Genomic DNA, 144,179 nt, shown 5'->3' on the forward strand with positions numbered 1-144,179 from the left:
CACAATGCTTCTCATTTGAATTTCCCCATATATTGCTGATCACCATTCTCAATGGTGCCCCTGATGAAGTGTTGTTTTTGTGGTTCCTTGCATGAATTCCAAAGACCCCGGGGATACATTTTCCTCTTTTTGTCTTTGACTTCAAAGTTATCTGGAACGGGACGTGTCGGAATGACGAGGGGTCACCAGGTCCAACGCTGTATGTTGTTTACCAACCTCCTCAAAGGGCATTAAAACCATGGAGTCACTATGGGGCAGAACAAAACATTTTTCAAGCACTGATGGGTTTTTAGGGCTGAATCCATGTAATGGGCAAAACATTCTTCCTACTTTTAGTTAAAAGAAGGCTGCTTTGTTCTCCTAATTCATGGGTTACACCCCACAGTGTATCGACCCGTAAAGGATCATCCAGCCTACATCCTTGTTTTTGTTTTTGATGTCTGAGGTCATGCTATGGGGTTGAGGAGGCATAAAGCTTTCTGCATAAACATGTGTTGAAAAGCATTCAGATCTGCCCTGTGTATACCGTGTCTGCTGTGCTCCAATCACATACAGTCATGGAAAAAAATATAAGACCATCCTTTTCTTCAATTTCTTGTTCATTTTAATGCCTGGTACAACTAAAGGTACATTAGTTTGGACAATTATAATGATAACCTTCTTGATAATCTTGATAATAATTTAAATCATTATCAAGAAAACCATGGAAAATGGCAAGATATCAAAATGAACAATAAAGTGAAGAAAACAAGGGTGGTCTAATATTTTTTTCATGACTGTATACCACTAAATAAACCAATCCTGTAATAACAGAATGCAATATGATGAGCATTATTGTGAGAATGTGTTTATGCTGTCTCTGATCATTTAATTTTTTTCCTTTATTTTCTGTGATAGTGTTCACTGTGGTTGAGAAGAAACTTCATGAATGAGACTACAACAGGTATTTTACACTATATTTTTAACACATGAAACATGTGGAGTAAGAACATCCTCACAGTCAGTACCAGTAGGTTCTAAAAAAAATGGAGCTTCAGTTGATCCTCCAGCTATGAAGAGTGTCAGTCTGCTGCCCTCTGCTGCCAGAATTTATTAATTCAACTGAAGCACAATTTTACTCCATGTGCATGTAAATGGCCAAACTCCAAAATTCAGTCCTAGTTTTCAGTTAACATTTTGTAACTTATTTAATATGTTTTCATACAAATATCTGATTTTACTTCACCCTAACCTTAAACTGTTTATCTGACTTCAATACCAATCATTTTTATTTCTTGAAGTTAATATATTTTCGTGTGATTTTTTTTTGTAATACATGAATATATATTTGACCTCAAGATGTATAGCCTAATAGATATAACAATAACTACTATAAAAACTATAAAACTATTTAAAAAAAATATATAAAAAAGTTGCTACTGATCACACAATGAACAATTTGTTTCATAATTAATTTGTCTGCAGTTTTTTCTGCATTAATAAATTAATTATTTAGTCTGTTCAGTTGAATATGACATAAAACAGAGAAAAGCAGGGACCTTTTATATTTATGAGGCTGAAAACAGCATTTTCTGCTATTTTTGCATAAAAAACAATTAACTGGTTATCAAAATAGGTTGTTTTTTTTGTTGATTGACTGTAGATGTTGCTACACTATTTAGAGTGCTCTTGTGTGGTTCTTATTAGTGCTCGGGGCAATCGCACCGAGCACTGGTCCCATACAGCAATAGCTGCAGGGACCAGTGCTCGGGGCGAAGCCAAATTCCACTCTACAGAAATAATTTATACATAGAAACGTAGGAAAATTTGTCTTCTCCCTCACAATCCTCTGGTAAAGCTGTCAGAGGTATAGTTTGGGCGTACGACGCACAGATGATCCACCAACACCACCAACAGCCTCATTGGCTCCCATATTAAAAACGCACAAAGATTTCTAAAAAAAGGAAGATGGAACAGTTTTTTTAATTCGCTTTAACAAAGCTATTTTTTCATTTTTCTTAAAAAAAACATATGTAGACGTTCAGGAAGAACTCAGGACGCTCAAAGTGAAGTCGGATCAATGATAGGTATTATGGTTTTGCCAAAAATGCTTTCTGTTCGAGGCCAGAAATTCCAGTCCGTCAGTCTCTGCTGTCACTATGCCAGAACAGGTGCCAGTTAATTCTGTTGATTGCTTTGATCTGATTGCCTTTGACCTTTGATGTGATTACAGTTACAGATACACACACACACATGCACGTAAGTGCGCACACTCCTCACACATGCAAACACATGCTTTAAACACACACGCGCACACACACACACACACACACACACACAGGTAACTTTATGTGATTTTAATTACACACACACACACACACACACACACACACACACACACATACACACACATACATTTTGAGATTAAAGGGCATAGTTTGAAATCTCTGAAGAATCTCATCATAGTGTACACACACCAGCAGTAGCCCCCGTGGCCCTTTCAGAATTTCCCCAGAGGAAATTTTCTAGTTGTTATTATTATGGTGTCTCATTTATTAATGTATCTATTTATCTGTTCTTTTCTACCTTTGTGCTGCTACAACACCCCAAACCCCCTTCTGTGAATCAACAAAGGCTTATTGACCAGATCTTATTGGTAAAGTTGAAATGTCATTTTTTTTATGATGCACATCTCTTGCACATCTCTGATCTTTGTTGCATGTTTCACTCATCACATGTAGTAGTAACTGTGTGATTGGGGTTGAGGGGTGTGGAGAGTGTGGCCTTTACCTCCACTGAATGATGATTGTGTTTTCCATTCACCTCCACAAGGTGGAACCAGAAAATAACAAGTGTTCAGGTACAGGCTTTCTGCACAGGAGGTGAAAACTGTGTACATCACCACCTATTATATACCGTCTATAATTACCACTCAGCTGGGTACAGAAAGTACTAAAGACATTTTGTCTTTTTTTTAAAAAATTGTTTGATTATGGGTGTTATCTTGTGTCATTTGATCTTTATATTGTAGGGAAGGGGCGCCAGCTGGGTGTCAAAGAGTACAGTTGCTAGATGCAAAGGTCTATGGTGCTGGGGTGATGATCGCCCATTGGAAAATTTGGTCCCCCTTTCCATGATCCATAAAAGCAGGCCTGATTGTAGGTGAAACTTTTTTTGATTGTCTATGTACTGCTTTTGATTCAGTTGATATTTGCCAGAAAAGGTTGGAAGAAATTTGGAAACTTAAAAATTTCTGTGCTTGAACAACCTCAGCCTTTCCTTTGAATACTCAAACTGCAACTGGGGAATTAAACAAGTAGGAGAAACTACAGTCATGGAAAAAGTGATTAGGCCACCCTTGTTTTCTCCTTGCTTTTTGATAATGATTTTGGTTATTATCAAGAAAACCATGAAAAAGATATCAGCTCGTAAATTGAACTTTAATCAGCTATTTTTGTTGTTATCATTATATTTTTCCAAACAAATGTACCTTTAGTTGTACCAGGCATTAAAATGAACAAGAAATTGAAGAAAACAATGGTCTGATATTTTTTTCCACAACTGAATATTCTAAATCCTAAACAACAGGAGTTTATTTTGATTACTATAGAAACAGTAACAAGAGGGAGCTATACAGAAAAAAATCCTTGTAGAAAATCAAGAAATATTTTCATGCAGGGACTTGTATAGTGTTTATTCAGGCAAGGCTGGTATTTGGCAGTGTCTTTATCAGATAAATGTGACCTGAACTGGCTCACATAACTCATGTTAACTGGGAGAGGCTGCGAGTTGTGAGCTCGATAGAAATCATTCGTCAGTGAGATGTCGCAAACCTCACTGCTGTCAGACATCAGGGCTCCCAGCAGTTATGTGGAAAGAGGTAAGAGCATAGCAACTGTAACAAAACTTGCATAAAAGCTTCAAATCAACACACACATGGCGACAGGTTGTTCTGGAGTGAGGGAAGGAGACAAAGAGGAACAGTTTGAATCTGTCCAGTGATAATTTGATAGGATTAATCAGCCAAGTATTTAAAATGTACAATCATATTGTGAGGCTATTAAAAGACACACAGCAGCTGTGGATTTTATCATTCCAGTGACAGAGACGCTGTCAGCCTTGAATCTATCACTGAGGAATCTTTGTTGACTTTATCTTGGCTGAGATCATATTTTTGGTAATTGTCAGCAGAGTGCAACATTGTTATTTTTACCTTTAACCTGAGACTGAGACGTTTGTCTCCAACACACACACACACACACACACACACACACACACACACACACACACACACACACACACACACTTACAGTAATCAAAAAAAGGGTTAGACCACCATTTCATTTTTAATACCTAGTACAACTAAAGGTACATTTGTTTGGACAAATATAATAATAACAACAAAAACAGCTCATAAGGGTTTAATTTAAGAGCTGATATCTAGCCATTTTTCATGTTTTTTTATATAATAACCAAAATCATTATCAAGAAAACCATGGAAAATGGCTAGATAACCTCAGTTAATGCATCTAATAAAGAACTGAAGGTTGCAGTTGGGAGTGTTTACCAGAGGTGCTTGCTGCAGGACCAGATTGGCACGGCGTTGGCTGACAGGTCGTCACGTATAACTCCTACAAAGGGATGCATTGTGGGAGGAGGCATGGGTCAATGGCATCATGAACTGAACAGGGAAGTAGAGCATCTCATCACCTCAGAGAAAGAGCCGCACCTAGCATGGGAATCCAGCCAACAAGCCCAGTCAGAAGACAGAAATAATCACATTCATCACCTGTGAAATGTCCATACATGCAACTATTTTTTTAAATTTCGGATCATATTCAGGATGCTGGGGGGGGCATACGAAATGTGGCAAACATTTATGCTGAAAAACATTTTACTCAGCCATTCTACTCTGATGTTGACTTTTGGTCCATGTGAGGGCCCATCACGTCAGATCAAGCGTGTTGTTTGTTCTGTCACTAACAGAGGGAAGTCAGGTTTCTTGTAATCTGTGGATCAGGGCGGTCTGGGAGTGGTGCCTTAAATGACTACTGTAAGTCGAGGAGTCGGCTGTGATCTGCCACATGCACTTGTGTTTAGACAGAAGCCGCAACACATACTGTCATTTCCTTTTATCACTGATCGCAGCTTTACAGGTGCCCTGTGAGTCAGATTACATACTTGCTCACCACACGGCAGCCAAACTACACATGTTTATATTCTGTTCATAGATGTTGTGCAGTAATCAGTTGCTGATTACATACAGTCATGGAAAAATTATTACCATTATTAAACCATTTCCATGGTTTTCTTGATAATATTTTTGGTTATTATCAAGAAAACCATTGAAAATGGCTAGATATCAGCTCTTAAATTCTCTTATTAGCTATTTTTGTTGTTATCATTAAATTGGTCCAAACAAGTGTACCTTTAGTTGTACCAGGCATTAAAATGAACAAGAATAATAATACTTTTTTCCACAACTGTATTTTGAAAGCTACTGAAGGAATCTTATGATAAATGTGTAAAGTTCTCAGGTTGTATAATGTGTTATTTCTACATGTTGATGGCATTGCTGTTGTTGTTTTGACACAAAATTGACTTGTAAAATTGTGTCATTGGTAATTAACAGGACCAAAGCGGTAATCCATGCAATGAGATCTTTAAGCGGCCTGAGGAGTGAACATTTTAAAGCCTGCAGCTGGACATCACTCATCATGCTACCTTGTCGCTTCAACCTCAACAACAGCACACACACCCTTCAACCTTTCTAACCATGTCAGCATGCAGGAAGACGAGAAGCAAAGGTGTTGAGCCACCTGATCTGTTACACTCTCTGTTCTGGACCAGTGCAGCTGTGAAGACACCATCTGTGCATAAAAGGTATTTGTGGTATGACTGCAGGGAATTTCCTGATCGTTGCAAGTCAAAAGTCAGTTTGTGTTTTTTCTTTCTTTTAAGTGCTCATCCTAACTGCCGGTAAGTCAAGCTATACTTGAATGTGAGAATACTCCATTACATGTTAAAGCACACATTATATACTTACTTTATTAACATATAAGCAACAAATGTAGCTCTAGAATACAGATTTAGTATGTACAAAGAAGAATATCCCCTCTAAATAAAATGTTGGTTCAGGTGATTCTGTTAGCTACTTTTTAAACTCATCATACTGTATGTTCTGTCAGACAAATGTACACAGTCGCCCATAAAGTTGGAATAAAAAATATTCCATGATTGATTGTGACAATGTGTATATCTTCTCATCAATCTCTTCCAAAAATATCACAATGAAAATGAAACCACAATTAACAGAGGAGTGTGTCTGAAAACATTATTCCAACTTTATGGGCGACCCTGTAATAGAAAAAGGAGTAGGATAGTAGTAAAAGTATCAATCAATCAATCAATCAATCAATCAAACTTTATTTCTTATAGCACTTTTCATACAAAATAAATGCAACACAAAGTGAGCCATCTCAACGTTGAGCAGTGAGGAAACACTGGAGGCAGGTTAGAAATTAATTAGATGAAATGAATGATTAAAAAGTAAAGCATGATAATATATATATATATATATATATATATATATATATATATATATATATATATACACATATATATATATATATATATATATATATATATACACTAATAAATAATAGCAAATAAATGAATAAAAGAGAATGTGTTGTAACACTGAGATGCATGAGATAAGATAAGTCTTAAGTTTGCTCTTAAAGTAAGAGCACAAAGAGTCACAAGATGAAATCATTCCATTAAAAAGAACTGTACTGAAGTAAATGTACTTAGTTACTTAATCAGCCAAGAAAGGCTGAGGAATGGAGAAGGTGTTGTTTATTTTCAAACACCAACAAAGAAAGAAAATTATCTCACATACATATTATATCACAACATTTTTTCACATTAAATAGAAGCGGCTTAGTACCTTTATAAATGTATTCCTGTTCACATGATGAGTCAATGTTACTGGGTTTCAGGACATTAAAGACAATTTCATGAAATCTTAAACAAGACCTTCAAACATATTCAGTTAATTCTCCTTCAACACAAAAGTTGTAATTCTTGTAGTCACAGTTTCGTTATGTATCAGTCTGTACATACCTGTCAACATTCCTGTCAGTGTAATAATATAAGCATAATCATTATGAGATTAACAGGAAATTTGTTTGATGTTATATTAATGCCATGTAACTTTTATTAATTGTTCATTTTATTGTCCTGGTGAGTTAATTGTAAGTTTGCAGTCATGGTCTTGTTGAGCAGACTTACAGTATGGCATTTTTTACAGCCTACAATGGCATTGTGATATGATCATGTCATATCTTAGTCTGATATTTTTATTTATGTTATATTTGTGCTATTTTTGATACTACCCCTGTTTATATGGATCCTTCTTTCTGCTATCCACTTGCTGCTGCAATGGTACAATTTCCACATTGTGGGACTAATAAAGGTTTATCTTATCTTATCTTATCTTATAAATGCACAACATCACCACATAGAGATATTTTTACAATAATAATAACACAGCATTAAAAAAGGCTGATTAGCTTTGTCAAGTTCTTATCAGTCTGAGTAGTTATATTCACATATTTCAAATTATTTGTTTGCTTGTTTGTTTGTTTGTTTGTTTGTTTGTTGAAACTGGTGCACATAATCAAGTTATGTTTTATTGATATTTTGGTCTTCCATCCTCCCAGGCAACAGCAACAGCATGGCTTGTTTCTCAATTGGAAAGAAATAACCAGAGAACATGCAGTAAAGGACAGACTTGTCCTTGGATTTTTTTTTCAGAGTGTCAATATAGACAAAAGGCGGGTTTATGATTCATAAAACTATTGCACTGTATTGAAAACAAAAAGAAAAACCTTTAAATATGTGACCCTTATTCCATCTTCAATCACTTTTAATGTGAATGCCGCATATCATTTGAACACATAACTAGTTTTTGGCCTTTGAACCATTTTCTTCTGTTCTGGGTCACACTTTAGAGCTGTTTGAGGGTTATTGAGAACTGTAACTCTTCGTTTTCTTCTGTTGTCTAAACCAAGCATTCATGAGCTTTGTTTTTGGCAGTTTTGCTGCATTCTTCTTTGGTCTCAAATAGCTTAAACTACACAGATTGTGTTTAGCCTGGCGCCTCGCTTCGCTCATATGACATCAGGAGGTAAATCTAGCTTTCTCTGTGAGAAATAGGACAGAGGGCTGTCCGGTTTCATTTTGTCATTTTCATTAGTTATTAACAAAAACAACAGAAATCAGAGAGGAGAACAGGAGAGACATATGAGTCTATCATGATTCATTCCTGATGCATATGTGAGCATAATCTGATTCTGCTACAGAGTCAGGAAAAGTGACTCCTTGACTCTCTCTGGCCATAAAGCCTGAAAAACATCCTGTGATTGACTCATTTAGTCTAAAGTACAGGGGGCTGAACATTTCTTTGTCTAGAGTACTTGTATTGACCTTTATAGTGATTCTTTAATAAACATTTATATAATTGTATTATTATTTAACGTGCACCAAGCAAACAAATATCTCCAGATGTCTTGCATTGTATGCATTTATTTATAAAGTCATGCTATAGTTCATGGTATTGTAAAACATGGAGTCATAAAATAAATGCCTTTCATAGGGTCTAAATCGGCAAACATCAACTGGCGGACCGCGGGCCCCATACGGCCCGCAGAATATTATTCATTGAGTTCAGAAAATGTGAGGAGGATAAAAATGTGTTCTGGTATTCAGCATATTTACAATGACTTTTCTGCAAACACAGTTTTTAACCATCACTCCTCAGTGAGCTGCCTTCTTGTAATAACAATCTAACAGCATTTTCTAGTTAAGTGTCTAGTTTAATTATGGATTTCCCATGTTTTTTAGGAGTCTGTGGACACCGATGTAGACAAATAAAAATAGCATAAATTTAGTAAGAAAGTGAAAATATCAAACAATTATAGGCAATATATAGATATGCAATATATGTACATTACATTTTCTTTATCTGAAAGTCCGGCACCCACTGTGTGTGCTTTATAAAAAATCTGGCCCTTGGACGACAGTAGTTGATGACCCTTGGTCTAAATAATGATACTCCATAAACTAATGTGATATAATGATGGACAGCTTGTAGGCAGGGCTGAATAGAGTCAAAGTCTCCTTAATATCGTATAGTACTGAACTTTTTAAAAGGAATGATAGTCAAGACATTATCTTTCATTCTGAATAACTGCCAATGTACTATTTACAACAGGTATTCAGTGTATCTCCAATTAATACCCTTACAGTGATAACAATGGCCAACCCCAAAATGTCCTCCAATCCTTGCCAAAGACGTAGTTGCCTTTTCACTTGTCGCTCACTTTTTGCGTTGTGTTTCCCTATCAGTTCAGGGGAGACAGACTGTCTGCTGAGAGCAGGTGATCATTATCTGCCATCCTCAGCGGACAGACAGGCCTGCTGTTCATGCCTCACTGTATGTGGGTGGTATGCTGGGCTCTGATACCTGCAGGGCTCAATACACCTCTGTAACATACTGAGTGATGGAGATACCCGACTATCATGTGCCTCTGAGTTGATACAATGTTTTAAAGCCGTTTTTTTTTTTTTAAATAGCACCTGTGTGCAATGGTTGAAAGTATTAAGTACATAATCATTTTAGTTATTGTCAAATATATATAATATATATAATATATATATATATATAATATAATATAAATACAAATACATGTAATATGTTGGATTGGTTAAGATAAGACTTGATGATCCTGGGGAGTAAATTCACAAGCTACCCAGCACCATTTTAACAGTAAATTGATGCCAATAATCATAATGCAGTAACATAACACTTTATTTAAACATGAAGGCGCTGAGGTTTCCCTCATTTACAGTGACGACAAGTACATTTACAAACAGTACAGAAATACAAATTCAAAATAAAGTTAACAAACAAGATTCATTAATAAGTAAAAATTCTAATATAACTTGATACATTATTTTAAATGTTTGCATTTGTTTAGGTAGGTTATTTTATGTAAAGTATTTCAATATTGAAAGCAGGAATTTTACTTCTAATATGAGTATTTTTAATGTGTAGTTTACAGGGTTCATAGCTACATTTCCTAAAGCTGCAAGTAGCCTACCTATTTATTTTTTATTTTTACACCTAAGGTACAAACCAGTGCTTGTGTGTGTGGGTGTGCAAGTGCTCAGCTCACCTAAACAATATGTCCGTGCATGCACACATATATTGGACAAGGTTTTTTGATTTCATATTATTTTTACGTAAGTTTTATGTTTATGGGACACGTGCTTCAACATACTACACCAAGCTGCACCTTAAAATAAATAGTTAAACTCCATAAATATAAATGCAAACGCGTTCTGAGACTTGAGATACATTACTGGTCACAAAAACATTCAAGACAAAACCACGCAGCCATGTGGATAAAATGCTGTCTCATTATTCAAAAGACTGCACTGCAAATGACTTGTGCAGACTCACACTGAACATTAAACGCAATGTATGTAAACTCGTGAGTCTTTGATCACCTACTTTCAAAGGGAGAATATGTAACTATAGTTTTGTGACCTCTGCTTCAACCTAAACAAGATGCACAGTAGTCCAAAACAGTGGCATAAACAGCGTGTGAAACCCGGCGAGATGAAAGAAGACGATAACTGCTGCTCTGTGTACCTGTGGGAGGAGTGTGTGCACCTGCGGACACAATTGAGCGCTGCCTTGCTAAGCGGCAGATTGCAGCTTTTTGTCCCAGCCAGTTGGACGCTTAAACGGATACCTAAGACATGGATGCAGAGGAGGAATCCCCCGCCGACCAGGGGCTGCAGCTCCTGGACATCAGCTCCAACTCGCCCCGGTCTGAGCCCAAAGGTGTGGAGGAGATCGGCAAGCAGGAGAAGCCGCCGTATTCCTACGTGGCTCTCATCGCCATGGCCATCAAGGACAGCCACGACAAGAGACAAACACTCAGCGGAATATACGACTACATCATCTCCAAGTTCTCCTACTATGAGAAGAATAAAAAAGGATGGCAGAATAGCATAAGACACAATTTGTCTCTCAATGAGTGCTTCGTCAAGATGCCCAGGGAGAATGGAGGGGACAGGAAAGGCAACTATTGGATGCTGGACCCCGCTTTTGAGGACATGTTTGACAAGGGGAACTACAGGCGGCGGAGGAGGGTGAGGAGACCCTACAGACCCCCGAGCGTGCCTTACCTGACCGGGACCCCGGTGGACTACCCCGAGCCGCTCTACCTGCAGCCTTTCGTGAGCAGCTCCTGGAGTCTGTCCCAGCCGACCGGCTACCCAACGCCACAGGTCCTCACTGGAAACCCCCGTAGTGCGTCCCCCAGCGGCCCGGTGAGTCCATACTGCCCGCCCCCCCACTTCCATCACTCTCCCTACAGCGCCTACCACCGACACCCGCCCGTGCTGGTTCCCCACAACGGGGGTCCCTACGGCGGAGTGACCCAGCCGATGAGCCCCGGCGGAGGCACCGTTTCGGTGTCGTGCAACTACCAGCAGCTCACCACCTATGCAAGACAAGCGGAGGCACCGCTGGTTTATTCATTTGACCTGTAGGGTTTAAAATAACAATTTACAGCCAGTTCACTAACTCAGTGTTTATCTGTTTCACCAGTTCAGTTGGACTGTAAATCGTTGAATCGCTTCATTAACTGTTAAATAAGTTGTATATTGCAGGAAGACAGTGGATTTACATGCCTTTTTTTTTTTTGGAGAATTATTTTTGCAACCCTGATAAACTTGTGTTTTTCATTATTGCTTTTTTATTTTATATTTTGATGTTTTCTCTTATTATCGAATAGGCATACACATTTGTAACTATGTTATTTATTTATTTTCTCTGGTTTTATCTCATTTTCCGAGCTGCTATGCAACAGTTGGTGACACTGAAGCACTAATTAGTTTCGTTATTCGATTGTGAATGTTTACTTGATGTAAAATACATCATGTTTGTTCAAATAAAACGTTATTTTTGCATCAGATACTGTCGTTGATTGACTTACTCCTCTATGGCTATACATTGATTCATTGTGACCATAGTATTAAAGCACAGCTATCACGTTTTTAGAGCTAGGCCTATTGTGTGGGCTTCAATGATGATTCTCTATTAACTGCTGAATAGAAACGTCACATGTTTTATCTTTCAAGAGCTTTGCTTAAATGGTTAAAAGAACTAAAAGTCCTCTACAACTGAGTAGGAAGTCAGGCTCTTGCTTACCCAGATCTACATACACTGTTAAAGGAAAGCATTATAAATTATAGGTTACTAAGTATCCTATTTGCATACAATTTACTGAAGGTAGCCTACTGAATGTAAAATAAATCACCATGCAGTATTGGCTATTTCAGAATACTTTATATTAGATAATTGTATTATAATTTAGTTTTTGACTAGACATTAGTTTGTTAATGTAGCAGCTGGTAACGGTGGATTTGTTTATGCATCTTATCAAAACCATACATAGATTATCTGTATTATTGTAGCCCTTCTATCAGTGTGCATCTGCAAAGTAACTCTTCGCGGAATACGTATAAAGTAGCAGAAAATGTATATACTCAAGTAAAGCAGGCCTACAATTACTTAAAAACTGTGAGTAAATTGGCCTCTTAGTTACTTTCCCACCACTGGCCATGACATTTTATTTTTGTTTTACAACATTTTATTTTTTATTATTATTATTTATTTTATTTTGTTTTATCATTATTATTATTGTCATCATTTTTTGTTATTATTAATAGTACAGTGGTAGTAGTAGTAGTAGTAGTAGTAATGTAGTAACATGAGAGGTAAAATAAGACCGAATTTGTCCCTTTCCACATTCCAACACTATCATACTCTCTATCTACTATACTACACGGTGTTCAGATCAAATAAAATTGACTAAGCTACATTTTATTTTTTATTTTTATTTTTATCAACGCTACTACTTAAACATCCAATACACTTTGAAAACATTTACATCTGTGTATTATTTTAATAGTGGGATGTTTAATCATAGGTACAGTCGACAAGAAGGGCTGAATAAAAATATTGGAATGCGTCCAGCCAGTGACGCACGTTCCGTTTCCGTTACATGGGCGTGAACAAAAGAGGATCGCTTGCCGCGTGCACTCTGGCGCCGTGTTTTTCGGTACCGAAGACTACATTTCTCATGTTGTTTTCAGCTCACCTGTGCTGCTAATTTATGTGGGAATGGAGTCGTTTAACCAGCTGCTGTTGGACTATCCGGAATTGATGTACAGCGGAGTCGGAGCTACAGCTGTTGCTGCCGGCGGAGCGCTCATATACAAAATTGCCACCAGGTAACTTCACGGTTTAGCACCGCGATGCATGTTTCAAGCATCTGTAAATAAAAAGGTTTCATGCGCTAGATTCGCGTCAACGTTGGCGAACAGCGTTTAACATTTGCATTGGTTTTTTAAAATGTGACATTCACGAAGTAATGCTGCAAGCAAAAACGTCTAAAAATGTTTAATATAAATTTCCAAGTGTTGTCTGTTTATTTACGCTAGCCGGTGAGCTAACTTTGCTAGCAGTAGTGCTAACTAACTTAAGCTAACGTCAGATGGTGTTGTGACACTAACGTCAGGAAAAGTAGTGGTTTTTACTATTTCCATACACACATTTTATAGTTGATGATCTAACTGTTTGTATCATTATACAGATTATTGATTTAGCGTTATTGCTATGAGTCTATGCACAAACAAAATAACAGGTCTTTCCAAACTTTTCCAAATAGATCGACATGATCTTTGACCGTTTACTCAGTATACAAGCATGGGGGGAAAATATTAGACCACCTACTATTGCCTCATTTTTACCCTTTATTGTCTTGTAAAGTCATGGAAAAAATATTAGACCATTGTTTTCTTCAATTTCTTGTTCATTTTAATGCCTGGTACAACTAAAGGTACGTTTGTTTGGACAAATAGAATGATAACAACAAAACTCTCTCATAAGAGTTTAATTTTAGAGCTGATATCTAGCCATTTTTCATGTTTTTCTTGATAATTATCAAAATCATTATCAAGAAACACAAAAATGGCTAGATAGCAGCTCTTTAATTACATGACTGTATAAGACAAGTAGTGCCTCACTGATACAATAGTGATCACTAACTAACCACCTCAAACCCATGTAGTCTCTGGATCCTCCTGCGGGGAAACATTTGTAACTCAGAAATGCACAAGCAGGTTGGCTCAACAGTTGCATTATGTAAGACCTGCATCTCTTATCTGCAGAAAGAAGCCCAGCCATGCAAACGTAAATTGCTGGTTCTGCAACAAGAACACAGTGGTTCCTTATGGAAACAGAAACTGTTGGGACTGTCCTTACTGCGACCAGTATAATGGCTTCCAGGAGGTAAGTGTCAACACTTCATGACACCTGTGAATTGCTTTCTTAGGAGTAAACTGCAGTGAATTGTTTTGATAGTGCTGTGAGATGTATATGTCTTCACTTAATTCATGTAATTTTACCCATTACAGAATGGGGATTACAACAAACCAATACCAGCTCAGCACATGGAGCATCTAAACCATGGAGTGACTGGTACCCTGCCTTCAGAGCCACCAAAAACACTACAGTGGGTCAACTGCCAAATGCTCCTGTGCAGGAAATGCAACAACAACCAGACTGTGAAGATAAAACAGCTGGCCTCATTTATTCCAAGGGATGATGTATGCAGTTGTTCCTTTCTATTCACTACAACACTGTTTTTATTGTACTGTGTACCATGGCTGGCAACTGTCAACACTAAATTTATGTTTTTTTGTCTTCTTTTTTAGGAGAACTATGATGAGGAAATTGAAGCATACAAGCATCACCTGGAGCAGACTTATAAGTTATGTAGGCCATGTCAGACAGCAGTGGAGTATTACATCAAATATCAAAACCGCCAACTTCGAACCGTGCTCCTAAACCATAAGCTTCGACGCAGTGGAGAATCGGACAAGGGCTTCATAAAGGTCAGTGCAGTCCAAAGTCCAAAACTGTAGACACCTGGCAACCGTGTGAATTAATGAAACATTTACATGAAACACTGTATGGATAGATGGGTAGTTTTATACAAATGTTGTAGCTGCTAGTAAATAATGCACATGTTCCCAAATAGAAATGTAGTATATTGCTTACAATATTATCGTTTTTATATTACTTTATATCAATACCTTACAGTAACCGATAAGATAAAACTGTAACCACCTTCATCTTATCTCCATATTAAAAAGATTCCTTTGATCTGATCTGTTTATATTGCATGTGCTTGGTTTCTTTATGGGATCAACACAGCCAGGTTTTAGCCAGATTTGTAAGACCAGTTATACACCACCACTGATGTCAGGCTGATTTTGGTATTTCATGCTTTTATCAAAAAAGTGTATCATGCATGAATGTCAAACTGATCCATGAAAGGGCTGATTTGGATGTAGGTTTTCGTTCCAACCAAGCAGGAGCTCACCTGACTCGATAAATTAAATTTATTTGTTTTTTACGATGTGCTCTTGCTTTGTTTGGAACAGGAACCTGCAGCCACATTAGCCCCTTTCACCGATTAGTAGGACACCCTGATATATGTATGCAGTATATCTGAGTTTTGGTGCAAAAAGAACTGGCTGTGGCTCAGTTGGTAGAGTAGTTGCCCACTGATTGGAATGTTGCGGTTCGATCCCTGACCGTGGCAGCCTACATGTCGAAGTATCCTTGAGCAAGATACTGAACCCCAAATTGCTCCCGATGCTGCGTTCATCGGTGTGTGTATGAATTCCCAATGGTGGCAGGTGGCACCAGTGTGCCCTGGTAGCCCCGGCCACCAGTATGAATGTGTGTGTGAACGTGTGAATGAGCGCAGTGTGAAGCGCTTTGGATAAAATCGCTATATAAGTGCACTCCATTTACCATTTACCAAAAGAGGTGTATTGGTTGCTTTCATGTTATTGAGCTTTCACATACCTGTTTTAGTCCTCTTGTCAAAGTGACATCAATCATATGTTCGATAAAAATGTCAGGACTAACTTTGAAAACATTTTCTCTCTCCCACAGAGCTCCTATTCTGTGTCTTCTCCCGCAGGGGTCATACTGTTGCGGGCCCTCACCTTCCTGATGTGTGCTTTTCTAGTTGCTACATCATTGTTTGACTTGCCATACCAGTCTGCTTCGCTTAGTGGGACACCAACACTCAGTGGTGTCATTCCTCCAAAGCCTAAACCCCACAATGAATCCATCGCCAACAACGAAAGCAGTGTTGCTGTGCCTGTATGGCAGGGTCTGCTGGAGCTGCTCCCAGACCAGGCGGTGGAAAGTGCCAAGCTGATTTTGCAGCATGGAAAGGACAACCAGCTGGCTGTAGTATCGGTTGGCCTGTTGACTTGTCTTACTGCTATCTTCTTAGCAGGACCTGTGAGGTGAGTAGTCACCACATCTTTACTTGCCTTTATAAAAGTCATCCCAGACTAGTTTGATTTCAGCAAAAAATACACTCTGCAAGCTCATATGTTGCTTTATTTTCAGGTTGAGGAGAATTGATGCTGTGGCGTCTGTCCTGTGGTTCCTCATCTTGTGCCTCTACCTGGCTGAGAGCTACCTGAGTGATACTTTGGACTGGATGGACACAGCCAAGCTCACCACCGCCTCCCTCTGTTGCCTAGTCAGCTTTGCAGCTGCTGTGGCAACTCGCAAACCGCTGGGTTCAAGAAGAGCCAGATATCGAAGGTCAGAATCTGAGCAGTAATGTTCAAATTGTGTTTGAAGCATAGGGAGTTGAGTCCTCTTCCTATGAGACATTTGTGCTCATTAGAACCAAATGAGCACAAATCTCACAATCTATAACCGTTTCTTAACAGAACAAGGGACAAGCTGTTTTTAATTCACTTTTTCTGTAAAACAATGGTTTTTAATTACTGATGTGTGTGAATGACTGTGGGGTTATGATATGTGAATGGCAAAGTTAAAGCGTAGGATTGTGTGTGTGGCCCATAACGGTATCAAAAGAGCAGTGCTGCTTACCACATCAAAACCTCACCTTCAAGCACACATTTACATGGTCCACAGTTGTCTCTTGTGTAAAGAATTTTAAAAACATTTAATAGGAAGGGGTATTCTTGCACAAAAATAAGATGGTATGATGGGAAATGCACACAATTCTTAATCCCTCTGATTGGTAAAAAGGATTGTTGCATGACAACAAAGTTCTTATTTTTGGACTGTTTCAAGATAAACTGACTAGAGACTGATTTCTGAAATTAAGGAGTCATGTAATCATAAATTAGTCCAGAATTATTCTGAAATCAATCAAGACTTTACTACAGAAGGTATTTTTTGGGAAATTGTACTATACTTTCTCTTATTTTCTCTTAAGTATTTATCCTGTTTGTTAATCTATATGCTTAGATTTAGTTAATTCCTAATTAACTGTACCACACATGTGGTGGGTGGATATTATAACATTTCAGTACCAAACTGGCATTTAATAAAACTATGTATTCTACATTATGCTAGAAAATTTATAAGCATTTTGAATGTACTCATTTATTTATTAACACTTTGGTGTAGCTGTGGGTTTGAAATAATTTACTAACTACAGCTCATTGCATGAAATACTAATCTGTGAAGACACTGCAGGCCAATCTCAAAGATGTGGTTTTTGAATAATCACATCCATCCTATATTGCGCCAATCCATCTACATTTTCTGAGCAAAGAATGACCTTGGATAATTCAAAAAAGTATTCATCCTGAGTCCTGTGAAGCCACTACTGATCACTTCTGAAGGAAGAGCTGGAAGCGTCTCCCTGTGTGATTTCTTTGTAGTGACGTGGCTGCCATTCTGTGATTATTGATCAATAGTTGTAATTGTAGCTTCTTTTATTTTATTTTTTTACTGTTTTCCAATGAGAAAGTTAAAACACAGTCGTGTGAAGTAAATGCCAGAGTCTCTAGTTCTAGTTCTACTCTTCTCCTGCCTTCATTGTTCTGCTCTCATGCCACTGTGATTTCTATTTGGGTTCAGTTTTTTTCTCTGCCTTAAAAGTAAGCACAACCTCATTGCAAACCAATAATCCCTGCAAAACATTTTTGCTTTGTGTAGTGTATTTTAATAGTTTTTGTTATTCTCTTTTGTGCCCAAAGCTGATGCCTAAAAGTATTGCCAAACTATCAGTTACTTTGCTTGCCTTGGCCTTTATTTTGAGTTGATCATCTCTGCGTCCATATATGCATTCTATTTTACTATTTACTATACCAGAAATGGATATAGTATGTACAATGCACTTTGCAAATAATACCAGTCATGGTTTTCTGGCTTCTGACCCACAACCCCCTGTTTCACGGTCAAACGGTCAAAGTTCAAGGTGTTATGTTGTGAGTAAGTAGTATTTCCCTATTGTATGCATACTGCAACAGTACATGCTTGGTAAAGGCAGCTATACAGTACATGGTAAAAAGTAGTATGCCATGTAGAACGCACCTAAGCAGAAGCCTCTTGTGGCCTTGTATTAATTCTTGAACATATAAATATTATGGAGTGCTCAACTTTGCAACTGAATATGGCCATTGGTCGGAAATATTGCTCATGCAATTTAAGGCAGAACAAATTCGGTAGCATTGTAAGTACTACACGTGCATGGGTTGCTTGTCTAGGCAAGATTTCCGATTTTCAAGTAATATAAAATCAAGTGAGAAGCTGGACTGTCACCTTTTTCATGCTTTTTAACAAAGAAGGCACACCAGGTTTGTATTTTAAAAAATCTGCATTGCAATTTAATTATTTTATTTATTTATTTATATATATATATATATATATATATATATATTTAATTATTTCTGTGTGTTTAGCGCTCAATAACTGCTTCACTTCATCACCTTGCATGTTGTATTAAAACACTGTTGGACCTGCTAGTTGCATGCACTCACGTTTTGCCTCTCCCCAATTTATATCCATTAAACATTTTTTCTTTTACTTTGTTGAATGTATTAAGTGAAGAGGGATATTTATTTAAAGTAATGTGAAAAGGTGGTACTAACTAGAGCTTGGTATCTGTGTTCATACCTTTTTTTTTTTTAAATAAGGTATCGACCAAAATAACCCAGTACCCCTCCAGTCAAACGATACCTGCATTTGATCCTTTTTGTACCCAGAGCTAGAAAAAATAAGTTCTGTATGATTTTGCTCGCAGCAAATCACTGCAGTTTGGCAGCTTTCAGCAAGCCAGGATGCCACCAAAACATTGGACAATAAGACTATACAACAAGCCTGTGACGTCTGAAATCGAATGCTTTGATTCACATGATGGGTTACGATTGAAGTAAAAAAACCAAAAGGGTATCAAATGAATTGCTCTAGTATTGGTATCATCGTGAGGGTACTGGTGTTATAATTTTTTTAGTGATACCCAGCCCTGTTAAAAACTAGTGCTGTAGAAGGTTTTTATAGATTGTATTTGGTGGGTGGAGTCTGTAACTGTGAGCTTAAATTTCATGTTGTGCTGTCCTGTAGTTGGAGTGACGTTCTCAAACCAGCGCCTCCGATGCAGTAGTTGCAGAGCTTTAATTAAAAATTAAATACTTTGCAACGAAAGTGCTGCCAACTGTTAGATGTGAACATCCTGATTGTAGGAAAGTATTTCCTCTGGATAGTATTTTTACGACTGTATTTCCAAGCTATTAAGCTGTGATTTGACTTTTCTGTCTGAAAAATCCAATTGAATATTGGATTGCAATATTGCATTTGCAGATCATGATGTTTTGATAGTGACAGCTATTGATTCATCATGCCATAGCATCTATCAGTAATTACTACTTTTTGGTACTTTTTAACCTTTTTAATAGACTGCATCATGCGACAAACTGCATCTTAAACTTTTGACAAAGATAATATTTCATCAAAATTAAAACATGCCACACCACTCTTCTCCAGTGCACCATACTTTATTTTGCCTTTATCTACCCTGATGAAGGCGAAAAAAAGTGTTTGAATAATTATGGTGTACAGGGGAAACATTGTGTGACTAGTTTTTTAATTTGATGGACTTGGAATAAAGCTCGCACTGGTTTGCATCTGTGTGTGTTCTCAAAGTAAGAAAAAGACTATTTAGTTGTTTTAGTTGCATCTAAAACTGTATTCTCTTTGCCAAAGTTTTACATGCTGTGCTAGAAAATTTGTTTGGTATAAACGTCCATTGTGCATGTTTGTTATGCTGATATATGCATAATATCTAGCCTGAGTATTTTGGCTATTTGTGTGTGCGTTTTTTTGTTTTTGTTTTTTTTAGAGAATTCCTGACTACCTGATAAGCTGTATGATTGTTGTCCTTGACGTGTGTTAAACATTTAGCTTTAGAAGCACTACATTTAAACCTTTATGTTAATCGTAAGCTGCGAAATACAACTCTAGCATTATACCATTCCCACAAATGTATTTGTGGTGTGTTAACAGTGATCCCTCTCTAGAACTACCTTTTTTTTTTTTTTTAATCTACTAATGAAGTTGTGAATTTCAATGTTTTTACTGCACTGTTATTATGGATATCCAGTAAGTAGCTAAACATATTGTCTCATAGCTAAATGTTTAGCATTGTATATGCGTGTGCGTTTGTGTGTTGCAGAAACAACTTTAAAAAAACAAACTCAATATTTAAAAATGACATGTTATCATGCCAAATCTTGATACTTTATATACAATTAAAGCAATAAATTGTGGCCTATAGCCTAGATAAGCTAATTAACTATATCACAATTGTATGTGTTTTACATATGGTGCAGTAGCTTCTTAAATGGAGCTCCGTCCATACTCAAAGATTTCCTGCAACATGCATACTGTACCCAATGACACATTTTGGGTGCTTAAATGCTAAAATTGGGTGTCTTTTTTTTTTTTTGTAATGTAGTCTTTTTAAAGACTTTGTAGGAATGCTTCCTGTACATTGAATTTAATAAACAACTACTGAAAGGATATATCTTCTCTGTTTGTTTTTAACACAAAGCTATCATCTTGTCTACTAGTGTATGGTTCTCCAATTTTTTAAGTTCTCAAAAGAAAATAACAGCGTAATGTTGGACAGGACTCCTGTGATTTATTTTCGAGAAAGGCAAAGCTTAACTGCCACCGAACACTACCTTGATATGTAACATGTATGGGCCACTGACTGTCTTGTGGAAATGTGAGGGGATTGAGCGGTTTGCTGAGCAGCATTTCTCCTTGAGCTTTTGTTCTGTTGGAGCTTTCAGCTGCTGCGTGTTGTCTGACAGCTGCAGCAGCATTTCAGTGACAGCCGCCATCAATAAAGTGCTCCCATTAAATGGATATTAGAGCTGTTTGATACAGCGTTTGTGCACTGATTTGATTTGACCTTGCACTTCTTCTCTAAATCAGAGTTTATATTTTAATGCCATGCTGCATATTGACATTAATTAAGAAAAATACTCTTTACACAAGAAAAATTCATTGTCCTTTTTAAAACACTATTAGTAATGTTCATGTTGGAGGATTCCTCTGGAGCAGTAGACTATTATATAATGCTTTTTCTGTAGTATAAGAAACATTTTCACAGTTTTGCCATAATCTTGATTCCAGGTAGTAGACGGTTCCATTGCTCTTGTGTTGCAGATACCTTGCAGGCAGCTCTGCAGTCCTGCCCTTCAGCAGCCAGCCTCCTTTACTGTGTCCGGACCTGGCAGACTCCTTTGTCCTCACCCCACCACCCAACATCTCCAAGCTCATCAACCGCCAACAGAGTCCTCGTGAGCGCAAGGCTTCCCCCTCCTCTCTGCCCGGGCGCCTCAGCAGAGCCCTTTCTCTTGGCACCATCCCATCCCTCACCAGGACAGGTAATGCATTTCATTTGGTTTGGGAAAAAAAACAAACAGTTAATTATCTGATGCTGTAAGGTCTTGAAATGCCTTTTGGCATAATCTGAACACGACTTTTGATTAGATTTAGTGACATGTCATTCATTTGCTGTCTCACACCAAAAAAAACAACAACCTAAAGATCAATGGGTGACATGAGACTGGTTCCGAACACGGGAAAGACCCTACGTTTTATAGGAAAGCTGTCTGAAGGATTGGCGTTTCTCAGTAGAGATCAGTGTTATATCCACCGTATGCTGAGGCACTTTAAAAAAATTGGAAATGAGACATCAGGAGAAGCGCATGTATACATACATACATGTTATGTTATAGACTCATATTTTACAGTTTAAATGAAGCTTGTCGGATACGTCCATTTGGACGGGCTGATGGCTTTTGTAAAGCACTTTCAGTTGCATTTATATGTATGAAAAGCGTTATATAAATAAAGATTGATTGATTGATACGTCTGGAGGACAAATTCTGTAATGGAGACAATGTTTCTTACTAAACTCGGCCATGTCTATAGTGCAATTCCTTTAATTATGCACACACAGATGTATCTTCAATAATAATATATTGGCTTGTGTTCCACCCTGGTCAGTTTTCAGTGGAGCTCTGTTGATAAAATTGAAATAAAGATCAGATACAAGACATTAGCTTTAATTTGGAGTTGTGTTTCTGCAGGTTTAAGGAAAGCCCTGGTTCATGTTGTGATTGTATATTGTTTTTTAACTTTATTTTCAGATTCTGGTTACCTGTTTAGTGGAAGCAGACCAACTTCACAATACAAAGACTCCCCGCCTTCAGGTATTAAAACTCCAGGTGATTTTGTTATCTCCAGTCAACCCTCTATTCTGAACAATACTTAACCCTCTCAGTGCACTTTATTAACATTATTCACTATTTTTTTTTGGCACAGACTACTTTTCACTGATGTCTGGGAGCCGACCATCCTCCCCGGGCCCTTCTCCAGCGCCTTCAGTCGCCGGGTCTTTTACATCCAGCTCAGGTTCTGCCAGGCAGCGGCGCCCCCTCATCAGCCCCGCCCGCCTCAACATCAGTGGCCGCAAACTCCGGCTTTTCTCAAATGAGCCAGAGCCCTCACTCATGTCCCCATCCGTGTCTTCATCACATTTCCATGTAAAGTCGCCTTCTTCCATTTACAGCGGCCGCTTCTCACCTGACATATCGCCCTTCCAAAGCCAAAACGGTAAGTACAGCTGAGGTTAAACTGGCACAAGAGAAATCTTCATTTTATGGCAACATATATGTATGTGTGTTCTCAAAGTAAGAAAAAGACTCTATTTAGTTGTTTAGCTGCATCTAAAACTGTATTCTCTTTGCCAAAGTTTTACATGCTGTGCTAGAAAGTTTGTTTAGTATAAACGCTGAGTGTGCATGTTTGTTATGCTGATATATGCATAATATCTAGCCTGAGTATTTTGGCTATTTGTGTGTTCTTTTAGAGAACTGACTACATGATAAACTGTATGATTGTTATTGTTGTGACTTGATTTAGATAAAACAAAACCTAAGCCACAATGAGGGGCTGGTACCGGGAACGTAATTGACGCGTCGTCATGCGGCGGCTCCTTGTAGTCATTCAAACATCTGCGATCTTGCGCTTAAGACGTATTTATTTACATGTATCACTACAGCTTTGCTATACACACATTTACATAAGTAACTGGCATAAAACAAACAAAAGGGCTTAAAGGTTAGTCGGTAGTTAAAGGACGTTCAAAAACTGTGTGCTTCTCCCGGTAAGCAACACACCTGAGGAGTAATTACCTCTTCCTCTACTTATGCATTCACACATGCTGTTGTTCAATACGCCACCTATTGCGGCAATCGGGAAATGAGCCCAATACATATAAATGGCTCTAACACCCCGGCCCCTAATTGAATGGCCATGGACAATACAATTACCTTCATGTGTAAACAATTAGTGCCCATAACTTAAGTGACATGCATATAAAGTGAACCACACAACAACAAAAAACTCAACCATTTGTAAACATAACCCCTTTTTTTTTTTGTGGTCACTATATCTCATCCACAACTGCCAGTGGCTTCCTGCAACAAGCAAAGCTTACTGACAGGTCTTTCCAGGACGTTTGTCTTCGTCTGGAGACGCACAGAGCGTACTAATCCTTTTTTGTACGGGAAAGTTTCCAAAACCCTGCCCAGAAGCCACGATCCACGAGGGGCAGCAGAATCCATTACAACAACAATGTCTCCAGGAATGAAGTTTCTCCTTCTCTGATTCCATTTCCTGCGTTCTTGCAGCAGAGGGAGGTATTCCTGTACCCATCTTTTCCAAAATAGATCTGCAATATACTGAACTTGTCTCCATCTCCTTTTCACATATGCATCATCCTTGTTAAAAAGTCCAGGTGACATAACTGGTTTCCCTTTCATCAGAAGAATGTGGTTAGGAGTGAGAGGCTCGAGGTCATTAGGATCGTCGGAGAGCTTGGTGAGGGGACGACCATTCAATATAGACTCAATCTCACACAGGAAGACCGCCATCATCCAGAGTTTGTAAGTGCAGCACAGAAATGAGAACTTTCCTCACCATCCGGATAGCACGTTCCCAGACACCACCATGGTGTGATGCTGAAGGTGGGTTGAAGTTCCACTGGATGCCATCTTGTATGAGAACTCCCTGTATCCGGTTATGATTTAATGATGATATCGCTTTCCTCAGCTATTTCTCTGCTCCTACAAAATTGGTTCCATTATCTGAACGCATACTGAACACTTGTCCTCTTCGACTGATGAACCTTCGAATAGCATTAATACATGCATCATTGTCCAGGGATGGAGCTACTTCCAGATGAATGGCTCTGCTTGCAAGACGGGTAAAGATGACACCATAGCGTTTACAGAGACTTCGACCTCTCTTTACTTCCAAAGGCCCGAAGTAATCTACTCCGACATTTGTAAAGGGAGGGAGATCAGGAAAAAGCCTTTCCTTTGGTAGGTCTGCCATTTGTTGCTCGCCTACTCTTCCCTTATATCGCCTGCAGAAGCAGCATTGTGATATAATTTTTCTCACAGCTGCATTAGAATTTGTGATCCAAAGCTTGTTGCGCAGCTTTGACAGAGTGTGATTTCTTCCACTATGACCCACCTGTTGGTGAATATGCCTCAATATGAGCGTAGAGATGTGTTGATCTTTTGAGAGAATGAGTGGATGCTTAGTCTCTTCTGGCAAAGCAGCCTTACTCAATCGTCCTCCTACTCTCAAAAATCCATCCTGCAAACGTGGATCAAGCTTATACACAGAACTGTCCCTTGACTCAGATTGTCCAGCTGATAGGGCAGCAATTTCTTCCTTGAACCTCTTTTGTTGACTGTAGCGAATGATGGCCATTTCAGCATCCAAGAGATCCTCAGCTGACAACATCTGGCTTTCAATGGTTCTTTTGGCCCTCTCCATTTCCAGTGACACATTGAGAGATGATGCACCTGCCTCCTTTCTGTGGAGCTCAAGAGCATGTAAGTCCTTTCTCTTTTGTTTCAACTGCAGCAGAATTCTCTTCCATTTGAGGACCCATGCTACTGCCACTTTGAGTCTCCTCCAATCTGAAAAGTATGATAAGAGCTGATCTGTAGCAGTCGGAGAGCCCTGAGTAATGATGGTGTTTACTGTAGCTTCTCTTTTGACCTCCAAATCATCATCTGTAATTGTGACCTCTGTGATGTCTGCAGGCCAATCCTTTTCTGGGTCAAGAAGAAACTTTGGGCCCTCGATCCAGCTACCCCCATTCTGCAGATCTCCAACCTTCATACCTCTGGAGGCATAGTCTGCAGGGTCGTCTTTGGTATTATTATACCTCCACTGAGAGACTTCAGTTGCATCTCTAATAGTTGTTACCCTATTTGATACAAATGTATGAAAACGCTTATCCTCATTTTTTATGTACTTGAGCACTGCAATGCTGTCTGTCCAGAAAGTCGAATGACCCAGTGGCAGTTCCAATTCCGCTCTCAACATGCGATCCACCCGCACAGCCAGAACAGCAGCCGCAAGCTCCAGACGGGGAATGGTTATTGGTTTTAGCGGGGTAACTCTTGCCTTACCCAACAGGAAAGAAACATGGACCATAATACAGTTTTCAATCCTGAGGTAAGTAACAGTACCAAATCCACCCTGACTAGCATCAGAGAAGTTGTGCAGCTGTGCCTTAATGGGCTGTCCAAAGTCTTTGGGTTTAATGCATCTTTCAACTTTGAATGCTGCCAACCTTTTCAGGTCTTCCAGCCACCTTCTCAACTGATGGCTGATGTCTGCAGGTATGTTGTCGTCCCATCCACAACGTCTTCGACAGAGCTCTTGCAGCATGATTTTGGCTGGGAGGGTTACTGGGGCAAGAAAACCCAGAGGATCATAAACTGAGCTGATTATAGACAACATTCCTCACCTGCTCTGTGGTTGTTCTTTCATTGCCATTTTGCACTTAAATGTGTCCGACTCCACACATCATTGCAGCCCAAGAGCTCGTTTGACTGGAAGCTCATCTCTATCCAGATCCAGTTCTTTCAAGTCTTTCGCTCTGTGCTCCTCTTCAATGGTTTGCAATACTGCCCGGCTATTACTGATCCACTTTGTCAAAGTGAAGCCTCCCTTTTGGCAGATTTCGGTGAGAGCTTGAACCATGGCAACTGCCTCCTCGTCTGAGCGCAAGCTCTTCAAACAGTCATCGACATAAAAAAATTTTCAGACTGTTTCCACAACCTCTAGTGGGAAGTTAGCCTGATTGTCCTCTGCAGTTCTCCTGAGTGCGTAACTGGCACAACTTGGGGAAGAGACAGCCCAGAACAAATGAACTGCCATTCGAAGTTCTTCAATCTCTTGGTTCACATTGCCCTCAGGCCACCACAAAAAGCGTAGGAAGTCTTTGTCCTCTTCAGCCACCCTAACTTGGTAAAACATAGATTTAATGTCTCCCATAAATGCCACTGGCTCCTGTCTGAATCTGGTTAGAACACCCAACAGTGAACTAGTCAGGGTTGGGCCTTGTAGCAGCTGGCTGTTGAGTGAAGTTCCCTTAAACTCAGCTGAACAGTCAAACACAACACGCAATGTACCCTTTTTGGGATGGTATACACCATGATGGGGTATATACCAGAGCCTTCCTTTTCCACCTTCCAGCTGATGTTGAGGCACTTTCTCCGCATAGCCGTTCTTAATTACATCAGTAAAGAAGCTGGTATATTCCTTGTGGAATAGTTCATCTTTCCTGAACTTCCCCTTTAATCCCAGCAGCCTTTGCTTAACCATAGAAAGGTTGTTAGGAAGCGAGAACTGGTCCTTTCTGAAGGGCATTTTCAAACTGTAATGTCCATCCTGCAGCTGTGTTGACTCGTCCATCATCTTTAAGAACCTAATATCTTCTCTTGATGCTCCTTGTTCCTCTAAACTCCGCTCATTGAAGTCATGACTGTATTGGTTGCTCAGCATTTCCTCTAGTTTACAGACAGAAATCCTATTGACAGCAGCCACTGAAAATCCTGTTTTGGGCCTGCTGCTTTCTCCATCCTGAAGGGGACCGTTAACTACCCAGCCAAGAACAGTTCGTACTGCATATGGGCCATTCTCTTTGCTGTTGATGACCTCCCATGGTTCCAATACCTTAGGGGCGTTAGTGCCAATCAACAGTTCGACATGAGCATCAATAAAGGGGATCTGTACATCGGAGAGATCTGGCCATTTCTGCAATTCTTCCTGTGTGATAATGTTACTGGTGCTTACAGGCATTTTATTTTGTGTGAATACTTCTGGGAGACTGTAGAAGCTGTTACTGCCAAGACCAGCCACCTCCAACCCATTCAGGGTGCTAGTTGAAACAACCCTTTCCTGTCTCATAGTGCGCAAAAGGAAACTGGTTTTCCTACCAGTAATGTTCAGCCTTTGCATAAGATGCTCTGAACAGAAAGTAGCCGTACTCCCAGAATCCAGGAATGCATATGTTTGTATTATCTTGCTTCCTCTGATGGATTTAACCTGAACTGGCAAGATAGGCAAAATGCTATCCTCCTTTCCGGCCCCTGTATGTCCGCAAGTTTCTGATGTAGGTGGTTTAACATGTGCTGTGCCTTTAGTGTGTTCACTTCCTGTGCTGGCTCTTATCTTTCCAGAGATATGAAGCACCGTAGGATGGTTCTGACCACAATCTTCGCAAGTTAAGCGCCTGTCGCAATACTTGCTCCTGTGTCCACTACACAGGCACCCAAAACACAACCCCTTTTCCTTCAAAAAGTCAATTTTGTCCCGATGCTTCTTCCCTTTCAGTTTTGGACACTCTTCCAGTCTGTGAAACTGAGAGCAGCAGACACGTGCTTCTTGAATGCTTGCCTTTAAGTCCGGCCTTTCTGGGACTGAGCCTGAAGTTCCACATCCCTTGGTTGCACCACTAACAGTGACTGTGGCGAAGCTGTTACCTCTAACCTTGTTGAACTTTGAGAGTGACTTGAACTTATTAACACTCTTCAATGCAGGCACACCACATACCATGTCTTGGATGTCCCCAAAAAGTGGCTCAGAAATGATCTTAACTTGACGTTCGATAAATGAGACCATATCTTTAAAGCAAGCTCTACGATTATTCCTCTCCAGTATTTCATATGCCCGTATCCTCCATTTTTCTCTTGCACATATTGAAGTTCCTCCATGACATTGCAACAACTTCGCAGAATTAGAGAAAAGGCTTGCAGTGCTCCCACATCCTCTGCCTTCACTGCAGGCCACGTCAAAGCCTTCTCCATGTAGGCTGCACTAATCCTATATTGGTTTCCAAAATGTTCTTGGAGAAGCTCTTTAGCCAGTTGATAACCTCTGTCAGGAATCATGTGCTGACAGCTCCTCACCAATTCTCTGGGCTGCCCTCTTGTAAATTGCTCCAAAAAATAAAGGCAGTCAGCTTTGCTAGCCTTTGATTCCACACTATGTTCAAAAGCTCTTATGAAGGTTTTATACTGAAGAGGATCGCCGTCGAATGCTGGAATGTCTCGAGAAGGCAAGGACATTAAGCGCTGTTGTTGAACCAGAGCTTCTGTAATTTCATTTTGTCGGTGCATTATGGTGCACAGGTCTCCTTGTACTGGTACAGAATATAAATGCTGTTGCTCCACTGATGCAGACTGCACACAGAGGCTTTGGTGTGTATTTCCATACTGCATTGTTCCAAATGATTCTGTTTCCTTTTTCCGCTTTGTCTCATATTTTGATCCAAAGATCGGCTGTGTTTTTTCCTCAGAGTGTGCGTTAAGTGCACTTGGATCCTTTTGTGCCACTGTGAAGCTGCTTTGTGGCATTGCTCTCCACGTGTGTGGTTTAAATGAGTTTGCTGCAGGATTGAGTCCTTTGGAATTTAGGTTTTGTTTTTCATTCCTTTGCCAGTAAGAATTCATTCCATCAGAAGGTGCTTGTGAGTTACTGGAACATTCTACAGCAGCTTGAAAAACTGCTAACTTTGCAGTGGATGCAGCTATTTCAGCATCAATCTCGAGCTGCTCCCTTTTTCTTCTCAGCTGCTCTTCCTGGGCCTCTAGAGCATGTCTTCCCTTTAAAGCTGCAGCTCTAGCAAGAAGTGCAGCCTTTTCTGCTTCTGCTTTAAGGAGAGATGAAGCTGTGGTTTTGCCACTTTTATTACTGCTTTTACCACTTTTGTTACTTCCTTTACTACTACATATGCTTTTTCGGTGAGAATGTCTACTGGCAACATTTGATATGCTGTCATCAGGGTGAACATCATCAACTTCACCACCATCATCACCATGATCATGTACAAACCATTTTTCAACCTCAGAAATGAAACCATTTTCAACAATAATTTTTGCAGCAAACCAAGTGTCTTGTTTATCACTTTCTTCAGTGGACATTAAAGGCATCAGAGCCACATGAGCATCTTTGGCTTCCCCACACAAAAGCACTATTTTTTGCAGTGTATGCTTTACCTCTTTTGCATTACCACTCTGCATAAGCTCTTGAGTTACATTTCTTAGTTTTTTAGCCTTACTTAATTTGTCTTTTCTTACATCTTGTAACTTTTCTACCTTTGCAACAAGAGCTTTGTGTGTTAATATAATAGACCGTTTACTTTTTACAGGTTCTGTCTTAAAGCCACTGGCTCCGCAGCAGCCACGTCTGCTTTACCGTCCATAATGTCCTTTAATTCACACCGCAACACACATCCGAGATGAAAGCAACGAGATACAGTTCAGTTTATCAGTGTTATTTTAGCGACCAATGCATTGGATTTACAATCGCAAAGTTGTGTGCACACTTTTAATATGGCCATAACGTTGGTAGCGCTACTCTTTACCTCACAAGCGGTGGCCGCAGTGATGTCACAATCCGGATGAATGAATCAGCTGATGACCGGTGCGTCTCCATGGTAACGGTTGTAAACATCTTCCGAGCTGCCAAACACATGTAGGAAATCCAGCGTCGAGTCTTCCTCCGTGAACGATGGCCAACGAACTAACTGAAGCGCAGTTTTTGACTTAATGTTGTGACTTGATTTAGATAAAACAAAACCTAAGCCACAATGAGGGGCTGGTACCGGGAACGTAATTGACGCGTCGTCATGCGGCGGCTCCTTGTAGTCATTCAAACATCTGCGATCTTGCGCTTAAGACGTATTTATTTACATGTATCACTACAGCTTTGCTATACACACATTTACATAAGTAACTGGCATAAAACAAACAAAAGGGCTTAAAGGTTAGTCGGTAGTTAAAGGACGTTCAAAAACTGTGTGCTTCTCCCGGTAAGCAACACACCTGAGGAGTAATTACCTCTTCCTCTACTTATGCATTCACACATGCTGTTGTTCAATACGCCACCTATTGCGGCAATCGGGAAATGACCCCAATACATATAAATGGCTCTAACAGTTATCCTTGACGCTTGTTAAGCATTTAGCTTTAGAAGCACTACATTTAAACCTTTATGTTAATCGTAAGCTGCCAAATACAACTGTAGCATTATACCATTCCCACAACTGTATTTGTGGTGTGTTAACAGTGATCCCTCTCTAGAACTACCTTTTTTTAAATTTACTACAACTCATACTTTATGTATAACATGTATGGCTGTTTTCCATAGTGTCATTCATGGTATTACCACCAAGTGGCAGACTTTCTCATGTAGTGTCTATACAGAGAGAAAAGATTTCATGTTCATTAATGACTTCATGTGTAGATGCTTTCATCTATGGCTTCATGATTTATCTTCTATTGACTTGCAGATTTGAGTTCATTATTAAGGGACGGCAGTGTGATTGAAGAGGAAGAGAAGCAAGAAAACTCCTCAGAGTCGTCTGCATGCCTGGTTGGCACCACTACACAGGGACCTGAGAACACCCCTCCTCCCAAAGGTAAGCGGTCTGATTTAAACATGGCGGGCAAATGGACTCAGTGTCCACAATTGGTCAGAAATCACATTTTTACTATTTTGGTGTCATGTCTGCTGTCCAACTGGGTGACCTTTGACCGTCTTAATTAATATGACCTAGATCAGACCTGGGCAAATCATTTTCCTGAGGGGCCACATGAGATACTGTGACAGTTGTGGACGGCCGTACCAATACTCTCAACTTAATTCTGCTCAATATTCATTTCATTGCTTAAAATGCAGTAAATTATCTGGTTTTGAGCTGCTACTGCCAAGAATACATGTTATGATAAGACTGTGTTCATGTGGAGTTAGTCAAATATAGCAGTAAAAAATACTAAAAACTCCAATCACTATCTCACTTTTCCCTATTTTTTTTTTTAACACAACATACATTCAAACCACAAAACAATATAGAGCATGTATGTTGTGCAGTAAAACAGCAATTTATTAACTTTATGACATTATTATGGTCATATTCACATTATTTGACCATTTCTGAAGGAAATTTTATCATTTGACAATAATAACTGTGAAACGTTTGATGACTATAACAATGAAATTAATTTGCTTTCACTGTGATATCTCCAGGTTTCATTAGACGTCTTATTTGGCCCGGGCTTTTGTTGTTGAGCCTGACTTCCAACCTGTTGTTCGGCTGCTTCTACATGTACAACAACTGGAGATGAACTGTCGATGGGTTTGCTGCTGCTGTTCTCTTTCGACCTGCACAGGGTGAGTCGCCCTCTGGCCTCAGACAGCCCTGTCATATGTCTGCAGACCTGGAGGTTATTCAGTAGTTCCAGAAAACATCACATTTCTGGCCGCTACATATTGTCTGTTGGTGCTGAGTGGAAATACAGACTTTAAACACCGTACCTACTACTTGACTGGAGTTACGAGAGAAATGTGCGATGAAATTATGCCTTTGAATTTGGCTGCTTTTTTGTTTTCTTCTTTCTTTTTTTTAAAATCTGGCCTTGTTTTGTTTTTTGGTTTGACACTGCTCATCTCACATGTATGCAGGTGCATGTGTACTTGACTGAAAAGGCTAAATGATTGCACTAATGCTGTGAAATGTGCAATATACATGTACTGTTGAGTTGATGCTGCTCGGACACAGAGAGTCATGTCTTACCTACTTATTATACATATTGTGACGACTTTGTTACCTCTCCCAGATGTTCAACATTTCCGATTCTCTACAACAGCCAAAAATGTAATTTTAAGCAGCATGTTGCATTCGCGATGTATAGCTAAAGTTTTGCATTTTGAAAATTCGTACAAATCTTCACTTTGTAATGTCGTAATTTCACAGCACTTGGTGTTTGCCATTGTGTTTCTGTGTAGATTCATCTGGGAAAGAACATCAGTCAAACTCCATCTGGTTATGTTTTTTTTCTTCTCAATATTTAATATAATGGTCATTTATTTGTCATACAAAAGTGTCACACATCACAGTCATTCACTACAGAAAAGGGTTATTTCACTAAACCCTTTGTTTGCCTGTTATATCCTGTAGCCTAGATGTTCACAGGTTAGTTTGTTAGGAGCAAAACTCCTAAGGTCAAGTGCAATATATATATAGAAGAAAAAGAAATGTCAATAAATGTACGTGTTTCATAAAAATGGCACAGAGATTCAGATAGAAGTTTTTCTCCTAACTGAGCCATGAACTAATTTATACATAACTCTTCTTAAAACCTGTAGTCAAACATCTACATGTTACAGTAGAAAGAATGTGCACTTGTGGGGTTTTTTCTTCTGAATTGTGTGTCCCCTGTTTGTGTTTGCTTGTGGTGTATTTTGAATATGTGATTTGAAATTGTTCTATTAGAACTAAGGAGCACAGATGTTTGATTATTGTGTGTATGTTGAACATGAGTTACAAAAAAAGTTGTACATTTTTGGACATGTGTAAGATGTTTATACACAGGTTGTTTTGCTTCTCATGTAAAAAAAAATGTTTTGGGTGTTTCACATGAAAAGTATTGTATTGTTTAATGACCACACACTTGATATTTGAGAATCATTGTGTCCTCTTTGAGGAATTACTGGGTTATGAGGTTTTTCTCAGACACTTAATGTTCACACACGCTAATTTGAATTTTGAAAGTGCACTTTGTGCGCGTAATAAAAAAAATGTAAAAGTTTCTGAGAAAACTAAAAAAAAAATGCTACTGAAGAACTCAAATTGACTGACTGGGCTTTGTGTAATGATAGATTTCTTATCATTAGACGTTATAATGAATAATAGTTTTAAGGTTATTGTGACCTTTTCAACATACTGTATACAGACCTGTGCACTTGTATTTGATGTGTAACCTGGCGTATGTTTATTTCCTCTCATTCATTGAAGGATAACATACATGTTGGAATGTAAATGTTCTTTCAACCATGTTATTTGAATGAGACAAATTTCAGTTCTTTCAGTTAAAGATGAATTATTTAAGTTTATTTGTTTTTTTCGTTTTTTTAAATTATGTCAGTGTTGCGCTTTTTCTCTGGATTTCACATCAACATTACAGGTGCATCTCAATAAATTAGAATATCATGGAAAAGTCCATTTCCAGTAGTTCAAGTCAAATAGCCCCAACCAAGTATTGGGTGAATATAGAAAAAATTGAGAACCTGAATTTTAGGTCTTCATTAAATTTAAGCCATAATTAGAAGAAATTAAGTAAATTAAGACATGAAATGCTTCATTCTGTGTGTAATGGATCTATATAATGTGTTATTTCCACTTTTTGAATTGAATTACTACTTTTCTATGGTATTCTAATTTATTGAGATGCACCTGTATGTCAAAGCAAAGGTCAGACTCTTTAATAAGAAGAATGAGTTTATGTTCTCTCACTAACTGTGTGAAGGGTTCCACTGTGTTCTGTGATGCAAATGTTGACTGCAACATCGCTCTGGTCTGCGTGAATGTAAGGAACAACATTGGCTTGTTTCATCTGGACCCGTACTTTTATAAATAAAGTCTCTTTTTCCTAGTTCTATGTAATTTATTAAGTATCTTTTCTTGATGTTCCGCCTCTCTGCAACCACCAGAATCTTTTCCTGAACCATTTTTATTTGTCTTTGTTGCACATGTCAATCTGGTGGTGAACTGAAGGTTTGCATCCTTGAGCTTACATCGAAGCCTGAAGGCAAGCCAGACAGCTTAAACGTTGCCATAGAAATGAGTTGACAAGGGAGCAACTATAAGTGCATTGCTGATCAAACAGTCAAGGAGAATAAAAGGCTTCTGTGGATGTAGATAAATGAAGCGTACAAGTATTGAGTTTTAAAACAAAACTGTGGAGGTGCACTCTCTCATTTTGTCTCAGATTTGTGGCCACACCACCTCTGATGGATTTTCCAAACCTGACAATTTTTATTTAAGGCCTGTGAAATATTTGTATTTGGCTGCTATAAAATAACCATGTATGATGTATTCTTCACTAAACACTACATTTATTTTACGCTGCCAAGATGATTTCTAACCTATTAAATCAAAATACCAACTGGCCATTAACGACAGGCAAGAATTATTCGTTTTTTAGATGTTTTTTTTTTTATCTGCACAGGTCAGTTCTGTTAAATTCACCATTTCCTGAACACTACGCTGAGCCCTTCTTGTTTCATGCACTTGTTTTGTCATCACTTCCATGTTAAGTTACTTGTCAGTTACTTTAGCTACGCCCTCCTTTGCTTGTGCAAATAAAACCTCCACTTCTCTGTTACTTTCAGAGGAGCTTTTTGACATGTCATAGTAGGAAACACACAGGTATATTTAATACCATTAATGAGAGCTGTGTTCCACTCACAGAGGCCCTGGTTTTGTGCACACTGAGTTACTGGAATATCTTTCCAAAGCCAGTGTTAATATTATCAATGTCACCTGTTTTTCCTACTGGAGTGAAACTTGACTGCTCATAACCACGTTGTTTCTCTCAGGAGGAGAAATTTCAACACTTGGCTGAATGATAGCTGGTTTGAGGCGTTGAGCTAAATAAATATGCACCTGTGAGGTTGTACTAGGCACAGTGGTGCTTTGAGCTAAATGCTAACGTGTACTATGTTAAAATGCTGATGGTTAGTGTCATGTTATTCAGGTATTTGATCGTGAATCAAAGTGTTAGACAAATAAAGATTTTGACCTGGTGGTGATTAATGACAAATCAAGATAATTACGATTAATTCTCTGTAGAACACAAATACCTGCACAAACTTTCATGACAATTTTTCCTAAAGTTGTTGAGACATTTCTTACGTGCTGGACCTGAAAAATGTTATTGTCATGGAGCCAAACTGGTAACATGGCTGCAAAGCAACCTGACCTTTTCAAGAACTGTTTTTTTTTTTTTTTAAAAACAATCAAAGTTCTAGTTGTGTTTCGAGTCACAGTCATTTGATACATTCCAGTAAAGGTGGGAGTCAGCAGAGACCCCACAATACGATTTTATCCCGATACTTAAGTAACGACGCGATATTATTGCGATTTAAGCATTTTGCAATATGGTGAGTATTGCTATACAATATATTAGATTAGATTAATTACTTTATTAATCGCACAATGGGGAAATTCAACCTCTGCATTTAACCCATCCTTTTATACACACAAGTGAACACACCATGCAAGGAGCAGTGGGCAGCACATTACTGCGCCCGGGGAGCTGTGGAGGGGTGTTACATGCCTTGCTCAAACTTCAGTCCTTGACCTGTCAGTACCGGGATTCGAACCGGAAACTCTCCAGTTACAAGCCCGATTCCTAACCTCTACATATATTGAGATTTGACTGTTTAACTGCATTTTGTGTCCACAAAATTAAATTCAATCAATACTTGTTTTGTCAAATAGAAAAAAAATTCTCAGTTCTGAATTGGGAGGCAGCCATGTATATGTAAAGAGGAGACTTGTGGGAACCCAGAGAGCCTATTTTCATTGAAATAGCAAGACGTCAGAGGTCACATGACCGCTTTGAAAATCACCATGAAACATGAAAAATAACTTGACTTTGTAGCGTTATTTCGACAACTTCCTAACACGATATCCTGACATGGTGCCTATAGATTCATTAGATCTTCTAGTTTGATATGATACCAGTATCTCTCCTCACTTCTGTCTTTGACAGGATGGGCTGTGCTGATGACCACCTTTTTAAAATGTTGCATTAACGGCACAACATGGGACTGCTTTACCTGCAACCAGACAGACAGAATATTTGAGTCAGCGTGTGCAATTTGTTCATCCAGCCCCTCATCTCATCTACCCCTTGTGGGGTCCCTCAAGGATCCATGATAGGTCCCATGCTTTTCTATCTTTACAGTACACTTTTTGTCTGCATGAATTTCTTTGCACTCTTAATACCACAAGCACATTCTTATATCTCACTCTAATACTAAACCCAGTGTAATTTAAATTGTCTCAAAAATTGGATGGCCGAGAGTTAATCAGATAAAAATCCTGTCATTTTTAATTCTGCCCATTGCTTGCATGAACATGTTCAGTTAGCTGTCAAATTTTCCACAGTTGGATCATTTTCAGAGGAGCATGGATCAAGCCCTTTTATATCATGATCACAAGAAAGTTAGTCATTGCTCAAAGGAATAGTCAGAAATTTGCGGAAATAAGAAGCTTTCTTGTTGTGAGTCAGATAAGAAGATCAATTCCACTTTCGTATCTGTCGGTTCAATGCAAAGCTGAAACCAGTTAGCTTAGCTTAGCATAAAAAACGGGTAGCAAACCCCACCTACCAGCACCTCTTAAACTCGCTCACACTTCAGTAAAAGTACCAGTTTGTTTTGTTGATTTGGCATACTTAATTCTCTAGCATTGCCTTTCGAGTTAGGGTTTTTTAATAATCTTGCTAGGTTTTTAAAAAAAAAAATTCTTGACCTTTTTAACCCAGATTACTCATGAGATTAATGCCCTTTCTCGTGGGAATCTTCAAAACAACTGCACAGTTATATTGCACAATCCACCAAAAGAGCAAAGAGAGGAGTAATTTGGGGGTGGGGTGCATAAAAAAGAAGAAATGGCAATTTTTTTGAGGCCTTGGCTATTTTCTGTGTATTCGTACCAGAACAATAACTATCAAACACTGCAGGTAAACTCAAAGACAATAAATAGGTCTGAATATCACATGACCAACCCGATAATATGTTCTGTTATTTAGTTTGTGGTTATAATCCTGTGGTTTATTTAGAATGATCTGGACTCTGTGACCACAACACTGCATGTATGCAGGGTCACTGAGGTCATATTAACCCTTTTGTGAGACACAACTGACAAAAGGTCCAGCTCTTGTTTACTGACTGTGTTTTATAGTTTTAAATAGTTCACTGGTGGGAAGCTAGTTCATACTTTCAGTCTGCAGCTCGAGCCAAAAGTTTCTCTTCTGTACAATCAACTTCCTGTTTTCACCAGAGCTACTCGACCACCAAGACTCAGAGTGCACAGACAGAATTAACACCTGCAAAACCAAACAGCCAAATATTACGACTGTTTTCATCTGCTGTGATGTGTCTCGCTGCTGTAAGGTGCACTCTGGCATGGATATCAAAGGCCGGTGAACTGTATGCATCAAATAGCTGAGCGTAAACTGTTTGTAATGTCACACTGCTGTTGCTGTTGGTCCCTGCATTTCCCCTTTCTACGTTAGTATTACTGCGGTTCATGTTGCACTTCCATGGAAGTGGTGTCATTGCTCCGTATTTGTTGAAAAACTAAAATTGTCACTGTCTTAATGTGAATATGAAAAAGGAAGGAAGGAAGAGTTTCGGTTACAGATTCTCTTGGAAACTCCAGATGAATGAAAGCTGTCATCAGTTCACTGTGGTTCACTGTAAACATTATTAAGCATTTTTTTATTATTATTTCTACAGGCTTATATTGAGGCAACCTTTTTAATTTGCACTTAAAAAATAAATGCATATTATTAAATTCACATTAACGAGGTTGCACAATTTAACCTCCTGTTTATTGCTATAAAAAGATCAGCAGCATCTTGCAGGTTGCTTAGCTTTTTCTTCAGTGACACTGAAGTACCTGGAAATACACTTTACCTCTGTCTGACTTACAAGAATTCTGAAAACAAGGAGATGCTTCTGCTCTATTCTGGGTCACAGCGAGTTAGACTTGTGAAGCTCACAGCGGTGTCAGTGACAAATTCATTAGGCTTTCTCAGTGTAATGACGATGCACATCAGAACCTTAAAATAGAGATTGAAGTGACAACATGAGATCAGTGCTGTAGCAAACAATTCTTTCCATTGTTGATTAATCAGCTGCTTTTTTTTTCTTGATAAATCAATTGTTTTGTCTATAGTGAGAGTAAGTGAGAAATCATTCTAATTTCCCAAAGTAACATTCAAATAGCTTTTTTCTTTTATCCGACAAACAGACCAGATCCAGTGCAGGAATCAACAGAGTAAATTCACTTAATTACTTTTCTAAAATATATGAAGAAAAAAAAAACATTTTATGCCAGTATTCCTAATAAAATACTCACGCTTTTGTTACATTACATTTCAGGGGGAAGCATTTTATTTTTTTGCTTTTTTACATGCAAGAAATCTGATGAGCTCATACAATATTAATGCTCTGTTAGTGATAGCTATAAAATGTATTTGATATATTCACTCTGTTAAGACCAAATACAAATAAATACTGACATGAATGTGTCAGTAATAGTAATGCCAACAATGTATTATAGTGCAACACATCACAGGGACCATTTTAGTGCATTTGATTATATTTCTTTTGATACTTTAAGTATTTTTTTCTATAATACTGCTGTACTTTTACTTAAGGGTGTTTTCAAAACATGACTTTTGCTTATTACAGTTTTTTGTGGCAGTGGTGGAATGTAACTAAGTACATTTGCTCAACTACTGTACTTTAGTACAATTTTGAGGTTTTGGTACTTTTTTGAGTATTTCCATTTTATTTAACTTTATACTTCTACTCCATACGTTTTGAGGCAAATATTTTTACTCCACTACATTTAGCTGCCGGCTTTAGTTACTTTTCAGGTCGAAATTTAACATAAAAACATGATCAATTTAAAGTGATTAGTCATTATTTTAAAATGAAACCTCATAACAGTCTATGAAGTAGTTAAAATGAGCCCTATCTTATAATATTAAAACGCTGCTTACATAAATGCACCAATACAAATAATCTAATAATATATTTAGATTATATATTTTTAAATACTTTTACTTTTGATACTTTAAGTACATTTTGATGCTGATATTTTCATACTTTTACTTAAGTAAGTTTTAAATGCAGGACACGATCAAATGCATGCGTAATTCACTGTGTGTGTGCCCTCTCTCTCTGCTGACATGGATTAATCATTTAAGATGCTTTTGATACAATGATTTTGATCATATGTTAATATTGGTTTAGAAACTGTGAGTACTGTAAATACATATATTCCATCTGCTTAAACTGATAAAGATTCTATAATCATAAAACGATATATTGTATGCTTTGTATTTTATGTGCACATTGCAACATCTGTGTCTCCACTAATATCTCTGCAAGTCATAACAAGGCAGGAGGTTGGGTTGAATGTTTTAATAACAGGCCAGGTCAAGGACACAGTGTGCTGAGGAGAGGAGGCAACTATCTTCTCTATTTTGATTAAAACTGACGAATCAGGTAAATCAGGGAAGTGATGTTTGAACCCAGAGGTCTCTGTAACTGCACATTTCTTGACGTATTGTAATAAAATGTAAAAACTAAGAACTTGGACGTCTCCTGCTCATCATTGCCCATCAAACGATCTGCGTAGAGAAATAGATGAGAGGTTACTTTTGGAGTCAGATAATTTAATTTTAAAGGTTTCCTCAATGCATTTCTCCAACAACATTCAGATAAACGTCATAAAAAGAGCAAGTATTATGAGTCATTGTTTGCTTTTTAGAATAAAAAGTTAAATCAGCTCATTCTCACATTTGAAATGCTGGAAATGTCAAATATTTGACAGCAGAAGAAAAAAATGTTAAATCAGCTCATTCTCACATTTGAAATGCTGGAAATGTCAAATGCGCTGATTTAACTCTTTTTTTCTTTTAATCTCATCTTTTTCTCACAAAGGTCAACAAAGCAAGCAGTGGCTCATAATCCTTGCTCTTTTTATGACGTTTATCTGAATATCTTTGGGTAAAAATACGAATACCACACTGTAAAATGACTCCACTACAAGTAAAAGCCCTGCACGTAAAACTTACTTAAGTAAAAGTATGAAAGTATCAGCATCAAAATGTACTTAAAGTATCAAAAGTAAAAGTACTTAAAAGTATATAATCTAAATATATTATTAGATCATTTGTACTGATGCATTTATGTATGCAGCATTTTAATTTAGTAAAGATTGGACTAATTTGAACTTCTTTGTTAGGTTTAATTTTAAAATAATATCTAATCACTTTAAATATATCCTGTTTTTTTATTTTAAATCTCCACCTGAAAAGTAGCTAAAGCTGTCAGCTGTATAAATTTATAAACAGTTGACAATTTATTTCCTGTCAATTAATTACTTGACTAATTGGCTTGCAATTGTGTCTGCAAAAAGACACATTAACATATCGTCACAATGTTAAAACTGTTAAGTCATTTTTTGTCAAAATTTTTTTTTGGCCTAAATCATCTCCTCATGACGCCGGCCACCCATGGTAAAATCGCCTACATCCTCAGTTGATCAGATCATGTGATTTTACCCCTTTAAGAAAATGGCCTATGTCAAGTGTGTGACTTAAGCGGATTTATTATGCCTAGGTCAAAATAAAATGTGACTTAGGCAATTTTTTGAACATACCTTTGTGACTTAAGCAATATATGGTAACACTTTATTTTGAAGGTGTCTACATAAGAGTGACATGAGCGTCTCATAAACATGACATGGGATGTGTCATGAACATTAATGACACTTTGAAGTAACATTAATGCTCATGATCCTTGTCATGTCATGTTTCTGACAGGCTTGTGTGACTCTTATGTAGACACCTTCAAAATAAAGTGTTACCATATCTTGACGCATTTATATTTCATACATTTGATCAAATATATTAAGTAAAATGATATGACTACAGAGTAATTTATTACAGTGTACGTCACAAAGGCATGTTAAAAAAATTGCCAGAATCATTTATTTCTCTTAAGTTACATCATTTACACACAGTGTTATTACTATGCCAATAGCCATCCTTTGTTACATCATTTTTGAGTGAAATAATCAATAAATGTCACATGTTACACTTTTGGTGAAGTTTTTTGTGTTTCCTGCAAAACTTGGAAAAATGAGTAAGGCGATTATTTTAACAGGGTGACGATATAAGGGATGGGGGGCGGAAGTTGGAGAGAGAAAACAACATGTACTTTCACTTCGCGCGAACTAAAGTTTTGGTGGACGGTCCCTTGGCCCTGGGGAGCTGTAGAGGCAGCAGAGCGCAGCCGCTCGGTCCGGACAGTGTAACACCATCACTGCATGAATGACGGCGCACTTGACCGACGCAGGGGAAACACTTGGCCGCTTCACATGAGCCGTGTGCGAGCGTCTGGAGCTGGATTTACAACACTTCACCTCGCTGCAACTTCACGGCTACATCCGGAGCGAACAGCCGCCAGAGCGAGACATGTCACCGTGATGTTACAGCCTCCATCTTCGCTGGAATAAAAAAAAAACATGAAGAGATGACCGGCTTGTAGAGCTGACAGGCAAGTGTCTGCGCAAACAGGTTGGCAAGGCTTTCGCTATGATAGATTGTTTAAGTTTTTACTCAAACGGCTAAATATCACATTTTATTTCCGTCTCTTACTGTATGTTCACCTTGTGTTTTCTTTCCAATCGCACAATTTGAAGATATTTTTTTCTTTCATAGAATGTCGCAATATCCACGATATATTCAAATACATTTTTTATACACAGGCGGTATTCATCCTACATCTTGCATTAAGATGCCGACAATGCAGCTCACACAGCAGGGCAAGTTTCCTCTTACCAAAATCAATAGTGTAGGATTACTTTATGGCAAACTATTGAAGATTACTCTCAAAATACAATGTTCCCTGTCTGCAGTGTCAGGTGAATAGCAGGAAGCAGGACTTCACATTTCAAAATATTTTTTATAGTGTGTATAATTCAGTAGATTGACATTTCTTTGAAGTGTCTTCACCTCATTTGACCCCCGTGAACCTTTTCCTGACAGTACAGATGTGTTTAGGCGAGGATGACTTAAAATATATTCATTATTTAAACTCAAGATTATAAAATTAACAGCAGCACTCCAAAAACACATTGAAAATCCCACTACTATTGCCTCATTTTTACCATTTATTGTCTTGTAAAGTCATGGAAAAAAAATTAGACCGTTGTTTTCTTCAACAATTTTCCATGGTTTTGTTGATAATAACCAAAATCACTATCAAGAAAACCATGGAAAATGGCTAGATATCAGCTCTTAAGTTAAACTCTTATGAGCTATTTTTATTGTTATCATTACATTTGTCCACACAAATGTACCTTTAGTTGTACCAGGCATTAAAATGAACAAGAAATTGAAGAAAAAAAGGGTAGTCTAATAATTTTTTCCACAACTGTATGTATAATCTTGCCTTAAACGGCATTGAAGACTTGAAGGAAGGGATCAGGTGCAAACAAACAGTGGCATTCAGATGAAGAGCCTTCATCAGTCATTCAGTCATGTCCTACACACTCTGCATGTGCTTTCTGATTCCAATTGTGAAGATAAATCATCACAGGAGCAGACCCACTGCACAGTAAAACATGTTAATAGTGGACATATATTAACCCTGGCTGTTGTTTCCTCTGCGTGGACGTCCGGTGTGTGTTCCGGTGTGCAGCAGAGGAGCTGACGGTAAATGAGAGGCCGTCACCATGCCCCCGGGGAAGTATGGGATGCAGGAGGAGTGGGAGAAGGAGGGGGACCAGGAGATCGTGATGGATTTCCTGCTGCCTACTGGGATCTTACTCAAATTCCCTGTGTCTCCAAACGACACCATCAAAAGCATCAAGAAAGTAAGTCCCCTCAGATCGCCATTTAATTAAATATTAGAGATCAGAAAACCTTGATAAAATATGTCAAGCCACCATACATGATCTGTGATACTATCATACATTTTGTCTTATCAGAAGATGTGTTTCTGATAGATTAGCTGCAGCACAGCACTGCAGCTTTGATGACCACAGTTGCGAAACAATATTTACTCAATATGCTTTTAAGCAAATTGGTCGACTTAATATTTCCTGCAGACATTAAACTAATTAAAACATGACACAATCCTAACAATGCTTGCCTGTGCCTTTGATTCATCTTGAAGTTTTGATGCAACTATTAGAGAAGGAGCCACAGCTTTCCCTCCTTGGTATACACGGCCAGCTCTCTGCTCGAGCAGATCTGCTGTTAAATGTGAATGTGCCAGTTTCTATGCCAACAGTTCTGCCACTTCAGGCTGTTTGATTTAGCTGTGTTAAGTAATGATACTCTTGGAAGCCGTTAAGATGATTAAGAGATTAAATGTCTTTCCAGTCGGTGATTCACTAAGATTTTTAGAAAATGTTCACCTTTTTTTGCACAATTGGTTATCATCATAGCTCATTAAGTAAATTGGAGAAATCAGAGTGGTGGTAAATATGTTATTCCTCAACAGCAGCAGTAACAATGTAATTGATGTGTTTTGATAAAACTTGTTTTACATGACCCCTCAAGCATAAATTGAACAGGCCCAGAGAACAGGCTCTACGCTTCAGATAATAAACGCTGCGCTCCACACTCATGTATGGCTGGTGTCTCCTTTTTCAGATGGTTTGGAAAAATGCCAGAAGCGAGGCCCTGTTCAGTGCTCTGGGCGATCCCGACGCATACGTCTTCACCTGCATCAACCAGACGGCAGAGAGGGAGGAGCTGGAGGAGGAATCGAGGCGCATCAGCGACGTGCGGCCCTTCATGTGTGTCCTGAGGCTGGTGGCGAGGGAGGGCGACCGAGTGGAGAAGCTCACCAACACCCAGATCAGCCTGCTAATTGGCAAAGGTGACAGCAGCATCCTCCTCTGATAGAGCCGAGCTGTGACTGTTGTACAGCTGATAAATATTAGAAATGAAGCAGTGTTCTGTCACAATTAGACGATTAGAGTCCTCCAGAGTGATTCACATCTCTGTTTTTGTCAGTGATGCAAACAGAGTAACCGATTAATATATAAATTGCAATAATGAAGTGAAAAGTAATGGTAATTTCAGACTGAATTGCCATTTCGTTTCACATCGTTATCAATTCTGACATTACGTTCATGTTAGCATGTTTCTATCCATCCCAGTGACAGGTATGTCATCATGGTTTTCTATGTAATTAGGGCTGGGCGATATGGCCTATGGATAATTTCATATCTCAAAATAGAACCACTTGGGGACCTAGAACCACTAGACCTTCAATTCAGTCATTCAGAAAAGCTGCAAAAGCTGTTTTATGCTTCTTTGTATTACAAGTAATAAAAAACAAGGCCAGCTCTCAGGGAGAATCAGTAAATGTTTGTAGATATAAACTGTTCAAATCCTTTCTCTCGCTGCACAAGGATTCTGATCTTCTTGATTTTCAGACACTTTTTTATTGAAATTGTGCTCATTTTATACAAACAGAACAAAAAACATTTATAAGCTTTGAAAAAATATCCCTCCCAATAAAATCCTTGGCGAAAGAAAGAAAACAAAAAAAACATAAATATTGATACACATAGAGCTAAAAAGATAACAGTCAATACAGTCATGGAAAAAAAACACCCTTGTTTTCTTCAATTTATTGTTGATTTTAATGCCTGGTATAACTAAAGGTACATTTGTTTGGACAAATATAATGATAACAACAAAAACGGCTAGATATCAGCTCTTAAATAAAACTCGTATGAGCTATTTTTGTTGTTTTTCGTTATATTTGTCCAAACAAATGTACCTTAAGGTGTACCAGGCAATACATTTTAATATTTTTTTCCATGACTGTATATGTATATATACAATCAGCCAGCTGATATTAAATTATAAGTGATACATGGTCGATTTTCTGACACTTTCATTATGATTTTCAGGTCTCCATGAGTTTGAGGCCCAGAAGAACCACGAGGTGAACGAGTTTCGGACAAAGATGCGTACATTTTGCGAAGAGAAGGCTCAGGAGCGGCACATGTTGCCATGGCAGCGGTGGATGGAGTACAGTTTCCCATGTGACCTTGAGCCCTGTTGTTCTCCACCCGAGAGTGGAAACGCCAAGTCAAAAAGCACCAAGAAGATTTTTGTCAACGTCAAGTTTGAGGCGTGTGATGTGAGTTGATCTACAGTCATAGTTCGTATGAGTCATATTTGTAAAAATCAGATGTTTTAAGTAAATGTGAGCCCTTTTGGAAATCCCGCTCCCAAGCCACAAGCACCACCCTGAAAAGATCCTTCATAAATATCATCCACCGACATTAGAGCTTCACTTTGTGTGATTTTGCTGTAACGTACATTATCTGTATTAACATGTGTCTCACAGGAGAGCTTCATGCTGCAGCAGGACCCTCACGACCTCCCGGTGGCTCTGATGAGGAGCGCCCTGAAGAAGAAGGCCACCGTCTTTCGCTCGGTGCGGCAGGAGCCCGAGGACTACACCTTACAGATCAACGGGAGGTGGGAGTTCATCTACGGGAAACATCCCATGAGCCAGTTCAAAGTGAGTGACCGCAGCAGCAGCAGCATCTGTACAGCTGCCTTCTTCAAACTGTAACGCTTTGTTCATATTTTTGTAGTTCTTACTCAGACTGAAGCTGTTTTTTTCTTCCATGATATTTTTGTGTTTAAATCTGACCATCTACCCTCACAAACTTCAGTGTCTGCCGCAAAGAAGCACCCCCATAACATGATGTTTCTTAAGACCCAACAAGAAGTATTGCCTGATTTACGTAGGATTTAAGTAGGAAGCCCCGACAAGCGAGTAAATCTAGCCATTGGGCGAGTGGTAAAAAATAATCAAAGACGTACTTTTTTTTCAGAGCAGATGATGAAAGTAGCTGAGGAGGAGCCATCTCACTTCCTTCTGATCTCTGTTTTGAGAGTTGCAGATGTTCTACATGTATATACCACTTATTGGGAAGTCAAGAGAAAACGGCAGCATTTAATGTATCATGGAGTTCAGTTAGGTGGAGTTAAACAAAGAGGACGAAGAGAGCATAGGGCAAAAAACATTGTCGATTTTTTTTCACAGGTACCTCAAGTTCCTAAAATGTTGCTGTAGTGTGACAATAACAGCCTTGCTTAACTTTACTTACTTAACTTAATTAAAGATTTAAAATGACAGTTAATTTGTTGTTATTTCTAATAAATAAATAAAACAATTTGTTTAAGGGCATGAAAACATTTACACTGGGCAAGTAGATTTCTGACCTTTTTGGGGGTGAAAAAAGGACATTAATGTTGAACCCTGCTTCCTAGTGTTTTGAGTATGCCAAACAGCGATTAGTATGATGAGCAAAAAACTGAATTCTAGTCTCATCAGACCATAAAATCTTCCTCCACTGAGGCTCCCACATCCCTCCAGGCAAACATAAGTTAGGTTTCCTCCCTAACAATCACTTTTTTTACCCCAAAGCCATGAATTGCTAAACAATTGGACAACTTGATGATTTTTGAGGATACAACTGGACCATTTGTTGCAATTGTGACATAACTAGGGAATTTTAAGTGTTGACATTTTCTTGTGTCCTCCAGCCAGGTGGTATTTTTTAGGGTTGGGCAATCAGTCAAATGTATTTTCAATTATGAATTTGGCTTACAACAAGCCAATCAGGATAAAACATTGTTGTGTCACACTCATTTTTTACACTAATTTATTTTTGTAATCATGTTAAATGATTACGATCCCCATATTTTCCCCAAAAAAATCATGATCATGATTTATACCATAATCAAGCAGCCCTAGTATTATTAACAATCATTCTACAGATTTGTTTAAAATCTCCCTTTGTCTTCATTATGTAGTTTTTGCTTCTTTTTTTTAGGTTTGTCATAGTAAATGCAATTAAAAAGGATAATCTTGCTTGATTGAGATACATTTGTTGAGAAAGATTACATTTTTTTGGCACTACTACAGGTGTTATTTTCTCAGCGGTTGTGGCTGATCTTCTTTCCTGTGTTGTTTGTCTGCATTCCGGCTGTGAGTTGTGGTCCATAATAGCTGAAATGATTGTCAGATCAGGAGTGGGGTGAGTCAAGGTTTTGGTGGCAGGAGACTCCACTGTTGACTTTGAAACTCCAGCTACCTGCAGGGGTGACTCATATCTGTCTAGCAGCCCTGCAGAAAGGAACTGCATCCATCCACACATAATGAGATTTCGGTTGCATTAACCTACAGCAAATGAACAGCCTCCAGGAGTTAACCAGTGCTATCAGAACACTGGGAAATATCTGTGGGTGAGCTGACTGATGGCTGTACCAGTGAACAAAACAATCATCTGTCCCCTCCTGTTCTCTCTCTGTCTGTCTTCTTTTACAGTACATATTCTCATGTTTGAGAAATGGTGAAAACCCTCACCTAACCATGGTGCACCACACCACCATCAGCAAATATCAGGAGGAGCAGGGCAGAATGTGCAGCCAGGTGTACAAGAGTCGCTCCCTGTCCAGACCTCCTCCACTGCCCCTGAAGAAGGTGAGAGTCCAGAGGACAGCTGTCGTCTTTCATTAACAGAGAAGAAACTCTCTCTGTGTTTCCTCTGCGGACTTTGAAACATGCTGTGCAGCAAAGCGTTGATAATTTACGCTTCACACTTCTTTTTTTTGCATTTATTGTAGTTTAACATAGTGCACATACTTTGGAACAACACATTTATTGTGTGTTTTTAAGCTTTTATCTATGGAATCTAGAAATAAAACCAGTAAATAACCGTGCATTTAAAAAATTTTCAGACTTCATCAAATTACCTTTAGGGCTGTTTGTCAGTTTCTTCCACTTTCAGAGTTTGTTCCCCCTTTTTTTTACTCTTTTTTGTAAGTGTACGTTGCTGTGCATCTTTCTTTTGACGTGTTACCAAACAGGAAGCTGAAGCAACAGTTTCACGACTTCAGACTTTGGTGAATTCTATACAGCCATGAAAAAAAATATAAGACCACCCTTTTTCTGCAAAAATATTATTATTATTTTCGCTGTTATAATTGTATTTGTGCAAACAAATGTACATTTAGTTGTACCAGGCATTAAAATGAACAAGAGATTAAAGAAAACAAGGGTGGTCTAATATTATTTTCCATGACTGTATAAATGAAGCTTTAATACAAAGATTTGAGGATGAAAATTAAAATTGTGACTCCTTCCTACAGCAAAACACCTCCTCTCTGTGGTCCATCAATGAGCCGTTCTACATTCACCTTCTGCAGGGCAGCCGAGTCAATGCAGATGAAGGAATGAAGGTTGGTGTGGTTTTGCGTGGGTTTTGTTGCTCAATGAAATGTGGCATTCACTTGTTTACCAATATCTCAATTTCAGTTGTAGGAACAGCGGGTTTGACATGTAAATGACAGGGGGTCACATGGTCCAGACCACACGTTTCCCATAATTCATCAAGGCGGTTGGTTGAAACTTCAAAACAGGAAGTGGGGAGGGCCTATCTGCTTTTTACATCTCATTCGAGGCCTAGATTCTAAGAAAAAAGACAGACATGCATGCTGTCTCTCCCTCTCTCGCTTTGAGTGCACTTCTTTTTTTGAACTCCTCGCATGCATTTTGTTACTACTGCGGATAGGCCCTGACCTCAGCGCTAGTGTTTGTTAAAGAATGTGAATAAGCATGAAGAAATATCAACTCCAAGTTCGCTTTTTCTTTCGCGTTTTCTTTCTCTTTTTTTCAACCAATTTGACGAAAAAACTCTGTTAATGCGAATATGTTTGTTTGTGATTCAGTTTCATAACTAACTATGTTACTGTTTAGATGGGTTATTAAGTGTAAGTGCACTTCCGGCTGCTGCCTTGGAGCACATCATGACTCATGGCAAATTTGTCCTGTCACATAATTATCAGTCATGTCTGCAGTTGGCAGGCAGAGGTTTGAAAACACGCCCTGGGGGAGAATAGCCACTCATATATTTTGTAAATATAGATTTAGGCTATCTTGATTTGGCAAAAAGCAGGAGCTTAATGGCCGTACGCTATTGAATTTTGACTCTGGTGGCTGTTTATCATTTTGGACGGACTCTGCATAGCATTGAAAGGCGTCGCGACCTGCTTACGTTATGAATGTGTAAACCCTCTGACTCATAGCCTGAGTGACACAGGAAACTCTGAATCATCTCATGAAGTCTGTAAATCTTCCACAAACCATCTTCCTCACACAAACTCTTCAGCAAGCCACATGTCATGCCTTCATCTAATCACTACTGTGTGTGTGTGTGTGTGTGTGTGTGTGTGTGTGTGTGTTTCCCCTGCAGCTTGTGGTGCAGGCCGGTCTGTTCCATGGCAGCGAGCTCCTCTGTAAGGTGGTGACAACCTCGGAGGTGTCTGTGTCCTCCGAGCCGCTGTGGGATCAGAAGCTGGAGTTTGACATAAACGTGGCCGACCTGCCTCGCATGAGCCGCCTGTGCTTCGCGCTCTATGCTGTCATTGAGAAAGCCAAGAAGCCCCGTGGCACTAAAAAGAAGAATAAGAAAGCGGTGAGTTTGTCAGAAACTCACGCCAGTTTTTTTGGGGGGCCTTCAGTGTACAACTTGTGATGGAGGAGGAGGAGGAGGAGGAGGAGGAGGAGGAGGCGAATGTTTTGGGCTGGTGGGCGTGAATTTGTTAGCAAGCACAAACAGATCTGTTTCCTCTCTATTGTGTAGTGTGTGTAGTCAGTGTGTGCTGTGTGGGTGTGTTTTGCTGCTGCGTCTGGTTGTGCAAGTGTGTTCAGTGGCAAGGCTGCGGTTAACATTTCATCCGCTGCAGCTCTTTTATCTGTACATCACTCCAAGGAAGGAAGGAATTGACAAACATTTTCAAGGAATTCTAAATTAATCTTCTCCAGCCCATTGAGCAATTCACCTCACCACTCATCAATTAGACGATGGAAATGAAGATAATCAGCAATTATTTTGATCAAATCAAATAACTGTTTCAAGCAACAATGGTAGTAAAGGCCATTTCCACCTCTCAAATATGGAGATTTGCTGCTTTTCTCAGTTTTATATTATTAAACAGAATATTGTTGGGTTTTGGCACATTAACTGATAAAATAATCGTTAGTTTCAGCCTTAATGTACTTATTATCTTTAAGGCCTACACCGCGGGCAGGTTAGAGTCGAGGTCTTAAGACTGTGCACCTATTTTGATCATAAATTAATTGTAATTTTTCAAGAAAAAACGGCATAATTTGATTCGACAAAATATATGAATATGTCTCCTTGAGCTCTGAGAATTTTTCACAGTTTTCTGACATTCCATGGAAATTAATCCGCCGATTAATTATTATAAATGATAAAAATATATATATATATATATTTATAAAGCATCTTTGAGAAAAAGTTATGGAGTGCTTTAAAATAAATAAAAAATAAATTAAACATTAAAAAAAAATAATAGTAATAATAAAATAAATAAATAATAAAGAAAAAGAAAATAATAATAATAATAATAATAATAATAATGAATAAAAAATAAATAAGATTAGTATTAGTTGGCACCCTAATTGCATTCATATTTTTTTTTAAATAAATAAATATGCTACTTAATGTCACTGTTAGGGTTAATTTAATGATATGCCAATAGAAGCACACTGAGTTTTCTTGCAGTTTACTTATTCAACTTAAATCCTGTTTTAGTGGCAGTAGTAATACACTGAGAGACTGACTCCACCCACACACTCACTGTACACTGACAAGTACAGTGAACAACAACAAATTCCCCTTTTTTCTGCGTCTGTGGTCTCAGCTTCTCTTGTTTTGAAGCGTTGCAGCGGCTGTGAGCGACATGTTTTGAAGCTTGGCTCAAAAATGGTGCCCAGGTGTGTTTATAGGCATCAAGGCCACTTCTGCTTTCTCAGCAACTTCTCTCTTCTGTTGCCCGGAAGAGAAGTCCTGCAGACAGACAGAAGTGGAGCTATTTTAGACGTTTCTTGTACATGTGCATCGTCTCTTTTTTTTAGCCGGGTGCAGTCAGCCTCAATGTTTGTTTTGTTTCAGCACGTCGGATGGTCAAGTTATTATGTGTCTGCTGATAACTGCCTGGACCTTATTTCCATTTCTGCTGCTTTGCATCCGAACTTTAGACCTTATAAATGTACCATCACTGTGATGTACATTTTTTACATCGTTTGCTTCACATTTTATTATTTAACACAATAAAATATATATTTACGTTTTCTTAATGCTATTTGATTTTTAATTCAAATTAATGTTTTAAATTTAGCAGATGTTATACAAGAAATACTTAATAATTAAAAACCTTTCAGATTAATTGATGAAAACCATTTAAAGAATCTTAAAAATATAAGATAAGATAAGATAAGATAAGATAAGATAAAATAAGATAGAACTTTATTAATCCAGAAGGAAATTCTGGTTCCAGATTGCTCCAAACTTCCAAAACCATTTAAAAATCAATCACAATATAGGACATTATAAGAAAGACAATGAACAAAATATGTAACAATATATAATATAAATATAACAATATAACAATATAAAGATAGTGAGAAAAGTGCAGAAGACATGGCAGGATGTAATATACAGATATATTGCACATGATAATGTAAATTTTATAGTCTTTGTTGTTGAAATTTTTATTGCACATGATGTTAGTATTAGTCAGTCCAATATTCTTAAAAAATATCTGGATGATTAAAAAAACAATGCTGGCTGTTGCACTTTATTTTGTGTTTTTGGCAGGAAAATAGCAAATTAATGTAAAAAAAAACAAACTAAAAAAACCGACGACATGTATTTTGCTGAAAAAAATCATTTACACTTTCGTTTCTGTAATGTAACTTTGAAAATGAGAGTGCTCTCTCTCTGTCTCTCTTCTGTTTCCTTTTTTCATGATTTCACTGCTTGCAGATGGTCTTCAAAGCTAACCAACAAACCTAACCCTGCCTGTCCCTCTCCTCAGGATTGTCCGATAGCCTGGGTGAACACTATGGTGTTTGACTACAAGGACCAGCTGAAGACCGGGGAGTTCCTGCTGTCCACATGGCCATCTGTTCCTGGTACTTTTAGACCTTCCCTTATCTTACATTTCCTCCCTTTCAAAAACACCTCCCATGCTCACAGCCTCCTCCTCCACAGCGTCTGGCAGAACCAAACTGAACAACATGTGGTGCCATCAAAACCACATATTTATACATGCTGATGCACAAGATATACTTTTTAAGATGTGGAAATGACAGTTGTGTGTAAACTATGGCTTTCTCTGTGGTTATGAGCAATAATTTGACTGTCTCTGTCACTTTTAGAAATATGTGCGTGATTTGAATATGGAAATGTACTCAGTCAAGGTGATAAAAGCATCTACCAAATGACTCATTTCATGTGGGACATTTTTCTCACAGATGACAAAAGCGACCTGTTGAACCCGATGGGAACAGTCGAGAAGAACCCCAATGTGGACAGTGCTGCTGGGCTTCTCATCCGCTTCCCCAACATCCGGCCACATCCTCTCTATTACCCTCCACTGGACAAGGTGCTTATTCTCAAAAGGCTACATTTACCTTTAAATGTTTTGATTGGGTTTTCCAGTATCCCAACCACCTCACCCCTCTGGGAGAATGGCCAGTACACCAAGAGTGAAAAATAAATAAATATATAATATTTCAAAAAATATAATAATAATAATAATAATAATAATAATAGGAGATGATATATGTCGTAATAATAATAATAATAATTATTATTATTATTATTATTATTATTATAATAATAGGAGAGGATATATGTAGAAATTAAAAAGATATAATAATAATAATAATAATAATAATAATAAAAGTAATGCTTAAAAGTAAATACTATAAGTAGTAATATGCTTTATAATTAATATTATAAAGCACAGACATAAAAATAAATAAATGATAAATGATGATAATAAAAAATGCCTAAATTAAATAAATACAAAAATATAGTTACTACGGTGATTCTGAAGTTGTGATTATCAGTTACAAGCATGAGTGTATAAATTAAGTAATAATTAATTAATTACTAATAATTCATTATGATATCTTGTAGTGTAGAGACATTATTATAGCCGTCCAGGAATCACCGCCAAGCAAATTTGGAATTTATCAACCAACCCTGGAGTGGTATATATGTGAGGTTTTCCAACTATTTCCTCCTTAAAGTGGCTCTGCATAGGAGGTGAGCTCGATTTCTAATTATATAGACTGAGCGTCTTGCCAAAGGCAATGAGAAAGCAACAGCCTGGGCTTCAGAGAGATTCAGATCTCTGTGAGCGTTGCCAAAAACTGCCAGACTTGGCTCTGGCTCTAATGCCTTGTCATGCATGTTTGAGAGCGTTTTAAAGCCCAGAGCTCAACATGAATGAATAAGGGTTAAAAGTTTGAGAACATACTAAAAAAGTTATTTTGGAATCAATAAAAAACATTCTCTTCTGTTTTCAGGTGAGTGACATGGAGAAAAATGGCGACGCAGCCATTCCCACAAAAGAAGAGGTAAGAAATTCTCACATAGCTGAAAGTAAAAAATAAACAGTTGATGTTTCTTGCTGGCTTCATATTTTCATGAATCTGTTTTTTGGGGTAATTTTTTTCTCTGCAGTTCATGAAACTAAAAGAAATCATGGACAACAAAAACTACACAGAGTTTTTCGAGGACGAGAAGGAGCTCTTGTGGAAACTCCGCACAGAAGTCCGGGACCGTTATCATGAAAGTCTGTCCAAGCTGCTCCTCATCACCAAGTGGAATCGGCGTGAGGATGTAGTTCAGGTAAAAATGGAGAGTTTTGGAAGACAAATATACCCACTGTGATCGATTTTTTCGTTTCAGGTGTCTGTATACATGTCTAGAAACAAAATTTTAGATTCAAATCCTCACGGCGTTCAGAAATATAGTCTGTATTGTGTAAATTAGATAAATTACTTAACCTGCTTGCTTGTCAGTCATTTCAAACAATTTACATATAATATTTAATGTGCTATCGTTTCACTGAATAACCACTTTAACCACTATATCCTAACATTTCAGCCAGCAGGGCTGTAGCTAATTATGTTTTTCTATTGTAAGAAATAAGTTGACAGTTATTTATTCTGTAAAATGTAAAACAAGACCAAGAGTGTACAGTAAAGCTATTGCCGCGAGCTAAATACTCAAACGTTTCTCACAACCTATGTAGTCTTATTTAGCCACTTTTAGAACAAAACGTGAAATTCCTTAAGCTTGTTTGAACCTATGGTTTGAACCACTTTATTACAAGCATCTCAACAAACACTCACTCAAGAAACCAAACGACTTTGAGACAGGGGAACCAGAAGTGCAAAATGCAAAATGCAAACTCAGCTCCAGATTTTAGGAGTCGTTCCTGCAGCACTCCATGAAGAATTTGACTTGGTGATCCTCATTAGATTTAGATTAATTACTTTATTAATCCCACAATGGGGAAGTTCCACCTCTGCATTTAACCCATCCTTTTTTACACACCATGCAAGGAGCAGTGGATGTGGGGGGTTATGTGCCTTGCTCAAGGGCGCGTAATTTCTTGGCCTGTCAGTTTTGGGATTCGAACCTGCGATCCTGATTTAGGCCTGTCACAGTAATTACTATATCGACTTATCATTCGATATATAGAAATGGACACAATAGTTTTTTTCTGGACTCAATATATTTTCGTTTACATGCCTGACTTTTTGTGCTTTTTTTGTGTTGTGTTTAAAGTAATGCTGTAAATGTTTGACAGGCAGTACGAATTGCCCAAAAAAAAATTCCCAAGCAGCCATTCAAGCTGTTTATATGCTATTTTAATATTAAAATAATACAACACATAATGATTAATCCCATGCAATGTTTTGTTAACAGTCTGAAAGTCTATTTTATTTATTTTGGTTGTAATTTATTTATTTATTTATGTTTTATTTATCTAGGATATTTTAATATTTCTTTTCCAAATTTCAATTCCAATGTTTAATATTCTCGAGATTTAAAAAGCCATTGCTGTGGAAAAGGATGTACTTGTTATGCTCTAACATCATTATAAAACTAAAACAACATCGATCTTAAAAAATGTGTTATCGTGACAGGCCTGCCCTGATCCCAAGATGCTAGAGTAAAAGTTTAAGCACAATCAGAGACAGTAGTGCTTATCGTGTCTTTATCCACAAACCCAAAGATATTTGATTTGTCTTGATGGAAAAAGATGTTGATGTGTTCCTCTTCAGATTGTGAGTTTACTGAGGAGTTGGCCGGACCTCCCTGCCATCCATGCCTTGGAGCTCTTAGACTACAGTTTTCCCGACCCAGTGGTCCGTTCTTTCACAATCAGATGCCTCAGGAAGCTCAGGTACACGTGTGTTTATATATATTCATATGTTCAGGTTTTCGTCCATATCCATGATGCATATTAATTCATGGAACATTTTCCTCTGCACACAGTGATGATGAACTGCTACAGTACTTGATCCAGCTGGTCCAGGTCCTGAAGTACGAGTCCTACTTGGACTGTGACCTCACCACCTTCCTGCTAGAAAGGGCTCTGTCCAACTGGAGGATTGGACACTTTCTGTTTTGGCATCTGCGGTGAGACACTGTCCAGCAGTAAACACAAGACTGTGTGCATCTGTAGCTTTTTGTTTGACTTTGTGTTTATTGTAGGTCGGAGATTCACGTGGCGTCTGTGGGTCTGCGTTTCGGCCTGATTCTGGAGGCCTACTGCAGGGGAAACATCCACCACATCAAGCTGTTAACCAAACAGGTGAACTCATCTCTCTAAAACATGCAGACGTCCAGCTCAGAAATGTGTGTTTTTTGTTCTGTACTTAGTCCCAGACTATAACTTTCCCACACAGAACGAGGCTCTGGGCAAAATGAAGGCCCTGAGTGACTTTGTCAAGTCGGGCTCCCAGAAGATGACAGCGGATGTCCTGAAGCTGTGTATCAGGCAGGAGTCGTACCTGGAGGCCCTGTCAGACCTGCTGTCACCACTCAACCCCAGCATCATCCTTGCTGAGATCTGGTTAGTGCTAGACACACACACACACACATGCACGACAAATTACATTTTTTGACTCCTTAATTGGATTTTCAGGGGCAGTTTCGGTCCCTCTCTAGGTTTACTGAATTACAAAATAATACATTTACGTAGCAAATTGACAAATTTACCCTCAGTCGTTACAGGACCAGTGGACTATTTTGAATGGACATACAATACTGTGCAAAAGTCTTAGGCAGGTGTGAAAAAATGCCTAAAAGAATTGATGCTGGTTTGAAGGCAAAGGCTGGTCACACCAAATATACTTGATTTGATTTAGATTTTTCTTCTCTTCACTCACTTTGCATTTTATTTATTGATAAAAATAAACTAGTAGCATTTCTATTTATGAAAGCATTACTATTTTAGTCACCTGCCTAAAACACTTTTGCACAGTACTGTATATGCCATCTTACACTTATTTCTTACCGCTAAAACCTATTTTTTTAAAATATATATTATATGCTTTATTTTATTATATTTAATGTGACATACATTAAAAATTCAGACCTCATTTACAACCTGAGAAAAAAAGTATAAGTTATCAGAGTAATTCATAAAGTAAAGTAACAATAATTATAATATAATTACAAAATAGCAAATATTTAAATAAAAATTCATATAGATACTAGCATGGCAAATTATAATTAAATGCATCCTTAAATATGCCCAGCATAAGTATTATAAGGGGAAAAAATACAAGCATATTATGTAAAAATATCTGTCAATATGTCAAAATATACATTCATATAGACAACAGCCTGGCAAATTATGACTATATCTATCTATCTATCTATCTATATATATATATATATATATATATATATATATATATATATATATATATATAAATATATATATATATATATATATATATATATATATATATATATATATATATAATCAAGTTATATCAATATTATTAACATTAGTTCTCCTAAGTGCATGTTGTGTTCAGTCTGTGAACCTGGAATTGTTACAGTGATCATGTGTTTATATTTAGTGTGTTTGTTGTTGCTGCAGTGCAGACAAATGCAGGTTTATGGACTCCAAGATGAGGCCGCTCTGGCTGATGTATAAGAACCCAGCTCAAGGAGACATGGTGGGAATCATCTTCAAGAACGGAGATGGTGAGACTTAGGATCACAACACACGGCCACACACACACTGGGCACACATTAACATGGTACAGTAGCCACACAGTGTCAGGAAGTGTTGTGCAAGTCACAAGACCTCAAAATTCAATTCACATAGATTCAAATGAACTGGTTCACCTTCATCATTCACAGTGTGAAGTTCACAGTCTTTAAAAAGTGAATTCCTTCATGTTGCTTTCTTGTTTTGTTGTTGTTGTTTTAAATGCTTTAACTTGTGTTGGAGTACTGATTTGTTCAGAAAACTCCTTTGAGTATTCTTGCTTTACAGTACTGGAACAGGTGTTGTGTCAAAAACATAGATATGTGTTTCCCCCTGCCTAACCAAACCTAACCTCAGAGGGGGGGCTTATGGTAAACATCATTTAAACAGGAGGAAGGCTTCGACATAACACCAACATGCCGGGTGCTGTAAATCCTCGGCTGACATAAAACACGGTGCAGGAGCGAAACACTCACATTAAAGCTCATCAGTTCACCAATCTGAGCAGACTGGGGCTTTTTTTGAGGGGGCCTTAAGGAGAAAAGATGATACTAAACAGACAGAGGATGAATACAGGTATATTCAGACAGACAGTATGAGAAAAATAACATTTTTTTTAAACATTAAAGCGTGTAAACATGTTATAGTAGAAACCCAAAATACAAGTATGAACATAAAAAATTAGGATAATATGTCCCCTTTAAGGATTAGTTCCCTTTATTTTAGCACAAAAGTAAAAATGCAGGGTTGTGCATTGAAATTTTCCAGAAAGAAAAAAATTACCTGGCAGGTTTGGAAAGTGACATCCCCTGAATTTGGAAAAAAAAAAAAAAAAAGGAAGTTTAGAAGTCAAACAGCACCAGGGTGAAATTTCACCTGAAAGTGATATATATACAATCATGGAAAAAAAATATTAGACCACCCTTCTTTTCTTCAATTTCTTGTTCATTTTAATGCCTGGTACAACAAAAGGCATTTTCCATGGTTTTCTTGATAATGATTTTGGTGGGGGTTTTTTCAAGAAAACCATGGAAAATGGCTAGATATCAGCTCTAAAATTAAACTCTTATGATCTATTTTTGTTGTTATCATTATATTTGTTCAAACAAATGTACCTTTAGTTGTACCAGGCATTAAAATGAACAATGAATTCAAGGAAACAATGGTCTAATATTTTTTTCAATTAATGTATATTTTATATCATCTTTTTTCTCATCATCCTTAGATCTTCGACAAGACATGTTGACCCTCCAGATGATCCAGCTCATGGAGAATTTATGGAAGAAAGAAGGCCTGGACCTCAGGTACAATGGGAGCAGCTGTTTGTTTGCAGCAGCTGTTGATGTTTTTGTTACACAATGAGCTCCTGTAGACCAACCTGATACTGATCATTTCACCATACACCCACAGGATGATCCCATATGGCTGCTTGTCCACCGGGAACAAGATGGGGCTCATTGAGGTGGTGAAGTACTCCGACACCATCGCCAACATCCAGCGGAACAACAGCAACAGTGCCGCCACCGCTGCCTTCAACAAGGACGCCCTGCTCAACTGGCTCAAATCTAAGAATCCTGGGTGAGTATGATGACACCTCAAAATGCAAACTTCTACCATGTAGACACTGTGTTGATCTCTCTAGAAGTGATGACCCTCTTTACCCCCAGGAACCCAGTCCCAGGTTATTTTATAAGCAACTAATAGCATTCAGTTTATAGCCAGAAAGTGTTCACACCAGAGTTAAAACTTAGACTTAACAAACCTTTATTCTTGTAAAATTCTGATAAAATCAAAATATCATTTTAAACACTGAGCTGTTGTTACTGACATTCTTAGCATCAACATGGTCATTATTATTAATTATGTGACAGTAAGATAATACAGTCATGGAAAAAATGATTAGACCACCCTTCTTTTCTTCAATTTCTTGTTAATGGTACAACTTAAGGTACATTTGTTTGAACAAATATAATGATAACAACAAAAATAGCTCATAAGAGTTTAATTTAAGAGCTGATATCTAGACATTTCCATGGTTTTCTTGATCATGATTTTGTTTGTTTTTTTCAAAAAACAACAACATTATATTTGTTCAAACAAATGTACCTTTAGTTGTACTAGGCATTAGAATAAACAAGAAATTGAAGAAAACAAGGGTCTAATACAGCATTCACACAGCCTGTAATCAGTGGTGGAATGTAACTTATTACATTTACTCAAGAACTGTACTTTATTAAGGTAGTTGTTCTTAAGTTGAATATTTCCATTTTAAGTCACTCTATATACTTGTAATCTACTACATTTTAAAATTAAATAATGTACCTTATAATCCACTACATTTATCTGACAGCTTCAGTTACTTTCCCAGTTGAGATTTAACATGAAAAAAATGTATGAATGTATAATTATTGAAGATTCTTACATTAATCCAGGATAAAAACATTTTTTTGTTTTTATTTTATTTCAATTTCAGTATTTTTAATATTGATGGGGATAGATTAATTTAACTCTGTAACTTCTGTACCTTTGAGTTAAGTTCTCCACGTCAGCAGTCTTTGCATTACTGCTGGTAAATATGTTTAGATGTCTGGATCGATACAGATGTTCAAATATGCACTGGCTAATCCCACCACCCAATTGGCCTTTTACCCACTAAGTTTCCCCATCTCCTTGTGGGGGAATCCCCATCAGACCAGCTCTGACATAAGCTGCGTCCCAAATACATTTCTTATACCACTTTGAGTCATGTTTTGTTAGTATATCGTTGGCACAACACAAACAAATTGTGCACTTCCCGCTTGTGATTTTTTTTTTTTTTTTAATTTAACATCACAAAGCCGCATTTTCACTGACGTCTCTCAGTGCCCAACCTGTGTTATTTCCTGTTATTACAAACTGGTCTAGTAAAATGATTTCTTGTAAACATCACTGATAATGTGCCCACTGCAAGATGCATGAAAAAATGCACCAATAATACCACCTAAAGTATTTTTAAATGTTAAGGAATTGAAACAGTGATGTGTGAAATGGTTCACATCCGCTGGCTTGTTTTGGACATTATTAGCATTGTCGGTAACCCCCTTTTGTGTTATTTATAAACCGTATAAAAACAATTTGCAAAAAACACTTAATTAAAATATCGGTATAAGCAGATATAGGATCAGGTAAGATAGAACTTTATTAATCCTGAAGAAATTCTGGTTCCAGATTGCTCCAAAGTTACAAAAACAATCATAATAAAGGATAATATAAGGCAATGAACAAAAAGGAGGCTGGTGTATGAACAGATAATAACAAATGACAATATAATAAAACAAATTTTAATAATAAAATACATTTCTTCATAGGAGAGGTTATAGTTGTTTACAAATACTGCACATTACTAAACATTTAAAATATCCTTATATCTGCTTATAATGATGAATGAGATGCTTAACAAATATTATAAGTGCTGGCTCAAAATTCTAGTCAAAGCTGTATTAGGAGTTTTTTTGTTTGTTTTTTTCAGTTTTATTTTTGTTCTTATTTGTGTCAATACATTCGTCATTAAAGTATTTACTTAATTTACTATGCCCCATTCTATCTTGGTCTCCAAAAATCCAAAATACAGTGATGGAAAAAAAATATTAGACCATTGTTTTCTTCAATTTCTTGTTCATTTTAATGCCTGGAAGAACTTAAGGTATTGTTTTGACAAATATAACGATAACAACAAAATTAGCTCATAAGAGTTTAATTTAAGCGCTGATATCCGGACATTTTCCATGGTTTTCTTGCTAATAACCAAAATCACCCACAAGAAAACCATGGAAAATGTCTGGATATCAGCACTTAAATTAAACTCTTATGAGCTATTTTTGTTGTTATCATTATATTTGTCAAAACAAATGTACCTTTAGTTGTACAGGCATTAAAATGAACAAGGAATTGAAGAAAACAAGGGTGGTCTAATCATTTTTTCCATGACTGTATAAACTATATAATTATGATTGTTCAGAAAATGTATGCTGTATTCTGTCAAATTTAATCAGTTGTCCTTTAACATTTTTATAGGGTGCCATTTTTTTCAATTCAATGTAATGAAAATGTGCCTAGGTACAGTTTTGTCATTTCATTTCAGCATTAAATACTGTTGCTAGAGTATGGAGGTGATTTTTCTTGACAGTGTGGAGAAAAAAAATATTTTTCCATCTATGATGGGAGCATTTTCATTTGTATGTTTTGAGAATGCCCTCTGGATGTCTGTGAGTGTGTTCACTTCAAAGTATTTACTGCGTGCAGAATTTTAAACCGGTGACAGACAGACACAAAGTGCAGAGGCGAGTACAGGTTTAGCAATATTAAGTGAGAGTAGATTTTTATTTGGTGCCAGACAGTCTGAAGGTCTTGTCTTTTCTAAAAGCTCCTCGAAGAGAGAGAACCATTGAATGTAATGAATAAGCCTTTGTACGTCACGTTGGCAAGACAGGCCCAGCTGACTGCACGACAGAACAGAAAAGGTAATTAGCTTGAAATGCTTCAGAGCCCGCAACGGAGCTGAGAAAATTAGTAAAAGCTGAACACAGTGAACCTCCGTGCACGACTAGACTATGAAAGGACATGACAGTCAATCATTAATCGGCCCACAGGAACTCTCGCTGTGAATATTTCATAAAGCAGTGAGGAAATCCTGCCCCGTGACTGTGTGTTTAGTAGTTGTGCCAGTTATATGATGAAGTGTAAATGCACTGTAAGAACAGAACCTACTCATGCTTTGCTTCCTTTTTTTTTCTCTGATCTTTTTTTGTCACCAGGGACAAACTTGATCAAGCAATAGAAGAGTTCACAGTGTCCTGTGCTGGCTACTGTGTAGCTACCTACGTCCTGGGCATTGGAGATCGTCACAATGACAATATCATGATCAGGGAAACTGGACAGGTAGGGTTTACTGTACCACTGGGATTCATTCACATGAAAATCAACACTGAAATTCACCACAAGGGGGCAAATTGACATACAGTCATGGAAAAAATTATTAGACCACCCTTGTTTTCTTCAGTTTATTGTTTATTTTAATGCCTGGTACAACTAAAGGTCATTGTTTGGACAAATATAATGATAACAACAAAAATAGCTCATAAGAGTCATAAGTCGTTGATAATAATAATAGCCAAAATCAATATCAACGACTTATGACTCTTATGAGCTATTTTTGTTGTTATCATTATATGTGTCCAAACAAATTACCTTTAGTTGTACCAGGCATTAAAGTGAACAAGTAATTGAAGAAAACAATGGTCTAATAATTTTTTCCATGACTGTAAAATGAGAAATGTGTTGTGCTTCATAATGTTTGAAGCACAACAATACGAAATAAATAGTAACAGTAAAAATAAAGATGTACTTTTAAGATCGTCGCCTGAGTGTTGCCCGAGTGTTCTTACTGCTTTCTCTCATCAGATTTACTTTCGTATTGTAATTAGACATGAAAATCACCATGTACATAAATGAAATTTCACATGTAGATTGTTAAATGTGTATAAATAAATTATACCTACACTGGTGGTGGCGATCTTATTTGAAATGACTGTGAAAACACCAGAAAGATGTGTCCGATTTGGGATACAGTCTCTATATAGAAGTTGTAACTGCAGTATTTTCTAAGGTGTGGTTTATGAGTTTTTAATTATTTCAAACAACCTCAACAATACTTAGTTGTGACTTTTAATTGAACTTTTTCTTGTCCGATTATATGGTCACTTATATGGTCACTGCGATGAAATCCTTCAGGTCACTCAGCAGTTAGTGAGTCTTTAACAAGTGTGACCGTGCTCAGTGATTCAGAACCCAGAAGTCATTTTCACCTTTGCTCCTCAGCTGTTCCACATTGACTTTGGACATTTCCTGGGCAACTTCAAGCGGAAACTGGGGATCAACAGGGAGCGTGTGCCTTTCATCCTGACTTATGACTTTGTCCATGTGATCCAACAAGGAAGGACGAACAACAGCGAAAAGTTTGAGAGGTACAGTATTTTTCTGTATCAATCTGTTTACTGATTCTTGATGCTGGGATTCTGTTTGTTTATTCTACAACTGATTACTGATTCTTGCATCATGTTGTCAGGTTCAGGGAGTACTGCGAGCGGGCCTATAAGATCCTGTGTCGGAATGGAATGCTGTTCGTCAATCTCTTTGCTATGATGAAGGCAGCAGGACTGCCAGAGCTCACCTCCTTTAAAGACATCCAGTATCTAAAGGTATGCAACAATGCTGCTGCTGATAGATAGATAGATAGATAGATAGATAGATAGATAGATAGATGGATAGATAGATAGATAGATAGATAGATAGATAGATAGATAGATAGATAGATAGATAGATACTTTATTTATCCAGTAGTAGCATTCAAACATACATTGAATGCACAGAAATTGATTGGACATTACTGTGAAATTAAACATTTGCAGGAAATTAACTTAAATTATGTGCAGATAAATTAAACAATTGCAGAGATGACCTGGAAAATGATAATGATGATGATGATGGGGATGATGATGATGATGATGATGATGATGATGGTGGGGATGATGATGATGATGATGATGATGATGATGATGGTGGGGATGATGATGATGATGAAGATGATGATGATGATGATGATGGTGGGGATGATGAAGATGACGATGATGATGATGATGGTGGGGATGATGATGATGATGAAGATGATGATGATGATGGGGATGATGGTGGGGATGATGATGATGATGAAGATGACGATGATGATGATGATGGTGGGGATGATGATGATGATGATGATGATGATGGTGGGGATGATAATAATGCTGATAATGTTTTGTTTTTGAAAAAGGACTCTTTAGCTTTGGGCAAATCGGAGGAAGAAGCACTGAAGAATTTCAAAGTAAAGTTCAACGAAGCTCTGAGGGAAAGCTGGAAGACGAAGGTCAACTGGATGATGCACTCCTTGGCCAAAGATAATAGACCGTGAAGAGCACTGCACCAAGGAAACCTGAAGACACACCAAAAATTATGGATTTTAACTTATGGAGATAAAAGGGAAGAAAACACAAACAAATATTTTGCTTAGCAGATGGCAGTCAAAGACGCTCAGCATATGTTAACATCTGACGGGCCTGTTTGTGGTAAATAACGACTAAATGGAAGATGATACGACCATGGAGCATAATCTCAATACATGAAGACAATGAATCCATCCATCACACTCATCTTTCTCACCATCAAACATGAGAATGCCTTTGACTTGTGAACATGCCTTTTAATGTGTTAAAATAGCTACTTGAAAACTACCTGCTCTTGCAAAAATTTCCCGAAACAGACGCAAAGACTGAAAGTTCATCTCACCCGTGGCATCGCTCAGCAGGGAGCAAACTGCAACAACAAACTTTATTACTTCACATCTTTACACTCACACCAGTCAGAGTTCAATAACAGAGCGCCAGTTTCATTCCTCGTCTTTTGTACAGTTTACTGCGATCGATGGTTGTTTCATTTTCTCACATTTCAACTGCCTCTTTGCAATTTTGTCTTTTATTTTATTGTATTATTTTATTTAATTCGGTAGCACTGAAGTACTTGTACAAAGTCATGAAGGATATTTTAAAGATATGTTTTACTGCTGTATTGTTGTGTAATATTGCCATGAAGTGCAGTACGTTGCCTTTGGAGTGCCAGTAGACAGGAAGCATTGTAATATTTACACTTTATTGTAAGATGAGAAAATAACTTTAAATGGGACCTTTATTTTGATAACATCCCCAGTGTCAGTAACCCAGCAGAAACAGCTATTACACATTAAAATAAATAGTTTGGCATTTTGGTAAATACACTCATTTACTGTCTTGCTGAGCATAAGCTAGTTGTCTCCTGGCTCCAGCTTCATTTTTAGCAGATATGAGAGAGGTGTTGCTTGTACTTACAGTCATGGAAAAATTATTAGACCAACCTTTTTCTTCAATTTCTTGTTCATTTTAATGCCTAGTACAACTAAAGGTTCAATTGTTTGGACAAATATAATGATAACAACAAAAATAGCTCATAAGAGTTCATTTAAGAGTTGATATCTAGCAATTTTCCACGGTTTTCTTGATAATAACCAAAATCATTATCAAAAAAACATGTAAAATGGCTAGATATCAGCTCTTAAATTAAACGCTTATTAGCTATCTTTGTTGTTATCATTAAATTTGTCCAAACAAATGTACCTTTAGTTGTACCAGACATTAAAATGGAGAATAAACAAAAGAAACAAAGGTCTAAATGGTCTAATCATTTTTTCCATGACTGTATACTCTGATACTTTCCAAAATGGCTCAGAAAAACAATATTGAAAATGTGAGGCATTATGACCCAAATATGAATCTTGTATTAGCTATAGACTTGTGGTTGCTTTTCTGAAAATGTGCCCTTTTGAAAATGTAAGTCTTGACTATGTGTACTATCGCAAATGATGCAGTAAGTGCGTGTGTGTGTGTGTGTGTGTGAGTGTGTGTGTGTGTGTGTGTGTGTGTGTGTGTGTGTGTGTGTGTGTGTGTGTGTGTGTGTGTGTGTTCTGATATTTAAGTTAAGCACTGTGATTTCCATTGCATTTTTTGAACTGATGTGCCAGGTGCCATGAAACCAATTTTGTGCTCGTACTGTCAAACACCTCTATGCTCGTGTGTTGTATGATTTAATTTTAAGGTGCATTCAGGATACTTTACATGCTGTATATCTCGCTGTCAGTCATGCAAAGATGATGTGCTTTTGGGATCTCAACATTAATGACTTTTACAGAAGTAAATTATACAGCAAGAAGTTTGAATTCCTTAAACTACTGGAATATTCACTGTGGAACAGACTTTAAATATGGGTCATCATTGTCCCTCAGTATGAACTCAGCTAAACAATACTGCTTTAAGCCGGGAAGAGTAAGCCTATTGAATCCATGAGGTACTTTTGCTAATTGTGAAATATTGTTGGCTTTTAATTGATTGTATGTCATGAATTCTGTCAAATGGTACAAATATTTTAACATTCCGGCCTTATTTGCATTTGTGCAGGTATAAAGCTGATCCTGTCAGCATTGGTCCTTTATCTGCATCCTGTTTTTACATTTGCTTCACTTGCTGTTTGGAAGGAAACACACACACTCAATAAAACAGTTTGTAACAGCAGAGTTTTCTGAGGCTTTCTAGGATCCAAGCCATATGTTGGCTTAATTTAATGCAGTTTAAAAATGTCTGATCTTGGATGAAGGCCAAAGCCACTAGACTCACCTAGCTTTTCCATTTATTTTTCTGATTAAACCCCTGTGTTCTGTACAAGTCTGTTGAAGTTCACATTTTACTAAAATATTTCTTATTCTTTAATTGAAGTGTACACAGGATGGTTTTGGCAAATGTAATAAAGTCCATCTAGTTGGTGCAAAGTTGTTTATTGTTTTGGCAAAAACAAAAAAAAAAAAGTCTGCAGATATAATTCAATGGGAGAAACATCTTGGCATATTTTATGTACTGCAGTGTCAGGGTTTTCTTTATTGAACACAAAACCATATCATCTATATACAAGACATGTAATGAATACAAGCGAGCATACTGCAGCCTAAGAGAGGTACAGATAATTACAAGTGGATACACTGCTAAAAAAATCCCAAGCTGGGAAATTACAGTGTAGCAGCAGCATTACACACAGAGACAATAACAACACAATTAAATAGAAAGAACAACCTAGGCATACTTCAAGCAATAATATATAAAAATACAATAAAATACAATAAAATGTAATGTAAAAATAAAAATAAAGTGTCTAAAGAAGGAGTATGTATTAAGGAGTAAATTCCAGTGCAGAATAAATATGAATATGCAGTAGAAAAATCAAAATGTTGGTGCTATGAAACAAATAAGGTGCAATGAACAGTGTGCATAACGACAGTATGTAATGAACCAGGCTATTTGTTATTGTACAGTGTGTACATGTGGAAGGAAAGATTTTTTATATCTGTCCCTTTGACAGCGGAGCTGGAGCAGCCTGTGAGAGAAGGTGCTCCGCTGTCTTTCTACTGTGTGATGGAGAGGGTGCTGATCATTGTCCATGATGGCCAGCAGTTTGTTCTGTGTTCTCCTCTCCACCACAGTCCCAAAAGTCTCCAGCCTGTGCAAATGGAATAGACAAAGGGTGGAAATTATAGGCAATTAGCAAGACACCACCAATAAAGGAGTGGTTCTGCAGGTGGTGACCACAGACCACTTCTCAGTTCCTATGAGAGCTTTCTGGCTGATGTTTTGGTCACTTTTGAATGCTGGCGGTGCTTTCACTCTAGTGGTAGCATGAGACGGAGTCTACAACCCACACAAGTGGCTCAGGTAGTGCAGCTCATCCAGGATGGCACATCAATGCGAGCTGTTTCAAGAAGGTTTGCTGTGTCTGTCAGTGTAATGTCCAGAGCATGGAGGCGCTACCAGCAGACAAGCAGTACATCAGGAGACGTGGAGGAGGCCGTAGGAGGGCAACAACCCAGCAGCAGGACCGCTACCTCCGCCTTTGTGCAAGGAGGAACAGGAGGAGCACTGCCAGAGCCCTGCAAAATTACCTCCAGCAGGCCACAAATGTGTCTGCTCAAACGGTCAGAAACAGACTCCATGAGGGTGGTATGAGGGCCCGACGTCCACAGATGGGGGTTGTGCTTACAGCCCAACACCGTGCAGGACGTTTGGCATTTGCCAGAGAACACCAAGATTGGCAAAAATTTCCACTGGCGCCCTGTGCTCTTCACAGAGGAAAGCAGGTTCACAATGAGCACATGTGACAGACGTGACAGAGTCTGGAGACGCCGTGGAGAACGTTCTGCTGCCTGCAACATCCTCCAGCATGACCGGTTTGGCAGTGGGTCAGTAATGGTGTGGGGTGGCATTTCTTTGGGGGGCCGCACAGCCCTCCATGTGCTTGCCAGAGGTAGCCTGACTGTCATTAGGTACAGAACATGCAAACTCCACACAGAAGAGCCGCAGGCTCGAACAAGAATAATTCCGTTCCTTGATTATGATTGGTTGAGCCGCATTCCAAGCTGTTGTATAATTCATTATAAACACACACCTGGGGCCACTTACCTGTTCTAAAATCACTGTAACACATGGCCTCTTGTGGCTTATTGCCTAATTATTCTGGAAGTGCATTCTGCACAATGAGCACTTTTACTTTTGGTATATTTTAGATGCCAATAGGATACAGTCAGCATTAGAATGTACTTTACTTAAGTACAATTATGAGGTACTTGTACTTACTTTAGTATTTGCACATATGTAACTTTATACTTCTACTTCACTACATTTTAAGGGTAAATATTTCACTTTTTACACCACTACATTTAGTTGCCAGCTTTAGTTACTAGTTAGTTTTCAGGTCAACAACATGAAACAATATGATCAATTTAAAATGATAACACATTTATAAATTAAACCACATGAAAGTATATTAGGTTGAAGTTAAAAATTAGCCCGACCTGGACAACAGCAAAATGCTGCTTTCATAAATATATAAAAAATAATAAAACAAAAATATATTTGGAATATATAACAATGAACAGTTTACTTTAGTAAAGGATCTGAATACCTCTTCGACCACTGGATACAGTCTTAATCTAAGTAAAAGACAATGCAGGTAGCAGTGGTGGAAAAAGTATTCACATCCCTTACATAAGTAAAAGTATAATACCACACTGATACCACAAGTATCAAAAGTAAAAGTTATGCAGAATGGACCCACTCAGATTGTTAGGGCCACGGGGCAATCACACCGAGCACTATTGTTATACTGTGGATTTTTTCATCTTCCTCTTCCGGACACAATTTCGTGCCGCTACTAGTTATAGTTTATCAAAATTATATATCAAAACGTGTGGTTTGACCGGGATCGGTGTCCTATTATTTTTCTCTACGGAATATGAATTTTTCTCAACGTATGTCTTGGAACTGTGTTCATTTATATTTGCAGTTGCATTTTGAGCCAGTAGAGGGCGCAGTACTTTCATTTAGGTGTTTTTTGGCATCCATGTTTTGTGACAGGTCACTGGAAGTGATGTAGGTTACCCGGATGTTATTGTGTTTACCTTCTCCGTAGCAAGCTGGTAGCAAGAGATGCTATTCCTCCCGCATTTGTCTGTAGCCCTTTGTAGTGGCAATATGAGTAAGTAAATATTATTTACAGTTAATAGATTGCAAATTCTACCATAGTTTATTAGTGTGTAATTTGTTAATGAAACCAGCGAGGCGCTATCGTGGACTTTGACCATAGATCTGTGCTATTAGATCCACTACCTCTGTAGGAGGCTTCATATAAACTTGTAATATTTACTTGTAGTAATTCATTAGGGACCGAGCACTGAAGGTGCGAGGACCCTATTGTAATTGGTCCGTTTCTTCTTACTATTATTCATACCAAAAGTAAATTGCTAATTTGGAGCCTTTATCATATTCAAAAACTCACCATTTTGGGAATATACGTCAATCTCCCGTGAAATTTACATATTCTGGTATTCGCAGGAATGGACCTTGCAAAATGACTCACTAGCGCCCCATTGAAATATTCAAAAGAGCCTCACAATATAGGATTTTTTCACCTAGAGACACGACATTTGGTACATACATGTATCATGGGAAGACGCACCAAAAAGTCTAAAGAACCCATACCCGAAAACGAACAGGAAGTCAGCCATCTTGGATTGAATATCGCACTTTTCATTGTTTTTGGCCAATTCCATGCCGCATACTTTAACGAACTCCTCCTACAGATTTCACCCAGTTCTCTTCAAACTTGGTCAGTAGCATCACAAGGCCTTTGGGATCAAAAGCTATTGAAAGCTTTACTGCCGGTCACTGTGTTACGGTTACTGTGGGCGTGGCATGGCGGAAAAATATGGCGTCTCACCATAAAACAACAGATCTTTATAACTTTTACAGACTTTGTCCCATCTGCTCCAAACTTCTCATGCTTCATCAGAATCCAGGCCTTAACACTTCTAAATAACCATCTTTCATCAAGCCCCGCCCCTTACGCTTTATCCACGCCCCCTTTCATAAAATGACCACCTTGCATACTTTACATAACTCCTCCAACTGATTTAATCAATTTAAACCAAGATGGCACACTTCCTATTGGGTTTGAGGTATGGCTCCAAGAGGCTTTTTGGTGCGTCTCCACATGATTCATATGTGTACCAAATTTTGTGTCTCTACATGAAACCTACTGCTCGGGCTAGGCGTAAAACATGTGACTTCCTGTTGCCAGCGGGGGGCGTTATCACTGTTTGTCAATATTGACACGTGGATGTGTTCAAGGCTGGCTCCTCATCACATGTGAGAAATTTGGGACAGATTGGACAATGTATGGTGAAGTTATCCAGTCTGGTGATAGATGGCGAGACGCCATATTTTGCCGACATGCCACACCCACATATTGTGAAGGTCAGTAAAGGTGTTGATAAGTTGTGTTCTCCAAAGCCTTGTGATGGTACTGACCGAGTTTGAAGTCAATGGGATTAAATCTGTTGGAGAAGTTATGTAAAGTATGCAACGTGGTCATTTTATGAAAGGGGGCGTGGATAAAGCATAACGGGCGGGGCTTTATGAAAAAATTGTTATGTAGACGTGTTAAGGGCTGTACTCTGATGAAGCATGAGAAATTTGGAGCAGATGGGACAAAGAATGGAAAAGTTATAACGATCAAGTGTTTTATGGCGAGATGCCATATTTTGGCGCCATGCCACGCCCACATAGTGTGACTGTCGGTAAAGATTTGAATAACTTTTGATTCCAAAGGCCTTGTCATGGTACTGACCAACTTTGAAGTCAATCAGGTTAAATCTGTAGGAGGAGTTCATTAAAATATGAAATGTGGTCATTTAATGAAAGGGGGCGTGGATATAGCATAAGGGGCAGGGATTTATGAAATATTATGATTTAGAAATGTTAAGGGCTGGACTCTGATGAAGCATGAGAAGTTTGGAGCAGATCGGACAAAGAATGGAGAAGTTATAACGATCTTGTGTTTTATGGCGAGACGCCATATTTTGGCGACATGCCAGGCCCACATCGTGTGACTGTCGGTAAAGATTTGAATAACTTTTGATCCCAAAGGGATTGTGATGGTACTGACCAACTTTGAAGTCAATCAGGTTAAATCTGTAGGAGGAGTTCATTAAAAAATGAAATGTGGTCATTGAATGAAAGGGGGCGTGGATATAGCATAAGGGGCGGGGATTTATGAAATATTATGATTTAGAAATGTTAAGGGCTGGACTCTGATGAAGCATGAGAAGTTTGGAGCGGATCGGACAAAGAATGGAGAAGTTATAACGTTCTCGTGTTTTATGGCGAGACGCCATATTTTGGCGACATGCCACGCCCACATCGTGTGACTGTCGGTAAAGATTTGAATAACTTTTGATCCGAAAGGCCTTGTGATGGGACTGACCAAGTTTGAAGTAAACTAACCCTAGCCCTAGGGTTAGGGCTAACCCTAACCCTAACCCTAGGGCTAACCCTAATTAGGGTTAGGGTTAGGGCTAGGGCTAGGGTTAGTTTACTTCAGACTTGGCTAGCCCTAGTCCTAACCCTAACCCTAACCCTAACCCTAGGGCTAACCCTAATTAGGGTTAGGGTAAGGGTTAGGGCTAGGGTTAGGGTTAGCCCTAGGGTTAGGGTTAGGGTTAGGGCTAACCCTAACCCTAGGGCTAACCCTAGTCCTAACCCTAACCCTAGCCAAGAAAGAATTTAGGGCTGTTTTAATGAACTCCTCCTACAGATTTAACCTGATTGACTTCAAAGTTGGTCAGTACCATGACAAGGCCTTTGGGATCAAAAGTTATTCAAATCTTTACCGACAGTCACACTATGTGGGCGTGGCATGGCGCCAAAATATGGCGTCTCGCCTTAAAACATGAGATCGTTATAACTTTTCCATTCTTTGTCCCATCTGCTCCAAACTTCTCATGCTTCATCAGAGTACAGCCCTTAACACTTCTACATTACAATTTTTTCATAAAGCCCCGCCCCTTATGCTTTATCCACGCCCCCTTTCATAAAATGACCACGTTGCATACTTTACATAACTTCTCCAACAGATTTAATCCCATTGACTTCAAACTCGGTCAGTACCATCACAAGGCTTTGGGGAACACAACTTATCAACACCTTTACTGACCTTCACAATATGTGGGTGTGGCATGGCGGCAAAATATGGTGTCTCGCCATCTATCACCAGACTGGATAACTTCACCATACATTGTCCAATCTGTCCCAAATTTCTCACATGTGATGAGGGGCCAGCCCTGAACACACCCACATGTCAATATTGACACACAGTGATAACGCCCCCCGCTGGCAACAGGAAGTCACATGTTTTACGCCTAGCCCGAGCAGTAGGTTTCATGTAGAGACACAAAATTTGGTACACATATGAATCATGTGGAGACGCACCAAAAAGCCTCTTGGAGCCATACCTCAAACCCAATAGGAAGTGTGCCATCTTGGTTTAAATTGATTAAATCTGTTGGAGGAGTTATGTAAAGTATGCAAGGTGGTCATTTTATGAAAGGGGGCGTGGATAAAGCATAAGGGGCGGGGCTTGATGAAAGATGGTTATTTAGAAGTGTTAAGGCCTGGATTCTGATGAAGCATGAGAAGTTTGGAGCAGATGGGACAAAGTCTGTAAAAGTTATAAAGATCTGTTGTTTTATGGCGAGACGCCATATTTTGCCGCCATGCCACACCCACATAGTGTGACCAGCAGTAAAGCTTTCAATAGCTTTTGATCCCAAAGGCCTTGTGATGCTACCGACCAAGTTTGAAGAGAATTGGGTGAAATCTGTAGGAGGAGTTCGTTAAAGTATGCGGCATGGAATTGGCCAAAAACAATGAAAAGTGCGATATTCAATCCAAGATGGCCGACTTCCTGTTCTTTTTCGGGTATGGGTTCTTGAGACTTTTTGGTGCGTCTTCTCATGATACATGTATGTGCCAAATGTCGTGTCTCTAGGTGAAAAATTCCTTTATTGTGAGGCTCTTTTGAATATTTCAATGGGGCGCTAGTGAGTCACTTTGCAAGGTCCATTCCCGAGAATACCAGAATATGTAAATTTCACGGGAGATTGACATATATTCCCAAAATGGTGAGTTTTTGAATATGATAAAGGCTCCAAATTAGCGATTTACTTTTGGTATGAATAAGAAGAAGAAGAAACGGACCAATTACAATCGCACCTTCAGTGCTCAGTCCCTTCAAAGTCGGACTTCAAAGTTGGTCAGTACCATCACAAGGCCTTTGGGATCAAAAGTTATTCAAATCTTTACCGACAGTTACATTATGTGGGCGTGGCATGGCGCCAAAATATGGCCTCTCGCCATAAAACACGAGATCGTTATAACTTCTCCATTCTTTGTCCGATCTGCTCCAAACGTCTCATGCTTCATCAGAGTCCAGCCCTTAACACTTCTAAATCATAATATTTCATAAAGCCCCGCCCCTTATGCTATATCCACGCCCCCTTTCATTAAATGACCACATTTCATATTTTAATGAACTCCTCCTACAGATTTAACCTGATTGACTTCAAAGTTGGTCAGTACCATCACAAGGGCTTTGGGATCAAAAGTTATTCAACAACACACGAGACCGTATAACTTGACCATACATTCTCCAATCTGTCCCAACTTTCTCATACGTGATGAGGGTCCAGCCCTGAACACACCCACATGTCAATATTGACACTCAGTCACAGATCCCCCCACTGGCAACAGGTAGTCACATGTTTCATACTTAGCCCTAGCAGTAGGCTTCACTTAGAGACACGAAATTTGGTACACACATGAATCATGTGGAGACGCACCAAAAAGCCTCTTGGACCCATACCTCAAACCCAACTGGAAGTCTGCCATCCTGGTTTGAATATCGCACAAAATCGTTTTTTCCCATTTCCACCTCGCATACTTTAACAAACTCCTCCGACAGATTTCACCCCATGGACTTCAAACTTGGTCAGTATCACAAGGGCTTTGTACTTTGGGATCCAAAGTTATTGAAAGCTTTACCGACTGTCACACTATGTGGGCGTGGCATGGCGGCAAAATATGGCGTCTTGTCACAAAACTACGCTGGATACAGGAAGTAACATGTTTTCCACAAACACGCCATTTGGGACGCTTAGGGACTGAGCCCAGAGCGCCACGCCCAACGTGGCCTCCTCCGACGGCTCCACTCTGCTCGGTCCCGTTCAGTCCTGCTTGCAGGCCTAGTTGTTTCTGTATTTCTTGCAGTTTCACAATTTCTGCCATTAAACATGATCCAAATACAACTTTGCCTGTTCCTTGGATGGAAAATGACAGAGAGAGTTTAGCTGGCTGTGAATTTCAGTATACAACACTGGTTACACTGGATGAAGCAGTACAGTGAAATCATAGCACTCAGCGAGGGACGACGACAAACGGTTAGACACTGACTAGAGAGCCAGCATCAGACATATACCTACCTTCACCGGCCCTTCTCAGCCAAACATTATGGAGACATCGCCGGCTCAAAGTCAAGATTGTGAGGAGACCAGATCACTCTCCGCTCACTCCTTCAAGTCTTCAAAATCAGGAAGACTGACAGTTAGATCATCAGCAAGAGCTTCAAGCAGGTCATCTACATCGAGCAAAGCAAGTATGGCGGCAGCAAAGGCTCAAGCGGAAGCACAGGCTGCTAAAGCCAGGCTAGCCTACGCTGAAAAAGAAATGAACCTAAAGGTGGAAAAAGCTCGCTTGGAAGCAACTCTTGATGTAATTGAACTACAGAAAGAGGCTGATGCTGCCATGGCCAAAGCAGAGGTGATGGAGCTTGCTGTTGCTCAGCTCAGCGCTGCTGAGTGAAGTGGTGAGTTTGACTTCTTGCCCACCCAGGCAACCCCACAGCAAAAAGTTACTGATTACATAAATAGACACAATCACACCGAACTTCCTCAAAGTCAGAAAGACATTTTTATGCAGTATTGTGACACCACCTGTCATCAGAAAGAAGCGAAATCTTCGCCAACATTTACACCTTTTCAACAAGAATCAAATCGCCACCAATTCTCACCACCAGATGGCAGCAAACCAACACTACAAAGAGATGTAGTTCAACAAAGTCTTCCCCCCAGTGTGTTACAGCCACAGTATAGGTTTACTGCGAACCACACAGCTTCTGACAACACTGTCAGTGACCTTGCAAGATTCTTAGCAAAGAGTCAGCTTGTGACTGGAGGACTGACTAAGTTTGATGACCAACCAGAAACTTATCTGAGCTGGAAGACCACGTTTCAGAGTACCATTGCAGATCTTGGACTAACTGACACTGAAGAAATAAATCTGCTCATCAAGTGGCTGGGCCCTGAGTCCTCTGAACATGCTAAAAGGATGAAGGCAGTCAACATACGTCACCTATCTGCTGGTCTAAGTATGATCTGGACAAGACTTGAAGAGTGCTATGGCTCGTCCCTATGGCCCTGTTTTCCAGGATAGAAAACTTTCCAAAGCTCTCCAGCAAAGAGTCTCACAAGCTTCGTGAGCTCTCCGACCTGCTCTGTGAACTGGAAGCTGCAAAGCTAGACGGATACTTACCTGGTTTAAGTTACTTCGACACAGCCAGGGGAGTGAATCCAATTGTGGAGAAGCTACCATTCCACCTTCAGGAAAAGTGGACAGCAGTTGGGTCAAGGTTTAAAGAAGACTATAAAGTTGCCTTCCCACCTTTCTCTTTCTTTTCTGAGTTTGTGAGGAAAGAGGCTAAAGCAAGGAATGACCCAAGTTTCACCACAGCTCATCTCACCTCTGTCAGCTCCAAGAAAGGGAGGTTCCCAGGTAATTATAACACAAGGCCATCAGTCACAGTACACAAGACAGACGTGTCAACAGATGTAACCACAGCGGTTAAACATGCAGCTGAAGATATAAGCAGACAATGTCCTATACATCACAAACCACACCCACTGAAAAGATGCAGAGGTTTCTGAACTATGCTATTGGAAGACAGAAAGAAATTCATCAAAGAAAATAAAATCTGCTATCGTTGCCTTGCATCCACCAGTCATCAGGCAAAAGATTGTAATGTCACCATTAAGTGTGTGGAGTGTGACAGTGAGAGGCACCTGGCAGCTCTCCACCCTGGCCCACCAATGCAGACGCTAAAGCCCCTCTCCTCCTCTAAAGAGCATGGCGGGGAGAGTGTGAGCTCATCAAACCCAGATGTTACGGCCACCTGCACAGAGGTATGCGGAAATGGAATCGCAGGGAAATCCTGCTCCAAGATTTGCCTTGTACACGTCTTTCCAGAAGGTCAACGTCATAACATCAAGAGGATGTATGCAATCATAGACGATCAAAGTAATCTATCCCTTGCAAAGACTGAGTTTTTTGATATGTTTAACATCCAGGGCACAGTAGAACCATACACCCTGAAGACTTGTGCTGGCATAACAGAAACATCAGGCAGAAGAGCCTGTGGTTATACAGTGGAGTCAGCAGACGGGAAATTGAACTTTCCTCTCCCTGTACTCATTGAATGCAATGCTATCCCTAATAACAGGGAAGAAATACCTACCCCTGAAGCTGCACGTCACCACCATCATCTGAGGTCAATTGCTGCTGAGTTACCACCCCTCGACCCAGATGTTGACATCCTCCTGCTCATTGGACGAAACCTTCTGAGAGCTCACAAGGTGAGAAAACAGTTGAACAGCAGACACAATGACCCATACGCACAGAAGCTTGACCTGGGCTGGGTTATCATCGGCGATGTGTGCCTCGGCAGTGCTCACAAGCCAACTGAAGTGAGTGCTCTAAAAACACATGTGTTGGACAATGGACGCCCCAGCTTTCTCACCCCCTGTGACAACCGTTTCACTGTGAAGGAGAATTACAGCCTGATGGGTCACACAAAAGCGACTCCTCAACAGCCGCAACCATCAAACCCGCACTCCAAGCCCACTGCAGAGAATTTAGGAGAGACTGTCTTTTTCCGCACTGTTACTGACAACCAGCTCGCACCGTCTGTCGAAGACACAATCTTTCTGAAGAAGATGGAAGGGGTTTTCAAAGACAAAACTAACAGCTGGGTTGCACTGTTGCCATTTAGGAGCCCCAGGCGTCTGCTCCCAGATAACAGACCCTATTGTTACAAGCGGCTTATGTCTCTTCGACGCACACTTGACAAGAAGGAAGACATGAGAGCCCACTTTGTCGAGTTCATGCAGAAAATGTTTGATAATAAACATGCAGAGCTCGCACCACCATGCGATAAGGGTAAAGAGAGATGGTATCTTCCCACCTTTGGCGTCTACCACCCACAGAAGCCAGGGAAGATTCGAGTAGTCTTTGACTCGAGTGCACAGTTTGACGGAGTGTCTCTCAATGACGTGCTGCTTAAGGGGCCCGACATGAACAACACCCTTTTGGGTGTGCTCCTCCGGTTTCGAAAGGAACTGGTTGCCATAACAGCCGACATAGAACACATGTTTTACTGTTTTGTAGTTCATGAAGATCACAGAGATTTCCTTCGTTTTCTCTGGTATGAAGACAACGATCTCAGCAAGGACGTGGTAGACTACCGCATGAGAGTGAATGTCTTTGGAAATAGTCCCTCTCCAGCTGTGGCAATCTTCGGGCTGAGAATGGCAGCAAAGGAGGCAGAAGGGGTCTACGGCAGTGATGCACGACACTTCATAGAACATAGAACGTGACTTTTACGTCGATGATGCCCTGAAATCCTTTCCAACCGAAGCTGAGGCTGTCGACGTCGTGCAGAGAGCTCAAAAGATGCTCGCTCTCTCTAATCTGCGTCTCCACAAAATCGCCTCCAACAGAGTGGAAGTGATGAACGCCTTTTCCCCTGAAGACAGAGCCAAAGAAATCAAAGATCTGGACCTCTCCACAGATGAGCTTCCTGTCCAGCACAGCTTGGGGGTGAGTTGGAACATCACGTCTGATACATTCACTTTCCATGTTCCTCAGAGCCAGAAGCCCTTCACGCGCCGTGGAGTGCTTTCAGTTGTAAACAGCTTATTCGATCCCCTAGGCTTCCTTGCCCCTGTAACTATTAAAGGACGACTTTTTCTCAGACAGCTCTCCAACAGTGACCTTGAGTGGGATAGCCCCCTTCCCCCTGACATGTATGATGGCTGGAGAAGCTGGCAAGATTTGCTGCAGGATCTTCAGGCACTGCATATCCCTCGCACATATGTCTCCTTCTCCATTTCACAAGCTAAGTGTATTGAGCTTTGCATGTTCTCAGATGCTTCAGTCAGAGCTATATCCGCAGCAGCCTATCTGAAGGTCACACATGGAGATGGACACACTGAAGTTGGCTTCATCATGGGTAAGGCCAAGTTAGCTCCAGTACCAGAGCTTACCATCCCCAGACTGGAGCTCTGCGCTGCGGTGCTCGCTGTGGAGTTGTCAGAGCTCCTCACAGAAGAAATTGACATGAAAATAGACAAAACTACATTTTACACAGACAGTAAAGTGGTGCTAGGATACATAACCAACCAGCACAGAAGATTTCATGTATACGTAAACAATCGTGTACAGAGAATCAAGCAATCGACCCTACCAGACCAGTGGAGATATGTCTCAACAGAGCACAACCCAGCAGATCATGGCTCTAGGTCTGTAGCGGCAGGGAAGCTTGCCAGCACCACATGGTTATGTGGTCCAGCATTTCTTTTGCAGTCTGAGAGCACAACACCTGAGAAAGGCCCATTTGAACTCATTAACCTAGAGTCAGATGTTGAAATTCACTCTAATGTGACAGTGCTCGCCACCACAGTGTCAACAAATCGTTTGGGCTCAGCACGCTTTGAGCGCTTCTCTAAGTGGACATCCCTGATCAAAGCAGTAGCGCACCTTCGTCACATCTCTCACAGCTTCATCAAATCCAGAGAAGAAACCAGTTGTGCAGGCTGGCACCTCTGCAAGACAAGTCTCACGGATGAAGCTTTAAGTCAAGCTGAACACACAGTGATCAGATGTGTCCAACATGAAGTGTATTCAGAAGAAATCAAATGCATCATGGCAAAACGAGGTCTGTCCTCCAACAGTCCTCTTCACAAGCTTCATCCAGTGATTGATGAAAACGGCCTACTGCGGGTAGGAGGATGCCTTGCAGAGTCAAAGGTGTCAAGTCGTGAGGCAAACCCTCTTCTGATCCCAGGCAAGCATCACATCGCTACACTGCTCATCCGCTATCATCATGAGGCCGTAAAGCATCAAGGAAGGCACTTTACTGAAGGAGCAGTCAGAGCAAGTGGCCTGTGGATAGTAGGAGCCAAGAGATGTATTAGCAGCATTATCCATAGGTGTGTGACCTGCCGGAAACTACGTGGCAGAGAGGAACAGCAAATCATGGCAGATTTGCCAGCCGAACGTTTACAGACTGACCCCCTGTTTCCTTATGTTGGCCTTGATGTATTTGGACCATGGGAGGTCATTGCACGCCGCACTAAAGGAGGACAAGCCAACAGTAAGAGGTGGGCGGTTTTGTTTACATGCATGTCCACTCGAGCTGTTCACATCGAAGTGATTGAAACTATGAGCTCTTCCAGCTTCATCAATGCACTACGCAGATTCTTCGCGATCAGAGGTGGTGCTAAGCAGTTGAGGTCAGACTGTGGCACTAACTTTGTTGGTGCATCCAGGGAGCTGAAGCTGGATCCTCCAAAGCCTGGTGAGATGAGTGTAGACAACTACCTCCTCAATCAAAGATGTTCATGGGTGTTCAATCCGCCCCACTCATCCCACATGGGTGGCACGTGGGAGCGGATGATAGGAATTACACGCCGCATCCTGGATTCAATGCTCTTACAAGCGAGCCACTCCAAGCTGACTCATGAGGTACTGGTAACCCTGATGGCTGAAGTTACAGCTATTATTAATGCAAGACCTTTAGTGCCTGTCTCCACTGACCCAGAAGCTCCTCTGATCTTAACCCCCTCGACTCTGCTCACACAGAAGTTTGGTGTCCTTTCACCTCCCCCTGGAGACTTCACCAAAGCTGACATGTTTAAACATCAGTGGAAGAGGGTTCAAGTTCTTGCTGACAATTTCTGGGTTAGATGGCAGAAAGAATACCTCAACACGCTCCAGAGTCGTCAAAAATGGCAGCTCATCAGCCCAAACATGAAGGAAGGAGACATTGTTCTTCTAAAGGACAAGCAGCTGAAAAGAAATGAATGGCCAACAGGAGTCATAGTGAATGCGCTTCCAAGTAAAGATGGACTTGTCAGGAAAGTGGAGGTCAGGGTTACCCACAACAAGTCTAAAAAGACTTTCCTCAGACCCATTTCAGAGTGTATTCTTCTCTTATCTCCAGAAGTTTAGGTTATGTAAATTTGTTATTGTGGCATTTTTAGAATAATGCCAGACGGGGAGTGTCTTGGAACTGTGTTCATTTAGCCAGTAGAGGGCGCAGTACTTTCATTTAGGTGTTTTTTGGCATCCATGTTTTGTGACAGGTCACTGGAAGTGATGTAGGTTACCCGGATGTTATTGTGTTTACCTTCTCCGTAGCAAGCTGGTAGCAAGAGATGCTATTCCTCCCGCATTTGTCTGTAGCCCTTTGTAGTGGCAATATGAGTAAGTAAATATTATTTACAGTTAATAGATTGCAAATTCTACCATAGTTTATTAGTGTGTAATTTGTTAATGAAACCAGCGAGGCGCTATCATGGACTTTGACCATAGATCTGTGCTATTAGATCCGCTACCTCTGTAGGAGGCTTCATATAAACTTGTAATATTTACTTGTAGTAATTCATTGTTTCTGTATTTCTTGCAGTTTCACAATTTCTGCCATTAAACATGATCCAAATACAACTTTGCCTGTTCCTTGGATGGAAAATGACAGAGAGAGTTTAGCTGGCTGTGAATTTCAGTATACAACACTGGTTACACTGGATGAAGCAGTACAACGTAAATTACGAAAAACTGCGCAAAATTTTGCATTGAAGTGAATGGGATGGCCGAAAAAAATGCAGTTAATTCTGTTGATTGCACTGCCTTCGATCCTTTGATGTAATTACAGTTACAGATACACGCACGCATGCACACACACATGCACGCGTAAGCGTGCACAGTCCTCCAGTTACACATGCTTCACACAGGTAACTTTATGTGATTTTAGTTACACACACATGTGCGCATAAGCACGCACACTCCTCCAGATACACATGCTTCACACACACACACACACACACACACACATACACACACACACACACACAGGTAACTTTATTTGATTATAGTTACACACAAACACAAATGCGTGCGTAAGTGCGCACACTTCTCCAGATACACGTTTCACACACACACACACACACAACCACACACATTTTGAGGTTAAAGGGCATAGGTTGCTGTAACAATAAATACTTGAAAAGGAATGCTTGTTGTAGATGTGCTCCTTGTATATGATATAGTATCATAACATTACTAGTATTAATTGTTTGAAATCTCTAAAGAATCTCATCATAGTGTACACACACCGGCAGTAGCCCCCGTGGCCCTTTTAGAATTTCCACAGAGGATATTTTCTAGTTTTATATACATTCCAAATATATGGTTAGATTATTTGTATTGATGCATTTATGTAAGCAGCATTTTAATTTTCTAAAGATAGGGCTCATTTTAACTACTTAATACTTACTAGAGGTTTAATTTAAAAACTGTCTCATGACTTTAAATGTATCATGTTTTTATGTTAAATCTTGACTTGAAAAGTAACTAAAGCTGGCAGCTAAATGTAATGAAGTAAAAAGTATGTTTGCCTCAAAATGTAATGTAATAGAAGTATAAAGTTACACATGTAGACATACTCAAGTAAAGTATTCTAAAATGTAAATGTAAATATCAGCAAAAAATGCAGTTTAGACTCAATAATCCTGTTATTTTTAGGGTAAGTGTGGAATTCATTCACACATCATGGTATTTCTCCATAATCTTGCATGAAAATGTTATATTTTTTTACAGCAAAACTGTGTGTTTCTTCCAGTTTATGACAGAAAAAAGTAAACGTTTTGTGCTATTCTTTGATTTACAATTAAAAGTGTCTAATATGGTGCTATACAATTTTTAATTTTACGCCCTATTTCTGTTGTATTTGACAGTGTTGTACTGTTATTTCTACAAACATTTTTTACAGTGTGGTAAAAGCTAAATCAGATCATGACTCTACTCGAAATATTACAAATACAAAAAACAAGGATGAAAAAATATGAGAAGACCATCCTTGCTTGTTGTATGGAGGCCGCCGGAGGGGGCTTGAAAGTATATTTTAGATAGAAAAGGTGGGCCCAGTAGAAAAACTTTGGGAAACCACTGTAGTAAAAGACCCAAGTAGTTGTTCCGCTGTGGGTGCATAGTGGTGTCTGTGCCGGTGGCGGCCCCGGTGGTCGGTAGCGGTACTGCACATCCACCAGGACTCTCGCTGCTTGAGTCAGTTCGCCGGAGCTCTGCCGACTGGAGGGATGTGACCCCGGAACAGGACGCCCTCCTACAACAACACACCATTCAAACAGAGCATAGAAGAAAGAAAAGCTGGACCAGGAGGGGTAAGCTCATATGTCTCGTTTCCTTATCGGGGTGTACATTGTCAGGTTTTTTTTAAACGATACGTGTGTGTGATTCCCGGCGTCCACACTCCTTCACAGCAGCGATACCTGGATGGTGTTTGCACCCACAGGAACTTCATTCAGGCTTTTGTCTCCCCATGCTAGCGAGCTAGCCTGGAGGGTTAGCATTGGCTGCTTTGCCAAAGGTAACGCGGTTTAGAGGGAGGACAAATTAGATAATTGTGAGGATAAAATCAACGCGACTTAGACACTCATTGAGGCTACCGTCCATATGTATTTTCCACGACGGATATTGAGAAAGATTCATGTCGACAATGCGGTGGAGGCTTGCTGCTTGCTAGCATGAGCGCTGCTACACTTTGAACAGTCTGCGTCCCGCAACATGATAACAAGATCCCTTCACAGTCCTGATGGGTGAAGAAAATATCGTTATAATTTATCGTTCGGTTTGGCGTTCATGCTTGCTTGTTCGCCGTGTAATTTTTCGGTCAGAGCTTGAAGAAAACTACAAAAAACTAAAAAATCTCAGCTAACGTGAGCGTAGAACGGCTGGCATACGTTAATTTACTTTACCAGCGGTTATGGCGTTCAGAAATAACGACATTAAAACAGAGATTTAGCACACTTTATTGTACATCATCCACGCCCACATGTAGCGTTAAGTACAAATTCTAGACCAATTTGTCCCACTTATTAACACCTAACTACCAGTCATCCAAAAGTAATGCTAATCCAAAGGATTAGAGGACATTTAAATACTGCCACAGAGGCTACTGTACAATGGGGTTACTTTCTTTAAAATTATTGTTCAAGTGTTCATTTGGTGCAACACCTTCATGTTTTTTTCTATTTTTGGATCATGCCACCCATGGATGTATTGTGCCACGCTGCCTTTTACAGTGTCTGCTTTCCCCCACATGTCAGATAGCTGACAACCCTTTGAGTTGTGAAGCTGGCACCCTGCCGGCTGTGGGGCATTGATGAGTGCTTCAGCCAGTGGGTATCAGGGCCTGGCCACAGGCGAGCGCTCTGAATCCTCCTGGCAACTTGCAGACTTGGTCATGGACCACAGTATGTCAAGCCCGCCTTAGTTTGCACATTCCCCTAGCTGGATGGGTTTTGGAGAGCGATTAGGACCCCTGCCCTTGCTTCCCTCGCCTCCTCGTAGTAAGGGCAGGTGCTTTTCAGGCTCTGCTTCAGCCCCGAGGGGTCCTCATCAGCTGCCTGCAAGCAGAATTTGGGAGGGCCGGCCAGTTCATCGCGCAACCTCTTGCTCTGTGTTTGGCACACACTTGTCAGTCTGTCAACATTAGCTCAGTCCACATAGGGGCCTGTTGTGGTGTGAAACAAGGATACTGGAGCTTCTTGGATTCATTCGTGATTTTCATACCCAGTCCAGATCATAGAGGCCTCCAGATGACCACCAAGTCTTTTTGACTCTTTTAAATAATCAAACTCTTTGTTGTGCATGCTATGCCTTATATTTGCAATTCATTGTTTTGTTCCAGGCACATTGAGCATATAACTTTTAGAATTTTATTCCCTGCCTTGACGTTGACTCTTTTGAAATCTTGCAGTCGCAACCCCGAGGGACCAGCTTAAGGCAGCAGCTTCTGTTTCAATTCCTTTGAGGGACCCTGAGGACTGAGATCTTATGAGATCATAGACCAGATTTAATTATGTTCTATAGCATGGGCTGTGAAACTCTGTATAACATTTGGTATCATGGTAACATTGCAAGATCATGTTGAAATGTTCCTACATATTCTTAATTGAACAGTAGTAGCTTCACAAATGTACAAGATATTTTTGTAGCCTGGAAGAAGCAAAATGTGTGTGTGTGTGTGTGTGTGTGTATAATTTTTTTATTTACCATCGAGGACATGCAGTATACATGTGTCATGTGAAGCTGACTGTGACCCACTCTCTGTAGGTGCTAGTATCAACTTAATATGGTCCAGAAATAGTCAAAGGACAGTTAAGCACACCCAGAAACCCAGCTATGAACTAAGCCTGTACAGTTGAGCAGGATTGTTTGAGTTCATGCCTCACGTGGTGACAACAAGACATGACCTACTTATCAATCATGTTTTCACAATCCAGTTCATCACCATTGTCCCCAAATACTGTAGCCATTGTTGTGGGCACTGTACATGTGAGGCGATAGCTTCGCACAAAGGCAGCATGCAGACATCCAGCAAGTCCAAGCCAGAGCCTTTCTGCTCTGCAGTGTCTGCCCGTCTGTCTCTCGCTGTTTCAGGACCCCAGGTTGCCCCGACCCAGAGGGAGTCAATCTGCGGGGTGTATGGCTGGTCAGATGGTTTTCATTCTGTCAACTGCAAGTTTGGATGGGTAGAAGCTGTGTTTTGTTGGGTGATAGGACTGCCTTCATCTCTATCAAAATTGCCGTCAGGTTAATTTTGATGATCAACTAACTGTTCTTTCCTTATCAATTAATCAAAGATTATTTTTGGGAATAATGGTTTGGCCAATAAAATGTCAGAAAATAGTGAAAAATGTCATTCCAGTTCGTCAAAGTCCAAGGCGCTGTTTTTAAATGTCTTGTTTTGTCAGCCCAAAAGCCAAGGATATTCAGTTTAATATTAAATCAAACAGAGAAAAGCAGGAAATCTCCATATTGGATATTGGAGGGGGTGAAAAAAGCATTTTCGGCAATTTTTGCATAAATGTTTAATTTAACGATCAATTGATGAAAATAATTGCAATCTATTTTAAATCTTAGTTAACTAATCGTTTCAGTTCTTGACTTGGATGTTTTAAAGTAAATAATTGATTAAGAATGTTAATATGTGAAAGATTAATTGGTAATCTAAATAATTATTTGTTCCATCCCATTTTTTTCTTTACTATACAGTGTGACAAGTTTAGTTAAAGTCACAAGATAAACAATAAAATTGATGATTATTTTGCTGAACTGCAGTGTTGAATGAGAATATTGTTCGGTCCTAATTTCAGTAGTTGTTTTATTAGGTTCCGTGACGGGGTTAGCCATAAGTAGAGGAGAGCGTGTGTGTACCTGCAGTGACACAGCTGCTCTGCAGAACCAGGCCAGGTTGTTGGCAGCTCAGCTGGCAGTCACACCAGGCTTCTAGCCTACTGAAGTTTCTCACACATTTGCTTGGGATGTGGGAGCAGCTCATGATTGAATTCTTAGTTATTTTTCCTTCTCCGTTTTTGCTGTCTGTAGAGACTGGTGACCTCTCGGGGTGCTAAAGAGTTCAGGCAGCATTCGTGTAAAACTTAACTCAGTTTGTCAGTCAACTTAGCGGTTGGTTTCTTGTTTTTTTGCTCACTAGAGGAATTTGATGTCTTAAACAATCAGACATTGTGCGTCATGTGCACAGCTGATTCCTGAGCCAATAACAAGCTTGACAAGTGGACCCGGCCATGTGTGACTGGACCGGTGCACTCTGGCAGCCACTGGCCTTCATGACCCTCAGCAAATGTGAAGGCCTATCACATTGCATACTGTAATCTCTGGCAGCAGATCCACGCTGCACTGTGTGGCCCGGTCACAGTGTTGAAATGGTTGAGGGAAGTCATCTCCAAGTTTTTGTTTCTCAGAGACTCTAATGGACACTGATACACAAGTGTACATAAGAAATCTGGAATGCAGAGGCCATGCGATGAATAGGCTTCTCTCTATTTATTAAGTGGCATTACTGAATGTATCATTTGCAGTCATGTGCAGTCACTTTACGACATTTTGCAGTGCTTGGAGTAAACATGGAAGCTAACAGTTATTCTAAATCACAATATTATTTTTATACATTAGCTCTCTCTTAACAACACATTTGATGGCTATAATCCATTCATCTGTGCCCCAAATGAAAAACTTTTCTTTATTTTAGGTTAAACGTGTTTAATAATACAGCAGCAAGTCTGTTTGAAGCTTATTATGCAAACAATGGAACATCAATTAATTAATTTTCTCTGGTTTTGTATACTTTTATTTTAACATCTTTATTTGGAATAATACATTCATACTAATTGATAGTGATATTGATTACAACCTGCTACAGCAGCAGCAGATCTTCAGTCTCCTGCCGTATGCGTGGGGACTCCCATGATGACTAACTTGTGATAACATAGTATATCAACAAATGACCCTTGTTGACAGTGGTATTGCCACGCAGGTTACTCTAATATACGAGAGACTGCCAGACATCTGTCATAGAAAGTCAGAAATCAGTCATGCATATTTTCAGACTTCAATATACAGTGAATGATTTTATGCACAACTGAGAAACATTATTTATCAAAGAACATATATTACATCTATACCCTTCTTCTTCATCTTATATAGTGAATATACTTGAATGGTGTCATCTAAAGGTGAAAATACCATAACAGACACAAGGTTGAACTGCTATTGAGCAGAACTGTTAACATGGGCGCATTAATGATGCACCTAAGCCTCAGCATCACAACATATTCCATCCCACCACTCCCACGTGTTCAGATTGGTGATCTGAAGATGGCCATCTTGTTGCGTTTTTCTTTTAGATTTCTTGGTTCAGTATCAGCAATGCTGTTTAGCAGGGCTGCCTAGAGGGGCTCAATGTCTCAGCTCAACGCTGACAAGAGCCCAACATGGGCAGGGGGGTGGGGGGGGGATTAGACCTAGATCAGCATTAAAGAAAGCCTTTGATTACGTCTGGAATATTAGCCGCATGCGTCTGAGGCTGGCTGAGCATCCCTCGAGGGATTAGTGTTGAGCCAGCCCACCTCCAGAACCAAACATCAGACACACACAAAGGACTCTGACAGGATCCTTATTGTGTCCTTGAGATGATTTAAGACATGGTACAGAGAAGAGCATGCACATCAGAATAATGCTAGAATGACCCCAATAGTCTAAACATATGAAGATTTCTTTCCACAATAATATTTGTAGTTTTTTTTTTTTTTGCAGAGTTGTGTCTCTCTTTGTCACTGCATCCTGATCATATCAATTATTTTGTAAGAATTATTTTTCTGTCTTGTAAGCAGTCTTATTGAAAATGATTAAATGGATGTGTCAGATCATACTGATATGAAAGAAAAAAACAGCTCAGGCCTTAACTGTCAGCAGTGATCTCTATGGATTTGGTTGTTTGACAAAGTGACAAAAGTAATTTAGACATTGTTCTCTATAAATAGAAAACATTGTCTTCCCAGAAGAGTTCAATCAGAACACATCTCCAAGAAGTATTAAGACTTATTACACAAAAACATATCAGTCTCTTAGGATGACTATATTGGTCAGTCTGATAGGATGTAACAGAGTTCCTACGGGTGCTGGAAATCCTTGAAAACACTTGATTTTTAATGCAGTGTTTTTCAAGGATTGAAAAGAGCCTGAATTTTGAGTCAATGCTCAAAACTGCCAGAAATTGTATTTACATTACTTTCATAATCTATCTTACTGAATAATTCACTTATTTTGATAAAGAAATAAAATAAATCAGAGAGAGCTTAATTGCTTTTGCAAATGTGTTTCACATTATGTGTGTACCTAATAATGAATTGGCTACTTAATGTATGTGATGTATGTAATGTAATTTACCATAGCTGTGAGCTGCTGGAAAAGGTTGAAAATGCTTGAATCCATCTTTGGAAAAGGTCTAGGTACCATGTAACAAGCAAATTTTAGAAGACACCCTGCACTTTGGCAAGCTGAAAATCTTAAGGTTTTTGGCAAAGTGTATGTGTGTGTGTATATAAATGTGTGTTTGTATATATGTGTATATATATGTGTGTGTGTGTGTGTATATATATATATATATATATATATATATATATATATATAAATGAAGCAATTAAAAAAGCAATGTCAGATATTTAGACCATCGGCTCCAGCCCCCGCGACCCGAATGCGGATAAGCGGTTAATGGTAATGAATGACCTACGAAGGACATACAGTATGTGATTTATGGTTTTAAAATAATGTTGAACTGGACTTCATCTTGACCCAGTGTGTTTAAAATGTTGTAATCCAGCAGTGATACACAGGAAGCCATTATTTAGAGGTTAAGGCTGTGGCAGTGAGGCTTTGTACGCCAGGCAGCCGAGTACCATCTGGCGCATTGTTGGAATTATAAACATGGTTGGAAAGCTAGTTTGTTCAGCAGGATTGCACGGATGAAACTACCAGTTACATAATCATATGCACAATGTTAATCACTGTTGTATACATGTTGCCGTCCCGTTCACTGAGTACCAGAACTGTAATGATTCCAGTTCTGTAGCTGCTCTGCTGCCCAAAATAGTAATCTACAAATTAGTCTTTCTGCCCTTTCCAGCCCAAAGATGAAGTGGTGAAATACACAAAAGATTGCGATCTGACTTTTTTCTTTTTGCCCTTTTTTTTAAAAGTAACTCACAAGCATGACACAACAATGGAAGAACATCGCTGATCACCCTCATTTACATTTTGCACGTTGTACCTCCTGTAGAGATTCTCCCTATGGGATTTCGCACACTACGTTTGTTCTTATAGCAGATATCGCTGTGAAAGTGGGATAACATAAAATGTTTTTTTCTGGCTGGTAAAAATACAAATTGCAACCCTGAAAACAGTCATCAGCTTGGGCAGAGATGGTACTAAATATGGCCATTTTTCAAACTTCAAACGCAAACATCAGAGGACCAGAAATGCTTCAGTCATGAAAGCAGTAGGCCTATTTATACAGATGATGAATGTGAAATATATTGGCCTTTTGTGCAGCAGAAGACATGAAAATGGTTAAGTTGTCAAGTCTTAAAATATACCTGAATTTTAATGGATGTTTGTTGTAGCATCCACAAGACAAGACGAGAAGACCTTGGCGGTAAAAGTAATCCTGTTCTCTTCAGTCACTCTCTATCCACTCATCTTTTAATGTCTGTCTTGCTTTGAGACTTCAGTGGCTCTCCAATTAAACTATGCCTGATGCTCAGGTGGAAGTGAATACCTAATGTACTCTTCTTCAGTGTCCTGTGACCACTTTGTGTGGCTGAAAGCAGGCAAGAAGACAAAGTCAAGTGTTATTTGCTTGCAATAAACAGCCACCAAAGGTTGCTATAATTATAAGGACTATAGCCAGAAGCATGGTCTCCAGCTGCTCTGATCTGGATGAATCCACACGCTCACAGCGGCACCCAAACGCCAGCCAATGGCCAACGGTGCCCCATTCATCCTTCTCCCCCCTCCAGGCTCTGGGAAGTGGGGACGGCGAGCCAGCTCCTCAATTAAATATAACCCCACATCAAACAGCCTGTCAACATGCATTAGTGGTCCTTTGTATAGATAAGAGGCCAAAATAAATTGCCAGAACTATCATAGTCACTGAGGCTCCCGTAGGCTTTTATGAAAGATTCTAAGGGGAGAACAAATCCTGACTTGCATACTGATATTCTCTCCATTGAATCTTATATTTTTCAGAAGAGCTTTATCCTTTTAAAGATTTATGTTTTCTCTTTTCTGTGAATTATTCCTTCTTTTCAGCGATTTCAATTAGCAAATTTAGGCAGGAAATCAAGCTGCGCCGTATGCCTCATCTTGTTGGTGCGTTATAACAGAGATCCAATGCGACAACAGCCGACCTTGATGTGTGTGTGCTATCACAGCGGAACCTATCCCTTTTCTGTCATCCGCATTAGCTTTGGCAGCTCCTTTTATCGCCTTCTTTTCCCTCCCCCTTTCTCTCCCCCTTTGCCTATATTTTGCATCTCTGCAGACTGACAGAGAAAATAGGTCATTAGTTAGACTGAGAATATGAGATGGAAGGAGCAGGCAGGGGCGAGATCTGTGTGAAAACTGCCATGCAATATTAATGACAGCCATTCACGCTGTGAAGTGCCAAACCTGTACTGTGACTCCACTGAGACAAGACCCCTGACTTCTAATACCACCACTGTTGTATGGATGAAGTGCTTATCACCCAGACTGTGTTATTTGTCCTTATAATGGGACATCTCGTTCCAGCCTAGTGCTGCTGTACGTCTCAGAAGTCAGGTTTGAAAAATTTGATAATTAAAATGTAGTCACACTGTTATAATATTACTACTCCAGCGGGCGTCAGCACAACGCTGCTGACTCTAAGAGCCTTGAAGGGATAGTTCGGGTTTATTGAAGCTGGGTTGTACAAGGTACTTAGTCAGTCAGTGTATTACCTACAGTAGATGGCGGCCTACACGTCGGCCTACGCGCCCCCAGTTTGGAAAAACGGCAGGAGTACCGACATAGAAGCTAATGAGTCCACTACCGTTTCAATAATTTTCACCAATTTTTTTGTCTTGCCCATCAACCCTCCCTTTCTGGCAGGGAACTGAACCAGCTTATGCATCTACACTCTCTTCAAAGCCACTATACTCCTCTGGAATAAATAGGATTTTTGCCTTGCTGAGCACTTGCTGGTCTGCTGCTGCCTCAGTTTGCTTGTGTGACTTTCCCTTGACGTTCATGACGTTCCCTTTGTGAACTCAAACTAATCATTTGAAACACAGAAGTCACTTAATAAAGTACTTACTGATCCTGCCAAGTGATGTTATATTTTTTGTCAAAGGAGTCCATTGGCTTTGATGAGAATATAAAACTGCTTCAGTTCCCTGCTGCGTAAACGTAAACGAGGCTGTCTGACAACAAGGCAGAACTGTGAAAATATTCTAAATATAGCGTGCACTTAAACTGATGTAGATTTTTCTAGGTCGTTAAAATAAGTCGTGCTGCTGCCCCCGTCCACAGCAATACATTGGCTGGCTTTGATGCCAGTAGTCCTTGCTGCTTCTCCAAACTGTGGGTGTACCATACACTGACAGTGGATAAGTACCTCATAAAACCCCACTTCCAAAATATCCCTTGAACCTCATATCTGCACTGACTTAGTTTATAGGACTCATACACTGGTTATCAATGTTCTGTTAAAAAAACAAAACATTTTGTTTGAGTTATATTCAGTACAGACCACCCCACAGAAAAATACAAAAGAAAGAGAAAAAAAAAAACAAGTAAAAGTAGCTTAGATGACTAATTTAGCTCATTGATTTTCCAGCCTTCATGGTTCATTGTTCACAAACAAAAGATTTTTAATGGAGTATCACTCATTTATGGCCTGTCAGTTAGTGTGCCTCAAATGACCCAGTGTTTCAGTATTTTTAACTTCTAATAACACTGCGTGTTTGCATAGCTGTGATTTTTCACAGGTCTTGTGTAACATGGATTTGTTTGTGTGTCCAGAGCCACAGGAGCAGGGGGGATGAACCGTGAGGAGGCCCCGGGGAAGTCTCCTGAAGACATGTACATCCAACAGAAAGTGCGGGTCCTGCTCATGCTAAAGAAAATGGGATCAAATGTAAGTGCAGTGTGTCGACTTGTGAAAAATATGATCATATGGCATTTTAAATTTGAGTATTCACATTTTCACGGAGTTAAAATGATCTGCAAAAATAGAATTTTAGCATTGCCTGGTGTCCATCTGATTCACACAGTGAAAGTTTAATACAATTCACACATATCTTTAGACAATGTCAACCTGAAATATTCCCCTTTGAAACTTTTCTTCTACTTATCATTTTCATGTCAAAATGTTTGTGTCATTGGTAAGATGGAAGTAGAAAGAGAAGCTCTATAGACCTGCCATGAAAAAGAAGTATTGCTAAAAGAGCATAACATAAAGACATATTAAATATTTATGTTTAAGTGAAGATCAGTAATGCTCAATTTACAGCCCAGGGGCCAAATCTGGCCCTCATTGAGGTGCCAGGCAGCCCTCAGACTATTTTCTAATTTACAATGGAAATAATCAAATTAACGATAGGAATGTTTATTTTTTTACTTCGATAAGGTGCCAAACTACACAAAAAAGTTCAAACCCATCAAAGTAGAGTTTGTTTAATAAAGTTGTACACTTAATTAAAACAAACTGAGTGTATTCTTAGTTTTAATGGAGGCCACCTTAGTCGACTGAACATTCCCAGTTCGTCAATGTCTGGAAACATGCATCTCTGGAGAGGACACACTTGTTGTCAGATCTTACATCCCTCAGCAAATATATGCACCTGATTTTGTATGCCTGCACCAGGCAGAGCAGGGAGCAGCTCCAGGGACGTGTTTCAGCTCAGGTAGTGAATTCTTGTCTAAATGACAGTGTGAAGGAAATGAGCAGTAATGAGATCATTTGCAGCCTCTCAAGGACTAAAAACCTCAGCAATCTAAAGCTCTGAAGCAAGTGTATTATGTAAACCTGTCCTCCTTCAAACTTTTCCCTCCAAATGATGAGCCTATTTAGAGGTGAATGTTTATTTATGAAGGGTTGGTCTTTTGGTCTTTAGTCTTTTTGAACAGCAGAGGTACTCGGTCCACTGGTTCCACTATGCAGACGGCGCACAAACCAGACAACTGATTAGTTTAATTTTGTGATCTGGGCAACTCACAGTAATATTGTTAAATGGATGTATAGAAAATATTTGTCATTGCAGCAGACCTATAGTTGAAATGAGGTATCATTGACTGCCATTCGTAACAGAAGTATTTCTTTTATAGGTTTTCTGCTATAAATTAGATTTTTCTACAATTAGGCGTCGGTTTCTAGGCAACAGACTAGTGTTCCCCAAAGCTACCAACCACAGAGTTGCAACACTTGTTACTAAGAGACAACGTGATAAGATGCTCTACTTTCAGTGACTGAGAAACTGACTTTGTGTTTGTTGGCACTGCAGTAGAATAACATTTTCTCCAAAAACGGTTAATCTCTCTTCCTAAATGAGGAGAACAGTCTAATATTCATGTGGCCTTAAAATGATTGAAGACACAGTTGTGTACCCAAACAGAAAAGGAGAGCTGAAAAATACCTGGTAACTAATTCATGTTAAAACTGGGTCAACAACAACAACAACAGCTTTGTTTACATAGCACCTTTTAAAACCAGAGTTTCTAAAATTGACAGGCAAAGGCCGAAGCAGGGAGTAAGGCCAAACAAAAGCAAGACAAAATTAGTTTGAATGAATACAAATTAAACAATAAAAGCAATCAAGACAATGATAGCACAAAAAACACTATAAAAAGACAACAAAACATTAAAACAAGTCTAGAGAAATTGTTTTTAAAAACTGATTTATAAGAGTTGACGAATACTGTAAGCCTCATCTCCTCACATAGGTCGCTCCAAAGCCAAAGTTCTCTAACCGCAAAAGCGAGGTCACATTTAGATTGAAGCCTCAAATATGGAATGGCCAGAAAGGACAAACCTGAAAATCTTTTGAGTTCGCAGGGTCAATATTTCTGCTATATAGCTTGGGGTCAGACTTCCAGAGTTCTTCCTCTGGATAAAATTTAGCTCTTTCTTGTTCGATAACTTGAAATGTCACTTTGTTTACTGTTTTTCAGCTCACGCCCACTGAAGAGGCTTTTCTCCGGAATTACGCAGGTGTGGTCCACAGTCAGATGAGCCAGCTACCACAGCACAACATAGACCAGGGTAAGGCTGTGATTCACCCACACATACACGTATAAAGTGTGTAGTATATAAGTGCAGTAGTCCAAACCAAAAAAAATTGCACTATCAAGTGTGATTTACCTTTCTCTATGTAGTTCAATACTTGACATTTAGTTTTATATTTAGATGTTTGATGGTTTAAGTATAGAAGGCGTTTACGAAACACATCAGCTCACAAACACCACCTTCACATGTCACACAAGTGCTACTTTGCCCAAACTGAAAACAAAGGGAAAATCTCTCGACACAAACACACACACCGCTCCTCTTGAGTCCTTAACCCCACAGGCCTAACGGGTTCCCCGACTGTGCACTGAGGCTGACTCAGCGGCCCACCGGCACTGTGAGATTACTCACACAGCAAACAGTGTGGCTGACTGGAACCGAGTGACTCACCCGCAGCATGAGGGCACGGCCTCTTTCACCGCCGCTTCTCACAAGCAGCAGAGACAGAGTTCAAATATCGACGTGTTTATATCATCATGCAAATCACTGTTCATAATGGTTGTTACAAGAGGTTAACTGGGTAATTTGTGCTTCCATTTGATTGTCATGCTTTCCCAGTGCACCAGAGGGCGCTGTTGATCTTTCTTTTTCCCCTCCAAAGTTTCTACATTTTTCAAACCACATGAGGGTGCTAGATGAAACCAAACGGTGTGTGTGGCAAGGCATTACCTGAGAAAGCAGCATCAAATTGTTTCAGATGTTTTATTTTGGGTATTTTTATGTTTTCTGTAAGGAGACTTATCAGCAGCTTTACAGGCTCAGTCGTGATAGAAGCCCTGCTGTCCTCCTGTGGTAAACCTGCTGGGATCTAGGCCTCGCTTTGTCGCTTATTATATTGGTCCCTCAGGGGCGCTTTAAGTCAGGAAAATTGCCTGCGACACTTTACCTACGATAAGGACTTATGTCTCCTTGTCTGTGTCCTTTCTCTGCAAGGAAACAATCAGTGTATTTGAATTCAAAAATATGTGATTTTCTGTGTTGGACAAGGATTAGGTTTATGATTATAAAGGATATTAAGGAAGCAGGTAAAAGACGCAGTGACTTTTTGTCCTTCCTGTGTTTTTTTTATTATCTTTGCTTTAAACTGCAGGGTATTATAACTGCATTGTCACATTTTGTCCAAATCGAGCTTCATTCTGCAAAATGTGTTGCATCGTTAGAATTTTAATTTGGCTCATTGCATCATGGGCAGTGAAGATTACATTATTTCAGTGTGTTTCTTCATCAAGCTGCAGAACATTAAGCATTGCATCAGATAGAAAGGATGGTAACAAGCCTTAAAGCGCAGCACCACAAGTGCTATCTGAAGTCATTCATTTTAAGGCTGTAGCAAATAGTTTGAAGCTTCAAAGCTCCATTCATAAGAATGACATCTGTAGCAGTCAATAATCTAATAACTACTCTTTATGTGGTAAAGCCAATAATAGGATTTTTTCATGTACTGAAAGTCAATAATATAATTACGTAACAATAATGTATTGAAATTTCTAAAGCAATAACTTAATACCTTGTGCGCATTATTACGTTTTTTAAATATTTTCTGGTTATTACATTATAAGCTGTAAAAAAAAAAAAAAAAAAAATTGAGCTGAGCTGATAATTAATATACTTAAGTTTTATTTACTATCTAGTGTCAGATAACTGTTGCTAATATGAAATAGCTGCTCCCAATTATTAACTACATTATGTGCAAAAAGTTACTACGTTATTAGTAAGTTATTACATTGTTGACTACTGCAACATTCAAATTATAAATCATCATTCAAATACTGCACAGCTTTTTTTCCCTTCCCTTTTTTTGCATGCCTGTTTATTCTGTTTAAACCCTGTATTTCTGCACACCTGCAGATAAAGCTTTGGCTACATGAGTATTCATCGTTTTTTTTCGTAGAATTACATAGCTCTGGAGGCTGCGTAGGATTGTTGCTGACTTGCGTATGCCAAGCATTTCCAATAACGTCAGAGCGAGAGAGTGAATTCTAAAAAGTCCAAATTAATTGAAAAAAGATTAAAGGAATAATATCTTAAGTTCACAACATGATTTTCTCGAATGTGGTATATTCTGCCTAAACCACTTAATATAATATGCAAAAATATTTTATTGAGGATTTTGTTCAAGGATTTAAAATATATATTTTTTTCAGCATATTGATATTGAGACAAGCTTCATTTTAAAACATCAATAGAAGCTTTGAATGTTAAAAATAAGTGATATTCAGTACAGCGCTAGTTAATTTATGAAGGATGTTTTCTGTCTGTTTCAACATCGAGAGACTAGCTGTCAGTTTGTGCGACATACCCTCGGTCGTTGTCTCAGTGCCCTTTAGTAGATACGGGACTCCGTGTCTCTGTGCTGTCGATACTGCATGAAAGAGCCTCATTAATTATGGACGTCTATGACTGGTGAAAGTTGCTCCGAGTATGCATTATACATCACAAAAATAGACCCATTTAGTGTAATTTGGCAGCCTGCCACCTCCTTGGTGTGCCAGTAAATAATTTGTGGTCTGCGTCTTACCCAAAGTCTGTGATTAGGCATCATGCAGATAGCTCAGAGTTAATCACTTTTAAATATTCAACGCTGAAGGACAGCAGTTTGTAGGTATCAGCACATTCAGGCTCCTTTTGAGGTGGTTTGAAGAGGGAAGTCCACTATTTGATCTCATTTACACCTAGTAATAGGGGGAAAATGGATGAAAGGAAATGCTTTTATTGCCTAGCAACTTGCACAGTCATTGTGCATCTTAAATGGTAATTTTACAGAAGCATAGACTTCAAACAAAAAATTACCACTGTGAAATATTACAAAGGGAGATTTTATTTGTTCCAAATATAGGTAATTGTGTGATTTACAGTTAAACGTTCTGGAAAAAAGACATTCACGTTGATTGAATTACAATGTGTTCATTGTACTAGACATTAGTGTGGAGTTGAATCAGGCTGTACTCTCTGTGGTTCACTCTGTTCTTACTTCATTATAATGACAGCAGACCTTTTCCCTCATCCTTCTGTGTGCAGCAGTAGTACTGTCTGTCCCAGTTTACCATCACACAGTGCAGCAGCCAGACAGATCGCTGCTGTATACGGCCAGCAGATTTTCAGCCAAAGGTTGTTTGTCTGTGTGTGATCTCTTATCATTGATTAATCTGTTCCACCATTATGCCTCACACCAAGTAGTGTTAGTCAGTTTTCATTGCTTTCTGTACAAGTAGCAGAATTGAAGAATATTTTCCTAACAATTAACAGCCAAAACAATGGGCTACACAATATAGAAAAAGGTAAAATGCCTGAACAAAATACCTGTAACGAGCGACAAACGTTAGATTCAGGCATCTCAAAGGGTTGTTATTGCACCTTATGTCTTTTAGAGAGGAAGAGACGTTAGCTGTCTCCAAGCTAATATAAGCTATGCTAAGGTGCTTGCAAACATAATACTGCATAGCTTTCTGATTTATCCAAATCCATACTTTCAAAATGGCTTAGTTTAACTTACAGAAATATAGTCATTACATTACATTACATTACATGTCACTTAGCTGACATTTTTGTCCAAAGCAACTTACAATAAGTGCCTGTATCCACTTTAGTCTTATTTAAGACTTTTAAATTCAGCAGCTTATGAAAACATAGTTGTGGGTTCTTTACCCTGTTGGTGGCGTATCCCACCACACAGCAGCTTTAGGCATCTTTCTGTTGTTTACTAGCAGACAGAATTGACAGGGAGGCACCTTCACAAAATACAAAGTCAGTGGAGAGCGATGAATTGTTTTGTCCCACTGTGTTCTGAGAAAGCCAGTTTCAAAGAATAATGTCGTCCTGTTCCGGTTCTGAATAAAAACTTATTAAAAAATGTCTAGTTTAAGCTGTAACTACATAGCTTTTTTTTGTGCTTTTTTTTTCATCCCACGATTTTTGTAACCCATTTAATTTTCACCCAATTGCCTATATCATGATCCTGGGCACTACCTCGTCTCTGTCAGCCTGGGAAGAGCCCTGAACTGGGCTCATGCTTCATCCGATACATGACAGTTAGCGGGCCGCTTCTTGTCACCTGACAGGGGGAGTTTCCCCGGTAGGACGTAGCGTGTGGGAGGATCACGTTATTCCCACCGGTTCCTCTCCCTCCCATTAGGCGCCCCGACCGACCAGAGGGATCAGGACCAGGATCAATGCATGTTTTTGTGAGAGGTCCCTGTAAGGGGAACCTCAGGGGACAAGGGGAGAACGTACAAACTCCACACAGTAAAGCATGAGAGCACTACCAACTGCGCCACCGTTCCCCCTACTACATTGTGTTCAAAAGCCAACCTCCTTTCTTGCACATGCTTATCATAGAAATGGCATAATATTGGTTTTGTAACAAAAAGCACTGTTTCGCATCATTGCTGTTCAACGTGCTGTTTTGAGAATAGTAATTGAGAGTGGATGACTCACCCCTTTCAGCTTGTCAAACAGTACCGTTTAGTCTGCTACTTTAAAGCTTTATAGAATCTTTTAACACCCCTTTATACAATACAAATTGTTAAAATGGAAAAGCATTTTGGCTATTAGCACTGAATCCGCTACCGGAGGTCAGTTGGCTCCAACCAAAGAGATTTTTATCCAGTTGTGTGAAATGGAGCACAGTTTGTACATGCTGATGCAGGATGTTCAAGGAGTCTCAGCATGCAGCAATAGTGTCACATTTCATACATGGCCTCATCAATTGAATGGCGGCTTGCTTAGAGGGCGCCGAGGGCACTATGCTGCTGTGGAGACGCACTCAGATATTGATTACTCTCAGTCAAGGCCAGGTTGTAGCAGGACATGTTAAATAGAAATGTAGGTTTGACAGAAGCAAAAGCTAATGTGACAAACTGATAACATCATTGCTGTTGTCAGGTTTAGCATATTCTGATAAGAAAACAAATTTGTAGGTGTTGCAGCCTAATCCATTCAGAGATGTTGTCATCCTTCATCACATTTAATCGGACAGATTGGAGATGTTCCTCAAACCCTGAATCACTCCCTCCCACGCTCAGCCGTCAAAGATTATTCTGGTTCCTACTAAGAAACGAGAAAACCAACTCAGGGGTTGCCGCTCATATTTCTTTTAAGTCTATGGGTCACTGAATTTGCATTTCAGATAGTTTTAATTGGCTGATTACCATACATGCAAATACATAATTTTTGTTTTGCAATTTTAATCAGGCCAAAGAGGAATTCTCTGCCAAAGGCTGTGGAGCTTTTTTCCTCATTCAGCTCCTTGTTGAAATATATTGATGTAGCGGCGTTTTGGCGGTGCAGACAAACAGAACGGTGGGTGAGCAGGAGTTTGCATGCTATGTATAAACACTGTTATTGTGGTTGGAAATGAATTGTAAACTCATCAAATGAGGCCTGCTTTTGGGGCTCTGTTTCAGTACAAATTGCTCCATTTTGGGTAATACTAAAGAAAGAATACTGTCACTCTGTGGTGCAGAGTTTTACAGCATAATATGGGAAGTACAGAGGTTTTGTCTTTACAGTCATGCTGTTGTTCTTCAGCCGTTAACTTTCTCTTTGTGACTGACATCATGTCACTTTAAACAATACAGTTTCTCAGAGCCACACATAAATCCCCCTTTCTCAGGACTTGTTATCTTGTCTGATTTGACGCGTAAAGTTTACTCCTCCCCAGAAGGATGTCTGAAGGCCTCAACAAAAGACGGTAGACAAGGATGGGGTTGCCATAGCAACTTCAGTTGTCCCAGGAAAGCTACGGTTCCCTGTGGGCTTTGGTGTTGCTGCAACGTACTGCTGCATCGGTAGATTGGAGCAGGTGTCATTAGGGGGCCTGGAGGCAAGCTGGAGTGCTAATTACACAGCCAGAGTGTGATATTCCAATCTCTCTCTCCGTCAGCCTCATCCTCTTCTTACACAAATATGGCCTCTTTTTTAAATGGAACTGCAGCTGTGTACTGTCAATACACAATCTTCTGTCTTTCTTTCTTTTTTTGTGGAACAATCCTGGTATAACGCAATCCTTAAACTCACCTTTTCAAGTGAAAGAGGTGTGACACAGAGTAAGGCCTGCCTTTGGCGACTCGGGCCAGGCCAGAGTGGTATTGATTCTTACTTTATCCCGTTCGTCACTGCAGCATGAATCAGAGCCACAGACTCAGACTTATGAAGTGCCACGTAGATCTGACTCACTGAAACAAACAGGCTTGATTTTCTCTTCTTGCCCTGTTCATCTCTATCCCGATTATGTTACTAAGTCTGTGGTTGTATGGACAAATGTTAATCCTTTGAACCCCTTCTGTTACTATGGCCTTGTTTTTTGACTGCAATATATAAGATATGTACCTCTACAGAAACAATCATGACTAGAAGTAGGGAGAACTCAAACATGTCTTCTGTGCAGTATAACACAGTTATAGCACAATTACTCTACAAAACACAGAATTGAATTGATGATGTTGCCATCTTTTTTGTCACTTGTATTTATTGTCATATTATGATAAATATTGTGCTAAGTCTCATTACAACAGACAAATCCAGTTCACAGATTCTCTTTATTTTTAGTCTTTAATTACCCAGGAAGTCAATGGAAAAGCATTATTACTTGTGAAACAGCAACCTGGCCAAATTGGCAAAAAATACCATCAAAATATCAATCGAGCGGTAGTAGCAGTTATAGAGGTCAGAAATTACATGTCCCTCAAATACTCACAACCCAGAATAATTACATAGGAGAGAGTTGAAGACATTTATGAAGTGAAGGGACTTTATACTTGAATAATTTGTTAATTGTGTGCAGTTGTATTACTCTGTAATAGCAGATAATTCCTTAAACGCACTGTGTAAAAGCAGACCCGCTGTATTTGTTGACATGACCACACACACACACTTCCCTATTGTGTGTGTGTGTGTGTGTGTGTGTGTGTGTGAGTGAGAGTGAGAGTGAGAGTGAGAGTGAGAGTGAGTGAGTGATGCTTTTTAACCCAGCCCTGCTGTCGTTTTCATTGGGGAGGATCTTGTGTCTTTATCCTCTCAGCTGACCCCGCACAGATCGTGACCTCAGATGATGTTGCTGCTCCGACTTATAACTCGCACTCGAGTCATCATACAGCTTCTTTTCTGCTTATTCAGACTGCAGGGATGCAGTACGGTGCCTTTAACTTCAAACAAACTCCCTTTGGGTTCATTTCACAGCTTTCTTATCCATAGAGGTTTCACTGTAACTTTGTGTGTTTTTAGGTAATTTCAAGCTACCTCTTCTCAACCACATATTTGATTTATAGTCTCCCTGAAGGGTGAAGAAAGACTTTGTTTGCTTGTGAATTATTTTAGCTGCTTTTTGTTGCTTTTGGTTAGGTAACTCTAGAGCTGAAAATAAACATTATTCATGAATTCATTTTTTTTTTAATGATAAGTGATAAATAAACTATTATTAGAGTAATAAACATTATTTGTATAGCATCTTTCATAAAAGAAATGCAGTACAAAGTGTTGGACATAACATGGCATAAACAGAAAGGATGAACATAAAAAGGAGATGGAATAAATATTGTAAAATAAGATGAAAATAAGAACTCACTTGATGATAATAGTGAAAAATAAGCTACTCAGTTCTTTTCCTTTCTGCATCAGTGGTGAGATTTGGTAGTATTCCTCCTTGAGTGCACTGTTTACCAATCGACACCCAGGTCTCTGAGGCTATAAATAAACACATCAGACGACTTTTCCCGAAGGACACAGACTCACCACCGGCCTGAAATGTCAGTAACTATTCAGAAAGTGCCATTCAGAAAATATCCCAAGGTGTTTCAAATAGCTTGATGTTTTTTGTTTGTTGTTTTGACCAACAGAAACTCAATGATAACTTTTCAGACATTTCTGTGTGAGAAATAACTTAAACAACTGATCAGTCACCCAGATTTTCAGTTGCTCAACCTATAGAAAAATTATTATTATTACTGCTAGAAAAAACGCATTTTGATCGTGCATTCCCAACAGCAGAGGGAGGGGACAGAGAACAGCCGGAGACGGAGCTGCATCCTAACAAACTGGAAGCTGTTTGCTCATTGGCAGCAGAATGCCATCCACTGATGCAGTCCGATTTTTATCTGTCGCTAGGCAACAGCTTTGAGGGACCTGATGTCTCCATCATGTTGGCTGGAGCTTATTATTGTGCGAGTGTGTATTGTATGTGTATTTGTGGCAGGGCGAGGTCCACACATGACTCTGAGGCAAAGTAAAAACAGATATAGCCAGCCATCCACTTGGCTCTGTGGATGTATTTTGAGAGCATTTTCTGCTGGTCACTGAGCTCAAGTTGCACAGTGTCTGACATCAGCGTCCTTCCTCTGAACTGCCCGTTACACAAGGGTGAACCCCTTCACACAGCCACAGAATGATTCAGACTGGCATTTATTGTGATAAATGGGTGTTACTGCAACCAAACATCATCTTGAACAGCAGTGCTATTCAGCAGTAGTGTAGCTCAGACCTATTTCCTATTGTGTGGCATTACATAATTGTCTCTCTTGTTCAAGCATTATTATCCCTGCGTGCTGTCTCAAAGCAGATGAGATTTATATTATTAACTGAAGTCAAACAGCCTGTCTAGGGCAATATTTTTTTAATTTCTCTCTCTCTCTCTAGTTTCTTCTTTGCCATAACCTTATTTTGTAGGCCAATGAAAATGTACCCTCCCCCAAAAGTCTCGATCTTATTAAGCTTGTGACGACCTGAATGCAGCATAGAAACATGCATATTTTGTTCCCCGAAGATCTAGCCAAACCAAACTCAAAATTCAGTGTTTGGAGGGTCTGTGCTGTCTGATGATGAGGGTCCGCCCTTTGTGCCAAATACATGTGGAGGTTCACACAGTCCCTGGCCTACTTTCATATCTCCACAATAATTAAATCTAACAAGCACTTGAGGGTGGTGGTGAAGAGGTTTTTTTTATTTTTTTTATAGCAGGCTCGCATGAGGTGCTGTATGAAATCCTCTCAGCTGTCTGCAAAAGTGTGGAACTCGGTGTTAATCATATTTATGTGATCGTAGCTTGTCAAATGTTTTTATTTTCAACGCATAATCATGCTTACTGAAGGCTATGGCACCTAGTTGTCAATTGCCCCCCTCGTCTTTTAGGAGAAGTGTTTTTGATTAAGGGTTCAAGGAGTCTAGGAATGTTGCTGTACGTACTTTATGGTCAATTTACTTCCATTTCCGAGAAGCAAATGCATTTCACCAGGCTGCCAAGCATGACGGTGCAAGAGGGATTTTAATGCTTTCCTACTTGATCCAGCAGAAGCGTTTTAGCTCTCTCTCCCTTCATTTTCATTCCTTAAATCGAAACTTGTCCATGCCAAAAAATGAGGCCTATTTGAAAGAACAGTTAGATATATGAGGCACTGAAAGAGCTTTGTGTGTTTTATGTAATCTTACTCAAATCGAATGGGAAGATGTATAGTCATTTATGAGAGAAGAACTGTCTCAGCAGGTGTGGGCAGGCCCAAATGACTTGATGAAACGTTGGCAACAGACTGAGTGATTTCTAGTTGAACAAAAGCCAGCTGACAAAGTCTTATTGTGTAGCTGTGAGGACCCATTAGTTGACTCAACCCATACGAGGGAGTAATTATCGGTTTGTCCTCATTAACTTGGTAAAAGTGAAAGCGGCACAAAAGGAAAAGAAAGAAATCAGACCTTGTGTGCTATAGATCAGTTCAGTCTCTTTTCTGTGGGCCCATTGATTCTTCTTCCACAGCTTAGCGAGGTTAATGTAATCAGCTGGAATCTAGGATTGTTTACTCACAGGCAGTCTTGTGCCTCACAGCCTGAGTTGCAGCAGCGGAGGAGATTGAGTGGCACTGAGGCGTCAGATCTAGGTGTTATCATGGCAGAGCAGGATGTTGCTGTCAGCAGGCCACTCAATGTGTTACAGTATCTACCGTCAGGCCGCTGTGATGGCAGGCAGTAGTTTCTCACAACAGGTTAACATGGCAATAGAAGATATTACCTGCATGCACCAAAAAAGGATTTTCATGGCGGAATATTTCCTCTAAGCTTTATAGTCCCATCTGACAGGATTTACAGGATACTGAGAGGATCCAATGACCTATAGAAAAATTCATATTCTCCCATAAAATCCATTTGGGTGATCCGATTGCAGGTCAAAACATGTTAAAAAGTTACTGGGATCTCAAGAGTTTAATTTAAGAGCTGATATCGAGCCATTTTCCATGGTTTTCTTGTTAATGATTTTGGTTTTTATCAAGAAAACCATGGAAAATGGCTAGATATCAGCTCTTAAATTATACTCTTATGAACTATTTTTGTTGTTATCATTATATTTGTCAAAACAAATGTCCCGTTAGTTGTACCAGGTATTAAAATGAACAAGAAATTGAAGAAAACAATGGTCTAATAATTTTTTCCATGACTGTAGATGATCACACTGAATGGCATTAGTTGAGGTTGTTGCAGCGCAACAAACGCCCCAAACACTTTTGGATGAGGCTGCTGTGCCCTTTTCTAAGTGACTCACTCCATACCAAAAACAAAGCCCTTGCCACGCTAAATCTGATTCCAGTGTATTACTTGAGAAGTATTTTAGCACCTGATGTCAGACTTCTATGGATATTTCTGAGCACTAGTCTCTTTTTGTGTGTTTTTATCACTGTAATAATTTGGTTCATTTATCTTTCGTTCGCTCATTTGGACCAGCTGTTTTGGAACTTTGAGCATTTCACTCCCAGTTTTGGTTTATTTAGGCATACAGTCAGGAAAAACATTTTTAGACCACCATTGTTTCCTTCAATTTCTTTTGGTCACAGCTAGTATTGACGAGATGAGACATTTCTAGTTGATCATAAAGGTTAAATAAATAAAAAAACATTTTCTCCGAGACATTAACACCTCATTTGTCAAAATCCCAAACTGATAAACTCAGCAGACACAATTAGTGAATCAACTGGAAATAAATAATGTCTTCAGTCGATATGAACGCACATATTCAACATTTCTGGATGTTTGGTTTATATTATGAATTGATGATTTTGGCATCCATAGTAAATGGACAACAACATAAAATTAAATAAAAAAATAAATATATAAATTAGATTGTCCTTGTTTCCAAGTCTGCCCATTCATGTTGTTATTGTTGCATTGTTGATGTTGCAGAAGAAAATGTTGGGGCGATATTTCTGTGTTCTAACCTGTCATTCTGCTGTCGGTTCCCAGGTGCAGAGGACGTGGTGATGGCGTTCTCACGGTCAGAGACGGAGGATCGGCGACAGTGACCCTGGGCCCCCCCATTCCGCCCCACTGCATCCCTCCCAGCCCCCATCCCGCCCCGCACGTGATCCACAACAACCCAAACTCCACAAACACGACACTGATGAGCTCAGGAGAGGAGGGGCACCCGGGAGGGACAGAAGAGGAGGGGAAGAGACGCCAAGAGGTGGCTGCCTCGATCTCTCCCCCCCAGCCTCCTCCATCCCCGACTCCTCCTCATACAAGCTGGCACACCGTAACCTGAGATGCACTCAAGTGCTTCACTGTGGGTTGAAGCCTCTGCAACAAGGCAGTCAGTGAAAACACTCACAGATTGTGTGGATGAATATCAAATGTATTTTTTTGTGGGTGGGTTGGTTTTGTTTTGTATTATGTTGTTTGTGTTGAGACTTTAGGCAGTGTTACATGTTATATCTGCTGTGGTCACCGGAGGAAGTGACCGGTCAGCAACTGATTGAAGCAAAGAGAAATATAGTTTTGGTCAAGCAGCGAGTTTGAGGACTGGTCGTGTTAGGGGAGAGATTTTTAATTATTTCTGCTTACCCTAATGGGGTTCAAATTGTTTTTGATTTAGCTATTGTGTTTTAAAGGCTTTTGTATTCTGTCACACAAAGCGGCCTCATTTATAAACATTTTGTGTGAAAAATGGGAACGCCATCTCCAACGCAGCTGTTTCTTACGAATCTACTGGAACCTGCAATGTATGAAAGGCACACTATGCAGGTCATCCTTTAAAAAAATCAACTAGACTAGACTCAAACAAAAAAATCATTTCAATTATCACTAGAAGTGCGTGGCGGTGTCTGTATCTGCAGAGACTCTGCCCTCTATCTCTATTTTCTCTTTTTTTTTTCATTAAGCTGTGTTCAGGACATTTCTGGGTGTAACCCTTTGGTCATGAGGCTACAATTATAGCAAACAAGGCGCCATAAAATCTCAAATATAGCCAGTAGACAAAGCATGTTCCAAAATGAAGATGAAGCTGAAGTTTTACTTTCACTTTTGTTGAGTCTGGAAGGAGGGGCAGAGTTTAATGTTGTGCTTACAAACAGATAGCAACAATTCCTGCATAGTATGCCTTTAATTACTCTTCTCAGACAATTAATTTAACTTTAATTAGCTTGCGGCAGTAAGTCAGTTGTGGAACCCAGACACTCATCAAGTGCAGTGACCTCTGGCTCTTTTTCTTTACCAACTTGCAGCTACAACATAGTTATTTGGAATCAAGCTTTATATTAAAAAAAAAAATACAAAAAGAATCATTTGAGTTTTCGATCACGCTGCGTGTCTCTTGTAAAGAATCCTGCTAATTGTCTATCAGTAAACACACAAAACTGTGTGGTTTTTAGTTCGGTTACTCTGGCTCATTTTCCCCTTGGTGCAGTTCGTTTGAGCAGGTGTGAACAAAGTAATAACACTCAGGTGCAGACATAAACAACCGCATCTGATCTTGGTCCAGTCCAAACAAACTTAGTTTGTGGTGGGAAAGTGATCAAACCTCAGTCTGACCCACTACCAGCTGTACTTTGCAAGTTTGAGCTAAATGGCTCCTCTATCCATGTGTGCTTAGCATTCTGGGGAACCCAGTCAGCTTAAGTAGGAGCCGTAGTAGGTTGACGAAGAATGAACCAAGCACGTCTTTCTTGCAAATTTTGAAGCAGTATAGTATTTCAAAACATTTTCTCAAAGTGCGTTCTGCATTCTTCTGGTATGTTTTGCATGGCCAAGATTACAAACTCATCACTGATTCAGCCCAGAGCAAATGAACTGTTGGTGCGAAAATGTCCGAACGGACGCATAAGCCAAATCCTCTTTGGTGATTTGCAGTCTGACCTTTTGTCCACGTACAAATATTAGAATGACATGCTGATTGATGTGCATATTAACACTCTCAACATGCCTGTCGTTAATCATTCATGTTTAATTACCGGAGTTAACAGGGCAGAATGACGAGGCCAGTGACGTGATCGATGTGTAAATGAAAAACTGCATTAAGGTGAGGCGACATTTTCTGCTCAATGAATGAAATGCACACACTTTCATAAATGAGGCCCCTTTTGTTCTTCTGCTGCTTTATTTTGAACCATAGGCTGTTGAGAGTGCAACAATGCTTTTCTCCTAAAGGGAAAGCAAAAGAATTAAAGACACTAGCAGACATAATCACATGAAACACAGATGTACACATCCTCCCCAAACAAACACTGGTTTTGGGTTATTGTGAACCTTTTTTTTATTGTACAGATAGTTGGAAAAATACAATAATGAATTGATTGTGCCAATTGTATTTTTTGTTGTTTTTTTATCTGTAAGATAAAATTAACATAATGATTTAAGAAAATTGATAAGAGACGAGCTGTTGTTGTAATTTATTGTTTATTGAATTGACTTCCTCGAACACATTGTTAAAGATGGAGAACCAGTAGATAGTTTACTGTCATCAGCAGAGCCTCTTTGTTCACACTAAAATCACACAAACTCTAATTTTTAACTACCTGTAGCTAAACACGTGAAGCCAAACATAAGAGCTGTGTGCTATTTCTGACTGTACTGTATCTCTTGCACTATTATCAATGGGATATTTGCAAAAAATACATTTTGATATTTAGGGCAGAGATTCTATGTTTGGTTCAGCGGATAAAAAAAAAACTTTGTAATCATGTTTTTATTCCTTCAAAAAAAAATCTGTGTTAATTGACTCAACTGGAATAGCTCAACGGAATATTTGTTAACAATCGACATGTTTTTCTAGTGACATGCTCAATATTTAATGTGTTTTAAGTACAGTTTGTTAACTTGTATAACTTAAAAATAATTGTAACGTAATGTTTTGAAGCCAAGCATGTCTTCCTCGTGGTTTATAATGTTCATTCAAGTGGAGCCGAGGATCTTTGAAGCCTTGGCACGTTGACCATTGTTTGTACATTCTTGACGTTTGTGGAAGCTACTAGCTCTTTTAAAATGTTTCAGAAAAAAAAAAAATCTTTTTTTTTGTATGGGTAAAGTGTTATCCATTTTTTGTTGTTGGCAATAACTTCTATTTGAATGTCCTCAGCAATCATCAGATCTATCATGCTGTCGCCTATGACAAAGACATTTGTCTTTTTATGTTTACTTTTGTTTTAAAACATTCTTTATTTGTCTATGCATTGTTTTTTTCTCTCTCTCTAAAAGGCGTCTTACTGTACATTTTACCTATCAGGTTGTTCTGCAGCCTTTGTTCAAGGTGTGTGTGTGTGTGTGTGTGTGTGTGTGTGTGTGTGTGTGTGTGTGTGTGTGTGTGTGTGTGTGTGTGTGTGTGTGTGTGTGTGTGTGTGTGTGTGTGTGTGTGTGTGTGTGTGTGTGTGTGTGTGTGTGTGTGTGTGTGTGTGTGTGTGTGTGTGTGTGTGTGTGTGTGTGTGTGTGTGTGTGTGTGTGTGTGTGTGTGTGTGTGTGTGTGTGTGTGTGTGTGTGTGTGTGTGTGTGTGTGTGTGTGTGTGTGTGTGTGTGTGTGTGTGTGTGTTTCAGCATGCTGTTGAGTTTGACTAGGATCGATGTATCTTTTTACTGTGATGACATGATGTTGCCTAATTGTTCTTTTTTTTTTTTTTTGCTTTTATATTTTATTTTCCTTTCAGTCGACATTGATTAGTTGGTTTTATTGTATGGCTGCTGACCATGTCTTGACTTAATGCTTCCAAATCCTATACCAACTGAACCATTAAAGATATTTTAAACAGTGGAACGTTAATTTGCCTTTTTTCTCCGTAATTTAGTTTAACTCAAACAGGTCAAAGATGAGAAAGTGCTTCCTGCAGTCCTTAATTTCTTCAGATAAGGCCTTATGCTGGTGGAGAAAGACTTCATCAAAGTCAAATAAGGGTAAGACAGTGCCTTTTTGTTCCTCTTAATGTCTATCTACAGAGGAAAATACTACTTTTGTTCAGTCTTTTAAGTGAAAAATGTTTGTATACAAATACATGTCGGCATATTTGATCATACCTGAAAATCTTAAGTCCTGGGCAGCTGCAGACGGCAAAACAATCTCCACAAGTTTACTTGCTTGTTCCACGACCTTCAAACATATTTCTATCTTATTTTTTCAGTTGTCATTTACCTGTGAAATATCCAACTTTCTATTATTCTGCACCTCAAGGCCCACATATTCATGTGTCCTTAGCTGACTCACCAGATACAGACTGTTGAAATAAGCCTATCGTTGGTGGCAAGGGCACCATCACTGAATCCTGGGCTTTGCACTGCCCGACACAACTGAGACTGGTTTAAAGAAATGCAAACAAGTCGTAGCACTATGGAGATACAGTAATTGAAAAAATTAATAGACCACCCTTGTTTTCTTCAATTTATTGTTTATTTCAATGCCTGTTACAACTTAAGGTACATTTGTTTGGACAAATATAGCAAAAATAGATCATAAGAGTTTAATTTAAGACCTGATATCTAGCCATTTTCCATGGTTTTCTTGATGATAACCAAAATAATTCTCAACAAATCAGTTAATTAACCAAGTCAAAAAAAAAGGTACTGTACAGGTTATAAAACATAGGTCACATAATAATCCAGCCTACCAACTGCTTTTTAAAAAAAAAAAGAAGTCGGTCCATTAGACATCCATCAGGTTCTCCAGAATCTTGAGTGAAGTCTCCGTGACGATGATGAAGATGAAGGTGTACCAGGCATAAAAATGAACAAACAAATTGAAGAAAACAAGGGTGGTCTAATAATTTCTTCCATGACTGTAGGTTTGGACATTAGAGACTAGTTTTGAGAGAACAAATACATCACACAGTCTTCATCGGTTGTTATGAATTCTAAGAGTTTTCATTATCCTCTCCAGTTTGTGCTTTTAAAACAGCATTTTGACTGTGTTTAAAAAATAAGTTCAATCATTTTTCGGCAGTGTGATTATCATATTCACATGTAAGTTCTCATGCACATTATATTACTTTACATTCAGAAACCAAGAGATACATCCTTGACCTTTCAGCTGCACAAACAATGAGCAGAGACACCTAATGTTAAAGGACTGACTGATATCTGTCATATAAAACAACCCGTTTACCCTGTTAACTAACAGTAACCACCCACAGCCTCATATTTTTCTGTCAGGTGTTGAGGCAGATGTTTTAATCGGGTTCTGTCTGGTCATCAAGTTGGGACACGGGGATCTGTGTTTCTCCTGTGCTAATGATGAACATCTGTTCACTGTTCCCATGCCTTCTTTCACAGATGCAAAAAAAAATCCTGCAATTTAAAGGCGGCAAGCTCTGGGAATAACACGCCAGCTGTTGGCACATGTTTCAATATTCATGCACCACTTTACACTGTAGCTGTCATTTGCTGACATTAAAACTTCTGTATCTCACCAGAACAAGTAGCTGCTGAGTAGAAAACGCTAACCCTAGTTAACCGTTTATTGGGCGAAGAACTATATTTGGTAACTTCAGTGGATATCAAAATGGGTTCCCCATGTCTCTCTGTGAGGTCGTAGAACCACATGGATTTCTTCCAGCTAATCAGCAAAGATCAGGCTACGTCACAGACGGGGACACCATTACATCTGACCAATCAGTATGATAATAATTTAATAATATTCACTTTTTCTTGTAGACTTTTTTTCTTGTAGATTTGCCACTTTAATCTCCTAAACTTTTTCCTCAAAATATTACCCCCCTCCCCCGGGTCCGTATGTTTTTTTTACACATTCTGGCAGTATGTAATATCCTCCAATATTCTCTTGGGTTGAAATTTGGAATTTGCAAGTATTTCAACGAGTGCCCTATTAAGGGTTAATGAATCCTGGTAGCTTCACTTGTTAACAGCACAGTTGTGTTAAGACCTGCTGAGCTTGTTAACATTATAAATATTTTGTTTAACACAAACCTCCAAGACACACAGGAGCACTGGTGTCCAGCTGTTATTACATTGTTTTCCATTGGCTGAAATGCAATGACTGAGTGCAGCATGTGAGAGCAGCACATCTCATAAGCTCCCTCTCTCACTGTACACGTGAGCTGCGACGCTGTGTTTATCCGGTGTCAGACAGATCAGACCCAGAGCTCGGCACACAGCACCAGCCAGCTGATAACTGCCACCAGCACTATCACATCATGTTATGCAACAGTGTGTGTGTGTGCCTGGACAGCATGCTGTCACTGCACCATGCTGCACACACTGACTGATGACAGCTGCTTAAGTAGTGTGACACCATCACTCTCAGTAATATTTGCTGTTTATTAACATGTACTTAGTATGAATGAAACTTAAAGTGGTTCTTCATCCAAGCTTTTAGCATCAAACACTCACTTCCTGTACGCTGGAGAAGCTTGAAATCATGTCAGTAACAATTGATTCTGATGCTTCCCCCACGGAAAATGTTTATCAAAATGTCGATAAAAACTTCCCAAACCGCTCCTGCTGCATAATCTACTTCCACTCTAGCCATTCATTTGCTCAGGATTTATCAGACTGCTGTAATTTTATCAAATATAGCTAAATATGCTACTTTCTGACTGAGGGTGTTTTTAGACATTTTTGAATATACATTCATGGAAAAACTTATTAGACCACCCTTCTTTAATTTCTTGTTCATTTTAATGCCTGGTACAACTGAAGGTAGCCAATACCCAGACATTTTCCATGGTTAAAAGCCTCTTTTCAAATCGTGTTAATTAAATACAGTGATTTTTGAAATACTGAGACCGGCAGTTCAAACCCCAATTGTACCAGAAAGATACTAGATACAGAGTCTTGCAATGTTTTAATTATTTGGATTATATATTTTAATGCCTGGTACAACTGAAGGGAGCTGATATCTAGCCATTTTCCGTGGTTTTCTTGATAATAATTTTGGTTATTGTCAAGAAAACCATAGAAAATGGCTACATATCAGCTCTTAAATTAAACTCGTATGAGCATTTTTTGTTGTTCATTATATTTGTCCAAACAAATGTACCATTAGTTGTACCAGGCATTAAAATGAACAAGAAATTGAAGAAAACCATGGTCTAATAATTTTTTCCATGATTGTATAGGACTGTGCATATGAATGAATAGCAGAGAGGTGGTTAACAGTTTGCATCAAGGCCTGTGTAAGCATTATAAGCCCTTGTAGATGCTTATTCACATTAAATTGTGTTGATAAGACTAAAAAAAATGTTACACTCTGAAAATGTGTTAGTAATGCTGCTATAAACAATTATAAGAAACTGATTTTTATTCTTGTTCTGAAAACTGTTAAGTTGATTTTAAGTGCTTCTTACTTAGTTAAAGTGTTAATTATGCCATTATTCACATGTCTTATTAGCACATAATAATAACAATAAGCATATTTTAAGGGCTTATCACCTATTAACTAACTCTAATTGCAAGGACCTTATTATAAACATTAAAAAGAAGAGATTATTTGGATTGTTCTGAGTGGTTTAAGAGTATTGTGATAATATTTTAGCTATAAAATGAATTTATGTATTGCTTTTACCCATTCTAAATTCAGGCTCATGTGGGACCAAATCTAAATACAAGCAGTTTATAGTCTCCAATCCTCTTGACTTAAATAGTGATTAAAAGAAACCCAAACAGACAAAAAGGATATTATACAAATGAAGACCAGAGCTGAGCGATGTGACATTTGTGCACATAAAGTGGATGTAAGCCTGCTGTTAATCCATCCAAAACAATTCACATTTACAACCTGACAGGAAGAACAAGAGCAGCACATTGCACAGCAGTTAGAAAACAAACATTACAGTAAGTACTCACTGATCTCTGATGTCTCAGTGAGGGAATAGCCAAGGTAAACCAGCCAATCCCTCCACAGATGGGTGTGCAAGGTGCCAGGAGTAATTAGTTTCATTCCTCATTAAAATATAGCATGCATCTTCTGGTTAATACATATAACACCCCCACCTCCACCACAAGATAAAGCATTACATGTACTATTTTATGCTTTCAAAAAGCATGTTTGTGTGCAAAATCTTAAATAAATTGTACATGAAATATGTTAATAGAATGAAAAGAAAATTCTACAAGCTGAGAGTTTACCCTGATTACTGTGTTTTATCATCTCCCAGGCTTTTATGTAGATGTTTTGTATGTGAATAGCCAAATCAGTCTTTGTCCGTCATCCAATTATTTAAGAAATCTTAAGTTAGGTTTTTCCGCTTATTCAGGTTTTTCCCAATTATTTGTAAAAGCCTCCAGGTAGTCTCTCCGGGACTTCAGCGTGCATGCAGAACTTACTTAAACATTATTGGAAGGACATTTTTGGCTGCCAAAAAAAAAAGACAGTTTAGATTAGATAAGATTAGTTTAGATTAGATTACACTTTATCAATCCCACAATGGGAAAATTAAATAGTCACAGCAACAAAAAAACAGAAGCAAAAGGTGTGAATATAAATAACGGGGGTAAAAAAAAGTAGTAGTTCTAATGAAAAATATTAATACAGATGAATATTATATAAAAGCTATGGTGAGTAGTGTAATGATAAGTGCTAACAAAGTTGTGGTGGTGATTGAAACAGAAACTACAACATGATCATAGTATCAATATAAGTTTATATTTACAGTCATGGAAAAAAATATTAGACCACCCTTTTTCTTCAGTTTATTGTTCATTTTAATGCCTGGTACAACTAAAGGTACATTTGTTTTGACAAATATAATAATAACAACAAAAATAGCTCATAAGAGTTTAATTTAAGAGCAGATATCTACACATTTTCCATGGTTTTCTTGATAATAACCAAAATCATTATCGAGAAAACCATGGAAAATGGCTAGATATCAGCTACCTTCAGTTGTACCAGGCATTAAAATATATAATCCAAATAATTAAAACATTGCAAGACTCTGTATCTTTCTGGTATAATTGGGGTTTGAACTGTTGGCCTCAGTATTTCAAAAATCACTGCATTTAATTAACACGATTTGAAAGGAGGCTTTTATTTTGGACAGAAAGTTTGAAGCCACATGACTCTCCTGACCCGGGCGCTAAAATAACTCCACCCCATAAATTTTGGAGGAAGGATATAACTTTACAGACCAAATTAATGTGATCAGCTCCACCTTTCATCTTCAAAGCCAAAAAAAAAAAAAAAACGAGCGTGTGTCAGCTCCAGAAGTGAGGGAGGTGACTCTCCCTCCTACCTTATGACTCAACATTATTAAAGCAAAAGCCAGGAGGGATCCAGAAAAGAGGAGGGCACATGCTGTGGAGTAATGCAGCACTGCACAATCACTCACAGCCCCACACAAAGCTCTGCAGATACACTCTGGTCCACCCTAAACCTCATGACTAATAGATGAGATTTGCTCTCAGTTGCTTGAACTTGCAGCATCTAAAACTATCTTCACTGAGAGAAAACATCTCACTCAGACTTTTCTGTTTGTTTGTTTGTTTGTTTGTTTCACTCTCTGATCTGTAATCCTACCGACACGACCGTGATCTGATTTTTGATTCTGCACTGTTTGATATCTAAACAGAGGAATGTATATATTTATTAATAAAATACAGGAGTGTATTGATAGATGAGAGACAGGCGACTGAGCCAGACTCTGTTTGGTTTAACTCAGTCTCAGCATAGCTTATTAGCAGCTAGTTAGAAGCTTGGCTTAAATGTCTTAAATGTAAATATACAGTATAATAAACTACTTTCAACTGTTTTATTTGGCCCACTATTCTGGTTTATGACCAGAATACCCCACTTGGGGCATTTCAAAAACATCTGGACACGCCACTGAAGAAGTATACAGCATTCCACACTCAACCTTTTGATCGTTATGAGTGCTGCTCTTCACATCTAAGTCCACCTTTTTATTTCCCCTGAGAGAGAAAAACAGAAAAATAATATTTTTCCACACTATCAGACTCTTTCATGCATATTCTGTATCAACTTATTGACACAGTAAATGTTGTTTGTTTGTTTCTTTTTCTTTGGCTGTCCCATTCCATTAAGTTGAAATTTAGACTTATTCTAGATGTTATTTTAAACATGTTCCTCAAAACTCATATTTTCTCTCTTAAGGACAGTGGTGGAAAAAGTATTCAGGTCCTTTACTTAAGTAAAAGTATTAAAAGTAGAAGTACTCACTTAGCAAAATGCACCCTCTCAGATTGTTATAGATATCCTAAATATGTTATTGGATTGTAAAAAAAAATACAATATCTGCCTCAAAATGTTGTGGGGTAGAAGTATAAAGTTACATAAAATGAAAATAAGTAAAGTACAAGTACCTCAAAATGGTACTTAAGTACAGTACTTGAGTAAACGTACTTATAGTTACATTCAACCACTGCTTAAGGCCCTTTAGGATCTCTCCTAGAATTTAAATTGAAGTTGTGGGCAATGTTTGGCTACACAGCATGAGTTTGTAGAGGTTGACCCAGTGGAGTTTAAGTGGTCAACAAGAAGAAATGGCATTCTCACTGTATTTTTAGTGGGTTTGGGTGCAGGTGACTCCTTAGTACAGGGATGGGCAACTGGAGGCCTGGGGGCCGCATACAGCCCGTGCCCTCACGTGAAGTGGCCCTCAGTACAACTACATGCATTTGAGCATGAAATCTTAAAAGTGCAGTTTAAAAATGCAAAAAATTACTTCTTGCAATTAATGTTGGTTTGCTGTTTTGGCACTGATAAAAAATAAATCACAGTAAGTGGTTATTTTTTATTTGCTTCAGACCTTTTGTATTCCTATTTATACGGTTTTACATGCATTTGAGCATGAAATATGTTAAGTTACTGCACTGTAAACATATTTAAAATTGCAGCTTCATCATATCTGGTGAAGTGCACGTTCCTATATGTGGCCCTGATAGTGTTGATGAAAAATTGTGGTCCCCTCCAGCATTTAGGTTGCCCATCCCTGCCTTAGTAGGTGTGACAGTAGAGGGAAGAATTCTCACCATAACCTGCTGTAAACACAACCCCGTTTTGGCAATGCAGTGTGGTTTGAAATGTCTTTTGATGCATCTCACTGTAAGCATTTTAAGCCCACAGTGTGCTTTTTAATTTAGTTAGATCAAAACTTTGATAAAGATTTGGTCCATGTTGACATTAAACCTTCTAAGTTATGAGAAGCACTTTTTGAATTCTGCACCAGATTCCTGCTGCACCTGGTCGCTCCTAATCTGGGCCATATGTTGGTTTAGCTGCTGGGGGGTTGGGGGGAGAGTAAGCTCCTGTGGACCACCTGTGTTACATCTCATTTTGTGATTAGAAAAGCATCTTGTTTCAAACCCATCAACCACTGGCCGTGAGAGACCAGATTTGTTGCATCAAAGATTTCTGCAGGTCCCACTCTGTTTCCTCCTGAGCGTTATGGCACGCTGCTCCCCTGAAGGCGTACTGACTCCAGCCATCTGCTCAAGCTCTTTCCCAGCTCTGATATTTCTTTGACAGAAGCTTATATCCACAATACACTCTCAGGAACATCATACCTGTCCACCTCCAGGATTCCCACTGAGTGAGATTTACTTCCTCTACATGATCCAGTGTGTAGGAGAGAGATGTATGGAGATGTCATCTCTGGTTTTTGAATATGCCACATGTGAAGAGGAGAGCATTGTGGGAAGAATTCAAAAGTTTTTGTTGTTTTAAATGTGTACAACTTTTGTCTGCCATAATAACAATAAATCTCAAATTTATTTGGAAATATATTCTAGTACATATTCATACAGAAAATGATGTAAAATGTATAATTTTCCATCTTTCAGCTTCTGTGAATTGAAGAATTCATAATTTGACAGATGTTGAAAACGCAAATCTTTCGACCTCATAAATTTGCTTTTATGCAAATACAAGTGCACCAACTGATATAAATCTAATTGCTATTTATGAATTTATGCACACGTTTCCAATCTTGCTTAAAAATAGCAAGACAGGCCTGTAACTGGCTGTCATAACAAACAGACTCTGGCTGTGCCATCAGGCCTGAAGTATGCATCATGTTGACTGAAATAAGCATGAGTGACTGCTGTTGCTGCAGGAGCAGAATATACTTAGACTGTGTTTAGAGAAGATCCAAATACAACAATAACACAAGTGCCGCAGCCAACTGCAGTGGTGTCTGAAACATGAAAGCTCAATAAGAGTTCAGTATCTAATGTGTCATTTGGGTAAAGTTTTGTCTTTTTCAACCCTGAAAGTTTTATTTTCTAGCTTTATTTTCCTCTAGACTGAGCTGAGATTAAAGCCACCTGATAAAAATTCTCCAAACCTGTGCTCTCATTTGACTTCACCTGGTTCGGGAGGAATCTCAAGAAGCTTAAAGTTATAAAATTCCTCCCTTGAGGAGGTTAGGGAGGCGCAAGAAAGATGCACAGCCAGCAGCGCCCCTGACATTGATTAATGAAAGAGACTCTGAGCTCTAAAGTTCAAAGCTGTATTTATTACTGTGTTTTCCTTTCAGCAGATGATGAAGTCTGTAAACTGAAAACATAAACTCTTCAATACATTTGAAGAGGCAGATAAATCTTAGTGTATTTGTATGACTGGATTTCTGTTGGGACAATCTGCCGATTTAAGAGCCTCACACACGGTGAATGCAGGATACTGACTCACTGGCAGCGGAGCTATTTGTGGACTTTGACCCCAGATAAATAATTGGAGCGATGAAGCTGGTGCAGCATCCAGCTGAACGCTGGGAATGCGTAGAATGACTCAGCGTTCTTGGCAGGAGTTGGCAGAGTGGACATCCATCACACCACTACTACGGTCTGGTGGTAGCCTATAAGAGCCCAACGCCTGCACTTACATTGTGACTATTGGCTCTCTGTGCAGGGCCGAGTAGACTCTGCTGACTGCTGAGGAAATATTGCTTACCTTGTTCAGCCCAGAGCTCAAACCAATCTCAAGTGAGTCCTGGAGGAAGGAGTAATTAGTGGAATTAGGCAGAATGTAAACCATGATTATGTCTGAAGTTACAGTGAATGTCTCGATGGATTTTTACTCCAGCCTCATTACAGGGGCCACAACAACATGGTGTCTGCACCACCAACAAACCTATTAAAGGAAAAAATCCACCTTCAAGGGAGCGTTTTGATTTTTTGAAGTGGAGTTATATGATAGTCCATAGTCAGTGTATATCCTATAGGCAGGAGTACACAATGTAAGCTAAGCATTGAACTGCTGTGGATAGCATCATACTTTTAGCCACCAGAAAAAAACCAAGAAAGTGTATGAAACTAAAGCTGGGAAAAAACAAGACTTATCTTTTTAATTTGGCTTTTACTTGAACCATTATTAAATATTTTTTTCTGCTCATGCATTGTAGTGTTACATCTTCTCTTTTATTTATTTATTTATTTGCTATATTTATTAGTCTATTTTATGTATATATTTTTATCAAGCTTTACTTTCTTATTATTTATTTATTATTTTCATCTTTTTTTTTAGCTTTATTAATTATTATTATTATTCACTTTTGTTTTAATTTTTATCTTACCTTACTCTTATTTATTTATTTTATCTACTTAATTTCTAACCTGCCTCCGGTGTTTCCTCACTGTTGAGATGGCGCTTCCTCAGTTTGTGCTTTGTTTATAACGGTATGGGTTGGATGGAGGATCAGGGGTGGAGAATTGGGGTTGGGCTGTGTTTGTTTGTTTCTATGTTTTATTATTATTTATTGGTTTATTATTTCATTTTTTTTAATATGTGAAGCACTTTGTGTTACATTTCTCTTGTATGAAAAAGTGTTATACAAATAAATTCTGATTGATTGATTGACATGCTATATTTAGAATATTTCCATCGCTTTACCTTAACATCAGACAGCCTTGTTTAAGTTAACGCAGGGGGAAACCAAAGCCGTTATCTGTGTGCTCGTCCAAAGCCACAAGACTCCATTGACAAAAAATATAATTTTACCTTGCAGAACACAGGAGTTGCTGGTCAACTACTGCCTCAATCGGTTAGTTTGCTTGTGGGACTTTGGTGTTGTAAAGGGTTAATTAGGAAGTCAGAAAATAACAGAAGCAAACTAAATGATGGAGGTAATACACCAACTATGGATAAGTACGTCCCATGGTCAGGCTAACAAAAAATGGGTCCTATAGGTCTTTTTACGTGACCTTTTTCCAGTCAGTCATGCTTGACTTACCTCGCAAATATGTCAGCTTACTCTAAAAAACAAAACAAAGCAATAGGTAGGTATACAGGTAGTGTGCATGTTTTGTAATGGTGTTCTCATGGCTATGATTTGTGTATTTTTTCAGAAAAATGTGCTAATTTGAAGCCTTTGGTGCTATAGTTTAACATTTCCCATCTGTCATTGCTGTAATGATGCAACATCATACATTTGATTGCACTACATTTTACAGGTGTTTTAACAACTTCTGTTGTGTGTCACACAATTCCACCAATTTAGAAACAACTACATGTGAAAATTAAGATTAAAATCTATTCTTGATCCAGCAGATGTTGTCATACTTTTTCTCCAAATATATGTATCTGCTGTTTTTAGAAAGTAATTATGCAGTTGTGAAATTATTAGAGGTGATGTATTAAACTATTTGATTATTTGGGGGGAAAAACAACTAAATTCTGACATCTGCTTCTACTCTGGACATAAACACAGATTTTATTTTTGAGCTCTTGCTGATATCATCATCCCTCTCCATTTGCCCTCCTTCACAGACTCCAGAGGTCGGGGTCACCTACAGATCAGCATCCCGCAGTTTCTTGTTTAAACACCCTTGAGCATGCTGTCTGACACAGGGCCACAGGGACTGCACAGCAGCCTCTGGAGCTGCTCGTTGTGACGCCTTCTCTGACCTCCACGAAAGAATTTGCAAATGCATATGCCAATACCAATCCCCGAAAGCTTTATTGGCATGAATGGGGGAGCGCCAAACACTGCCAAAGCATTTCAGCACATCAATAGGCAGATGCTGATGCACAATAACGAACCAACTGGATCTTATGCAACAGTGTGATTGATGGCTGATGCAGCAGCACCTGTTATCACATGATGATGCAGATAATAGTGACTGATGACTATTTAACCAGCAGATTATCTGCAGGATTGACTCAAACAACCAACACACGGACACATTTACCAACATACTGTACAAACTATTTTCCCATTTGATGATCACCTCACACAAACACCCTTCAATCATGCTGTCACGACACACAGGAGGCTGCTCCGAGGTGTCACCGCGCGTGCTTTCATCTGTCTGCAGGTGTTGTTGCCACGGCAACAATGGATGAAATTCTCGCCGTGAATAACGAGTTCACTGTCAGTTCATACGCCGTGAGATCAGGTCCTGACCTCTTCAGGAGGCCTCCCTTGAGAATGCAGTTTCAGAGCAGCCAGTGAAATTAGATTCTGCCGTGCACATGCAACACACTGCTTCTTATTTTTACAAACTTTAACATCCACTGGTTCTCAGCGCGCTCTGTGACACCCGTATCCTCGGGCCCTACACTTAAAATTAGAGAGCAGCTGTCTCTGGATTATCTTATCCTGAGACAGATTCCTAGAATACCCAGGACAGAATTATCCTGAGGGCGATGCAGAGAGGAGGAATGGAGCTGGGAGCCATTTTTGGGTGGGTGGGAGTATGTAAATGCCTATTTTGAACGTGTGTTATCCTGGCAGTGGCTGGGCATGATCACTGTTTGTTTGTATTCACCCTCATCTCTCAACAGCTCTTGTTTAGGGTTTAAGGTGCTGTATACAACATTACAGCAGTCAGTTAATGTTTAGTATGTAAATATACAGTTGAGTAATGTGCTGTAATCTGAATTTCTCTGTTCTTTGTTGTGGTAGCCGGTCCAGTCACATGTGCATGTTAGTGCATGTGAGTACCCAGTTTGAGAAAAAGGTAACGCCAACTGTAGATAGATAGATAGATAGATAGATAGATAGATAGATAGATAGATAGATAGATAGATAGATAGATAGATAGATAGATAGATAGATAGATAGATAGATAGATAGATAGATAGATAGATAGATAGATAGATAGATAGATAAGCAGTTACATCAAACTGCAGAATGCTTTCAACCATCCCTTGTAAGCCATCTCAAGAATTTGTTGGCTTACACCAAAGCTTCTCAGCTTCCTGATTAAAAACAGTCACTGGTTGGCTTCCTTTAAAATACTCACAGAATTCTCATGAAAACGTAGAGTTTGATCTAAAATCGTGCCCAGGTACTTAAAATGCTCCACTATTTCCACAGGCTGGTTGTTAAGTACAACCAGCCATGTTGCTGACACCCCTTGATTTAGTTTGTACAATTAGCTCTTTGGTTTTCACCACATTCATTTCCAAATTACTGGTCTGACACCAGTCCTGCAGAAGAGTGATCTGGCTGAAGTAAGCTTCTTCATGTGTGGCATTTCTTTCTGTGAGCCATGTGGAGGCCATCCCTGCTCAGACATGTACAGCACCTGAAATTATTTCTCCTACTTTTTGTATGATTTGCACAGTTATAGTTCTCCTTACACTCGCACAGAACACAATAAACAAAGTTAAAGATCAGTTTAGTTTTTTTCCCTATAGATATCACTATAACATCATTAGCATGACTTATTTTGGCCACAATCACCCTGTAGTTTAAATCTGCTATTGTGACAGCCCTAGTTAGAATGCGAGTAAGGCTTGAATCGGGGATTAGAGGTTAAGGAATAGAAGTTGTCTGGTTATGTTTTTCCTTTTGTGCATTTACATGTGTGCATGTTTCCACTGAATTGATAAAAACCTTATAACTCAAAATGTTGTGTTTTTAATTACAGTTGCAAGCCCCTTTGGGGTTGAAAACCAATTACAGATTTGGGGGATTATAAAAACATTTTCCATTCATGAAAAAAAAATAGCCAGAAAGCCAAAATCTAGTTTATTTCTTTTGGCCCCTGAAGAGGTTGTGGATGCCTGCATTTATATGTGTGTTTGTGCACTTGTCACTGGGAGTGCAGCTGTATTTTTCTGTGTGTGTGTCTGTGTGTGTGTGTGTGTGTGTGTGTGTGTGTGTGTGTGTGTGTGTGTGTGTCTGTGTGTCTGTGTGTCTGTGTGTCTGTGTGTGTGTGTGTGTGTGTGTGTGTGTGTGTGTGTGTGTGTGTCTGTGTGTGTGTGTGTGTGTGTGTGTGTCTCTGTGTGTTCCTAGGTTTCCTAACAGAGCCCCAATGTGAGCTATGACAGCCTATTTACAGTAGCATCCCACAGGGCTGAGCTGGTGCTCTAAAAAAGTAAAAGTACCCAGACTTCTTGTGGGTGTAAACACGTCGGGGGCTTTTCACCGGCTGACAACCCTGAGCAGGAATGGCATCTCATCAAGAGAGGGCTGGCTGTTGCATTATCTCCACTGTGAAATATGCAGTCCTGACCAAATTATATTATTAATTCACATCTTTAACTGCGGGGGCGCGCACTTAAGGAGAGGCGCACCTTGAGTCTCCCGTTAATCTCAATCTAGGCTTCAACTGTACAAATATGGCAGCACGAGGAGCATGCCATGTTTAATGAGACTGTCGTTAGTGCAGGGAGGGGTGCTGGATTATTGATGCCTCTGAGCTCCTCTGCTGGGCTCATTTCTGGTTGTTTCCTCAGGGAAGAGGTGTGCTCACTCACCTCCAGCCTGGGTGACAGCCGGGTATGAATTACCATCCACTCCCTCCCCCCTGCTGACACTGCAGCAAGCGGCCAGCGGCTACGCATTTTAATATGGAGGCAAGTCAGGGAGAAACAGAGAAAAAAGAAGAGAAGATCTGTGTATGTGTTTGTATGCTCATAAGTGTGTCTGTGCATGCGCGTGCTGCTGCTGTGAGTGTTTTTGTGTTGAAAGAGAAAAAGAGCCAGAAAGATTAAAAGACAGGGAGTGGCAGTGAGATAGAGGGGAAGAAGAAGGAGAGAGATGAGAGGAGAGATGAGGCGAGTTGAAAATCAATAATTAAAAGGTCATGTGGAGAGAGAGAGAGAGACAGAGAGAGAGAGTGAGAGAGAGAGAGAGAGAGAGAGAGAGAGACACAGAGAGAGAGAGAGAGAGAGAGAGAGAGAGAGAGAGAGAGATGCAGAGAGAGGGCCCTTTAACTAAATAATACCTTAATCCTGCATTAGAATGCAGCAGCCAAAGTCTCCTGCTTCCTCATCACGTGAGGTCACAGGGGATGCCGGCACTGATGCACCATGGGATTTATCCATGCAACACTACTATGCTGCTATATGAACACACACATACTGTATATAGGCTCCTGAATCAGTTGACATGTGGCAGTGATGTAGTATAATGGCTGAATAATACATACTGTACCGTGCCTCTATAGGTGGACTGATGGAAACTATTTAAAGGTATCTGTAAAACAAGAGTTATTTAATTCATCATGTTTCATCCAGTTACTTCATGTTGAATTTGAGTTCTGGTATGATTATGGAACGACATTTCACTGATTGAAGCAGTTGTCTGATGAAATTCTATGTTTTTGTTATATTCACATACACATTTCTTTACTTTGTGGCAGCCTGGAGGCCTCAGGTCTCATCAATTCCCCGCTGTTCCCTGCTGCAGTGGCTCATTAGCAGTGATGGCTGACACCTGGGTTGGTGTGAATGCTCACCTATATATTTACTATATATATATATATGTGTGTGTGGGGGGTGCCTGTGTTAGTGTGTGGTTGGTTTGACACTGGTTGATTTCATCCTGTTTTCTTACATCTGTTAGTTGTCACACATCCACACAATATCCACACCTAATTAACCTTCCTTAAATACATCACATAGGAGGTGCTGACCCATGTGAGTCCGTCTTTACTTATTCTTTCCATGACAGAACAATGAATACAGCATAAAAAACAAACAGTCGGACAACTGAGAAGAGTTTGTTTGTTTCCAACATATTCCATAACCTTAAATATTATATATATATATATATATATATATATATACACATACAGGAGAAAATATTGTGTTTGTTATGGACTATTTTCAGTCATGGATTAATACACACATGAAGAAGAAGTATATATAACAATTCCATACTTCTTAATTATTTAAGGCCTGTCGTAGGAATTCAACAAGAATAAAACTAATTAGATTTTTTTATTATTTTAAATTCTTTCTTGAATACAGTTTGACACAGTCTTCATCAGTGGAGTTTGGATATGGATCAAATTGTAACAGCTAGCCATTTTGCATGGTTTTCTTGAAAATAACCAAAATCATTATAAAAAATTAAAAAAACATGGAAAATGGTTAGATATCAGCTCTTACATTAAACTCTGTGCTCTGTGGTCAGAAAATAATGGTGGTCTAATATATATCTTTATATTCTGCTTCCAAACACCTCTAATATGTGACAAATCCCAGACCCTATAGTACGTTATTTCTGCTTTAAACCGGCTGTTACACAATCAGGAGGGCAGGATGTGACCTTTAACTAAAGCAGAAGACTCACATATAAAAGTAACAATAAAATATACCACTTGTAACATAAAATATACTACATGATACAGAGCCGGGATCGTCACAAAGACGTAAATATCGCGGCTTGGAACAGCATTCTGAATTGTATGGATTGGAGGGTAAAATCATGTTTCTTTATTCAGCAGGAGAAAGATTCATCCAAAAAAATCTTACTGATCACATCGGAGGGAATCTTTTATTTGGCCTTAAAAATAACTTTTCTCAAAGTAATACTTGAAAGAGTTACATTATGAAAGAATCTTAAAGCCATGCTACTCCACCCTTTGAACATGTATGTTCTTATCTAGTGTTACTCTTAGGTGCTGTTTGTTGTATTCTTCAGAGTTAGTGCATTATTTAATTATCAAATAAATTCAATCAGTGAATCAAATAGTCCCTGATGCATTTAGACACCCAGTATAATCAGCAAGTGCATCTCTAGCTGTCTAACTTTGACAAGACTCAGACTTTTATAAGGAAAAAGCCAAGCGCAACAAAATCTATAATGAATGAAAGTGATTTACCTAATGGATGCATTAGGAGCAGCTTTCCACCTTCCTGAGCATCATTCTGCCCTGATGTGTTGATAAGCTCATGCAGAGACTCTTTTAGGAGGATAAAGACTTCTAAAAATAATAATGACAAGACTGTGGATCATGCGTTATCAAAGCACAAAGTAATTTCCGGTTGCAATAGCTTTTGAGTTGGATATTTCAATTGCTCCCCGTCTGCACCACTGACCTGTTCAGTTAATAATCACTGATCTCGGTTAATGGCAGGATAACAACATAATTATGAGCAGCAAGGGAGCACGACACAAACACTGTAATGGGACCTGAGCCACAATACAGCTGAGCTGAGTGCAGAGACCCTGATACGCCTGTGTGATTTACTCCTTTCATGCCTCAACACCAGATTTAAATCAAATCAAATCAAACTTTATTTATATAGTGCTTTTCATACATAAAAATGCAACACAAAGTGTTTTACAAAAAACAAGAATAAAAACAGACAATAAAAATGACAAAACCCACCCCTCCCTCCCCCAAATACACATATTAAGTGTGTTGATGAGCGTGAACTCTCCCACAGGTCAGAGGTCAGTTCGCAACACCGTTTTAATCATTAGACTAAAGGGAACTCACAAAGAGGAGAATAATTCTGCTCTTTAAATTTTACATTTAAGGAAAGCAGTTTTAAACTGTTACATACATACTAGAAAATTATGAGAGCCTTGTGGCACCCTATAATGTAATAATTTCCTGATAATGTAATAATGCCTGAAAATGTATTTCATTTCATTTTCAGTCCAGAGTTCTACATTTTGTGTTTTGAGAATCTAAGAATGTTATATACACCGGATTTGAAACAACAGAAAACTATTGGGTCAAATTGCAGACCTTGAGTATATACAGCCATATGCACATGTGCAGATATGCAGGGACATGCAACTACAAAATGTAGTATATATACTACATTATCTGTCAAGTATTACATAATCAGTTTTGGGAAAAAATACCCCCTGAAAATGTAATAAAAATGTTATTACAATATCAGTCAGGATATTTTATTACATTATTAGTGAAGTTGTTATATTTTCAATAGAGTTAAGTGCACATTTTATTACATTTTCAGGTGCTATTACATTAACAGGAAATTATTACATTATAGGGTGCTACAAGCCTTAATTAATATTTAAGTCATGGGCCTCCTGGTTTGTATTCTGTTAGATTTTGTTATCATATAATTTACCAGATTTCTGTTTGCCTGGGAAAGTTTTAGGTCAGCATGCTCCCAACTGTGCTGAACACTCAGTCAGGGACGATGGAGCACACACTGGCTCCAAGCCATTTTTAACCTCCTCCACTTTAATATCACCCACTCGCCATATGAGCCTCCTTCAAGGGTAATGAGGGAGCAGACTGCTCTCTTCCGCTGTCTGGACAGCAGGTTTTCTCATACACAAACACCGGGACGCAGATTTTAATCACAGACATGTCTTAACTTGAGGGTTGTTAAAATGGGTGGGCAATGTGTCCTGGGTCTGCTTCTGTGTTAATATCTTTACCGGTGTGTGGGTGTACACATGCAAGCTATTTTGTGCATGTCAAGTGTTAGTTTAACGAAAAATGAGGGATGGGTTTGCAGAGAGATCTGACATCTAAAGCAATATTTCTCTGACTGTACCACAGCCCCTTTATCAACACAACACACCATGTTCCAGATGTTCTTTAAACTTTTAAACTAGATGGTATTTAACACTATAAAATAGATAAAAGTGGACATTATACAATTATGTTCTTTATACTGTTGATATCTTGATTTTTCGGTTCATTTGGACAAGTTTACATCTGTATTGTTACTTCTAGGGGTGGCACTTTTTAAACAATCTATTACTTTTTGTTGTACATCTTAACATTTTATTACTTGTAGCTGTTTCAGTGGCTATTGGTCTGACAACAATTTAGCCTCTAGGGGCAAAGGCCAATATTTTTCAGGTTCCTGTGTAGCCAGCAGATATCCAGTCCATGACTTCCTCTCCTGTGTGTTGGTCATTGTTCACAGCGCGATTAGCAACTTGCTATGTGAGTTGATAGATGAAATCTAAAATTATGGTTTCTCAGATGATTTATGTTTTTAAAAATGTGTATAAAAAATTGAATAGTGTGTAATTGGAAGTCAGGCCTCCCACACACAGGCACTGGGTTGAGGATGTAATGGCACATTTGAAACTTGAGAAGTTAAAACACACGATCAGGGTTTTTACCCAGAGATTTTATAAGGTCTGGCAGTAATTTCTGAATTATTTTAACTTACAATTCCCTGCTGGAAACACTGGGACCTACCTAATTGATTCACAGGCTCTTTAATATGTCAGGTTTTTTTTTTATTGTTTTTTTTTCCCCCTTAATGTACTTTTTTTGGTGTTATTATCCATCCATTCTCGTCCGCTTATCTGTGGCCGGGTCGCGGGGACAGCAGGCTAAGCAGGGCATTCCAGGCCTCCCTCTCCCCAGCCACAACGTCCAGCTCCTCCTGGGGGACCCCGAGGCGTTCCAGGTCAGGAGAGAGATATAATCCCTCCACCGAGTTCTGGGTCTTCCTCGGGGCCTCCTACCAGTTGGACGTGCCTGGAACACCTCTAATGGGAGACGCCCGGGAGGATCCTTACCAGATGCCCAAACCACCTCAACTGGCTCCTTTCGATGTGAAGGAGCAGCGACTCTACTCCGAGCTCCCTCCGGATGTCTGAGCTCCTCACCCTATCTCTAAGGCTGAGCCCAGCCACCCTACAGAGGAAGCTCATTTTAGTCACTTGTATCCGTGATCTCGTTCTTTCGGTCACTACCCAAAGCTCATGACCATAGGTGAGGGTTGGAACGTAGATGGACCGGTAAATTGAGAGCTTTGCCTTCCGGCTCAGCTCCTTCTTCACCACGACGGTCCGGTACAACGCCCGCATCACTGCTGACGCCGCACAAACCGCCTGTCCATCTCACTCTCTGTTCTACCCTCACTCGTGAACAAGACCCCGAGATACATGTTGGGGTTGCTGTTGGGGGACTTGTTAATTGTTTTATAAGTGTTTACAATTCAAAACAGGTACAATTTTTTTAATATACCTGTTACTTTTAGTTGTTCAGACTTGTCTACAGCTGACAAAACAGTTCTGTGTTCAGGAGTTACAGCTCAATATGTGGATATATTTTTTTAATCAAATAATTTCTATTTTGTCAAATTTGTTGAACTACTCCACAATCTTTCTAAGTACCACTTGTCTACAGTACTTTATACAACACATATACACACGTTTTTGATACTGCTTAATCCACATATGAATGCAATAACTTTACAATGTCCAACATGTCCACATTCATCAGCTGCCACCCTCAGGGTTTTAATTTTCTGTGTTCAAAATGTGAGTCTCTGGGGAGCCAAAGCACTCTGCCTATCACAGATGACTGATTGGACTCTCTGTGACAGCCATGTCAATGCCCCCTCCCTAAACTCTCCGAGGCAATAAAGCCAAGGAGGTGAGAGTTTGACGCCGGCGTGACCCACAGTATGAACCCTCCCCATGGCATGTCAGAGGTGACCTTCTGTGGGGGTCAGGGGTCATTGTCTTAAAACAAGAACTTCAACTCACGGCTTCCACACTCCGCTGAGCAACCTGATGCCCATCTGGAGGAATCCGCCACACATGGGTAGCAAATAGAGACGTTTTAATTAACAAACTCTGATTGTATACTCTGATTCACATGCACATGATGAATGCAAATGCAATCAAATATGTTTGACATCTGATATCAGTGATAAAAGTAAAATGTGGCTCTCATAAATATAGATGCGGCTGAAGGTGCTGACTTAAGACTTAATCTGCAAGGTCCTTGAGCACTATAGAGACGACTGAAGTATTCTGTTATCAAGCCTCCATCTGTCAGATTCCCACTCACTCCTCCCATGTGTTTTGAGTGGTTGGTCTTATATATGTAACAATGGGGCTTGAGAGACAGCTGAAACTGCTGCCTATTGACACTCACAAGGGCCATATAGGGTTAATCCACAAGCCAAAGACTGTCATGTTATATCAGTAGGACTTCAGGGGAGATGTATATTCATCACAAAGGTGCTTGATAAGGAATTGCACAGCAGAGGTATGGAATATGGATCACAGCCATCAGACTACATCAGAAAATATTTCTCCCAAGAGCTTCTTTGTTCATAAACGAGAATAGACAAGTAGGATTCTGCATCGCATCACTGTGGAAATGAAAGAACAAATGGGGAAATAAATAGATTTCTTGTCTCACGAGGTGAACTGCAGAAACTTGCCTGTATTACTGACAGGAATTGCAATGTGGCTTCTGATGAGTGAGGGATGAGGTGGAATTAGTTTAGAAAAAGAGACAACTGACAGGGCGTTTTTTTAGAACATTCATAGTGCGAGTGTGTGCACATGGAGGAAGAGCCAGCGGTTAATAAATGACCACGAGTGACAGCCAGGGCTGTAAGATAAATGGGAGCAACTTAAGTGGAAGGGAATCAATCACGGAGCGTACGTTTTAAATGTTCCCTGTTGAGAATGTATGAATTAGACAGCAAAGGCAGCTTAAAGGTGCATGGCTTCAATTCCCGGTGTGATTTGTTGCCAGTCTCCTGCACATACAGACCCACTGGCTTATTTATTTATTTATTTATTTTTTGCCTGTGAAAGAACTTGATAACATCCAGAACTTCTAAAGTGAGATTTAATTTCCCCCAGCCAAGGATTTTAAAAATGTATTCATGAGCAAAGTCAAGCAGACATCCGTACCTAAGCAGAAAAAAAGATTGAAGTCTCACTGTATGTGAAATTAATCTTTCAGCAAAAAAAAAAGGCTTATAAATTTATGAGGCGACACACATTCAGGTTTTCACAGGATATATCTTTGATTATCAGATAAAGAAATTGAGAGTGAATAAAATATGAAGGCAGATTGTCTGCAGAGCTTTAATCCTCTAAAATAACTTCTCTGAGCTCTTCCCTTGGGCCAATTAAATATGGGGCACTGTTCCCAAACGTATTCTGCTCCTTTTTGTGAAAAGAGCCCCAATAAACAAATAATTGGGTCTGTGCATAGCAACGTTTAAGTAAGTCATTATGAAAAGTGTTGACCTCTCCAAACAATTACCTCCTGAGCAGTTATCTCCAGTAAAAACCAGTGTTTACAATTATAAAAGTGGATAATGGATTTCCTGCATCTTCTGTTTGCTGGTGGGAAGGAAAAAGGAAAACTCTGCAGTATTTAATGACACAAGCTGCAGTCTAGACAGGAGACAGGAAAGAGAATATTGAGAAGCAGTGGCGTTTTAATGGTCACGACCACTTTGATTCCCGTGATAGCAAAGTCTTTTTCATGCTCTGTCTGCTGCCAACCACCCACCATGATTGCTGCAGACTACGTGATTCCTTCGGTCAGTGACTGAATATGCTCAACCCCCAGAGTATCCTCTCTCTGTCCGTACTGGCAGAGTGTATAACGGAGGCAGAAGGATGGAAACTGACGTGGAAGGACTTTGAATAATGTGAGCAGCCGTGAAGCATTCGTGACCTTCGACCACCCTAATAATGTGGTGTATCTAATCCCCAAATCCTTGTCTGGGGGCTGGAGAAGTGAGCTCAGTCTGTGAGATGGATGGCAAGTCAGCTTCTTTTGTATTCTGAGCTGCCATGCACAGGAGGAAACAGTGCTGATAGTATGAATAACTCAAAACAGTATGTAACATAACTCTATCATACACTCCTGAACAAAATCTTAAGACCGGGGGAAAAGCATTTTGCATTGGTAAATCATATCCAGGTTGTAAGTAAAGCTTCGAAATGCAAGAAGAATAACAGGGAGCAAGAGACAAAAAAAATAAAGGAGGCAATTAATTGAAAACTGCATTTAAACTCAAACAAGCTGTTCATCATCTGATCAAATGTTTAAGACCATATAGTTTTAAAAAGTCCAAATCTGTGCAAAAATCTGTCTTTCATGTCATCAGACATTCATGCTGTCATGACCCCCCACCAAGGGGGATTTTAACAATGGAACAGTGGAGCTTCAGGTTGTGCAGGGCGTCACAACACCTGCCTGATGAAAGACTCCTTCTAGGAGAATAACGTTGTTCTTTTCTTTTCTTTTTTCGAAACAAGACGTCAGTTCCAGACCGTGGATTCCCTTCATGAAGCCATCTTCACCACATCAAATTTCCCACCAGCCAAATCCTGCATGCCTAAACAAATGTATCAAAGTAATCAACAAGAACAGTTGGGCTACTCTCTGCTGAGTCCTTTTTTGACACATTTAATTCTGTGTTGTTTTTTTAAACTATGGTCTTAAACTTTTGATCAGCTGATGAACAGCCTGTTAGATTTTAAATGCAGTTTTCAATAAATTGCCTCCTCTATTTTTTTGTCTTTTGCTGTAAACTCAATTTACAGCCTGGTAATGTTTTACCAACGCAAAATGCGAATACTTGTAATTTTTCCTCGGTCTTAAGATTTTGTTCAGGAGTTCTATCTATCTAAAGAGGGTTATATTTCACTCATTTATTTTTATTTTTTTATATAGTTTATAAACACTGATTCAACTTATAATGAATGGGATCATTAGCTGCATATGGGATTAAGCAAAATGTATCCGTGTATCAAACCAATTTCACTGTTATTATTATTTAAAAAGAAATTATGTCAGTTTACAGTGAATACAAAAAACAGACACACCCACTTCTCAAGTCTCATCTGCAGCTTGTCACAAAGTTCTTAATCAGTTTAATGTTGATTCATTATTAAAAAAGTAGTAAAGAGTTTTCTCCTGAACTATCTGCTTTAATGTGACTGAAGAACCGCAAATCAAATGATGTAGCCTGATACAACAGTTCATACAATATCTCATGAAATACGACCATTCAACTCTTTTTTAAACACGTAAAGTTTGCTGTTTTGAACACATGACAAGTGATCATATCTAGTTTTAAACATGGTTAATGTTGTGAAATGGCAGTACATGGTTCCGTTTTGAAAAAAAGATCATGATTTGATTTAAAATATTCCATATATACACTACAGCTCAAAAGTTTGGAGTCACTTAGGAATGTCCTTATTTTGAAAGAAAAGCACTTTAAAAAAAAAAAACAGACATAGAGTCTAGACATTGTTAATGTGGTAAATGACTATTAAAGCTGTAAACGGCTGATTTTCTTATGAAATATCTATCATATATTGTCAGCAACCATCACTCCTGTGTTTCAGTGGCACATTGTGTTAATCCACGTTTATAGTGTTGAAAGGCTGACTGATCATTAAAACACCTGAACATTATGTTAGCGCAGCTGAAACAGTTTTTTACTGACTTGAGAAGCAGTAAATGATCCTTCCTCATGCTGGTTGAGTATCTAGAGGTAAATTTGGGGATTTGTTCAGGTTAAAATTAATATTTCTACCCTTATCAATGTCTTTACTATATTTTGATTCATTTTATTTTTCATTTCATGAATAAAACAGTTTGTTTTCCTGGAAAACAACACAGACATTTTCTGGGTAAGCCCAAACTTTTGAGCGCTAGTGTACTACATGACAGAGATGATGTAGAACATAGGCGTGTTTCCACTGAGTACTTTCTGAAAAGCCGCTGAGTCTTTTGGCTACACCCACTAGTTAGTTAGCACCAACGAAGTTCGAATGTGACAACAGAGCGACGCGGCAAGCAGTGTTGTCAACTTAGTGACTCGCTATATTAAACGACTATTCAGACCCTTCTAGCGACTCTTTTTCAAAAAAGCGACTAGCAACAAATCAAGCAACTTTTTCTGGTGCTATTGGAGACTTTCGGAGACTCGTTCCTACTCTTCTTAACGAATAGAGCCGCCCCAAAGCACTCACAAGCGGCCCAGTCCTCCCGCATCGGTCTCCCCCAGCGTCCAGTTTGCACCAGTCTGCAAATAAATCACATATGTGCGAAATCGCCGCCTCAACCGTATCCAATCAGCGTCGACTAGTCAGTAGCGGCTCTTCTTTCTGAGCTGCTACCTGAGCCACTAACTGGTCATGTTGGGCGGATCTTGGGTGGATCCCCTCTCCCAAGCCACACCCATAGCGGCTCACTTGAGGGAAAAGAACCTAATGGGAACTCGCCTCATGACATAGTAACGCATGTTAGTTAATTTTAAAGTACAGATTACATCACTTTGTAATTTGGGGTGATTCGCTCCTGTAATGTGGCAAACAATGTGTCGTAAAAGCTTAATGGAGTTGTGAGAAAGCACTCATTAACTTCTATAGCTGTACACCAATCAAATCAACCTCACTACAAATACAAATGCTAAAGAACAAAGTGGCTGCATACAAGCCCACATCCACAACAAACCATTAGCCGTCATGGAGAGTCAGTGGGTGAGACGATCTGGAGGAAGTGACACCTTTGCGATTATTCGTTGATGTCTCACACCTATCCAGCAAGCCTTCCTACTGCCCACTATTGTTCCCCAGAGGAATGATAATGGCCACTCTGTCCCTTCCCCAGGGTGCTGGACATCTGTGAGGGAGGGGAGGGGGTGCTTCCACTTTCTCTTGGCCACTTCATGTGTTGCCAAAGGGGAGACAAACAGGCATTGTGCTTCAGCTTTGCGGCTGCCCTGATACCCATAGACTGTCCCTGTTTATAGACCCATCACTTAATTGTGGCTTCACACAGCTATGTCAATTCTCTGCTGTTTCCCTGTGATAATTGCAACCATTGAGGCAGCTCTGAGGTCCGTCGGTTGGTCTTTATTCTCGCAACATTTGTACATATTATACAGTTGTTGTTTTTTATCGTAGAATATGCAGCACAGAAAGTAAAGCTTGTGTAAGCAAGATAAACGGTCCCATCTTCCCTTCCTCTCAACAAACTCACTGTAAGACTTTTCCGTCATGGACTGACCTTTTCACAAACGCCTCTCTGATTCCTACGAAAACAAATTAAAGTCACACGTATTGGATTTGCATGAATAGCAGACATATCAACATTGCTTAGTATTATGCAAAAAACTAATGTAAATGTAGTAATTCTCTGATTGCACTGCATCCTCCTCTCCTCAGGGGTGCTATCCATATCTGAGAGTGTTGATTAGATAGCAGCCCCCACCCACACTTGCCATCCCAGGCCTTGATATTCTCACATTACCATGCACTTGCTGTGTGTGTGTACTGCAAGGTGAGGATAGTGGTTAACTCATACGTGATCATTGTGATACTCATTTTCATTAAATGCTATACAAGTCTCTTTCCCTGTCACTGTAGAATGATTTCGAGGATAAATTAAAGCGTGATGTGTGCCCCATTTTGCCAGTCTGGACCAAAGAATTAGATGCTTTTTAGCGACTGATCCACATAAGCTTTTTATGCATTTAAGTTATAATAATTATACTTATCCAGGAAATCCCCTTGAGATTAAGAACCTCTTTTACAAGGGAGACTTGGCCAAGACGGGCAGCGAGCAGCATAAATAAAAATGCATAGTTATAGACAGGAAACACAAAAATAAACTAAAATGAAGTGACTGAAAATCAAACATTGAAACTATGTATTTGGGTGCTATATTGTTTGAAAATTAGAATATTAATGACAAAAATTACTTGGTATACTGTTGGCAGCATGTTAAAAAACATCACACAAAAATGGTTAGGAAGTAAGCTCCCTGGTTCTGTTCTTTATATGTTGTAGTAAGTTAATGTTTTAAAAATGAAAAAACAACAACGATATGGACAAAGACATTAAGTCCCCGCAGGAAGGGGGACAAACAATGAACAAAAAAACTTAAAGTGGATCAAGGAACTCTGTAAAGTAGTGAAGGTTAGTTGCAATGGAAATTATATTTAGTTTTGTGGAATTACCATTTCACATGATTAATTCATACTGCAACATATTTTAAGCCGAGGGTGCAGAACACATAAAGTTGAGGTATGGTATTTGGGAACAACCTGCAAAAGAGTTGACGTGCAGCAGTATTTAACTGTATCATCAGCATAAAAAAGAAGATTAACATCATTGACCCAGATTGTTTATATATATAATAACTAAAAGTGGACCTGATATGGAGAAAGTGCAACACAAATGCAATCTTCAGTGCATCTGTGATGGTGTGTTTTTCTAAAGCCTGATTAATATGTTGATAAAATGGTGAATAAAAGTCATTTAGACGGTCACTCATCTTTCCAAACATTTGAGACAACTGTGACCAACGTCTCATTCCTATTTGTCCATACAGTCATGGAAAAAATTATTAGACCACCCTTGTTTTCTTCAGTTTCTTGTTAATTTTAATGCTTGGTACAACTAAAGGTACATTTGTTTGGACAAATATAATAACAACAAAAATAGTTCATAAAAGTTTAATTTAAGAGCTGATATCTAGCCATTTTCCATGGTTTTCTTGATAATGATTTTGGTTATTATAAAGAAATCCATGGAAATTGGCTAGATTTCAGCTTTTAAATTCAACTCTTATGAGCTATTTTTTTGTTATCATTATAATTGTCCAAACAAATGTACCTTTAGTTGTACCAGGCATTAAAATGAACAATAAAGTGAAGAAATCAAGGGGTGGTCTAATAATGTTTTTCATGACTGTATATATCTACAATGAAATGTGTCTTTATCTTGTGGCAACAGAAACATTAATGGTCTTTTTTGGCCCCTGAGCTTTGTTTGTAAGTGTTTTGTTTAACTCGGGCATTCACAGTATGATGACCACCACCGGGTGCCTGTTTCTTTGTAGCACAGAAGGCATTTGGCCCCCGCCTTCAGTCTTAGTTTAGCCGGCTGTGCTAAACTAGCTGCATGCGCTCCCACAATAACAGTATTGACGTCACTAGCCATCGCTAGACCCATGCTGCCTTCAGGTCCCCTTCCTCAGCTTCGATTTCTGAGCGCTTGCGTTGCAGAGCTGACTCGAATTGTCTGTGGCTGGAAATAAATAGGCCTCAGAAAAAGTCGATATTTTAGTTGTCGGTTGATTTAGAGATCACGAGAGACAGAACTATTATCACTACAAACACGACTCCACTTTAATTGTAGAATTCAGCTTCTCCATGAGTGCACACTGGTTTGGTTTATTGAGAGCAGTCACATATCTTTAATGCAACCTATCAGATATAATCAGAGATTTAAAAGAAAAAGAAAAGGGTGAGGTCCTGGACTTATTTAGGCTTCACAATTGTCCAGATGTTTTTACATCCCACCAACTAGTCAAATACAAAGGGCATTGATATCCATTGAAGAAATATTTTGCAAATGTGAATGCTTTTGAAATGTGTGCACCTGTCATATATGCAGCACCCATTGTTGGTTAATATGAATCTCTCAAATAATGCACTGGTAAATTGTGTAAGACAGAATATTAAATTATTCTTTAGGTGAAGGGTCTTCCATCTTCAACCATCACATAAGGGAAAGATAATGAATATGCGTGATTACCAAGCAAAGAATGTTGATACTGGTAAGAGTGTGTTGCCTCAGAGATTGTGTTCATAAAGACAGAAGTTGGATTTTGTGCCTCACGTCATCAGACACCTGCAGATAGAATGCTGTGTAACCCAGATTCATTTAGTCTGAGGTGGAAAGTGAAATGTTTTATTTGATTGCTTGTAAACACCTGAAACTTAAAATTTTACACTAACTAAGTAACTAAGTATATTTACTCAAACACTGTACTTAATACTGTGCATTAGGTCTATTTATCTACACAAATGACTAAATGTTGTGGAGGTTGAACTAACTGTTGTGCAAATGTTAATAGTGATGTGAGAAATGCACCAAAGCAACTGAGAAAAACTGTAACTAATTAAAAGTCATGTACACACACACACGCACACACACACACACACACATATATATATATTTATTATTTTACTCTTGGTACTTTAGATATATGTTGATACCAATACCTACTGTTGTACTTATACTTTTAGGTAAATATGCCATGTAAGTATTGTATGAACATAACTTCTGTATCTTAAGCTGCTGTGATGAAGTCTTATCTTAGCCAGTGGTGGAATGTAACTAAGTACGTTTACTCAAGTAATGTACTTAAGTACAATTGTGAGGTTCTTGTACTTTTCTTGAGTATTTCCACATATTTAACTTTATACTTCTACTTCACTAGCCTACATTTGGCTGCCATCTTAAGTTACTTTTCAGGTCAAGATTTAACAGGAAAAAATAGGATCAATTTAAAATAGTTATGCATGTAGCCCTACTTAAACAACAGTAAATGCTGCTTATATATATTGATGCCAGTACCTACTTTTGTACTGCAGGACTTTTACTTGTAACTGAGTATATTTACACTTTAGTGATGCTACTTTTACTTCAGCAAAATACCTGAACACTTCGTCCACCAATGCATTGGGGACGCAAGAACGCGCATGATTCAAGAACGCGCATACCAAACGCCCTACAGCCCCTGAACGCAGCAAGCTGCAAAACTGCGAGAGAAGCGGTGATTGAAGGGGATAGCAGAGCGGCGGCGGTGACGACGGCCATCTTAGAGCTACCGTGGTAACCGACACTCATCTTCTGGATTTTATCTTTCTTGTTGGGAGAAACATTCCGCCTTACTGACGAGGGAAGAAGAAGGTTGTTTTTTACTTCGCCGCGGTTGAACTCGAAGTCGGGATGCGGTTCCGAGGGAATACACAATTTGCATCCGCTGTCGGACTGGTCCTCGGACTATTATGTGCGGTGGAGGCAGCTAAAGGTAACTAAGCAGGGATTTATTTATCCCGTTGTGTTGTGTGTGTCTCTGTGTGTGTCTGTACGTGTCAGTTTCTTTTTGGGTTTAACGTTAACGGTTACAGCTGTTGAGGGTGAAAACGAGCGTTAGCTGGGCTGTGCGGTCCTGAGGGATGTTCAGGGACCTGTTCAGGGATGGTCAGCTCCGGAGCCGCAGCGGAGGGATGTAGCACCGGCGGCAGCAAGTGCATCCCGCGAAATTGCATCAAATTCACCCTCTAATAACCCCAAATAACACATTATACTCAGACTGCAGTTATCGTCTGTGTGTAAGGTGCCATCCTGAAGCGTAAAAACCTCAAATAGGCTACTTTGAAGATAATATCAAGGCCACGGAACGACCCCCTTCTGTCATCTGCATTCAGTCTATTTTTGGGCACTGCTTTCTTCCATTCGCTTCTTAACAATCTGATCAAATATTTCTCACCCTCTGCAGAGTTTGTAAGGTTTTTTTAATTTTTAAACTTGCTTGTGTCTGGTACTCCCTGTATTCGTCTCGTTTAAAAAAAAAAGAAAAGAAAAAAGAGAGCATCTGAATTAAGGCGATGTTTCTTCACCCCCTTTTTATTTTTAGATTCAATGTTATTAAACCGTATTTTCCCATTAGTGGACCTAATGCTTGATTTGGCAACGTTGTAGTCGCACCAGGACAGAGCAGGGTTGGCTACGCATTGCAGATCCTCCTCACAAGCCCCCTGTTTTGTCGGTGGATTTAATAATTTATGTGCTGTGATCACAGGCTTAAGTAGAAAGCTCTCGGTAGGTCTGGGCCTACTTATGACCAGAGACCGTATATAAGAAGAGCAGAAAGTGCAACATGCGCTCTTCATTTGCAATGTCACCGATGGACACCATCACACACTGAGGAGAGACATGCCTTTATTTGCTGCAGGGCGGTCCACCTCCCTCCTTCCAGCAGCTCACTGCTCAGACATGAACACCCTCACTGCATGAATTTATAGACTGTGTTTTCACGTTAAACTCAATACACTGACTCCCCAGGGTGAGCTTCCTGTTGCAGGGTGTGTAAAGGCAGGTGCATATTAGTCACTGGCCATATCGGCATGCCTGGGCAGCCACTATCGCTGCAGGCCAGTGTGTGCGTGGTGTTTTCTTTTAATGTTAGACCCAGTTTAATTTCCTATGAACAGAAAGGGATATAAATATCCATAAAAGTCTGCACTTCTAATCCAGCCATATTTCTTCCTGTTGCCATGCCAAGCAGCTGAAAATGCACAGCACCGGGAGGGATACCATGTGTAAAGCAGTAACTTAATTTATTTTTTCATCAATCACAAGTAAAAGGCCTGTAGCAGTTAGCACACCTTGTAGCTTGTGAGTTTTATGTTGTGGGCAAGTGTGTGTTTGTAGCGTGCACCTGCTGACTTCCCAGCTCTTATCAGCACAGCAGACCTGTGAAATCACCATCTTGGTGAGGGCTTATCTTTTATTAACCAAAGGTCACTTGCTTATTTTGTGCGCCACCTCTTTCACCTGCAATCCAGCTTTGTGTTTGTCGATGATTTTTTCTTTTGTATGACCAGCCACCTTGCAGTAGATGTGGAAGCTTATACTCCTCAGGTTTGTTCCTGAATCCTCCAGTTTTAGATGTCTGCAAATGATTCGTTTTTTTATTGCCAGAGAAACATACAGGCTTCAGCACATTCAGGTGAAATTACCAGAATTGGCAAGAGATGTTGTGGTTCTCAGCCATTCGCCTACACAACCATTCATCACTGATGACGTGGCTACAACAAACCTTAAAGGATCTGTTGGAAAAATATGTTTTTGATACAGATCAAAAATCTTACCTAGACAATATGATTCATTACACTGCCAGCTAGAAAATGTCAGTGTGTGTGAATGTGGTGCAAACACAGATCTTCTGTGGCAGGCCTGTTGAAGCCTCACAGCGGTTTTGGCTTTTAACTCTTTGGTGTAGTCCACTGCTGTTAATGTTTTTTCTACTCACGTTTTTGTCACTTGTTTTCTAGGTGTCTCTTGCCCATGCAATGCAATCTCTCTGTTTCTGTTATTATGAGCAGCTGCTGGGTGTCTTCATGTTCGAAAGTCAAACATTAGGTCTGCTTAAATTCATGAGCCTCCTCTGTGCACACACAGCCAGACAAAGGAAAGGCTGGCTGCTGGGAACTTTCTTGGCCCATTCATCATCGAATTAAGTAATTCTAGTTGAACAAATTGGACGCTCTGCTTTGTGCGTTGCTGAGTTAACATAAGCATTCCCCTTGCATTGCAGTAGAGAGGTACATATTCTTCCTGGTCCTGCATTCACTGGAGAAGGCTACCATTGATCCACTGAAAATTACATGTCAGTTTCGGTTAGAGCAATGTATCAGGTCAATATTTTTCTTTTTTAAACACCTCCTCCCTGGTCAAAGCTTTATTAAAATATTCTGTGTATCCTATGCTCATGTAAATACATAAGAAATGCAGGAAAATATTTTACCAAATTTTTTGTAGCGTCTTTTGTGTTTTCATAACCTTCGCCAATGAGGTCATGTTCTCAGCTCCGTTTGTTTGTCTGTTTGTCAGCAGGATTATGGAAAAATGACTGGCACAGTTTTCATGAAACTTGATTGAGGGGTGTAGCAAAGGGCAAGGAATAACCTTTTACATTTTGAAGTGGAACCGTAAAACAGGGTCGATACACAAATTATTTTTCACTTGTTAACATTGCAATAGGGCATTTGGTCTTGGTGGAGGTATGTAGGTAGTTTCCTTCAATCTTCAAATATGATTTTCATAACTATAATCATTAATTCAACTTGTATATCAATTTACTAATCAGTTAAGCTGTAGTCTAAATGCACATTCCATCCATCCAGTTGCCATTAGCAGCTTGAATCAGTCAAACATTATTGGTATCAGTCTTCAAAAATTGGTTTTGGTTGAAACCTTCTGCCTTGCCTATGAAACTTTCATCTCATATAGATCTATTGATTAAGATGTTCCCAGAAACCAAAACGTAGGATGACTGCCATCAGTCTCCTGGTTGATCCTGGGGAATTATATGTTGTAGACACTACTACTAATATTCCAACAATCTGTGTGACGTAATCCAGCTATGTTATGGCAAACAGAAACTATGTGGATGCACACAGCTGACAATGACCGCATTGTTGAATTCTCCCATGCAGCTCTTGTAACATTGTTGTATGCCATCATTCAGCCCCATGTTACAGGCTTGTTTCTCCTAAGAAATAACATCATTAAATTTCAACAGGGTGATGGTTAATGACAGGAAATCTGTTCAGTTTCACTTGTTTCACGTTGAACATGTCAGGGCTTTTGTCAGCTGCTGAAACAAAAAAGAAAATGTCAGCTGTCATCACTGAGTCACCCTAGGTGGTTTTGATAGATGGGGCCGATTTCATTTGATGTTCAGTGATCTTCTCCACGTATTCCACTGTGCCTTGTCACTACAAGACTCATGGCTGTATCATCATCAGTCACTGGGCACAGATGCAACTAAAAAGCACTCAGAGAGCACATACCATTTGCATAATCCTAAAAATGTTCTGTTTTTCATTCTCATTTGCTGATGGCTATGATTTTTAAAGCAAACTTCAAGCAGGAATATTAGGGCTTTCTCAATGATGATTTGAGTAAGATTTCAACTAAGCAGACTTATGAGACCTGTTTTCATTCTATTGACAGCAAACTTTTCTCATGTCTCAATAAAGAAATGAGAATTAGACATGGCCTTATAGTAGTTTTGGTTGTTCCACCTTATACGCAAATACCATCCAAATTTGAAGGAATATTCAGCAGGAGTTGTTATGCTTACAACTTCAACCATATTTGACTGCAGTTTCACAATGAGTTGAAGAGATAAGATAATGAAACATCATAAAACAAATAAATGAACATTGCCCAGCTCAGATATATATCAAATCTGGGAAAGATTGCATAAAATATGTTGGGAAAATGGTTAAATAGGATATAAATGATATCATAGACAATTCTAATATGGTGGTGGAAGCAGTTCAAGCACAAATGTGTTCAACAATCTCTCATAGATTTGTTGAAATGCAGAGAATCTGGGGGAAAATTAGGCCTCTACACCTCATGGTAGAGGATTTATGAGCCACAAAGTGCCTTGTAACAGGACACATTGTGGTGCTATCCATGGTTATAGTAATCTAATCATTCGCTCTTTGGATCATGGCTTACATCTACACATAATGTAATTGAAATCTGTTATGCATTTGTCGAGATATACCGCTGACAAACTGACACTCAGCTGTGCGTTGTAATTAAAGTGGGATTTAAAATTGATTACTGCTTCTGTGGAGTAGTTTAAGAACCATTACCAAACATTTACTTTACCAAACGTTTACTTGCCCTACACAGAGGCCCTGTTCCTACAAGTTAACTCTTACATTTTTCAGTAGTTATTCAAAGATTTCTCAGAGGAACAAAGGGCTTTTAGGCCCAGACTTCAGGGGTTGGGATCTCGACTAAGCATGTCACAATGCGGTCACTGTTCGAAGGATCGCGACTCAAGCCCCTCAAGAATGTGTTTATGAGATAATCCTCCGAAAGTGCTAAGTTGTTGAAGCATTTCCATTTGGTAATTTGCCACTTAGTGCTAGAAAGATAGGCCATGAGAATACTGGACTCAATTTGGGTCAGTGCTGACTTTCCTGTCATTGGTGCCTTCACGGGCTAGATGGAGTCAGTGAACTGTGACGAATGGGTCATTCAGTTGTGAATATTAAGTTGTGCCAGATGACTGGGAAGTTGTGTCCTCCACCAAGAAATGAGTTTACATTTGTGTGAGCCTTAAGTCCTGATGTTATACATTGGAACTGCAAGAGCAGAATAAAAAGTTAGATTTAGAAATGAAAGCACTGATTTAATTAATTTACCCTCGAGAGATGCACCGATTGTTAAATTCTGGGCTCATGCCACTGTTTTAAACAACAATTGTGCCGATTGCTGATACCAGTGTTTTGTTGTTGCTTTTTACTTTGTTTTTGTAGTTAATTTTACCCATTTTGTGCCAAGGAAATTAAAAAAATCTTGATTATAAATGAGCAAGTGAACTGTTTTTAAAGTGCAAAATTGATATGACGCATCAGACCCAGCCACTGCCATTGGTGAAGGTCATATCATTTGATGATGGGCCAATTGCAGTCAACCAGGCGAATATCGGCCGATAGCATTGTTCCCTGTTACCTCATATTGTATAATGAAGAATAAGAATTGGTTAAAAATCTGCTCATTTAAGTTGAATCAATTACATTTTTTTTACAGAAAGAAACATCTTGTGAAGATATTAAAATCAACCATCTAAATCCACAAAAATTGTAATTGCAAAAATATCCCTTTTTTTCATTAAAAATGTCTACATTGAAATTAAATACCTTAACTCTGAAAGTAATATCCATCTCATTGTGTTATTTTTATTGGTCTGAGTGCAATAAAAAACAGAGAATACAGGTTATACTTCGA

The 144,179-nt window shown here is 39.1% G+C and overlaps 5 protein-coding genes across 8 annotated transcripts in view; all 5 read left to right on the forward strand.

Moving 5' to 3' along the window:
- The first annotated feature begins 10,489 nt into the window (after positions 1-10,489).
- On the forward strand, positions 10,490-12,028 carry foxl2l (forkhead box L2-like). Its single transcript, XM_059333561.1, has one exon. It carries the CDS (start codon positions 10,810-10,812, stop codon positions 11,605-11,607), a length of 798 nt encoding a protein of 265 aa, XP_059189544.1. The 5' UTR covers positions 10,490-10,809; the 3' UTR covers positions 11,608-12,028.
- Positions 12,029-13,153: 1,125 nt separating this feature from the next.
- tmem201 (transmembrane protein 201) lies at positions 13,154-34,296 on the forward strand. 3 transcript variants are annotated; one of them, XM_059332895.1, is made up of 11 exons: positions 13,154-13,353; positions 14,293-14,413; positions 14,539-14,730; positions 14,839-15,018; positions 16,091-16,452; positions 16,559-16,759; positions 21,650-21,870; positions 22,639-22,716; positions 22,814-23,104; positions 31,155-31,283; positions 31,892-34,296. In XM_059332895.1, exons 1-11 carry the CDS (start codon positions 13,244-13,246, stop codon positions 31,987-31,989), a joined length of 1,983 nt encoding a protein of 660 aa, XP_059188878.1. In that variant the 5' UTR covers positions 13,154-13,243; the 3' UTR covers positions 31,990-34,296. The 3 variants fall into 3 exon arrangements, with proteins under 3 accessions (XP_059188878.1, XP_059188880.1, XP_059188881.1); XM_059332897.1 differs by having other exon boundaries at positions 22,639-22,701; XM_059332898.1 differs by lacking the exons at positions 21,650-21,870; positions 22,639-22,716; positions 22,814-23,104; positions 31,155-31,283; positions 31,892-34,296 and having other exon boundaries at positions 16,559-20,995.
- Positions 34,297-41,784: 7,488 nt separating this feature from the next.
- pik3cd (phosphatidylinositol-4,5-bisphosphate 3-kinase, catalytic subunit delta) lies at positions 41,785-65,612 on the forward strand. The gene is made up of 23 exons (XM_059334082.1): positions 41,785-42,013; positions 43,160-43,334; positions 44,119-44,347; positions 45,393-45,625; positions 45,836-46,012; positions 47,831-47,986; positions 48,655-48,744; positions 49,758-49,979; positions 52,408-52,504; positions 52,847-52,977; positions 53,909-53,959; positions 54,066-54,233; positions 55,679-55,800; positions 55,893-56,036; positions 56,112-56,211; positions 56,306-56,472; positions 57,511-57,617; positions 58,850-58,928; positions 59,035-59,202; positions 62,418-62,541; positions 63,481-63,626; positions 63,728-63,860; positions 64,472-65,612. Exons 2-23 carry the CDS (start codon positions 43,194-43,196, stop codon positions 64,607-64,609), a joined length of 3,123 nt encoding a protein of 1,040 aa, XP_059190065.1. The 5' UTR covers positions 41,785-42,013; positions 43,160-43,193; the 3' UTR covers positions 64,610-65,612.
- A 17,495-nt stretch (positions 65,613-83,107) lies between these two features.
- On the forward strand, positions 83,108-109,145 carry ctnnbip1 (catenin, beta interacting protein 1). Its single transcript, XM_059333349.1, has 4 exons — positions 83,108-83,227; positions 92,469-92,583; positions 94,617-94,707; positions 105,946-109,145. Exons 2-4 carry the CDS (start codon positions 92,488-92,490, stop codon positions 106,002-106,004), a joined length of 246 nt encoding a protein of 81 aa, XP_059189332.1. The 5' UTR covers positions 83,108-83,227; positions 92,469-92,487; the 3' UTR covers positions 106,005-109,145.
- Positions 109,146-138,417: 29,272 nt separating this feature from the next.
- clstn1 (calsyntenin 1) overlaps positions 138,418-144,179 on the forward strand; it is a 45,067-nt gene continuing 39,305 nt past the window's right edge. For both annotated transcript variants that reach the window (XM_059332760.1, XM_059332761.1), the window contains exon 1: positions 138,418-138,666. In XM_059332760.1, coding sequence (XP_059188743.1) covers positions 138,585-138,666 — 82 coding nt within the window. In that variant the 5' untranslated portion in view covers positions 138,418-138,584. The remainder of the gene's footprint in view (positions 138,667-144,179) is intronic.

Source organism: Centropristis striata, chromosome 5, assembly GCF_030273125.1.
Source record: "Centropristis striata isolate RG_2023a ecotype Rhode Island chromosome 5, C.striata_1.0, whole genome shotgun sequence".
NCBI lineage: Eukaryota > Metazoa > Chordata > Actinopteri > Perciformes > Serranidae > Centropristis > Centropristis striata.

Excerpts from the sequence above, each read along its gene's own strand:
- tmem201 (XM_059332895.1), top strand. The coding sequence starts at position 13,244 with ATGGAGTCGTTTAACCAGCTGCTGTTGGACTATCCGGAATTGATGTAC. Across the intron at positions 14,731-14,838 it reads CATTTATTCCAAGGGATGAT|GAGAACTATGATGAGGAAAT; the intron begins GTATGCAGTTGT and ends CTTCTTTTTTAG. Across the intron at positions 15,019-16,090 it reads CGGACAAGGGCTTCATAAAG|AGCTCCTATTCTGTGTCTTC; the intron begins GTCAGTGCAGTC and ends TCTCTCCCACAG.
- pik3cd (XM_059334082.1), top strand. The coding sequence starts at position 43,194 with ATGCCCCCGGGGAAGTATGGGATGCAGGAGGAGTGGGAGAAGGAGGGG. Across the intron at positions 54,234-55,678 it reads GGCGTGAGGATGTAGTTCAG|ATTGTGAGTTTACTGAGGAG; the intron begins GTAAAAATGGAG and ends GTTCCTCTTCAG. Across the intron at positions 59,203-62,417 it reads CTCAAATCTAAGAATCCTGG|GGACAAACTTGATCAAGCAA; the intron begins GTGAGTATGATG and ends TTTTGTCACCAG.
- foxl2l (XM_059333561.1), top strand. The coding sequence starts at position 10,810 with ATGGATGCAGAGGAGGAATCCCCCGCCGACCAGGGGCTGCAGCTCCTG.
- ctnnbip1 (XM_059333349.1), top strand. The coding sequence starts at position 92,488 with ATGAACCGTGAGGAGGCCCCGGGGAAGTCTCCTGAAGACATGTACATC. Across the intron at positions 92,584-94,616 it reads TAAAGAAAATGGGATCAAAT|CTCACGCCCACTGAAGAGGC; the intron begins GTAAGTGCAGTG and ends ACTGTTTTTCAG. Across the intron at positions 94,708-105,945 it reads ACAGCACAACATAGACCAGG|GTGCAGAGGACGTGGTGATG; the intron begins GTAAGGCTGTGA and ends GTCGGTTCCCAG.